This window comes from Sphaeramia orbicularis, chromosome 1 (genome assembly GCF_902148855.1).
Source record: "Sphaeramia orbicularis chromosome 1, fSphaOr1.1, whole genome shotgun sequence".
Taxonomy (NCBI): Eukaryota; Metazoa; Chordata; class Actinopteri; order Kurtiformes; family Apogonidae; genus Sphaeramia; species Sphaeramia orbicularis.
This window is the reverse complement of record NC_043957.1, coordinates 15,009,294-15,153,472: the sequence shown is the minus strand read 5'-3', so window position 1 is coordinate 15,153,472 and position 144,179 is coordinate 15,009,294. Positions and strand designations below refer to the sequence as shown.

At 41.3% G+C, this 144,179-nt stretch overlaps 3 protein-coding genes and 1 pseudogene across 8 annotated transcripts; all 4 read right to left on the bottom strand.

The window, feature by feature from the left end:
- Positions 1-32,136: 32,136 nt before the first annotated feature.
- On the bottom strand, positions 32,137-44,062 carry LOC115434744 (NACHT, LRR and PYD domains-containing protein 14-like; annotated as a pseudogene).
- Positions 44,063-55,373: 11,311 nt separating this feature from the next.
- Positions 55,374-62,148, bottom strand: pex6 (peroxisomal biogenesis factor 6). Its single transcript, XM_030156650.1, has 18 exons — positions 61,610-62,148; positions 60,640-61,194; positions 60,055-60,218; positions 59,882-59,965; positions 59,085-59,193; positions 58,663-58,796; positions 58,385-58,487; positions 58,065-58,267; positions 57,797-57,983; positions 57,593-57,669; positions 57,391-57,508; positions 57,087-57,292; positions 56,750-56,811; positions 56,562-56,670; positions 56,373-56,489; positions 56,083-56,160; positions 55,764-55,903; positions 55,374-55,655 (listed from the first exon to the last, which is right to left on the bottom strand). The coding sequence occupies exons 1-18, from the start codon at positions 62,120-62,122 to the stop codon at positions 55,519-55,521; spliced, it is 3,096 nt and encodes a 1,031-aa protein (XP_030012510.1). The 5' UTR covers positions 62,123-62,148; the 3' UTR covers positions 55,374-55,518.
- Positions 62,149-62,694: 546 nt separating this feature from the next.
- ttbk1a (tau tubulin kinase 1a) lies at positions 62,695-115,703 on the bottom strand. Of its 5 annotated transcripts, none has more exons than XM_030155694.1 (16): positions 115,583-115,703; positions 103,834-104,009; positions 102,454-102,601; positions 100,574-100,647; positions 100,302-100,442; positions 100,022-100,126; positions 92,739-92,804; positions 92,557-92,649; positions 91,769-91,894; positions 91,524-91,678; positions 90,870-91,080; positions 90,259-90,431; positions 89,427-89,767; positions 81,014-81,192; positions 64,799-66,225; positions 62,695-64,024 (listed from the first exon to the last, which is right to left on the bottom strand). In XM_030155694.1, the coding sequence occupies exons 1-16, from the start codon at positions 115,680-115,682 to the stop codon at positions 63,607-63,609; spliced, it is 3,933 nt and encodes a 1,310-aa protein (XP_030011554.1). In that variant the 5' UTR covers positions 115,683-115,703; the 3' UTR covers positions 62,695-63,606. The 5 variants fall into 5 exon arrangements, with proteins under 5 accessions (XP_030011554.1, XP_030011632.1, XP_030011802.1 ...); XM_030155772.1 differs by having other exon boundaries at positions 64,805-66,225; XM_030155942.1 differs by lacking the exon at positions 115,583-115,703 and adding an exon at positions 111,130-111,629 and having other exon boundaries at positions 103,834-103,992.
- Positions 115,704-122,489: 6,786 nt separating this feature from the next.
- Positions 122,490-141,589, bottom strand: tpcn3 (two pore segment channel 3). Of its 2 annotated transcripts, XM_030157098.1 has the most exons (21): positions 141,443-141,589; positions 140,902-141,170; positions 139,823-139,905; positions 139,557-139,671; positions 139,080-139,208; positions 138,430-138,546; positions 137,861-137,979; positions 137,501-137,602; positions 137,028-137,154; positions 135,892-136,096; positions 129,346-129,490; positions 129,092-129,277; positions 128,389-128,418; positions 127,742-127,806; positions 127,577-127,664; positions 126,204-126,273; positions 125,912-126,131; positions 124,827-124,917; positions 124,135-124,248; positions 123,362-123,474; positions 122,490-122,769 (listed from the first exon to the last, which is right to left on the bottom strand). In XM_030157098.1, the coding sequence occupies exons 2-21, from the start codon at positions 140,986-140,988 to the stop codon at positions 122,636-122,638; spliced, it is 2,340 nt and encodes a 779-aa protein (XP_030012958.1). In that variant the 5' UTR covers positions 140,989-141,170; positions 141,443-141,589; the 3' UTR covers positions 122,490-122,635. The 2 variants fall into 2 exon arrangements, with proteins under 2 accessions (XP_030012958.1, XP_030013029.1); XM_030157169.1 differs by lacking the exons at positions 128,389-128,418; positions 141,443-141,589 and having other exon boundaries at positions 140,902-141,312.
- Positions 141,590-144,179: the final 2,590 nt, after the last annotated feature.

Genomic DNA, 144,179 nt, shown 5'->3' with positions numbered 1-144,179 from the left:
TGGATTTGGAGGCGACGCTGAGTCAATTTACATGAACCCTAAAACTCAATTCCTGGAGTTAATAAACATTTAACAGCAGTAATCTGATTATGAGAAATCAGATTAACAGCCCTGAATTTCTCCTCTATACTCTGATGTCTTCATGCATGTACACCTGTTAATCTGATTTGTTTCATTATTTTACATCTACGTGTGGAAAAAATAAATAAAAAATCATAGAAAACTGAAGTGATGTATGAAAACGTGAGCTAAAGACAATAACAGTAAGTTTGATTCTATCATCACTATGTACGTACAAACTAAAAGTATTCCACTAATGGACCGATACGTCTAAACCAGGGTTTATCGATTATTGTATTTCTGAAGTGCATGTAAACACATCAGATCTGATTAATACAATTATCTGATTACAGTTATTGAATTTATACTGTCATATAAATGGACTCAACTGAGAGTGAGAGTCTCGACTGAGAGTTAATTTGGTTCAGACACAAAAAACAACTTGGTTAATGTTAGAAAAATGTGTCAGAATAGACAAAGGAAGTTTCACTACAGCGTACATGAACGAGGGTTGTGTTAGTCGTCTTCACTTATCGACCTGTGTGGTTATTTCCATCGTGAGGTCAGGTTGGTTCATCCAGAATCCAGAGAACATGAAGTTTTATAAAATACAAACATAACAGTTTAGTTAAATGATATTTGGCATTAACACCTGGAACAAAAATGACTCAATATTCAGGTTCCATCAACAGGAAACAGTAGTGGCTGATGAGAATAAAATCAGTTTGACCTGATGATAGTGCTAAAGGAGAAGTTAAACCACACTGTGTGATGACATCTCAGTCTGAACCAGAGGCCAAATGAAAACATGAGCATCATCTGTTACAGCATCTGATGATAGCAAAATGTCAGGTTAAAATAAGGCTGTCAAACACATGGCCCATGGGCCAAAACCAGGCCACCAAAATGACACTGAAAATATTAACAGTCCAGGATGTTAAAATCATTGTATTTAAGGTTCCACATACAGACCAATATGATCTAAACTGGGTCAGACCAGGAAAATAATCTGTACTATAAAAGCCAAGTGGCCTCTGTGTGTGTGTGTGCGTGCGTGTGTGTGCATGTGTGTATGTGTGTGTGTGTGTGTGTGTGTATCTGGGGACTCACACAAAATTCGGAAAGAGCTGACTGCTGCAGTTTGGCATATGTATGTGTTTTTGGTCAAGGAACCGGCTAGTGAAAATGGTAATGATAGGCCCAATATTTTGGGAGATAGTAATTTGGCGACATATCCAGGATGTACTCCGTCTTCATCTTTAAGTAGCTGGGATAGGCTCCAGTGACCCCCGCGACCCTAGTGAGGATAAAGTGGATTCAGATAATGAATGAATGAATGAATGTTATTAATTTTGGAATACAATGGCCTTACAATTGTGTTGCTGTACCCAGAATGCTTTGGCGGTGACTGCTGGACAAATGCGGTAAAGCATGCACAAATACACCCACGGGTCAACGTGCTAGTAACATAATAACTTATAAAAAATGACACCTATAAATTTATCTCTTTGTTTTAATGTAACAAAAATAACTGTCCTTTCACAAAAAATATGAACCTGAAATTTATCAAGAAAAAAATGGCAATTTTATCTATGTTCTGCCTATTACTAAATGTTTTGTGCATTTGTAGATTCACTGTGTTGCATAAGCTGTAATCTAAGTCATATTTTCATCCAAATTGTGAAATCTGCGTAACTTTACTCAACTTTACACTGTTAATTTATTTTATGTATTCATCACAATTTGGACAAAAACATGGCTTGGACAATTCTGCTATGAGGCTAACAATGTGTAAATGATCAACTGAGACATAATATTGTTAAAATTGCACTTTTTTTTCTTAAGAAATTTCATGTTGGTTGTGGCTGATTATATTACTGACATTTTTTAAACTATAGTTTGTAGATGTAAACATTTTCATAATGTAATTTTACATTTTTCACTGTTATTATTTTACTGGTCTGATCTACTACAGATTATACAATCTGGGCTGAATGTAGAACCTGAACTAAAATAAGTTTGATATCTCCGGTTTAAAGGTTCAGTATGGAAATTTTATCCATGTTATGAAGAATTCTGAAGACCTCAGCAGCTTTAAGAACAGCTCGTGAATGTAGAATCTTATGAAACCCAAGACACATGACCCTGAGCTCATGGAGGCATGACCTTTCCATGTTGAACCTTTATCTGTTCACTTTTCAGTTGTTGTGCCTCATGTCATTTCTCATGTCACTGTGTGTGTTTTTTTTGGTGAACCCATGTGACTGATGGTATTGCCCCTCCCTCCAGGTTTCCCAAGGGGACGCTACTGAGAAGCTGGCTCACCAAGTCGCGGCCCAGGTTGCTGCTGCTGATCGCAGGGTTGAAGAGGCCTCAGGTGACCCTCATGAGGAGGAAAAGGATGAAGCGCACAAAAGTAGCAAAGGCCACGTAAGCGGTAAATATGGCTTATGTTGCATGGAGGAATGGTGAACCCCCGTCAACAATACACACAGGAATGCTGGGAAATGACGTCCATAAGCAGCAGCAGCAGAACATCAACCTGTAGCCTGAAGATATTCATTAAAGATTAGAGACCAGATCATCAACCAGGAAGAGGCAGAAAACTGAACAGGTTTCATTAAATTAGACTCTACATCAGGCTCCAATATTTAGTGACATCTAGGGGTGAAGTTATAGATTTCACTGTTCACAGTAATGAAAACTGCATATCACCCACCATGAAGTAGAGGAAAATAAAAGAAGAAGGGGTTCTGAGCTATGGTAGAAACATGGAGGACGGTAGAGTTCACTCATCAGTTAGATGATGACAGTCTAAAGGAAACACTATCAACACTGTATTTCATTTTAATCATTAGACTGGACCCTTAATGAGAGTCCTGCAGAAGTCCAGAACTTTGTGTCCAAATAGAGAAGATACCACATATTTCAGTTAATATGTAACAGCAGCTGCTCAACTTTTATAGAAACCACTCCGTGCTGCATTCAGGTGACCCAGAAAAAAACTGCAAAACTATTGTGCTGTGGTTTGATTGGTGGGATATAATCTTCAAACCAACATCAGTTTGGAAAGAAACAACATCTTCCATTCACAAAAACAATAAATGTAGAGATTTAGAAATAAAAATCCAGGACTTCAGATAATGGGTTTTGTTAAATACCAACATGTCCAGTGATTTCCCAGATTACGGACCTGTAACTGGATTAAGCGTGATGTCATCAACATGATCAGACATAACCTTCTGATACTGACAAGTTGTGTTATTTACCCCGCCCCCCAAATGGGGAGGCAAGGGGTATTGTTTTTGGTTCTTTTTATCTCTTTGTTAACACTTCAGCAGCAAAACTACTGGTTGAATTCATACCAAATTGGGTTTAGAGAATGCCAGTGACCCAGAATAGATGTGATTACATTTTGGGAAAAGCAGATCAAAGTTAAAAAATTTTATGAATTTCTAAACTCTTTTTTTTCCCCATTTTCTTATAATGGACAAAATTTGTTTATGCTGTCTATGTCAATGCTGACATCAGCCCACACACAGGCTAGACATGATAAAATCAACTGGATTGATGCCAAAATAAGATACAATTCATGCGAGGGGCGGGGTTTGTTGTGCCTGGCACCGCTTGTTATTTTATAAATTTATTAGTTTATTTGTTAGGGACACTACATATTAATGAACATCAGATGTAAATATAATGAATTATAGCAAAAAAAATTTACTTGCATCTGTAATCCCAACGCAGGTAAAAAAAAAAAAAATCACAATTAAAACTTACAAATAGAATAATAAAACACATTAAAACAACAACACTTTAAAAGGTTAAAAGTTTAAACTGATCACAGACTGGTTTGCTTTCAGCCACCATTTGAACTGAGTTTTGAAGGTGGGATATGTGGTCATTGGTATTGGGTCCTTCACGGAAAGTGAAGTCTGAAAAGTGGTTCCTCTGTTTGGACCTCAGAGCACTCTCTAGTGGACGCTCTGGTTATGTTGATGATCTCAGTCCAGTGGGACCTGTCAGTGGGTGGATATATTAGACACCAAGTGAACATGTAGACCTCCAAACAGCAAAATGTTCAAGGGTAGGATCTGAGACACTTTGACAATGATGTAAAAAACACTGGGTCAGATCATCTCCAGATCTTGTCATTCATTCCCAGTGTAAAGTGGTTCATACCTACCAAAAGTATCTAAAGAACAACAACCGGATCTCAACCAATCCAACATCTATGGGAGCAGAACATTATTACCACCTGTCTCATATTGTGTAGGTTCTCCTTTTTCCACAAAAACAGCTCTGACCCGAGGCCTGGACTCCACCAGACCTCTGAAAGTGGGATGTGGTATCTGGACCAAGATGTTAGCAGCAGATCCCTGAAGTCCTGGAAGTAAAGAGGTGGACCTTTATGGATAAGATCTATTTGACCAACACCTCCTACAGATGATCAACAAAATAAACAAGAAAAGATGAAACTAGCCAACAAAATGATTTAAAAGAATGCAAAAGAATATGAGTCAACTAAATTAAGTCAATGGTCAACACGATGAACAAAAGAAACAAAACTTAAAACGGCAAGTGGCATTGAAAGGCCCTTGCCACGGGCACGTCCAGTAGAAGTATGCCTATCGTTCAGCAGGTGCCGCTCTAGCACCAAATTTTAATTTCTTCTGATGAATGGGTGTAGGCCTGGGAGACTGACAACTGATTCAAATTTGAGGCAAATCTTTGTTCGTATGTCCGAACTAAAGAAATGTTTGTATAAGTAAATCTGTAGGGGGCGCTATGCAGACAAAATTAAATTTCTCCCATTAAATGGGTGAAGGCCTGTGAGATGTACCACTCAGTCAAATTGAGTCAAATTTGAGCCAAATCGGTGTTCATATGTCCGAACTGATGCAATTTTTGTAAAGGTAAATTTGTAGGGGGCACTATTGTGTGAATTTTCAATGTCTTGTGACAAATGGGTCTAGGCCTGGGAGATTGGCAACTGATTCAGATTTGAGGCAAATAGGTGATTGTACGTCCAAACTGAACTAATTTTAGTAAAATAAATTTGTAGGGGGCACTATGGAGCCAAATCTAAAATTTTTCAGATGAATGGCTGTAGGCCTGGGAGAAAGAACACTGACTCAAATTTGAGCCAAATTGGTGTTCGTATGTCCGAGCTGAAGCAATTTTAGTGAAGGTAACTTTGTAGGGGGCGCTATGGAGCCAAATCTAAAATTTTTCAGATGAATGGGTGTAGGCCTGGGAGGAAGAACACTGACTCAAATTTGAGCCAAATTGGTGTTCGTATGCCCGAGCTGAAGCAATTTTAGTGAAGGTAACTTTGTAGGGGGCGCTATAGCGCAAAACTTAAATTTCATCCAATAAATGGGTGTAGGCCTGGGAGATTGAAAACTGGCCCAAATTTGAGGCAAATTGGTGTTTGTATGTCCAAGCTGAAGTAATTTTTGTAAAGGTAACGTTGCAGGGGGCGCTATAGTGCGAAATTTCAATTTCTTTCAATAAATGGGTGTAGGCCTGGGAGATAGATGTCTGATTCAAATTTGAGACAAATCGGAGTTCATACGTCCGAGCTGAACCAATTTTTTAATGGGAAATTTTAGGAAAAACTTTGCAAATTTTGCGACCTTGAACCAAAAAACTGTGACACTGATCCCAAAAATTCAGCTAACTTTTGATGGCCCACTTCTCTAGATACTGTACACCAATTTTGAGCTCATTCGGCCAAACGCCCAAGGAGGAGATAGTTGAAATATGACGTCAGCGAAAACACTGACTCAGCATTTTGGAAATTTCAATCCAATATGGCCGACTAAGGGTTGGTTTAGGGGCATGGCTATAATAATATTTTTTGTTTGTCTCTTGACGAAGAATCTGTGTACCGATTTTCGAGGCTCTATGACAAACTTTACGTTGGACGTGGTCCCATTGGTTTAATATATTTGCACTATTCAAGGGGACATTTTCACAGCATTTCTTTACTGACATCTACAAAACCTATATGTAAATTCAATTTCTCGCACTTCTGAATTTTGGGCAAAATTTGGTGAGTTTTCATAAATGTTCAGGGGGTGAAATTTGAGCTCAAAATGCAGGAGAAAGAAAAATTAAAGCTGCAAGCGGCATCTAAAGGCCCTCACCACGGGCACGTCCAGTACAAGCATGTCCATTGTTCAGCAGGTGGCGCTCTAAAACCAAATATTATTGTCTTCTGATGAATGGGTGTAGGCCTGGGAGACTGACAAATGACTCAAATTTGAGGTAAATCAGTGCTTGATGTACGAACTAAAGAAAGTTTTGTATAAGTAAATCTTTAGGGGGCGCTACGCAGCAAAAATTCAATTTCTTCCATTGAATGAGTGTAGGCCTGTGAGATGTACCACTGAGTCAAATTTGAGCCAAATTGGTGTTTGTATGTCCGAAACTGAGGCAATTTTCATAAAGGTAAATTTGTAGGGGGCACTATTGTGTGAATTTTCATGTCTTCTGACAGATGGGTGTAGGCCTGGAGATTGGCAACTGATTCAAATTTGAGGAAAATAGGTGATCGTACGTCCAAACTGAACCAATTTTAGTAAATTAAAACTTGTAGGGAGTGCTATGTAGCCAAATTTCAAATTTTTTAGATTAATGGGTGTAGGCCCGGGAGATAGACAACTGACCTCAAATTTGAACCAAATTGGTAATCATATGTCCGAGCTGAAGCAATTTTTGTAAAGGTAACTTTGTAAGGGGTGCTATAGCGCAAAATTTAAATTTTCTTCCAATAATCAGTGTAGGCCTGGGAGATTGGACAACTAATTAAAATTTGAGCAAAATCGATGTTTGTATGTCCGAGCTTAAGCAATTTTTGTAAAAGGTAACTTTGTAGGGGGCGCTATAGTGCAAAATTGAAATTTCTTTCAATAAATGGCTGTAGCCTGGGAGATTGACAACTGATTCAAATTTGAGCCAATCAGTGATTGTATGACCAACCTGAAGCAAGATTTGTAAAGGCAAATTTCTGAAAAAATGTCGCAAATTTGCAACCTCCTTGCACAAAAACAATAAAACTGATCCCAAAAATTCAGCTAACTTTTGATGCCCCCCTTATCTAGGTACTGTACACCAATTTTGAGCTCATTCGGCCAAATACCCAAGGAGGAGATAGTTAAAATACGACGTCAGCAAAAACGCTGACTCAGCATTTTGGAAATTTCAATCCAATATGGCCAACTAGAGGTTGGTTTAGGGTCGTGGCCATAATAATATTTTTATTTGTCTCCTTGTGATGAATCTGTGTACCAATTTTCGTGGCTCTACGACAAACTTTACGTTGGACCGCACTCTCGTTGGCGTAATGCATTTCCACTTTTCAAGGGGGGCGCTGCCGTATCATTTCTTTAACCGACATCTACGAACCTATATATAAATTCAGTTTCTTGCATTTCTGAATTTTGGGCAAAATTTGGTGAGTTTTCGTAAATGTTCAGGGGGTCAAAATTAAGCTCAAAGCGCAGGAGAAAGAAAAATATATAAATAAATAAATAAATAAAAATTTAAATTAAAGCCGCAAGCAGCATCTAAAGGCCCTCACCACGGGCACATCCAGTACAAGTATGTCCATCGTTCAGCAGCAGATGGCGCTCTGGCACAAAATTTTAATGTCTTCTGATGAATGGGTGTAGGCCTGGGAGATTGAAAATTGACTCAAATTTGAGATAAATCAGTATTCATATGTATGAACTAAAGAAATTTTTGTATAAGTAAATCTGTAGGGGGCGCTATGCAGCTAAAATTAAATTTCTTACATTGAATGGGTGTAGGCCTGGGAGATGTACCACTGAGTCAAATTTGAGCAAAATCGTTGTTTGTATGTCCGAACTGATGCATTTTCATAAAGGTAAAGTTGTAGGGGGCACCATTGAGCGAAATGACATTTTCTTTGATAAATGGGTGTGGGCCTTGGAGATTGACAACTGATTCACATTTGAGTAAAATCAGTGTTCGTATGTCCAAAACTGAAGCAATTATCGTAAAGGTAAAGTTTTAGGGGGCGCTTATAGCACCAAATTTCAAATTTTTCAGATAAATGGGTGTAGGTCTGGGGAGATAGACGTCTGAGTCAAATTGAGCCAAATTGGTGTTCGTATGTCCGAACTGAAGCAATTTAATAAAAAATTTAAAAAAAAAACTTGTAGGGGCGCTGTAGTGGGAAATTTAAATTTCTTTTGATAAATAGGTGTAGGCCTGGGAGACAGATGTCTGAGTCAAATTTGAGCCAAAATCGGTGTTTGTATGTCCGAACTGATGTCATTTTTGTAAATGTACATTTGTAGGGGGTGCTATGGTGCAAAATTTCAATTTCTTTCAATAAATGGGTGTAGGCCTGGGAGATAGATGTCCTGAGTCGAATTTGAGACAAATCGGTGTTCATATGTCTGAGCTGAAGCAACTTTTTTAATGGTAAATTTTGAAAAAACTTTGCAAAGTTTGCAACCTCGTCGCACAAAAACGTGACACCGATTCCAAAAATTCAGCTAACTTTTGATGACCCACTTCTCTAGATACTGTACACAATTTTGAGCTCATTCAGACAAACGCCAAGGAGGAGATAGTTAAATACACCGTCAGCGAAAACGCTGACTCAGCATTTGGAAATTTTCAATCCAATATGGCCGACTTTCCGGTTGGTTTAGGGGCGTGGCCATAATAATTTTTTCTTTGTCCCTGGATGATTAATCTGTGTACCGATTTTCGTGGCTCTATGACTAACTTTACGTTGGACTGGGTCCCATTGGCGTAATGTATTCCACTTTCAAGGGGGCGCTGCCGCAACATTTCTTTACCGACATATTCGAAACCTATATGTAAATTAAATTTCTCGCACTTCTGAATTTTGGGCAAAATTTGGTGAGTTTTCGTAAATGTTCAAGGGGTCAAATTTGAGCTCAAAGCGCAGGAGAAAGAAAATAAATTTTTAAAAATTAAAGCCGCAAGCGGCATCTAAAGGCCCTCTCCACGGGGCACATCCAGTACAAGTATGTCCATCGTTCAGCAGGTGGCGCTCTAGCACCAAATTTCAATGTCTTCTGATGAATGGGTGTAGGCCTGGGAGATTGACAACTGATTCAAATTTGAGGCAAATCTTTGTTTGTATGTCCGAACTAAGGAAAATTTTGTATAAGTAAATCTGTAGGGGGCGCTATGCAGCTAAAATCAAATTTCTTACACTGAATGGGTATCTTGCGAGTTGTACCACTGAGTCAAATTTGAGCCAAATCGGTGTTCGTATGTCTGAATTGATGCAATTTTCATGAAGGTAAATTTGTAGGGGGCGCTATTGAGCGAAATAGAAATTTCTTTTGATAAATGGGTGTAGGCCTGGGAGATTGACAACTGTTTCAAATTTGAGCCAAATTGGTGTTCTGACGTATGTCAGAACACGTATGACGTATGTCTGACGTGAAGTAAGTTTCGTAAAGGTAAAATTGTAGGGGGCACTATAGCACCAAATTTAAAATTTTTCAGATAAATAGATGTAGGCCTGGGAGATAGACGTCTGAGTCAAAATTGACCCAAATCGGTGTTTGTATGTCCGAACTGAAGCAATTTTAATAAAAAAATTTTTTTTTAATTTGTAGGGGGTGCTGTTGTGCAAAATTTCAGTTTCTTTTGACAAATAGGTGTAGGCTCGGGAGACACATGTCTGATTCAAATTTGAGCCAAATCGGTGCTCGTATGTCTGAGCTGAAACAATTTTTGTAATGGTAAATTCCCAAAGAAACTTGCAAGGTTTGCGACATCGTCACCAAAAACGCCGACACTGATCCCAAAAATTCGGCTAACTTTTGATGCCCCACTTCTCTAGATACTGTACACCGATTTGAGCTCATTTGGCCAAATGCCCAAGGAGGAGATAGTTAAAATACGACGTCAGCAAAAACGCTGACTCAGCATTTTGGAAATTTCAATCCAATATGGCCGACTTCCGGTTGGTTTAGGGGCGTGGCCACAATAACATTTTTTGTTTGTCTCTCATGATGAATCTGGTGTACCAATTTTCGTGGCTCTATGACAAACTTTATGTTGGATGTGCTCCCATTGACGTAATGCATTTCCACTTTTCAAGGGGGCGCTGCCGCAACATTTCTTTACCGACATCTACAAAACCTATATGTAAATTCAATTTTCAGAATTTTGTGCAAATTTTGGCGAGTTTTCGTAAATGTCATAATATGTAAAATAATAATCTGAGCAAGAACAATATAGTCGTTTCCGTGGCAACCACATATTGGCTTTATTTGAAAGCTCTTGAGGTCCCCCACATGTCTGTGGGGGCAGATGTCACGTGTCGTGCACTTACACACACATGACTGACCCCGACTGGGCATGTCCCATTGACTCCCACTCATTCTGAGCAGGTGTAAATATGCGATTTGTGCACATGTCATGTACATCTTCGGAAAGGTCTCAGTGCCGTGAATGTGAATATGTGTGAAAGTGGCGACAGTGGCGAAACGTGCCCGCGTCACTGGCGATTTCGTCCCCATGCTCCCACTGCAGACTCAATAGGCCCTGCGCCAGCTTTTCTCGGCTCGGGTCTAAAAATAAAATAATAATAATCTGAGCAAGAACAATATAGCTGTTTCCGTGGTAACCACATATTGGCTTTTTTTGAAAGCTCTCAAGGTCCCCCACATGTCTGTTGGGTCAGATGTCATGTGTCGTGCTATTACACCCACGTGACTGACCCCGAGTGGGCGTGGCCCATTGACTCCCATTCATTCCAAGCAGATGTAAATATGCGATTTGTGCTCATGTCATGTACATCTTCGGAAAGGTCTCAGTGCCGTGAAAGTGAATATGTGTGAGAGTGGTGACAGTGGCGAAAGGCGACCGCGTCACTGGCAATTTTGTCCCCATGCGCCCACTGCAGACTCAATATGCCCTGCGCCGGCTTTACTCAGCTTGGGCCTAATAATAATCTGAGCAAGAACAATATAGCCATTTCTGTGGCAACCACGTATTTGGCTTTATTTGAAAGCTCTTGAGGTCCCCCACATGTCTGTGGGGTCAGATGTCACGTGTCGTGCACTTGCACACACATGACTGAACCCGACTCGGCGTGTCCCATTGACTCCCATTCATTCTAAGCAGGTGTAAATATGCGATTTGTGCACGTCGTGTACATCTTCAGAAAGGTCTCAGTGCCGTGAATGTGAATATGTGTGAGAGTGGCGACAGTGGCAAAAGGCGACTGCGTCACTGGTAATTTCATCCCCATGCGCCCACTGCAGACTCAATAGGCCCTCCGCCGGCTTTACTCGGCTTGGGCCTAATAAAAAATTTTTTAAAAATAAATAAATAAATAAAAAAAATAATAATCTGAGCAAGAACAATATAGCTGTTTCCGTGGCAACCACGTATTTGGCTTTATTTGAAAGCTCTTGAGGTCCCCCCACATGTCTGTGGGGTCAGATGTCACATGTCGTGCACTTACACACACGACTGACCCCGACTGGGTGTGTCCCATTGACTCCCATTCATTCTAAACTGGTGTAAATATGCGATTTGTGCACATGTCATGTACATCTTTGGAAAGGTCTCAGTGTCATGAATGTGAACATGTGTGAGAGTGGCGACAGTGGCGAAAGGCGACCGCGTCACTGGCAATTTCGTCCCCATGCGTCCACTGCAGACTCATTAGGCCCTGCGCCGGCTTTACTCGGCTCAGGCCTAATTAACAAAAACTGACCAAAATATACAACAAAATTTAAAAAAAAAGTAATTTTAAAAAAAGAACATGATTGTCAAGAAAGTGAAGAAAACTGTCAGCACACTGAACAAAATTTGCCAAAAAAATAATATAATCAAAAATAAAAATGAACAAGTGGCGCCAGGCACAAAAAACCCCGCCCCTCACACATATTTCACCCATTATAAGTAATGGGAAAATGTAAAAAAATTCATTAAAAAAATTTAAGCTTCAATCTACTTTTCCTAAAATGTAATGACATCTATTCTGGGTCACTGGCAATTTATAAACTGAATTTGGTATGAATTCAACCAATAGTTTTGCTGCTAAAGTGTTAACAAACAAACCGAACCAAAAACAATACCCCTTGCCTAGGAGGGAGGGGTAACAAGAATTAACAAAAACCAAACAAAATATGGATGAGGATCCATGGATGTGATTTATTTGGGGGAGATGTGGATGTCCTTCCTTTGCCCATGTTTGGTCAGCACTAACAGGACCCAACAACACCTACAGTTGGAGATACTCTGACCCAGTTATCAACATTACAATATGGAACAAAGTCACTCAGATCCTTCAGCAGTATGTACATTGTCCTGATTCTATCTCAGACACTTTGAAAACATTTGAGATGAGCTACAGGAGATACAAGCAACAATGAGATACAGGCAAATGTGGATGTGGAGAAGGAGGAGATGGAGACAGTCAGATGGAAGAAGGTGATCTGATGAGGAGATGCATAAAAGAGTAGTAGTGGTGGTATTTGATGAAGTAATAGCAGTAGGAGCAGTAGTAGTAGGAGCAGTAGTTGTGGGAGCAGTAGTCAGGCAGTCTTAGTTTGCTGACGGGTTTTGGGTTCAGCTCGTCTTTTCTTCATGTCTGTTTCCTGTTTGCTGGGTTTGTAACGGTTCCTCTTCTATGGCCTGATGTGGTGTTTGTGTTGTCTGTGGTCTGGTGTGGTGTTTGTGTTCTTCTGCAATGGTCTGATGTGGTGTTTGTGTTTTTCTATGATCTGATGTGGTGTTTTTGTTCTTCTGCAATGGTCTGATGTGGTGTTTGTGTTCTTCTTCTATGGTCTGATGTGGTGTTTGTGTTCTTCTTCTATGGTCTGATGTAGTGTTTATGTTCTTCTATGGTCTGATGTGGTGTTTGTGGTTCTTCTTCTATGGTCTGATGTGGCATTTGTGGTTCTTTTGTGGTATGACATGGTGTTTGTGTTCTTCTATGGTCTGATGTGGTGTTTGTGTTCTTCTTCTATGGTCTGATGTGGCATTTGTGGTTCTTCTTCTATGGTGTGATGTGTTTGTGCTTCTTCTTCTATGGTCGGATGTGGTGTTTGTGTTCTTCTTCTATGGTCTGATGTGGTGTTTGTGGCTGTTCTTCTATGGTCTGATGTGGTGTTTGTGTTCTTCCTCTATTGTCTGATGTGGCGTTTGTGATCTTCTGTGGTCTGATGTGGTGTTTGTGTTCTTCTTCTATGGTCTGATGTGGTGGTTGTGTTCTTCTATGGTCTGATGTGGTGTTTGTGGTTCTTCTATGGTCTGATGTGTTTGTGGTTCTTCTTCTATGGTCTGATGTGGCATTTGTGGTTCCTCTTCTATGGTCTGATATGGTGTTTTGTTTTTCTTCAATGGTCTGATGTGGTGTTTCTGGTTCTTCTATGGTCTGATGTGGTGTTTGTGGCTCTTCTTCTATGGTCTGATGTACTGTTTGTGTTCTTCTATGGTCTGATGTGGCGTTTGTGGTTCTTCTTCTATGGTCTGATGTGGCATTTGTGTTCTTCTATGGTTAGATGTGGTGTTTGTGGTTCTTCTTCTATGGTCTGATGTGGTGTTTGTGTTCTTCTATGGTCTGATGTGGCGTTTGTGTTCTTCTATGGTCTGATGTAGCGTTTGTGGCTCTTCTTCTATGGTCTGATGTAGTGTTTGTGTTCTTCTATGGTCTGCTGTAGTGTTTGTCTTCTTCTATGGTCTGATGTGGAGTTTGTGTCCTTCTATGGTCTGATGTGGTGTTTGTGGCCCTTCTATGGTCTGATGTGGTGTTTGTGGTTCTTCTTCTATGGTCTGATGCAGCATTTGTGTTCTTCTATGCTCTGATGTGGTGTTTGTGGTTCTTCTTCTATGGTCTGATGTGGTGCTTGTGTTCTTCTTCTATAGTCTGATGTAGTGTTTGTGTTCTTCTTCAATGGTCTGATGTGGTGTTAGTGGTTCTTCCTCAATGGTCTGATGTGGCGTTGGTGTTCTTCTATGGTCTGATGTGGTGTTTGTGGCTCTTCTTCTATGTCTGATGTGTGTTGTGTTCTTCTATGGTTTGGTGTAGTGTTTTGTCTTCTTCTATGGTCTGATGTGGGTGTTTGTGGCTCTTCTTCTATGGTCTGATGTACTGTTTGTGTTCTTCTATGGTCTGATGTGGTGGTTGTGTTCTTTTTCTATGGTCTGATATGGCATTTGTGTTCTTCTATGGTCTGATGTGGTGTTTGTGGCTCTTCTTCTATGGTCTGATGTAGTGTTTGTGTTCTTCTATGGTCTGATGTACTGTTTGTGATCTTCTATGGTCTGATGTGGTGTTTGTGGTTCCTCTTCTATGGTCTGATGTGGCATTTGTGTTCTTCTATGGTTAGATGTGGTGTTTGTGGTTCTTCTTCTATGGTCTGATGTGGCGTTTGTGTTCTTCTATGGTCTGATGTAGCGTTTGTGGCTCTTCTTCTATGGTCTGATGTAGTGTTTGTGTTCTTCTATGGTCTGCTGTAGTGTTTGTCTTCTTCTATGGTCTGATGTGGAGTTTGTGTTCTTCTATGGTCTGATGTGGCATTTGTGGTTCTTCTTCTATGGTCTGATACGGCGTTTGTGTTCTTCTATGGTCTGATGTGGTGTTTGTGGTTCTTCTTCTATGGTCTGATGCAGCATTTGTGTTCTTCTATGCTCTGATGTGGTGTTTGTGGTTCTTCTTCTGTGGTCTGATGTGGTGTTTGTGTTCTTCTGCAATGGTCTGATGTGGTGTTTGCAGTTCTTCCATGGTCTGATATGGCATTTGTGTTCTTCTACGGTCTGATGTGGTGTTTGTGGCTCTTCTATGGTCTGATGTGGCATTTGTGGTTCTTCTTCTATGGTCTGATGTGGCATTTGTGTTCTTCTATGGTCTGATGTGGTGTTTGTGGTTCTTCTTTTATGGTCTGATATGGTGTATGTGGTTCTTCTTCAATGGTCTGATGTGGCGTTTGTGTTCTTTTATGGTCTGATGTGGTGTTTGTGTTCTTCTTCTATGGTCTGATGAGGTGTTGGTGTTCTTCTATGGTCTGATGTGGTGTTTGTGGTTCTTCTTCTATGGTCTGATGTGGTGTTTGTGTTCTTCTATGGTCTGATGTGCCATTTGTGTTCTTCTTCAATGGTCTGATGTGGTGTTAGTGGTTCTTCCTCAACGGTCTGATCTGGTGTTTGTGTTCTTCTATGGTCTGATGTGGTGTTTGTGGTTCTTCTTCTATGGTCTGATGTGGTGTTTGTGGTTCTTCTTCTATGGTCTGATGTAGTGTTTGTGTTCTTCTTCTATGGTCTGATGTGGTGTTTGTGGCTCTTCTATGGTCTGATGTGGCATTTGTGTTCTTCTGTGGTCTGATGTGGTGTTTGTGTTCTTCTGTGGTCTGATGTGGTGTTTGTGTTCTGCAATGGTCTGATGTGGTGTTTGTAGTTCTTCTATGGTCTGATATGGCGTTTGTGTTCTTCTACGGTCTGATGTGGTGTTTGTGGCTCTTCTATGGTCTGATGTGGCATTTGTGTTCTTCTTCTATGGTCTGATGTGGCATTTGTGTTCTTCTATGGTCTGATGTGGTGTTTGTGGTTCTTCTTTTATGGTCTGATGTGGTGTATGTGGTTCTTCTTCTATGGTCTGATGTGGTGTTTGTGTTCTTCTTCTATGGTCTGATGTGGTGTTTATGTTCTTCTATGGTCTGATGTGCCATTTGTGTTCTTCTTCAATGGTCTGATGTGGTGTTAGTGGTTCTTCCTCAATGGTCTGATCTGGTGTTTGTGTTCTTCTATGGTCTAATGTGGTGTTAGTGGTTCTTCCTCAATGGTCTAATTTGGTGTTTGTGTTCATCTTCTGTGGTCTGATGTGGGTTGTGCACAAACCGAACGTCTGGTCCTTTTTCAGAACCTGCAGCCGGATGCCCCACTTCACCTGAGTCCACCACCACCTTCTGTTCTGTAGATATGGAAGACAAAGATAAGGGACGCCTGAGTGTTGGATCTTCACCCCAGAAACGAACTAAAACGCACCAACCACAAAACAGAGTCCAGCTAGAGGACGAACCACAGAGACCGAGACCTCCAGACTGATCCGGATCACCCAGACCTGGACCAGATTCAGCCCTTTAGACTGTATCAGCTGAGACTTGGACCTCCACCCAGGACTGGACCAGACCAGAACGGACCATACTGGACCAGACCGGATGCTGATTGGACCCCAGTCTGATCCGACTCCTGCCTCATCCTTCATCACGTTGACTGTTCAACATCAGACATTTGTGACGATTTCAGACAATAATTTGCTGACTCTGTGTCCATGTGCAACTGAACTGAAGTCCATGATTCATTAAAAACACACATTTGGAGACTGGATCTTTTAGGTCAAACTTCAGTTGTTTTTTTTTTATTATTATTATTATTATTATTATTATTATTATTCTTTTCCTTGGGTTTAGAGTTGATTTCATACACTTCGTGCTGTCATGTGTCATTGTAGCCACAACTTCGGCTCAGACGATAGAGAGTCTGCAGAGCTTTACTTCCTGTCAAACCTCAGAAATATAGAAACTTGTCTTTGTTACACTTGCACCTAAAATGGAACTTTAATACTCACTTAAAATCAAAAATTCTCTCTTGAAGCTGATTTTTTACTATCACATAGAATCTTAGAACAAAACCAGAACATAAATGGATCATTATCATATTAATTTTAAAGTTAAAGTTAATTAAAGAGATAATTATGATTGATTGACTCAATAGTTTGATACCTTCGACTTTGGCTTAAAGGTGGTTTTTGATTCTGTGTTTCGTCGCCTGATTTATGTTAAAAACAGAACAGAAATGATCATTTAAAGCTGAATTCATCATCACATTTCTTGACATCCCCTCATTCTGGAGGACGATGGATTCACCTCAAAAACATCCAACATGTTTCCAACACGGTAACACTTTATATTAAGTTCTCTACAGTTTTTTTTTTCCTGTCATTTAACATTGAAAAGGGACCAAAATGAAAGAAAATATTGGATGAATCTAATGGAGGCTGTTTTTATGAAGCATTAAGGAAACTTCATCTTTGTTTTACCATATCAACCTGCTGTAAAAAGTGACTGAAAAAATAAACCACTGGCTTAATATAAAGTGTCACCGAATATTTGTATTGATTGACTGATTGATTATTGAGTGGCCATGAACTGATGTGATCTTCGCTGATATCTTTACTTTGTGGTGGTCGGTTTCTATTACCCGCTATTTGCTTTTCTAATGTTCAGGAATGACTGTGTTTCTGTTACAGAACATTTAACAAATGAAGGACTGAGAACTGGAGGAAATCTGCAAAAAAAACAATACAAGTACAGTCGCTGTGATGTGAACATCAGTTAATAAATTTACTGACGTGTCTTTATTCTGCTTGACTTCACACTTTCACATGTTCACATATAACAGTTAATGTGTAAAAGTTTTAAAAGTCTTAAAACATCCACAATCAATAGATAAATTAAATGTAAACACAAACTGTAGCTAACAAAGAACTAACTCACATGAATACTTTTGCTGTTGTCAATAAATTATGTTTAAAATTTTCACAGTCATGACTCTTTTACTGAGTCCATAAACTAGCTTTTAGTGCTAGCTCAGGCTTCCATTATTCCACAGGAGAAAATCTGCAAAAAAAAAACCAATGGAACTACAGTTGCCAATTATGTTAACACCAGCTAGAAAACCTACTGACAATGGTTTTGTAAGGTGACCAAATTTGGACAAAAGGGATAGAGTTATGGGAGACTTAGCTAATATGAAATGCTAGCTTACAGACTCAGTTAAATAGTCAATTAGTAGAACCTGTTTAGCTATGGTGGAGTCATCTGTCAGGAAAAAAAAAAGAGTTTCATTAAATAAAATGAAACTGAACACCTGACATGACAAAGCCAAAGATTCCATTCATCCTTAAATCTGATTGATGGATGAACAAATTAAAGATGGACTTGAACGGGTCCAAATAAAAGGAATGGGACTGGAATGTATAAGTTTAATGTATATTAATGTATAATGTATAAGGCTTTTTAGTGCAGCATCCAGTGGGTGTCAATGGTATTACAACTTTAGATTCTTCTACAGTGGCTTCATTTTTGAGTTGACTGTATCAGTTAAAACCCCTCAAAGCCCCCATATAGAATCTGTATAGCAACTGGATTCCTGGAACTGTCAGATAGTTTTAGTTTACCTAGAATAATGAGACATTAAATTTCTCTGATTGCCTGAAATGAAGACACAGTAAGATCAAACTGTACCCGACCATGATCATCTCACCAAGTTGTACTATTGTGAAGTTTAAGGAAACCTTTGGCAATGATGGAATTTGAACCCACACACCCAAAGAGACTTAACCCAGCACCTTAGACCACTTGACCACACAACCTGTTAACAAACAACCTGTTAACAAAGTATAATTTGCAGTAACATCTATTACTACTACTACTACTACTACTACTACTACTACTACTACTGCTGCTCCTTCACCACATCCATAAATCTCCTCTTTGTTCTTCCTCTTTGCTTCCTGCCTGGAAGAGAATAACTTTACCATCCTTCTACCAGTATCTTTACTGTACATCCTCTGCACATTGTCAACCGTCTCAGTCTGGACATTTTCCTGTGTCAAAAAAGTCCTTCTCAGCAGGGTCGTGCACAGGATTATAGAGGGGCAGGGGCTCAAAGTCACAAAAGGGCAGTATGTGTGCGCCAAATTTTTTTCAGGCCTTAATAACACAATATGTGGCTTAATTAATAAAGTAGCCATAAATAACAACAACATAGCTGTGTATATTGTGTAGCTGTGAGTGATGCAATTGCTGTTTCTCTTGTGTCATCAAATTATTGTCAACATGTATCATAATACTGAGGTTTTGAGGACACGCGATTCAGCTGCAGTTCTAAAAAGCAATAAAACATTGGCTTTTTTATCAGGCTATGTATTGTTGAAAATAAAGATTGTAACACATGAACATTCAACTGTGAAACATTGACAAAAATATAGAAATAAATACTAGAAAAACAGTCCTGTTCAGTCTGTAGTTCAGCCTGCATGCCTACAGGACTGCAGTCAACATGTTGATCTCAATGATTTGTTGTTGATATAGCATAGCTAACATAGTCTGAGACCTGAGATTAGCTACACAATAAACTAGAACAATTTCCGACTCCCCAAAACAGAGTCATAACTTCCAAACTGGTAAGCTAAGGCTAATATGATATTTTTCCCAAGGTGCACATTAACGCAGCTTTCATTAAAAAAAAATATAGTCCAGGCTACACATTAAACAGTCCTACTGTGACTGCTGTTTGAGTTTCCTGTTCCTACTGGAGAAACAGTCACAGCAGCAAAGGCACAATAAACTGAATATCTGGAAACAAATGTAAATTTGTTTTTATACAGCCGTTTTCTTTTAAAAGTAAAAAGGGCACTTTTTCTACGATGCACAAAGGGCAGGGGCTCAAGTCCCCTTTGGGCCCTATGTATGCACGTGCCGGCTTCTCAGTCAACAGATCCATAATCATCTACCACATCTAACTGAAAGTTTAGTTTAATGAATGTTATTGGCTGCTTTAATGTTTCTTTCTTCATGCACTTACGGTTATAATTATTAGACCCAGAGCCATGGAACATTCTCCTGAAGCTCATTCACAAAAACATAATAGTTGCTGCATAGAAATTTCGCTGAAAAGTCACAATTCCTTGGTACATGAGGTAGTGATAATAAAACTGAACTAAATTTGTTTCCAGGTCTGGTTTTAGGTTGATGTTTGATCTTCCAGCAGAACAATGACCCGAAGCTCACATCCAAGATGATCGACAGAGTCAAACCCAGACCTCAGTATCATTGAGAATCTGTGGCCAAAACTCAAGTTTAAGTTCAGTACATGAAAACCAGTTAATCTGAATGAAGTGGAACACTTTATCATTAAAAATGGACTAAGATCCATCAAGAGATATGTGTCAACCAAGTGAAGAACCACAATAAGAGGTTGCAGTTGGTGAGGTTACTCTAGAGGGCTCATAGTTTGGGCCTTGTCATTGTTTCTTCATGAGTCAAATCAGTGTAATATACCTTCAAATTCAGATTCAGTGGTGGTTTTGTGGTGAACCTCCTTCTGCCTCTCCATTATCAGTTATAAATGAAAGTAGACCAACTCAAGTTGTTTCAGATAACCTCGACCAGTAGCCAGTGGAGACCAGTGAACCACCATCACCTCGTCAGCTTGAGGCAATGACATTAATCAGTTGTGAGAAGTTACCATTTTTGAAGCACATTGTATGAGCACGGTGGTGCAATGGATAGCACTCGTAGTCGCCTCACAGCAAGAAGGTCCTAGATTCATTTCCAATGCCAGGGACCTGTCTGTGTGGAGTTTGCATGTTCTCCCAGTGTTTGCATGGGTTCGAAGGATAAAGCAGTTTGGAAAATGATTGACTGTATAACTTGACCAATGGGGGGTGTTAATGACTGATTGAATAGATATTTAAAATACCTTTGAACATCCAGTTTTTATTAACACAGATAATCTTTTTGGCAAATTTGGAACATTGTCAGATTTTGCATCATTGTATATTTTATAAGCACATAGTACAACCTTACAAATTGACGTATGGGTGACCAGTGAACTACCATCGCCTCATCATGTTGAGAAAATCACACCAATCACATTTAACTAAAGCTTTATTGGATTCTCATGTGATCATTTTACAGCTCATACATCATCATCATCGTCTTTATTGCCAGACTCAGGAGTCCATTTAAAAACAAACAAGCAAAAATAAAAATAAATAAAAAACACTGGGTAAAAACACATTCAGACAGACAAAACATCACCAATATTATAAAAGACAACTGTACCAGTGTCGCCACAAGGATGGCTGGTATCGCACCGTCTTTAAAAGTGTTCAGCTTTCCCAAATTCTGTTTGCTTAAGAATGTTTCCTGTAAACACAGAATGTCACAGTTTTGCAGCAAGTTATCTCCTACTATTCGTTGGGCTCTATCCCCTGCACTGTTTCCAACATGCAGACCTCAACAATTTTAAGAGGCAACATGCATAACTGACTTAAGAGTTCAGTGCAGCGGAGGCACCTATTGGCATAATTGCACCAAAAATAGAAGCTGTGCTCACCCCTTGACCTCCTATTTTACATGGCTGATAATATCTCCGTACAACAGAGCCTTCAGGCCAAAGCTCAGGGTTGTACATCTCCATAACGTCATTGCATTCAGCACACACTTTAAATGAGTTGTATCTGTTGCTCGCAGTGTCAATACATTGACAAATAACATCATGGTCAAGCTTATGTTTCAAATAGTCTGACAGTGTCTCTGTGGCAAGATCTGGAATGAATTTAGTTGTGAAAACACACACCAACTTAGTCCGAACCACTTTGATATTCCCGTGCACACCCCTGCCGACCTGGCTTGTCAGTGTCTACCGGTAGTCTGTTCCCTAGTATGATTCTTCACACACCAGCCCTGCTTGACAACATGGCTCCATTTTGGTGAGTTTGGCAATGCTCCTCCAGGGCTCCCACCTGCGCCCCTAGTACTCACAGACATACCAGCACTGGAACTTATGCTCGGGTTTACCTCCGTGCAGGCTGCAGAGGCTGATCGAGTCGCCTGTATCGGTGGAGCCAAAGCCCACCTCAGCTACAGCACTTTCCAGAGTATTATCCAAAGCAGAGGATCCAGATAGTGCATGCTCACTAGAGTACCCAGCATCATTGGATATAGCCCGGCTTTATGCTCCACCATGCCCCGGTTTCAAATTGTGCTCTACAGAGTGTTTCAAAAAAAAGTATACACTCAGAAAAATGCCTAAAAAATGAAAGTTCCATAAGTTTCAGAAAATATCTATACAGTTATTGATAGACCAAGGTCTCATGCTTTCATTACCACAATGACAGGTATCAGCCATACCACGTGAGTGAGCATGGTCCTTGTACTTAATTGGGATAGAAAATGGCTTGCGCACAGATATGAGAGGGTTAAAACAAGATCAGACACCACAATTGGAAAGCTTAGGCAGGTGCTTTAATGCTGTGTAATTTACAAGAAAATTCAGTTAACCCTTTGTCTTCCAGAAGCCTCCAAACTTGGCACCCAGGCTGTGCCTTCCTTCACTCAAACAGCAAGTCCTTGCACGTCTGGTTCTGATTGTAGTCCATGCCAAAGAACGCAGGCACACACAGTTCAGTCTTCTACGTGGCCACCATTTCTTCGCAGGCACATCTCTGCCCTCCTTAACTTGTCATAAACCGCACGCCTTATCATTCCACCATCCTGCCTGAAAAGAGTTACTTCAGCTTCAATACGATCCTGCAGGTCATCCAGGTTTCTTGGCGGAGTGACATAAACCTTTGACTTCAGATGGCCCCACAAGAAAAAGTCAAGTGGGGTAAGATCGGGGGATCTTGGGGGCCACTCAACGGGATGGTTCAGTGCCTAAAATGGACTGTGGTCTGACAAATGCAAACAGTGCTTCGTAGCTCCCGAGAAATTTACGTAGTCATGCCTGGATGGCTCAACCTGGGTGCCAAGTTTGGAGGCTTCTGGAAGACAAAGGGTTAACTGAATTTTCTTGTAAATTACACAACATTAAAGCACCTGCCTAAGCTTTCCAATTGTGGTGTCTGATCTTGTTTTATCCCTCTCATATCTGTGCGCAAGCCATTTTCTATCCCAATAAAGTTCAAGGACCATGCTCACTCACGTGGTATGGCTGATACCTGCCATTGTGGTAATGAAAGCATGAGACCTTGGTCTATCAATGACCGTATAGATATTTTCTGAAACTTATGGAACTTTCATTTTTTAGGCATTTTTCTGAGTGTATACTTTTTTTTTAAACACCCTTTATAGCTGCAACTCTGCATTCAGTGGTTGTAATAATGTCACACAAGCCCATGCCGATGTCAGCTTGGAGTTTTACAGCATGCTGTAGAGTGGAGATCTCATTTTGTAGCCACTCCATATTACACAACAAGTTAGACATATCTAAATTGCTAACTCTCTCCCTTCCGTTGATGAGATATTCTGTCAGTTGCTTCCCAATGCTTCCCCACCAATGACGTGATTTTCGGTCAATCTGTGTTTTCACTATTATATTGTAGTTGGAGCTGTTGTGGATCATGTGAATTACTTTCCTTAGTCCAAAAACAAACAAAGAAGCAGCTTTTCTGGAGGAATGAAGGACCGGTTGTAAGGTTTTCAAACTTGAATCACCGGTATCCCATAGAAACGTATGCACTGCCATTCACTTTAAATGGGAGAATGCTGGCTCCGCAGGAAATGCACACAGGTTCAGATTCCATAAATAAAATGCTATACAGTAAATTGCACCATTGTACAGCAAGCTGAATTGGTTAAATACTGTATAGCCTATTTAGAGCATCCAAGTCTGATAATAGCTTATATTAATTAGCCTATACCCCTGGCTCCCATCCTTTACCATTTCCCTCTTCTGTCTTCTTGAAAAAATTCTGTAAGCTTTGCACACTTGGCAGCATCCTCCTCTAAAGCCTTTCACTTTCTGATTCTGGCTTTTTCAGCCCCGCCTTGCCTTTTTCTGTCCATGTTTTCACGGGCCCAGGGGCCAATCCTCTGAGATACAACCAGCCTCAGGAGCATGCTGCTATATATATATATATATATATATATATATATATATATATATATATATATATATATATATATATCACCCTTAAAGGGGTCATATTTTGCTAAACCCACTTTTATTAGTCTTTGGCTCATTTATATGTGTATTTGGACCCTAATAGTTCAAAAAGTTTGAATTTGAACCCTCCAGGAGCTGCAAAGCTATCTTCACATTCATTTTGGCAAAAAATTGAGTGGATTTCTATTTCTAATTCCTGCTTAATTTGTTACGTCTATAACTAGTTACGTCACGACAGTTGCACATACAAGGTCAAGACTTCCGACGAACATTTCTCCGAGTACGCCATAATTGCTTGTCAGCAGCAGCGGTTGTAGTCTATACTTTATGTCCAAACTTCAAGCAGATTACCTAAAATGTTCAGTTGTTGGTTGAACGGGACAGAGCAGCACAGCCAACAACCTGGAGGGGGTGGGGTGTGAAGTGGCTCATGTGCATTTAAAGGGCCAGCACTCAAAACACCTTTCTGGTGTCATTATTCAGAAAAAGGGTTGAAGATGGGCCCGTGGAGTTGAATTATTGAAGAATTCAGACCAGAGCATAACATTTACAATTTATGTAGACCACAGGGAAATGCTTTAAAATGCATAATTCTATTTTTTTTTTTTTTTTTTAAAAAGCAAAATATCACTCCTTTAAAGGCTACATAATGTTGCTTGGTGCCAGGACACAGTTCAGTGTCTTTCTTGATGATTCAATCAACTTAGAATTGAAGGTGTTCGAGGTTATAAGAACAAGTTCTTTTTTTTTTTTTTTTTTTTTCTTTCCCTCACATTTTCATGTGTAAGGACAACCTCACGTTATATGCATGTTTTAACCAGAACAGAGGTAGATGGATGTTAGGAAATACATGGATGCAAAGTAGCATGTCTCCACAATCCACACAACACACACACTTATCGCATGTGGGATTTAAACACATCTGCATGCATCAAATATAACTAACGCAAATCAGATCATGGGTACACTGAAGTTTGTCTCCTGGAATGTGCATGGAGCTGGTACCAGGGTGAAGAGAACCAAGATTTTCAATCAACTGCAGGATTTAAAGGCAGATATTGTCTTACTACAGGAAACTCACTTATCACAGACATCTATAGACACACTTCATACAGCACAGTTTCAATTCGAGACAGAGAGGCGTGGCAACTCTCATCAACAGACGATTAAACTTTGACATTGACAGCATAATCACAGATCCAGAGGGCAGATTTATTATAGTTAAATTATCAAATCAAAATGTTAAGTTATGTATTGCAAACTTATATGGACCAAATGTTGACGACCCCTCCTTTTTTCACTCCTTTTTCACATCACTCTATGATCACTCAGATTGCACATTCATTATCGGAGGGGACTTCAACACAGTTCTGGACCCAGGAGTTGACAGGCTGAGTCCCACTGGAAATATCAGACATGACCAAGCCTCAGAAGTTGTTAAACAATACATGACGGATTTTGGTCTTTGCGATGCTTGGCGCTCTCACCATCCCCTTGTCAGGGAATACACCTTCTTCTCCTCAGTCCACCACTCTTATTCTAGATTAGATTACTTCCTTACTAGCAGCTCACTGATGAGTGATATATCTGAAACCAAAATTCATCCTATCACCGTCAGCGACCATGCACCAGTGTCACTCACTCTGGTTAATAAGAACATCAAGCCACCAACTCGTAACTGGAGATTTAATACATCATTACTTAAAGATCCTGAATTCAACAGCTACTTTAAAAGAGAATGGTCCGAATACATAGAAAACAACGAGTTACCAGGAACATCAGCATGTGTCCTCTGGGAGGTGGGAAAAGGCAGTAATGCGTGGGAAAATAATCTCCTTCTCCTCTCATAAGAAAAAGAAAGAGACTTCAAAAACATTGGAGCTAGAAGGTAAAATTAAATCATTAGAGGAGGCCTACTCTGCCACGCCAGATGAGCACACGCTAAACAGTATAAGGAAAGCTAAACTGGAACTGAATGAAATAATAAATAAGAAAACGCAATTCTTAGTGCAAAGGCTTCGCTTGGAGAACTTTGAACATAGCAACAAATCTGGGAAATTTTTGGCGAATCAACTAAAAACAAATAAAGAGAAAACAACTATTTACTCCGTTAAAGATCCAGCAGGAAACATTAGCCATGACCCCGACAAAATAAATAACACTTTCTGGGATTTCTATAAAGCATTATACACATCACAAATAGACCCATCAGATGATAATATTGATCAGTTTTTCAGCAACATCAATCTACCAAAATTACAACAGGATCAGAGAACATCTCTGGACTCACCTCTGTCTGTTGGTGAACTCCAAGAAGCTCTTCAACATATGCCCAATAATAAAGCCCCAGGTCCAGATGGTCTTCCAGCAGAATTCTACAAAGAATTCTGGACTATTCTGGCACCTACTTTCTACAAAATGATATTAGAAATAAAGGAGAAAAACGAAATACCCACAAATATGAACGTAGCTAACATTACTGTATTATTAAAACCAGGAAAAGACCCCACATTCCCATCCAGTTACCGCCCAATCTCACTAATCAATGTAGATCTAAAAATAATTAGTAAAGCTCTGGCCAGAAGAATAGAGAAAATAACTCCTTTAATAATTCATCCAGATCAAACAGGTTTTATTAAAGGTAGGCACTCTTCAACTAATATGTGCAGATTAATTAACCTCATAGATTATTCTAACATACACAATCTGGAAACCATAATTATTTCTCTAGATGCAGAAAAGGCATTCAACCGGGTGAACTGGAAATGTCTATTTACAACATTAAAAAAGTTTGGATTTGGACCATCTTTCATTGACTGGATTAGTATATTGTATAAGAACCCTCATGCATGCGTGAGGACCAATGATCAAACTTCTCCAAGCTTCAGTCTGCACAGAGGCACCAGACAGGGCTGCCCACTCTCCCCCTCACTTTTTGCCATCTTTATTGAACCTTTAGCAGCTGCCATTAGACAACAGGATGAAATAAAAGGAATCCGTACCAGGAATATAGATCACAAAATAAGTCTTTATGCTGATGATGTATTACTTTTTCTCCAGAACTCACAAGCATCTCTCTACCAGACAATCACACTTATAAATAACTATTCATCAATATCGGATTACTCCATTAACTGGACTAAGACCACAGCCCTGCCTATTAACTGTCACTTTCAAGGTGTGCCCAATATTACAATACATTCAGGAAATATTAGATATCTAGGTATAAATATTTCACCCAGGTTGTCAGAACTAATAAAACTGAACTATGTTCAACTCTTGAAAACAACAGAGGATGATCTTCTGGGGTGGAGGCAATTACCCATTTCACTCATGGGGAGAGTTGCCACCGTCAAAATGATGATTTTACCTAAAATTAACTATTTATCTTCCATGATACCCATCAAACCATCCTCTAGTTGGTTCAAGTCACTGGACTCACACATATCTAAATTCCTTTGGGAAAACAAACCATCACGTATAAGTCTAAATACATTACAGCAGACCAAAGACAGGGGCGGGTTAGACCTCCCCAACTTTGGCCAATATTTCCTAGCCAATAAGCTGCAGTATATCTCTAAATGGCTCAAACCTAGTTATCAAGATGAGCCATGGCTAGATATAGAGCAAGCAATGTGTGATGATCTAGCAATCTCTGACTTACCATTCATTAGTTCAACCATTAAGCATCATAAATGTTACAAAAGTGTGAACATCAGCTCCACTGTGACAGCCTGGTGGGAATTTCTTAAAATAAATAAATGTTCACCCATTCCATGTAAGCAGACACCCATCTGGAACAACCCTGACATCCTGCAAAATAAAAGAATTATAAACTTTACTCAGTGGAAGGACAAAGGAATAACACATTTAGAAAATATCATAGTGGATGGAAACTTTGTACCATTTGATACGCTCGCTTCACAACATGGGATTAGCAGCACCAAATTTTTTGAATATCACCAAATCAAATCTATTATAGGTAAGAAATATACCCCTAACCAGTTAAACTTGCAACTACCATTCAAGGTGGAAGAATTTTTGAACCTCCACACCCCAAAGCTACTATCCAAAATATATAGTCTTAATGCTAAAACAGATAACTTAATCTACCTACCGACTTCAAAATGGGAGACAGATTTATCCAGTGATTTTGATCAAAAGTCATGGTCACAAATATGTTCAAATACATTTAAAATGACTAAAAACCCGAATTTACAACTAATTCAGTTCAAAATTCTTCACAGAATTCATTATACAGGACAAAGGATGTTCAAGATGGGTCTCACACAGTCAAACATCTGCTCACAGTGCACAGATAACTCTGTTGATAACTACATACATGCCATGTGGCAATGTGCACCTGTCCAGAGGTTTTGGCTTCAGGTCTATGAGGACCTGTCAACATGGCTCAGATGCAATATTCCAGCCCACCCCACACTGTGTTTACTAGGTGACCTGGGCCACACCAACATGGATACTAACACCTCACACATGGTCCTCACTGCTTTATGCATCGCAAAGAAAACTATCCTTGTGAATTGGAAAACAAAAGCCAATCTGAGCATTAACCAGTTTAGGAACCTTCTATTAGATCACATCAGTAATGAGACAATATCTGCCTCTTCAAACAATCAATTGGACCAATCTCATTCTCTCTGGACCCCTGTGATTAGCTCTATCACATCACTCTGAGTGTTAGGAGGCCGGCAGGAGGAGCCGCGGGGCTACGGGTCACTAGTGGTCCCTTGGAGTGGGGGTCTGGACTGCCCTGCTCTGGGGGCGGTTTAGTGTTTGTCCGGGTTGGGGCGGGGGTGGACCCGGCGCCGGAGTTGCCCTGTGGTGGTGGGGTGGGGGGCTCCGGGTTGGGCCTGGGTCGGTGGCCGGCATCCCCTGGGTCGGGTGGCTAGGCTGGTCGGGGGTGGGCGGGGTGCGGTACCTGAGCCCTGGGGTCCAGGTGCTGCCCCTCCCAGGGTGGGGGGGAACCCGGCATGCGCTGGGGTGTCTGGGCTGGCCTGGACTTGCCGCTGCGGTGTCGGGCTGGTGCCTGGGAGTCCTGGGGTGGGGGAGTGTGTGTGGGTGTGTGTGTGCATGCGTGTGTGTGTGTGGGTGGGTGGGTGTGTGGGTGTGTGTGTGTGTGAGAGAGAGAGAGAGAGAGAGAGAATGTGTGTGAGTGTGTGTGTGTGTGTGTGTGTGCACGCGTTTGTGTGTAGGGGTGGGTGGGTCGGTGTGTGTTGGTGTGTGTGAACGAGTGCTCATGTGTGCATTAGAGTATGAATGAGGGATTGTGCGTGCAAGTCTGTGTGTGCGGGTGTGTGGGGGAGCTGATGGAGCAGGTGTGTGGGTGTGGATGTACATGTATGTTTGGTGAATGAGAGAGGATTGTGGTGTGGTGGCGGTGGGGGAGGGGGACTGCAGGTGTGCCTGGGGGGTTGTGGGGGGTGGGGGGCGTCGCTGGGGGTTCTCTCGGGGTGCGGTGGTGGGGTGCGGCCGTGGTGGCGATTGGGACCTGGGGCGGGCGTGCTGGTCGCTGGGTCTCATGCTGCGGGGTGGCACTGTGCCGGTGATCGCTGCATCCCTAGTGCATGTAAGACTGGGGAGGTGTGGAGTGTGGTGGGTCCCTGCGCCTGTTTGGGGGGCTTTGGGGTGGCTGGTCCCAGGTCTGTGCTCCCTCGACTGCATAGGATGATTGAGTGCGTGAGTGGCCTCTGGGGGGGGGGGGGGGGGGGGGTTGGCTTTCTGGCTGCGGTCGTTGGGTGCCCGGGGTCTCTGGGCTACCCCACTCCTTGGCGGCCCCTGCCTGGGGACGGGTAATGGGGAACGGGGGTGCCGAATGCCGGCTGGCTCGTCTTCTGGGAGGAAACTTCCTCCCAGTCATACCATCCCCAACCCCTCACCTCCCCACCCCCCTTACGCAAAGCACGTAGAGTCTTGGGGAGGGTGCACATCCCGAGGGGCTACGGCAGGGGGGGTCACTAAAACGGCCTCCCTCTGTGGTACCCTGGGGTGGCTAACTCTTCAATTTTAATTACACCCACCCACAACACAACACACAGAAACACTAACACCACACATTCACTTTTGGGGGTCGGGCTGCGTGGCGCCTGGTGGGCGGTGCCGTGCCGGTGGGTGAGGCTGCCTGTGTGGTGTCGCCCTCAGTGGTGCGCAGTTATGCTCCTCAATTTTAATTGCTTGCATACACACCTCACACTTCAAAACACTGATAGGTGGGGAGGCGAGGGGGAGGGGGGGTCTTCCCACACCCCTGTTTCTTGGACGCCGTCTGGGGCGGGGGGCCCCGGGGGAGGGGGGCTGGAACATTGGCTTGGGGCTCACCTGGCTGTATTGCTTGGGGGTTGCCGCCCTCTGATGAATGATGTGTGCGCATGGGAAGTGTGGTCGGGGGGGGGGCGGGGGGGGGTGGGGGCGCTGGGCTAGCCGCTCTCTTGCCCGCCGCAGGTTGCGTTGGGACCGGGAAAGATGTGTGTATGCGGGCATCGGGGGTGTGGCGGTTGCTGGCGGGGTGGTGGACCGCGGTGGGGTTCCTGGCGGCTGGTGTTGCCGCCCCGTGCTGCGGTTGATGCTGGGGCTGCGCTCGGGTGCCGCGCCTTGGGGGGACTCACAGCGGTGCTGCTCGCTGCTGGGGGGAGTGGCACTCCGGATACGCGTGTCTGGTGTGTGCAGGTGGGTGGGAGGGGCTGTTGATGGATGTGGGTACATGTGTGGGTATGTGTGTACATGTAGATGTGTACGTGTGGGCGTGCATGTGGGTAGGTGGGTGTATGGGCATTGGTGGAGGTGTTTGTGGGTGTGCGTGTGTGTGTGTGTGTGTGTGTGTGTGTGTGTGTGTGTGTGTGTGTGTGAATGGTCAAACATGTGGGATGGGTGGTGTGTATGTCTGGGAGTCAGTGGGTGTGTGTGTGCATATGCTTGTGTGGGTGAGTGGGGGACTGGGGTGTGTGTGGGGTTTGGGGGTTGGGCTTGGTGGGATGGGGAGGTGGGCCTCCGGGCCCCCAGGGCGCTTGGCTGTGGCATCGGGGTGCGCACTGGCCTGCAGCTTGTGGCGGTCTGGGCCGGCCTGGCCGCCCGGGGTGCTGGGTGGGACCCCTGCCCAGGGAGATGGGTGGCTCCTGGGCTCGGGGGCCGGCACCTTGCCTGCCCCTGGGTGGCCGGCCCCCGGCGGGGGGGTGGCGGCTGGCGTCCCTGGCCTCCTGGGGCCTGTGCTCGGCTGCTGTGGGGCCTCTGGTGGGGGGCCTCCCTTGACCATCTTCGGGGCGGGCACACTGTTGCCTCTCGGGGGGGGGCGGGCTGGATCCCCCCTCTCTGTGGTGTCTGCTGGATGGCCGGGCCTTGGGGCCCTCTTGGTCGGTCCCTGATCCTTGGAGGGAGTGCGGTTGTGGTTGCATGTCTGTCTTCTTCACCTCAGTCTGTTTGCCTGGTTCACTCTGTCACAGCAGATGAATGTGAACAACTGATGTTGTGTGGATTTGTTTCTGGTATGATTTGTTATAGGTATTATTTGTACGAATGTGGTATACGACATTTTGTTCATGCTTTCTTATATTCTTCATTTCATAGGTCTTATGTATCTCATTGTTGTGTTTTTTTTTTGTGTTTTTTTTGTAGTTTTGTTTGTTTTGTTTTGTTTTTTTTCTCTCTCTTCTGCCCAGTTTACTCAGTTCTGGTTGTAGTTATTGTCACCATTATAATTATCTCCATGGTTGTTGCTGTTTGTATTGTTGATACTTTCTTGTGAGGGTCTTCTCCACCTTCTTCTCTCTTGTTCTCTCCCCTTCTTCTACCCCCCCATCCCCACCCCCCATGTCAGGTCTGGCATCGAAATGTGGTTCAACAAAACTCATAATAAACACAGTAGAATATCAAAGGGCGCTTCATATACTTTATGAAGTTACCCTTGGCAAAGCAAATTTGTTCAGCACCAAAAGGAACCAGACTACCATTCTACTGTTAGAACGCTGGACAAGACAAGTAGGAAAAAAAAAAAAACAGTAGTGTGAGATACTCCCTGGTAAAATGTCCAAATAAAACAGGATACACAAGCAAAGGTGTTAGAAAAATGGGCAATGATGACTGGGAGTACAGTTGGTGTCGGCTGCTGCCTTATCAGTACAGACAGCTGCTTGTCAGCCAGCTGAGCCCAATTAGAAAAGAAAAAAAAAAAGGACAAGTTCATTTTGACTCATAGTCTTTATCTTGACTGCAAAGAAGTTCAGAAAGTCATCCTCTACAATCAGTTTACCATCTACCGTCTCATAGATCATGGGGTTTAGACGTGGATGATTTAATCCAAGAGTCTGCCATGACACCAGAGAGAGTATATCCAGTCATTACATGGTCAAACAAAACATTTATGCATCATGCATTATACTTTGTTTAAGTCAAAGAAAGAAGGAAAGAAGATAAAATATTAGACTTTGTAAGAGCCATTTGTAATGGGTATTTACATGTTGCTCATGGTTTCTGTTTGTGTACAATCATGTGCATCAGGCTGTTGTTCTTGAGACCTTGCATAACCCATGTGTAGGTTTACGTTAATGTCAACAGAGAAACAATAATAACACTTTTGATAGGATCTTTAATATTATTTTCCCAAAAGTGCTATGATATGATACAATAATACTACATTACCATGATATTAAGGGAAGTTTCTCTTTGGCTACATTTAATACATTGATTATAAAGACAAGAAAATCATTATCCTTATTTACATACATTCAACTGCTGTTGGTAAAAGCAATAAACATTTTAGTCACATATTGCACAGTTTCATGACTTTGTTTTACAACTAGTCAATTTGACCACATCAAGTTGTCAGACATCAGACATGTGCTCCACCTCTCTAAAGTCTTTTCTTTAGTCCTTTTCACACCTAATTGTCTGGTAGACTTGGTTTTATTGCGTACTTGGTTCATTTGGGGCTAAAACATTCATGTGGTCTGAGTTTCTTTCACTGCACTTTGTTAAAACGAACCAAACTTTTTGAATAACGGGTTTCCCTCCTCGCTTGTCGTGGTGCTGCATCAAGAATTAGTAAAGTAGAAGACAAACAATGAATAACGTATCTTCCTCATCTATTAGTTAATGCAGGACAACTTCACTTTCAACCACATGAAAACAAAATACGGAGCTGTGTTGTCATTGTTATTCTTCTAAAACATAAAACAACTGTAGAAGTTAATGTTTGAAGAAGCTGAGCTGGAAGCTGCTGTCAGATCTGAACTTAACAAAGTTAAACTCAACAAGTCCTGTAAGCTGTGTATGTCCTACAGAGGACAAAGAGACACTGAGGAAGCAGGAACCTGTTGTCTGAACCCAAACCCAGCAAACAGAGGTTCAGTGAATGTTGTGTTGAAGGTGTAGAGGTGGATCAGTTTGTCAGAACAGACTCTGTAGAAGGTCAGAGATCCAGCAGGACAGTCCACGTAGACCGCTACTCGACCGGAGGACGACAAGCACTGGGGGAGGAGGTTTTTTTTCGTCATTGTGGCGGACGATGTAACCCTCATTGGAGCAGAGCAAACTCCATGACTGACTGTTTGCTCCAAACACACAGTTGTTACTGACTCCTTTCCTTCTGATTCCTCTGTAGGCCAGGGTAATGTTCACCCATCCAGCCCACTTCACCTCCCAGTAACAGCGACCGGTCAGACTAGTTGAACACAGCAACTGATAAAACCAGTCAAATCTGTCCAGGTGATCAGGATATGGCTGAATCTCCCACTGATGTGTCAATGTTTTGTTGTTGTCTGACAGTTTGAGGCTTCTGAATGCTGTGTTAATGTCCATGGTGAGTTCACAGAAATCTGTCAGAGAGAAAACAATTCCGTTGCAGTTTAACATTTGGCACATCTGATGAGGTCTTAGAAATTAGGGGGAAAGACATGGAAAGACACAACTTGAGAGAAACCAGGCTAGGTTCAGGTAATTCAGCAATGATAGTCATCACAGGAGAAGGAAAAGGTCACAGGAATCCAAAGGGGGATGAGATGTTGGACCACGCTATGTCCAGAATCCAACAGAAGGGAGATGTAGAAAGTGTCTGAGGTGTAGCAGAGGTAGGGAGTGATAGGAGGTGAAGTAAAAATACAATTTTTGAAGGAAGGTGGGACAGTGATGTAGGTTGAGGAGAAAAAACATAAAATTGTCTGTCTTCAGTTAAGTTTTAATAAATACCACAATTATACACTTTATAATTAGTATAAAGTGACTAAGAGCTTTCCCGCTTACACTTCTTCAGACCAGGTTTCAACCACTGCTCTCCACAATGATCCACCCTAGAAAAAAACACAACATCAGTCCTGACGACAATTCAACCAGAAGTAGAGTTCTTCAGATGTTTAGACAAAGAACTAATGTGAAAGTCACATCTTCATATAAACATAATGTTATCAAATAATGCTATATCCTTGTATGTGAGCCTCTGTATGTTGTTCCGTCAAATGTAAATGTTTGATGAGTATCTAGACCAGATGAATTCTTACTGTCCATGACACTAACGCTTTCAAAAACAGTAACATGAAGTTATATTAAGTTTTAAAATGACTCCTTCTATTTTTGTGGGACTGCTGGACCCATATGATCCAAAACATTCATACTGTCACCAGACATTGTAGAGTTTGCCCATCCATACCTGAGAGTCTCCAGTTTCCAATGTGGATTCTGTAGCCCAGCGAATAACAGCTTCTGTCCTGGGTCTCCAGGATGGTTGTAGCTCAGATCTAGTTCTATAAGATGGGAGGGATTGGACTTCAGGGCTGAGGCCAAAGAAGTGCAGCCATCTAGTGTGATCAGACAACCTGACAGTCTGGGGACATGAAAAGTTTGTTTGGTAAAAGATTCTTGCATGAGTTTGTAACAGTTCATTTATTTTCTAAAGCGACCCCGCTACAATGCATTTTAAGGACACGGGTGGATTAACCATCAGCAGGGGAAAATAAGATAAAGACAAAATACGTTTGCGTTCAGCACTATATTGGCCTTTTATTTTCCACTGGTGAATTTCCCATACACACACCACACTCGAGTGCATCCACAATGTAGCCGCATGACGGTGGAGTGAGTGAACAGAGTCGAAAACAGAATTATAAATTATATTATCTTCCTCTCCGTGTCAAACCAAATTCCTGAACAACCATGCTGATTGGTTGGTACCCAAGTCAGCGCAAGGACATCCTCTTCAAGTGACATTTAGGATGACGAATGATCTTAAAGAATGGAGACTAGTCTAATTTAAAGCACACAGGACAATAAAACTTAGGCTAATTTTCTGCTGTTCATCATCAAGAGCCATCCTGACCTGTCGTGGTAACTGAGAGCACCCCAGATCTCATGTTTACACTCAGTCAACCCCTTTGCCTCTCAACATCTGTGTCCCATCATTCCTGTTTACCCAGAGGTGGAGGCATCCTAGGAACAAAAGACTGATTTACAAAATTTGTTTCTTTTGCAATGATCACTAGTTTCACAGGAATGTGTTAATGTTGATTTTACTCCACAGGGTACCTCTTTCATGTATATCTATGCCCAAGCCATTTGCCCGACCTGTGGGTTCATATACATGTGTCCTACTTGTGTCATGTTGAAAGTAAGAATATTACTGTTTATAGCATGTCTAAATAATGGTGCTTATGTAACCGAGAATAAGGGGAATACAAGCCCACGTAAATATTTTAAATTAATAAAGCTGCATGGAGTGGTCAAAGAAAGCCTGAGACGAGAAAAATGATCATAAATTTATTTATAAAGGTTTACATCATTAAACAAAACGACCTTTATTAAAAACTAAACCCTAAAAATGGTAAAAAAGAATAAAACCATAAAAAGAACACAATACAATGAAAGGTTCCAATAATGTAAAATGCTAGGGACTGGCTGGCCGCGGGTGCGCACGGCGAGAGGCAGAATTAAATGGGGGCAGAGTATTCACTACACGCTCCGTGCAACACACACACACACACAAAACAAGAAAACTACAAGGATAACAAAAGCATGCAAAAGTGAGTGAGGACGTGCAAAATACCACACACAGGGAGTGATGGGGCAGCAGTGAAGAACTCTAACACCGGACCCTCCACCGGCTTGGGCAACCGTGCTCAGACCAGAACCTGCAGCAAAAGGAACACAAGTTAAAATCCATACAAAGGAAAAAAAAAAGGTTCCACACACACACAAAAAAAAGGCACTGCTCGGTGAACAACCAACTACATAAATCACCGGAACATAATACATAAACGTAGCCCAAACAATCAAAACAAAAACCAACACGGAAACACTAGACCCAAATCATAGTAACGAGACCCAAATAAAAACAGCAATGGCCGGACTCCTAAGGAAAACAAAGCGACAGGTATGTGTGACCCACAGGCATCCGCCACAGCGACCCGGCTGGTGTCTATAAAAACAAGGATAAACAATGATAAAATAGCGAACCTAAGGACAAACAGAATACAGTTCAGCAACACCTACCCAGCTTAACGCAGCACCAGTCACATCAGCAGCAGGGGTAAAAACAGACAAAACGGCAGCTTACCTGTGCCCTGTCCGCCCGCATCTATATACTCCATCTAAATGATTGGAATGCGGAAGCTAGCGCAAACCGGGGCGGACCTGGTACAGGAGCTGCCGATGGACAATTTACCTCCTGCTACACTTAGCTTATTAAGGCTGAGTGAGGTTACAGGTGATGTATAAAGTTTAAGGATCTTATTTAAGGATCTTATTTAAGGTTGGGAGAAGTTTTCTTACAAGCCTGCATGAGGCCTCTCTCTCTCCCTCTCCTAAGGGGGGGAGAGAGAGATGATACTCTGAAATATGTAAATGACCGGCGAAAGGAAGTGGATTCACGCCCAAAACGGACAAAGGAAGGTACAGCCCAAAGAGATCAATAACTCATCAATATGCACGAGAAGGACGAGATGGGTTGGCCCCTGGCCAAACTATAAAGGAAGAAGACCCAACTTCTCTCGGAGCTTTTTGTGTGCTTTTGACACTTTGTGAGCTTTTTGTCTTTTTCCTGCCTTTTGTGCTCTTCCCGCCTTTTGCTCCTTGCTCATGCTTCGTGCTGTACTCTTTGGAGTCTGTGCTCTTTAACCTCGTGAGTCTCCTCTCACTTCGTTGGTCCTGCTCGTGCCTTCGTGCCCTCGTGCCTCCTCTGCTCGGGCCGTGCCAACATCAGCTGCTGCTTCGAACTGTCAGAGACGTCATCACCACGTCCTCCATCCGCCGTCCAGACTGCATCCAGCCGTTCCAGCTGTTCCTGTCCACATCGCTGCCGGGCCACTCCAGCCGTGTCGGATCCTCCCACAAAGCCAAGACCCGCATCCTTCAGAGACCGACAACCTGTAAGAAAACTTACTCCCGGCTTATCTGAGTTGGCGTGATTCCAATTTAAGTAGATTGACCTCACCTTAACCTCACTAACGTGATAATATCTTGAATATAACCATATACCAATTTAGTCCACTTTCCTCCTGTCCGTAATCTCCTGATCCCTTTTTATCATATTTGTCTATTGTCTTTGTGTTATTTGTATGTCTTAGTTAGTCAATAAATTCTTTATGTGTGTATAAATCCTCTGCCTCAGTTGTGCTTGTGTACTGTATATTTTCATTATCGGGTTCACTGTTCCGTCACAAAGTTCCACCACCTTTGCAAAGTTTCCAAATTATTGTTTGGGTTAATTTACGTTTAAGGTTTAATAGTCAGATGCAGGCATCTTCAACTATAAATCTGTAACTGAATTAATCTATAGACCAACGCTCTATTCTTATAATAATTTGGCTTACTATTGCTACAACAATTATCTCTGAAATGCCACAAATACACCACAAAGCAACCACATAAAGTTTCTCCAACACACCTCATTTAACACAAAACATTTAACATAAGGCATTCACCCACCCACCCACCCCAAAGTTCCCAAACGGTCCACGCATGCAAACAGTCAAGGCAAAGCAGTAGCAGTGTAGCCACAGGCTCTACTCATGGCGTCGCGTAATACCACCACAGATTGGGCCCGTGTTGGTTCCAGCAGCTCCACAGAAGTCAATAATCCATGTGGGAAGGGGGAAAAAGTTTAATCTAAAAGTGAGTTAAATCCACCAGTTAAGTTCCACAAGGTCTCTGGCCAGCTTCCAACTTGGCGAGTGATGTCCCACTCCTTCAAACGTCTGTGCACGTGCGTCATATCCACCCCTTTTTATATTGTCAGCGTGCATAACACGTTATTGAATATTTTACATAATACAACAAATAATAAATCACCCATGTGACCAAGTTGTGCACATAAAAGGTTTGGCCAATAAGTTATTTTGCCCCTGCCGGAGGTCTTAACATGACGCATATTCAAATGACATCATAAATATGGGAAATGGGTCTTTACAACTTATATTGTCATGGGGTGCTGTAGACAGCACTAGATGACCACAAAGCATGTAACTTTATTTGTTAGGAATTTGAAAAGTGAAACCACAAAAAACTGATGCAACCACAAAAGCATACAACATTCCCATACAATAGTTCATCCAACCATCAATCTATCTATCCATGTGCATCTTTTGATACAATGTTTTAAAATGTAACTGATCAGAATAACAGGTGTTCTTGAGAAATAAAATAGTAAATAAATGAATAATTGCTTGACAGTGGGTCATAAGAGCTCATATGTTCAGAGGTCTACATGTGGGTACAAATGGTGAGTTTTGTGTTCAATGAGAGTGATCTCCCACTCCATCCTGAAGGTAAGTCGGTTTAGAAATTATGGAGTGATGGTGATCTGTTGTCTTTCCTTTTCAGCCATCTGTTGATGACTACAAGATACAGCCAAAGCATTGGAAGACCTCTCCAACTCATTGAATAGAGCTGTTCTGATCACTTCTTGTCCACAGGTGAAGAAATCCATCATTTAGACATGAAAGATTCTACAAACATTTGTGAAACAATGGGTCAACTCTCAGGAGCTCAGTGAATTACAGCATGGTATCATGATAGGATGCCACCTGTGAAATAAGTCCATTCATGAAACTTCCATGCTACTACATATTCTAGTTAACTATTGGTGGTTTTATAACTAAGTGGAAGCAATTTGGAAGAACAGTAACTCAGGCAAGAAGTTCTGTGACATAATATCACAGTCATTAGCATGCTGAGGCCACAATGTGCAGAAGTCCACAACTTTCTGCAGTCAATATCTTCAGACATCCAAACTTCAATTGTCCTGTAGATCAGGTCCAGAGAAGTGCATAGAGAGCTTCATGGAATGGGTTTTCATGACCGAGCGGCTGCATCCAAGCCTTCCATCACCGAGGTCAATGCAGCGCATGGGTTGCAGTGACATAAAGCAGCTGCTACTGGACTCTAGAGCAATGACCAATCACACCTCTCTGTCTGCCAATCCCATGCACCAGTCTTGGTTTGGCGGTACCAGGAGAATGGTACTTGTCTGAGTGCACTGAGCCAAGTGTAAAGTTTGGTGGAGGGAGGGTTGTGTGGTGGATGCGTTTCAAGGGTTGGGCTTGGTCCCTAAGTTTCAGTGAAAGGAACTCTTAAGGCTTCAGCAGAACAAGACATTGTGGACAATTTCATGGTCCAACTTTGTGGACAAGTTTGGAGATGTCCCCTTCCTGTTCCCACATGACTGACAACAGTGACCAAAGCAATGCCCATAAAGACATGGATGAGTGAGTTTGTTGTGCAGGGCTGGACTGGCCTACACAGAGTCCTGATCTCAATGTGATAGAACAACTTTAGATTAATTAGAGTGGAAACTGTGATCCAGACCTTCATCCAACATAAGTACCTCAATTCACAAATGCACTACCAGAGGAGAGGTCCAAAAGTTCCATAAACACACTACTGTATCCTTCAGAGAAGAGTTGAAGCTGTTTTAGCTGCAAAGGGTGAAATAACTCCATATTAAACCCTACGGATTAATGGTATGTCATCAAAGTTGATATGTGTGTAAAGGAAGATGTCCCAATACTTTTGGCAATAAACTTTACTACTCAGGGAGTCTAGGTCCAGCCCAATAACTTCACTTATGACACAAAATCACTGACGACTGATTGAATAAAGTTGAAAATAAGACTGACTGATGGACCCGAAGTTTATGGAGTTTCCTCATGAAAAGAAGTGTTGTGGACAGTGACCTGCTGTGTAGCAGTGGTAGATGCATGGTGGAGATCTATGAGCAGCTGTTTAGTTTTCGATGGATTGAGGTTAAAGAAATTCCTCCTGCACCACTCAGAGAACTTGTCCATCTGTGACTGGAGATGCTCATCAGAGTTCATGATGTCCATAAAAACTGTAACTTCAGTGGAAATGGATTTATTCAAATCTAATCAGGCTTTATGTGCATACTGCAAATGTCTAAAGAAATAGGAAGAAAAATTAGGTAAAATCATAAGCGTATCTTATATAATAGTTCTTCTTCTTCTTCTTCATCATAGTTTACACCCATATTGTTAGAACCAGTGACACAAGATCTGGACCCAAATGCACAACCCACAGACAAAAATATAGTTAAAGAGTGTTTATTAAACACGGACAGGAAAAGCAGTTCACAAAAAGGTTTCTTGAATGAATCCTCGCAGGTATGTTTGTGTGGATTCGTCACGACGTCCGAATCCAAAAAAGGAAGCTCTCTGCCCGGGTCGGGAGCACACGAGGGGAACCCGACTAGGAGAAAGCAGAGAAGCGTCAGGGGACAGACCAGGTCATACACGGGGAGTCTAACAAACAGGCAACGGTACAAAAGGGGAAAGGCAAAAGCACTAACCATGAGTCCGGGCAAAAAGGTCGAACACCAGAGTGGCAGAATCAGGCAGAGGTACCGATAGGGGATCAGGCAGGCTCAGAACAACGAGGAACAATCCGGGTCAGGAACGAACAGACAGGCAGGCGAACAGGTACAGAGAAACGCTGGTAGGTAATCACAACACAAGGAAGGAATACGAACTGGCACAGGACAGGGGAAAACACAGGGCTTAAATACACAGAAGGGAGGGAAGACAATGAGACACAGGTGGAACAAATCAGGGCGGAGACAGGTAATCAACACAGGTGAAACAATCAGGGAGAGGAAGCAAAGACACCAGACATGACACAAGAGGAGGATTAACAAAATAAAACAGGAAATGACACACAAGACAGACAAAACATACAAGAGTCCAGGTACTGATATGACACATATGGATAAAGAGCAACCCGACTTTGCCATACAGTGAACTGGTTTACACTTATTCATGAAAGTATCTTTGAGTCACTCAGGAACCGTCATACTGACCCAATGACCTCCAGCAGACAGTTTGGATGACTCAGTCCAGCAGAAAGCAGCTTCACCTCTGAGTCCATAAGGTCATTGTTACTCAGATCCAGATGTTTTAGACCAGAAGACTGGGATCTGAGAACTGAAGACAGGCCTTCACAGCTTCTTTCTGAGAGGTTACAGCCATTCAATCTGAAACACAGAATGTTTTATTAAAAAAACAATGAACCCCTTTACAATTCAATGACATTTTGATTCACCTACAGAGCTTTCTTGGAGACTTTGACCACCGGCAGTAGCCTCTGCACAGCCTCTTCTGAAGCAGAGTACTTCTTTATGTCAAAAACATCCAGGCATTCTTCTGATGAGAGTAAGATGAAAGCCACAGCTGACTACTGAGCAGGAGACAGTCCAGCTGTGTTGAGATGTCCTGAATTCAGGTACAATTGGATCTGATCCACCAGCGATCGATCATTCAATTTATTAAGACAGTGGAAGAGGTTGATACTTCTCTCCAAAGACAGATTCTTATCAATCGTCTTCTTGATGTACTCAGCTGTTTTCTGATTGGTTTCTGAACTACTTCCTGTCTGTGTGAGGAAACCTCGTAGAAGATTCTGATTGGTCGGCTGTGAGAGGCCCAGGAGAAAGCAGAGGAACATGTCCAGGTGTCCATTTGGACTCTGTAAGGCTTCATCCACAGCAGTGTTGAGAAGGTGTGTTAGTTTAGGTTCTCTTCTGAGAAGTTTAGACCACAGTGTTTGTTGTGTCAGCAGATTGACTCCAGTGTTGATGAAGGTCTGATGTACATGAAGAGCAGCCAGAAACTCCAGGACACTCAGATGGACAAAGCAGAACATCTTGTCCATGTACAGTCCTCTTTCAGAGGTCTCTGTGGACATGCCTGAGTACACTGAAGCTGATCTCATATCAATGCCACACCCTGTCAGGTCTGATTCATAGAAGACCAGGTTTCCTTTCTGCAGCTGCTCAAAGGCCAGTTTTCCCAGAGACTCAATCATCTTCCTGGTCTCTGGACTCCAGTATGAATCTGTCTCAGATCTTCCATCATACTTGATGTTCTTGACTTTGGTCTGAACCACTAGGAAGTAGATGCACATCTCAGTCAGGGTCTTGGGCAGCTCTCCTCTCACTGTGGTCTTCAACACGTCCTCCAGAACTGTAGCAGTGATCCAGCAGAAGACTGGGATGTGGCACATGATGTGGACACTTCGCGATGTTTTGATGTGGGAGATGATTGTGTTGGACTGTTCCTCATCTCTGAATCTCTTCCTGAAGTACTCCTCCTTTTGAGGGTTGGTGAACCCTCTGTTGACCTCTGTCACCCTGTGAACACACTGAGCAGGGATCTGATTGGCTGCTGCATGTCGTGTGGTTATCCAGAGGCGAGCAGATGGAAGCAGGTTCCCCCTGATGAGGTTCATCAGCACATCCACTGAGGTGAACTCTGTAACATCAGTCAGGATCTGAGTGTTGTTGAAGTCCAGAGGAAGTCGACACTCATCCAGACCATCAAAGATGAACCCGACCTGGAAGTCTTCAAAGATCCACATTCCTGCTTCTTTGGTTTCAGTGAAGAAGTGATGAACAGGTTCCACCAAGCTGAACTTCTCTGTCAGTACATTCAGTTCTCTGAAGGTGAATGGAAATATGAAGTGTATGTCCTGGTTGACTTTGTCTTCAGCCTAGCCCAGACAGAACTTCTGTGTTAAGACTGTTTTCCCAATGCCGGCCACACCCTTTGTCAGCACTGTTCTGATTGGTTGATCTCTGTCAGGTGGTGTTTTAAAGATGTCTTCACATGTAATAGTTCTTTCTGGTCTGTGTGGTTTCCTGGATGCTGTTTCAATCTGTCTGCACTCCTGTTCATGGTTGACCTTTGTAGCTCCTCCCTCTGTGATGTAGAGCTCTGTGTAGATCTGGTTAAGGAGGGTTTTTGGGTTTTCTGGTTTGGTGATGCCCTCAAACACACACTGGAACTTGTTCTTCATGTTACATTTCAGAGTACGTTGGCACAGCGGCACACTGGTTTCTAAACATCCAAATGAAAATACATCCTTAAACAATACAATTAATGCACCTGATAATTTATTCCATGTAGCCATCATAATGTTCGACATAGTGTTAATTTGTCTGATTCATGCTAACTGTTCACTGGAGACAGACATCTTAGGACAGTAAGTACTAACAATGTTCTGGACCATCATATTTAGTTTTGAAGAATTGTGATTAGATCCATGAAGATCACCGTATACCCGTTGACTTGTCCTCACTATAAACCCAGCTTTCTATGTCCAACATCAAGTCTACACACTAAGGTTAGGTTACATCCTCATCAGCCAGAACTGCCTAGCATCTTCTTTACAGTTATACAGGTTTTGGTGAAGAACCTGGACAAATTGAGGAGCTGGACACACAGGCAAAGAAGAATTATGGATTGTAGTTCTATGGAAACATGCCTCAAGAATAATCCATCCAATCTAAACGACTTGAAGCAAAGGAAGAGCTGCAGAATCAATAGGTAAAAACACATATAAAATCTGGCTCACATCGGCCCAAACGTGGCCAACACTGCACCATGTCTTCACTCACAGCTGTGTACCTGAATACAGTTCAACCATCATAATCAGGTTTGCAGACCAGACAACACCATGGTGGCAGACCTATTCTTGGTCCAGAAATTGAGGTTTTCCTGGAAAGCCCTCCAGAATGTCCTGGCTTTGGGACCTCCTCTTAGCTGGACATGAGACCATGGAGACTAACCAGATGAACCATCTCAATTGCCTCCTGTTGATGTGGAGGCTTTGAGGGAGAACCTAAAGGCTCATTTAGGCTCGCTTCATGTAAGTAAATAGGTACTGTTTCTGTATTCTCCATCTGGGTACACATCTGCAAGCTCCTGGAGAACAGACAAAAACACACGTAATGTACGCAGAGGACAGACAGAACGCTCGGTTCATATCTGTCTGCATCTTTAAAGGTGCAGGAGACTTTTGTGACCAATTTTTCATCAGATCTGTAAAACCCCAGTCATAGCCTAAGTATCATGAATCTGTAAGTCTTTCTGTGATTACTCACCTGAATCTCTTGCATCATGGTGAACAATTTTGAAGTGCCATCCACCATTAACAAACCATTTGTTTACAAACAGAGCTGGGGGGTAATTCGGGCATCTTCGGAATTTTGTCGCAACATGCATTGTGGGAAATGGAAGTTCGCGCAGCTGCCAAGCAGTGGCAGCAGTAGTGCAGCCATATGATATTATTTGGCTTCAACAAACACGACGCGGAAGCGGCTGAAATTCGGAAAAGGCTGGAGATGCATAGAGGGAAGGGAGCTCCTGCTGTTTCCGCGTTGTGTATGTAGCAGCTGCCACTGCCAGGTGTACATGTTCTGTACATGTTCGGAAAGGTCTCACTGCAGTGAATGTGAATATGTGTGAGTGGCGACAGTGGCGACAGGCGACCGCGTCACTGGCGATTTCGTCCCCATGCGCCCACTGCAGACTCAATAGGCCCTGCGCTGGCTTTACTCGGCTTGGGCCTAACAATCATTTCAAACACCAGTAAAAACAACAGTAAAAAGTGAAAAATGAAACATAGTTGCAGAAAAATGGAATCTTCTCAGGCCTCCTCTTAATCATATAAAATGTAATATTGAATAAAATATTTGTCTCCATATGGGTTAGTTAATAAATATAATAAATGTAACGAAAGTAAAATCAGCCTGTTGTTTGTGCGGTTGTTTCTTACCTTTCAATGCTAAACATCAGAGGGCTTGATTTGGACTGGACTCTCATGGACATGGATCTGGATCCAGGAGAAACCGACCTCTGGGGCTGAAACCTGAAACACCACAAACAGAAGATTAAAGAATGACAGGAGAATTATGAAACACCTCAAACACCCCACATAACACTATCCATCAGATGTGGATCAGATGGAGAACACAGTTCATGTTACAGTGAATGAAACTCCAACTGTGTGAATCTACAGGCCGATGCCGATGACTCTGGAACAGTGGGTGAGGAACCTAGACCCTGAACTGACCTCTGACCTTTGACCTGGTTCTCATGTTCAGCATGGAGAGAATTTTCAGAGGGGAGGGGTCCGCTGTCCAGGTCCTGACCCTGGTCCATATCTGAGACTCCACCTGGACACAAACAACAACATTAGAACTGGACTAGAACTCAAAGGTACCATGGCAACCATAGGCCTTTAAGGTCTGATGATGGGGGCGTGGCTTCGGCGGCAAGGAATAGGTTCATTCCATGTTGTGTTCAACTCCATGTCGTTGTGTAATTGAAGATGGTTGTTGTCGTCCAACCAGTTCTGTGGCATTTTGTAGGGCTCGGTATCAGAGAACCACAGCATGGAAAACCTCAACGAATGAAATCAAACCTTTAAATGTGTTCATGGATCAGTGTTCCATCAGGACCTGAAGAACCAGTAACACTAACTCACATATTTTTCTTTTTTTTGACCTTTGATCCAGATAGAGTCCCATTGAGATCAAGATGTCATTTACAAAAGCGACCTGGCCAGGTCAGCAGCACACACCATGAAAGAAAATAACAATCAATTAAAACAAACAGTTATAACAGAAAAGGTAGACAGTTTTTCAAGTGCAATTTTTAAAGTGCAAAATGAAGTTGAAGTCACAGGAAATTTAACACAATGCAAATTTTACACCCTACACTGTTATGAAGACCCATTAAATTAATCCAATAGAGTATAATCTTTATTTTTCTTTTCTCTTTGTTTCAGTGCTTCCAGTGGTGTATGTGTATGCCAGAGTGTTTGTCCAATCAGATTTCACCATCATGTGTCGCCAAGTAAAAGACATCTGGCTTGAAGCTCAGAATCAACAGTGCAGCCTCTGGAGTAAATGGAAGTAACAAGTTGACCTGTGGGGATCCACGGGTTCTAGATGAGGTCATTTTTATGCTGTTATGTATTTGTGCATGCTGTACCGCATTTGTCCAGCAGTCACTGCCAAAGCATTCTGGGTATAGCAAATTGAATGTAAGGCTATTGTATTCCAAAATTACTAATATCTCTCAAAATATTGGTCCTATCAACTTCACGTTTTTGCTACTGTCTTCCTTGACCAAAAATACATGAGTATGCCAAATTGCAGCAGTCAGCTCTTTCCGGATTTTGTGTGAGTCCTGAGACACACATATGCACACAGAGAACACTTGGCTTTTATTATGTAGATGAACCTGTTGATTTAACCCATCAGATGTCATGTTGGCCACACGGTGGCGATCTAGTAGCTGTCAAAAATGTGGGCAGTTGATTGAATGGTCAAAGAGCAGACTATAACACTGATCTATTGGTTTAGATTTAATATCTGTTTTCTACCCACACTGGCCAACAAAGGAGAAGAAATGGATTTGGTTCAGACAAAAAATTAAGCAGTGTTTTTGGGAGTATAATGTACTTTATGAACATTTGTATGTTTTTGCCATTTTCTTCTGTAAATATTGCTGATTGTTCTTCAGATGATGAACATGGCTGTGGTTAAAGGAGATGTGCTGAGTTGTGTTCATTGGTTTCTTACTTTAGTAATGACACTCATTCTCTACATCAGATACTTGTCTGTGAAGACACGCCCTGGTACATTGTGGGTTTTTTTTTCCTTTCATGAAAGTGCACTGTAATGCAATAGATAATTGGCACACAAATTGTTAGCCTCATAGCATAATTGCCTAAGTCATATTTTTGGCCAAATTGTGACATCTGTGTGACTTAACTCCTAACACTGCTGTTTCATTTTATGTGGATGTCACAGTTTGGCCAAAAATATGACTTAGGCAATTATGCTCTGAGGCTAACGTCTCTGGTAATATTCACTCTTTGTTTGGCTTTGAACATAACTAATAATGTTTGCAGTTCTATTAGCTCCTACAGTTTCAATAACTTTACATATAATATATTGGTATGTTCTCTAAATCCAACTTTATAAATGATGATGCAATGTAAAACATACTTAACTTGGCTCAAAACACAAACTTGGATACCTTTTTTTATATATGTGACATTTCCATGTCAATTTTTCATCCATTATAACCCCCAAACATCTAATTCAACTGCAAAAACCATGAACTGAGGTTTTGTTTTTTGTTTTTTCAAATGTAACAATAACTTATTTCATCAAACCAAAATTTAAGTTTCAATTTCAATGTTTTCAGTTTTTAAATATTATTAAACATTTGTATCATCTGCTAACAAAACAAACTGCAACAATTTTGAAAACTCACAAATGTCATTATTATCTAAAATAAAACATTTTGGCCCCAAAACCAAACCTTGTGGGACCCACTTTCAATCTTCACATATTTTGATGTAACTTATTGTTGTCTGTTGTGCAAATAGCTGGTTAACCAAATCACAGAGAAACCAGAGAAGAAGAGTTAATAACACAAAGCAGGAGGCATGGACTGACAAACAAAAAGACGAACAACAGAGGTGGAGTCGACACAGGAACATTTACTGACTCATAAATAACATAAGGTAAGAATAGATTTAATTACACCGTATGACTTTATTTATAGATGATTCTTCAGTATCAGCTCAAAGAAAAGAAGGAACATCGTCCCATATTCTCTACATTTTTCAGACAATGACTCTAGTTGAACATTGATGCAGGTCTTTCTATTTCCTACTAAAAGATCTGTGAGTTAATAATAGTTAATAACTGGATATATACAGCCCCACCCATCCAGAGCAGATGAAACATTAACCACAGTTTGATCAAATGAAACATTGATTGAACAGAATTAAACTGATTAAAAACCACTAAATTCCTTAGTCATAGATTTTCTTCTGGTTCAGATAATTTTGATATATTTACACTTTTTATTTAATATTATTTTTGTGTTTTATTTGATGCGTTGATCTGAATCTCATTAAATCTGTCACAGGAAACTTTAAATATACAGTATATGTTCCTGTGTTCATTACATATATGACAAAAAAATCATAATGTTCTCACTGGCTTTATAGCTTTTCTTAGTTTTTATTTAACTTATTACTTAATTTTTTTCACAGAGCAAAATGCCAAATGCAGCTGTAATTTGTTGTTTACTACTTTGCTCTGGCATCATGTTTATAATGCACTGACACAAAAATGATGATATTTCTTTGTTTTAGACAAGTTTTTATTTTTTATTTAATTGTTACCTCCGCCAAGGAGGTTATGTTTTTGCCAGGGTTTGTTTGTTTGTTTGTCTGTCTGTTTGTCTGTCCGTTAGTGTGCAACATAACTCAAAAAGTTATGGACAGATTTGGATGAAATTTTCAGGGTTTGTTGGAAATGGGATAAGGAAGAAATGATTAAATTTTGGTGGTGATCGGGGGTGGGGGGCCCCACGGGGGGGGCCACTGATCAGCCTTGGCGGAGGTCTGCGCTCTCCGAGTGCTTCTAGTTTTTTATTCTTACCTTTTGAGATAAAATGCTGCTGAGGTTTTGTGATTCTTGAACAAAGATCGTGTCTGAACAGGAAGAACACAGTGAGGATTTTTCCTTTTGTGCAGATCAGTTTTTCTGGTACTTTGTGATTTTGTCTTGTTGATGCACAGATTTAAAATCCTCAGGTTAAACTCTGTATCTCTAGCAGTTTGAGGATAAAGTAAAAGATGAAAAATCTGTGTTCAGTCCTTGGTGTTGCAAATTAATACACGTCATTACTAAAGTACAAAACCAATGAACAGAACTCAGTGGGTTAGGGTTAGGGTGAGGGTTAAACTTTTATCAACCTCTGGAGAACAGAATGGGACCACAGTGACCCGGTTCTTCACAGAGACTCACCTTTTGGTCCACCTTCAGGTCGCTCCAGGTCCTTGGATCTTCATCTGTCGATTAAATTCTCCTCATCCACATGTCCTGGAGCCTCTGCACCAACAATAATGATTCACATCCTCAAAATGTCAGACACAAAAACAAGAGACATGTCAAAACCAGTCTGACCTGAATCAGACCCATGGACCTGATGGTGCAAGTCCATGGTCTGTCCACAAGGAGGTGCTGATGGATCATTACTCTAAGAGTCAAGGAGGATGGAGTTCGATGAACAGAAGAACCAAGACAGGCCAGATCCAGATCAACAGACAGACAACATTTGTTTCAGGATGTCTGGAGTCAGTGTTCTGAACTGTATGTATTCTGCTCTGGACATGGCCCTAATACATCTGGTTCTTGTGTTGAAGTCTTTAGAATTCCTTGGATAACGTTTATGTTCCTTCTGTACTGTAGATGAGTTCCTCTTGTGATGTTCCAGGTTGCTTCAGTCTTGTTCAGGTGTTTGCCAACTGTCTGTGACATTCAAGTTCTAGGGATGTTCTCATCGATGATTGTGAAATGTATTAGATGTTTGTTGAAGCTCTGATAAATGCTCCCTGGATGGATTTAGGTTGTTCTTGGGTGTTTTTCAGGAGGTCTCAAGCCTCTTCTATATTCTCAATATTGTCACATGCTCTTACGTTGGTCTTTAAGTTGTGGTTCTCATCTTCTCAAGGATGTTTCAAGTTCTTCTGCAGCTTTTTTCAGATGGTCACCACATTGTCCAGTGCTGATGTTCTGAAAATGGATATTGACCGGGTTTTCATGTTTTGTTTAATGTACTTTAGAACATGTCAGAGGCTTAATATCTTCTCTGTGATGCGGTTGATATTATTTTTCTTCTTCATTAGTTTCAAAGGCTTCAAATGGACTGGAAATAAAGCTGAACCATGTTCTCCAAAACATTTTGGAAGGACTTTCAGATACATCATGTGTTAAAACAATGATAAAGACTTGGTAAGTTGTTGGTACGCGTACGGGCATGTGTACGTCATGGCCATCAGATTTCTGTTTTGATATTAATAAATTAAAAATGGAAAATGACTTGTATTTCGTTGTTTGTCAAAAAATTGAAAAAAACAAAAACGGCTCTTTAACTGACTTCAGGTGCTGTGGAAAATGGAAGATTGGAATTCCCATTTTGCTGTAGGTAGGTCTTTTTTTAATGGCCCAGAAGACATTGTTGTCCCGAGTTTTTTTCACGAGACCCACAAAACTACAAAAGACGGTTCTAGTTCAGATTTGTTAGGTGCAAGAAGATGTCTTTAGATTAATATTTTGATTTTATTAACCCTCTGGAGTCTGAGTGTATTTTGGCCATTTTTTAATACTTTGCGTCTCCAATGCACATTCCATGCACATAGCACATCATTTTCAGACGCACAAAACAAAAACCAACTACACTACAGACTCACACTGCACTACTAATTCTACACTCCTATAGCTATAACATGGACACAGTGTAATCAGGACCAGGGGTGGGCAATTAATTTTCTTAGGGGGCCACATGAGAAACTTTGACTGTTGTTAAGGGCCAGATCAATACACTTGCAGCTCTGCTCTGTACATATCTCTATAAACACAGTAAATGAAACAATACAATGAAAACATGGAGCACAGAATACAACCATTTAATGACTATTCACAAAAACATTTTTTGAAAATATCCAAAACCAGCTCCACATTAACTTAAATGAAAAACAATAAATCCATCCACCTTTGTTTGCATATCTCAGTTCCCTTTTCTTTACCTCTGACTTCAGTGAAGAAATATTTACAGACCGTGTCTTGTTAAAAACTCTGCATTCTGAATCAATCGTTCTTTTTTTGACGTTAGCTGATCAACAAACCAATCAGTGCATAAGCCTCATGCTAAGTACGGAAAGTACGTATGAAAAAATTAAAATTTTGCAGATACTTCAAAATAAAAGCAGTGTATTGGTTGCATCTATTATGATGATATATATTTACATTGACTTTTAATTTGCCAATGATCTCATTGTCCTGGGTCTTGACCCAGGACACGTTGGAGAGACTATGTCTCTTGGCTGGCCTGGGAACGCCTCGGGATCCCCCCGGAAGAGCTGGAGGGGGTGTCTGGGGAGAGGGAAGTCTGGGCATCCCTGCTTAGACTGTTACCCCCGCGACCCGGCCCCGGATAAGCGGAAGAGAATGGATGGATGGATGGATGGATGGATGGATGGATCTCATTGTGGGCCAAACAGGGTTAGCTATTGGGCCGTGTGTGCCCTGGGAGCTGCACAATGCCCAGGTCTGATCCAGACAGACAAAAATGTTTAAGCACATGTAAAATAATTGAAAGTTTATTTCTGTAATCTCTGTAAAGTTTCGTTACGCACGTTTACATTTTTTTTTTTTTTTAATAAGAAATATGCTGTTTCTGGATCCACTTCTGCTCATTCATCTGTATTCAATCTGCTGCACTTCTGTGTCCCTGAGTCCATAAAACACATCCAGTTGTCATTCTATCACTTTTATATTATGATACAGCATAGAAGATGGAGCTGATAAATGAAGTTACAAGTATTAAACAAATGAGAAAATAAGGAAGATTGGTGCTAGCGAATGTTAGCATCTTAGCTAATTAGCGCCCACTGCATCTGCTTAATAGGATCTTCATGCATTTTCTTGATCAGGCTTTGATGGGGTTTTTCCACATCTTCATACTTCATATATTGTTTCTCCAACTAAACTCAGACAAGACTGAAGTCATTGTCTATGGCCCATAAAAACCAAGAGAAAGTGTGAGCAGTTATCCTGAAACTCTTGCTTAAAAGCTAAAAATCAGGTTACAAATCTAGGGGTAACAATGAACTCAAACCTAAACTTAAACATTCATTCATTTTCTGAACCCGCTTTATCCTCACTAGGGTCACGGGGGTTGCTTGGAGCCTATCCCAGCTACATAGGGACAAAGGCAGGGTACACCCTGGACAAGTCGCCAGTTCATCGCAGGGCTGACATATAGAGACAAACAATCACTCTCACATTCACACCTATGGGCAGTTTAGATTAACCAATTAACCTATTAGTGCATGTCTTTGGATGGTGGGAGGAAGCCGGAGTACACGGAGAGAACCCACGCAGACACAGGGAGAACATGCAAACTCCACACAGAAAGGTCCCACCCCCTGTCAACTGGTGTTGGAATCGAACCCAGGACCTTCTTGCTGTGAGGCACGAGTGCTAACCACTGCACCACCGTGTTGCCCTAAACTCAAACAGCCACATTAAATCATTTAATGTGGCTTAAACAGCCACATTAAATCAATAACATCATCAACCTTTTACCTTCTCAAAAACATTGCTAGAATCAAAGATTTACTGTGCAAACTAGTGATGTCCTGATCTGGATTTTTTTTTGCTTCTGATTCGATTTTTTTTATGATTAGTTATGCTGATACTGATCTGATACCAATTCGATCCGAATACTTTTTACTACGAAATTTTGGTTTAAATTTAGAGTCATTATTAATAGGTTATTATGCTATTATTTTACTTGAGATCACAATTGGGTTGAAAGTGGAACCTGAAGTAAAACAAGTATGACACCTTTGACTCTTAATAACTTAAGTATAATTTTTGCACTTTACAAATTCATACTGTGAGCCAAAGTTGAGTCTTTGGCAGGCCGGTTTTGGCCCACAGGCCATATGTTTACCGTCAGTGACGTGCAGTGGGGTTCATGGCTGGGGAGGCACTGACTCTTTCAGAGCCAGATCTACAAATACATGGTGGCCTGAGAAACTGGAATAGAGAGAGTGAGCAAAGGGAATGGCCTGGGTATATGGGCTCTGCATCAAGTCAGCATAGGTAGACTGGCAGGAACTCAACAGGAAACCTTCAAATAGAGCCATTTCAAACTAAAAATAAAAAAAAGTTTATGGTCTTACCTTTATTTGTACATGAAATGTAGTCCTCCATTTTTGATGAGGTGAATTAAAGTGTAAAAAGAACAAAGAAGATTATAAGCGTATGAATCTATGGACTCACAGGCGTCATCTATCATGAGGCAGGGGTACTGTTTGCCTCCCGTAGTGACTTTTTCACTGCGGTTTTATGATTAATCTGCGAGCCTAAACACATTACAGAAATACATTCCATACGTTATGCAGATTATTTTTTTTTCTTTTCAAGATTGACAAGGGAAGCTCTGCCTCCCCTGCCTCCTCTGACTGCACGTCACTATTTACCGTCCCACCAACGTCTATGGTCAGGTTGGATTAGACAGGATGCGTTCCGTGCTGAATGTACCTCACAATGAGTACACGCATATCATACAACCATCCAAACTAAAAGTGAAACTTTTAGACGCTTTACTAATTCCCTAAAGCATCCCACAGAGTCAGGTGCACTGTGCGCATATTGTGACCGGCACGGACTCCACGGATGTTTGAGGCGTAATAGTCGAGTGTACCAGTTTCCTACATTTACATCATCCTACATTGTGCGCCACCGAGTACTCGGAGTCATAAATATTGAGCTTTGCACGGACGTGTCCAGCGGACGTCTACTTTGGGTCCGAGTACTGACGGACGCCTGGATCGGCTCAATCTCGAGACTAACTCCAATCTGATCCAATCTTCTAATACCGATGTTTAGATCTGATCGGGACATTCCTAGTGCAAAACAGACTTAGAGAGACTGATCCATGCATTTATCTCTAGCAGGTTAGACTACAGTAACAGCCTTTTGACTGGACTCTAAATGAGCTATAAGCAGTGTTGCCAACTCCTCAGTAAGGAAAGTAGCTATTGGCTGTTCTAAAAGTTGCAAGAAGTCGCTAACAGATGCTTATGAGATGTAAATTACACACTCAGCAGTACCTCCCCTCATCCTTCTCCCCCTCGAAATCAAGTTTGCAGCCGGGGAAGGGGCTGGGGTTCTCCATAAGACGCACAACGTACCTTACTTCGGAAGACGGGGGGCGCATGCGCAATGGGAGGCTACTGTGACAATGACTGCCTGTGAATGCACTTGGATGATGGAGATGTGTTACTGCAGGATGATGTGCTTTCAGTCACAGCCTCCAAAACGCCAAAAGACTCCAGTACCACCATCACAAAAAAAAAAAAAAAAAAAAAATTCCAGAATAATTACTTGTTGCTTTTGAAGAAAAAAAAAAGTCGCAAAGAGGGTTTGAAAAGTCACCAGATTTAGCAACAAAGTTGCCAAGTTGGCAACACTGGCTGTAAGACAGCTGCAGTCCATCCAGAACGCTGCTGCTTGATTCTTGAATAGAACCAGGAAGTACAACCACATTAGTCCTGTGCACACGTCTCTACACTGACTTCGGGGGCCCATAGAGCAGTGGAGTGTGCCCGGAGAGTTAGAGGAATAGAAAAGTGTTTTCAGTTTCACTTTCATTATCCCCCGCACTGGCAATCACAGATTGTTATTAATTGTAGTTGTAAATTGTAAGATTATTGTGATCTCGAAATATTAAAATAAAATTATATATATATATATATATATATATATATATATATATATATATATATATATATATTTTATTATTATTATTATTATTATTTTTCGTCGCTCAAAATATGCGTCACACTCTCCCACAGCCCGCCAAAACGCCGTACATTTAGACCCCCTACCTGGGGTTGACACTTTCAACCCCAGGTAGGCCAAGTATGGAGAAATCTAAGAAAAGAAAAATATCTGAAGAAAATAGAACATTTAATGATGCCAGGTGCCATGGCACGACCAAGGTGCCGCGGCACCTCAGGGCCAATGCTAGGTGCCGTGGCACCGCAGTACCAGGGCTCGGTGCCGGGTGTCGTTGCACCGCAGTGCCACTGCTCGGTGTCAGGTGCCATGGCACCGCGGTGCCACAGCACCACCGGCACCTCGAGCCGAGGCACCACCGCGGTGCCACGGCACCTGGCACCGAGCCATGGTACGGCGGTGCAACGGCACCTAGCATTGGCCCCCGAGGTGCGCCGCGGCACCACCGAGGTGCGCCGCGGCAACGGTAAAATCGTTGTATTAGCCGCAGTGTTTAAAGTGTGGGAAAAAAAGTAGCGGCTTAAAGTCCGGAATTTACGGTATATATAGGCTAACATCTTCATTTCAGATGTCAAAAAGTGTTTGCGGCTCCCAGTGTTGTCTTTTCCGTGGAAACCGGGTCAAAATGGCTCTTTGAGTGTTAAAGGTTCCCAACCCCTGATCTAGAACAAGTGCTCATTTTCAGAGCTCGTAGTATAGCTTTAATACTTGGCCACAGGGGGACGATGAAAACCACAGGAAGGAAAAAATCATACTGAAACACCTCGGGCACATTAGACTTTGGCCACTAAAGGTCACTGTTGACCACCAGCGTGGAGGTAAACAGAGTTGTCCAGGAGTTAAAAAAAAAAAAACCAAAAACTGAGGTTGTAAAATAAAATCCTCTTCAACTGCATTGGGTTTTAGCGATGGAAAAATAAAAATCACATGTTGGTTTTAGTGTTTTTTATTTAATTAAATTAACAAATGTTCATTAAACTTATTTACAGATTTGCCATTAACTGTACATCATTTACATTTTCATTTATCTGTGGTTTTTCATTAACTTCAGGTCTGTGTTTTCAGGTCGTGGTCAGTTTCTGTTGAATATTTTGGTATCGGATCAGCTCCTGTTCTGAAACAGATGGATGGAAGTTCTCCAGAGCAGTCTTGAAGTCGTCCATTGACACCAGGAGCCGAGAATCCTCTGAATCCAGACCTGAGGAGGACGAGGAGACCAGAGAACCTGAACCACATCGAACTAAACCCAGTTTAACCACGTTCATGGAGAATATTTGCATGTTCTGCTCCTGTGATGTTTCCTTACGTTGGTCGATGAGTGCGATCTTCCTCTTGACGGCAGCAGTCATGGCGTCTGAACACAGCGCATAGAGGTCGGCGCCGGTCATATGACATGGGCAGTTCTCCAGAACTTCCTGCAGGTTCACGGTAGAGTCCAGATGGAACCTGAGGAACCGCAAAACATTAAACACTGTTTATTAATCTGATGAAGAAACATTTTACAACAGTGAAGGGATGGAAACAGATCAGAACACAGAAGAGAGTTTATATTTTAAACACAAACTAGAATGTACAACAATCTTGTAAAGAATTACAGGTTCTTCTCTGTTTAAACATGTTCTTACTTCCGGACAATTGCCTGAAGAACCTGCAGCTGAGAATCTCGATCCTCGTTGATTCCAACGTAGACCAGTTTATCAAATCTGAAGGAGACACAGATCCATTAATTGACTGATACGGCGTCTGCTGTTCATGTTTCTGTCTCGACCCAGAACAAACATCTCAGAACCAGAACCAGGATCAGAAGTGAATCAGTTATTTCTGAGTCAATTTAACCCCAAGTATGGACTAAACCAACAATGATGCAGGTTCAGGGTCATTCTGAGGTCAGGGGTGTGGCTATGTGACTGCTGACCTTCCGGGTCTCAGCAGCGATTGGTCGAGCAGGTCTGGACGGTTTGTTGCTCCGATGACAAACACGCTGGCAGTCGAGTGCAAAGCGTCGAGTTCGGCCAGAAGCTGCGACACCACCCTGTGAAGAGGTTTCATTAGGGTCAGAGTTCAGAGGTCAGCTCGTCTGGGGTCAGTGCAGGTACACACTCACCTGTCCATCACACCTCCAGAGTCTCCACTGTGCCCCCTGCTGGGTGCCAGAGAGTCCAGCTCATCGAAGAAAACCACACAGGGCGCAGCTGAGCGCGCTCTGTTGAACACTAAACAAAAGACTCACTTTAATAAGAGGCAGCACTGAGGACAATTTAATAAAGTTACAACCAGTTAAACCCAACACACCTTCTCTGACGTTCTCCTCACTCTGGCCCACGTACATGTTGATGAGCTCTGGACCTTTAACACTGGGGGACAAACAGGAAGTCAGACCCGAATTAACACATTTTAGGACGCTGTGTTGTTGAAATCCACTGGTCTGGACCAGGTGCTGATACTGAATAAATGACGCCAAAACTGAAAATGTGACAAGTAGAAGGGCAGATCTCTATGTTAAAGATCCTCAAGTACTGATGAAGTACTAGTGCTTTGTTCCTTCCTGTAGTTGTAGAACAGGACTATGCAGGACTACATTTATTACAAACATCTCCACCTTTGCTGATGAAGACCACGGTTCTCCTACCTGAGGAAGGTCATGGAGCACTCAGTAGCAACAGCTTTGGCCAGCAGGGTCTTTCCAGTCCCGGGTGGTCCGTACAGCAAGACTCCAGTCCGGCTCAGACCAAGAGACAGGAGCTCCGGACGCTGCAGAGGGAGCTGCACCGTGTCCAGGATCTCCTTCTTCACCTCCTGCAGACCTCCAACATCCTCCCAATGAACATCAGGGATCTGAGTTGGACAAAACCAGGATCAAGGACGAGGTTCTGGACAGTACCCAGTGTCCGGAAGACATGGTTCTAGAGCTGACCTGGACTACATGCACTCACCTTGGGGGATCCAGCGGCTTTGGACTGGACCTCCTGTAGGGTCTGCAGGGCCGAAATGAAATCCTGGTTCCGAATGGTGACTCCGCTGGAGCACAGATCCTTCTCAGTCCGACCAGAACTAAACACAGAACAGGACGTTAATCAGCTAATCAGAGCTCAGTTCTGGATGAGCAGCAATGACATGGGTCTGAAAAGGTCTCACCAGATCTCGACCAACCTCCTGCAGGAGGCACGACCTGCCTCAGACAACAGAGCACATAGACCACCAAGAACCAGGCCCTAAAGGAAAGGAGGACGAAGAGGAGAAGGAAGATAACAAAGAGGAGGAAGAGGATAAAACATAGTCTCTATAATATGGCTTGAGGTGGTTCACTAGCTGCTGCTAGGTTCTGTACTGGTTCAGTACCGCTGTGAGTTTGGCGACCCTCCCCAAGTCGACGTCCCTCCCCAGGTGGATTCCTCGGCTCAGACTCGTTAACATGGCTCGTCTCTGCTCCTCAGTGGGAGTGTCCAACTCCACCTGGTGGATAAATACCGCCATGGTGCCTGCAGACAGATCCCGGGGTCTGCGGACGGTCGCCACCACCGCCACCCTGTGGACAGAAGAGAACGTCACCCTTCAGCCCTGTTTGAGACCAGCTATGAAGTCCACATACATCCACTAACTCTGTTACCTGCTGGGGGCGCTATGGAGCAGCTGGCACAGTGCAGCCTGGACCCTGCCGTCCTCATCTGCACCCCCCCGGGGACGCAGCAGAACCTGCAGGTTCTGGAGCAGCAGGACACAGGGCTGCAGAACCTCTGCCCGATGAAACACAGACAACAGCTTTGATTCAGAGGCAGCAGGAGTATCAGCGCACAGAGACACCGAGTCCACCTGCACAAGTAAGAACAGGAAGTAAAACCACTGACACCGAGTCCACCTGCACAGGTAAGAACCAGAAGTAAAACCACTGACATCAAGTCCCTTTGTGAGTTCATGGTGGAGTCATACCTTCAGCAGGTGGAGGTGGAGTCTGCGACTGGCGGCACTGACCACCGTCCCTTTACCGCTTCCTGCTGGACCGTGAAGGAGGATGGTGCAACTGGACAGACACCTGGGAAAAGACAGACACCTGATCACATGACCACACACCTGTCATAGACCTTCATCTGAACATGTTTTGATGTAACACCACATTTACACAAAATGTTAAGATGTGGTTCTTTAATCAAACACTTCAGTCCTTTCATTTTGCTGGTCTTGTTGTCACTCAGGTTCAGGTGAGTTACCTGTGGTTCAGGTGAGGACTGATGATACTGCACAGGGTCTCCACAGTCTTGCCGAGTCCTGGAGGATTCAGGCTATTCCAGAGTGCATCTCCGCCCACCAAGAGGCAGGGGATGGGGCTGTTGGTGGGAGGTCCCTGAGGAAACAAACTTTCACAGGTGAAAATATTCGAGTCCATAAGAATCTATTGACTTCTGAGATGATCTTCAACATATCCAATTCTTTACATGATCAAAGTTCAAAATGTCCAACATCATTAAACACATCCTGAACCTGAAGGCAAAGACAAACCCTGGGAGAACACCAGGAGAACTGATGTTCAGTGAGACACCTGACTCAAGTTAAAGATAATTAGCCAATTGCTCAGCTCAACAGCTCAGTTTGGAATATATTTAGTAGCCTGAGGTCAGAGGTCAAAGTTCACCAGATAGAGAGACGTGTGCAGTCTGTCGGCCAGATGAGCTGCTGCTCCTCCTTCTTCTTCTGCTACCGGCGGACACACCTTCTGCACTTTGAAGCTAAGAACTGGACACCTGGCAGAGGTCAAAGGTCAAATGGACTGATCAAAATCAACATTATCTTCAGTCAGACTTAACTTTAAACTGGGATTGACTTTAGAACCAGGTTCTGTCTTTCTTTGGAGATCATATAATGAACACCTTCACTGTTAACATCTGCGAGTCCTTGTTGATAAAGGTTTAATACATGAAGAAATGGATGGTCAGACTAACTTATATGTGAATTAGTCTGGGCTCTTGGTTCATGTTTGACTTCATCACCAGGTTCAGACCAAACTGGAGCTGGGTTTAACTCGACAGACTAAAATGGTAAATGTATATACACATACATACATTGTGTGTTCATCAGATGAGTGTCATCAAAACTGTTCTGAAAATGTTCCTGTGTTCCTTTATGTTCAGGTTGAAGCGGAGGTTTTTGCCTACATTTGTTTTCTTGGTGCTATCTAGTGTCTTAAAATGGATTAAATATTAATATGGAGCATCTGTACTGGGCTCATGTGAGACCATGAAGCTGCTGAATGGACTCAACGTGTCCATCCTGGACCAGATGCTCCAGGTGGTTGTAGATCTGAACCACAGACTCAGAACAAAACACAAATGGTGGAGATGTGGGTCAATGAGTCGTGTTTACAATCCATCTGAGATAGTACCTGATTCTCATATAATATTGGAGTCGATATGAAGAGGAGCTCAGTGTTACCTGTGGATTCCATCTGAACTGGACTCTAATAGATCCGGATGGTTCTGAACTGGAACCGACAGAACGTCTCCCACTGAAACCAGTCTGTCAGGGGGAAACAGATGGATCAGACGGGACCGGACTGGACCGGGTCATGTTTCACTCTGTTGGCGTCAGGTATCGTGTCAGCTGACCTGGGGGTGCTGAAATGTTGCGAAAGCAGGTTGTTGTAGCAGCCGAGGTTGTTGTTCAGCGGAGACGCAATTGGTTGGAGGTGGAGCTCTGAGGCAAATGGCGGAGAAGACGAACGGCATGAACTGTCAGAACGACAGATGGTGAGGTCCTGAGAACGCCACCTCTGACACACAAAACACAGAATGGCTTTAGAAGAAGTCGGGGTTAAGAGCGTGTGATTCAGCTGACTTTTATACCCAATGAGGAGGAAGTATGGGGTTAAAGGGGTCAGAGGTCACAACGGAAGCATCAAGTCTCATGTCACAGTTCATTAATAGCTGCACTGGGTTTGGGTTCAGACAACTTACTGATAAGAAATAATTAAAGTCAAACACCTTAAATCACCTTATGATTAAACATACACAGTAAACAATTTAAAAACTACACTAATTATCAGCATTAATCCCTGAAAGCAGCCCTGCCTTTAGAATTTGTTTCTCTACATGTGATGATTAGGATCAGCTCTGGTTTGGACCCTGTTGGACCCTAAATGGTTTAATGTTCTGTTCTGGGTTCCATCGAGTTCGTTTGTTGTTGTTCTTCACCTTCATCCTGAAGCTGCAGCTGCTCAGTGGAATCACATCTCCATCTGTCAGGTTAAACCACAGTGTCGCTGATATCAGGCCCATGTTGATGTGGTTCGGTGGTTCTGGGCTTGGTTCTGGATCCATGACCACCACAGACACCAGCCTCTCTCTGCCACTGCCTGCCCTCCACAGCTTCACCCACTCGTGGTTAAAGAGGCCAAGCCTGAGAAGCAGCCGTTTCCCTACAAACACGCAGCTGTCCACGTCCAGGGCCCCACCCCAAGTCTGAGGGTCCCCCACGCATACCTCTACCCTGCACTCCAGAGCCTGCAGGAGGCCCCATATCCCTGAGTCCAGCAGCTTCCTGTTGTCCAGCAGCGAGTGTCCTCCAAGGCTGTCGGCGTAAAGGGCAAAGTCCGACACATTCAGTGACAGTGGCCTGCAAGGGGTGGAGGCAGGGGGGTCCGACCAATCAGTACAATCAGTCAGAACCACAGAGGTGTCGGGAGTGATTTGGCCCTGAACCACCGGACTGCAGTCCAGAACCAGGATGTCCGACAACAGCTGCTGCACCTGATCGCACCACAAGACAGAGAGTCAGCCAATCAGAGAGCGGCTGATGGACGACCAGCAGCAAAAACACACAAATAAACCAAAACAAACTAACTAAAACATACAAATAAACCAAAACAAACTAACTAAAATAAACAAATAAACTAAAAACAAAAAGCCAAACAAACAAAAATATGCCAAACAAAAACAAACAAACAAACAAACCTACAAAACAAACAAAATAAAACAATATATTTGCATTTATACCTGTTCTTACCAAAAACCTCTATTTTCTTAAGTATCACAGAAATTACTCGTTAAACGATGTTTTTTTTTGTTTTGTTTACATTTTCATGAATATCTAGATACTTTACCGTAGCTGCAGAAAAAGAGCGAATATATTGAAGAAACAAGACAGCCTGGACCGGGGTCTCACCTGTCCCGGGTCCTCCCCCAGCAGCGGGTGTTCGGGCAGGAGCAGCGGGTCTCCCTGCCGGACCAGCAGCCACTGTCCCGGGCGGCAGAGCTCCATCAGTCCGCCTGTGAAGTGTTCCGCCCCGGCCCAGCGGAGGCTCTTCAGACTGCGGGCTCCCAGCACCACCCGGTCCAGGCGGATTGGCTCCAGGGCCCGGACGGTCCCGGTGCTGCCGATCCGCTGCAGCCCGTGGTGCCGCAAGAAGAAGCGGCTGACGCCGAGGCGGAGGCGACTCCCGGGGCTGGACTCGGTTCCTCCGCAGCCCACCGTGTCCTCCTCGGTGGTCGGGTGGACGCGCAGTAAAACGCCCGGGCTTCCGAAGCCGTGAGACCGCTGCCGAATGAAGAGCAGTGTCGGCGGGTCCGAGTGGTTCCGGATCACCAAGTCCAGATGAGACTGCGGCAGGAGTCCATCCAATGGACTCAGGTGAGACGGAAAAGCGTCCACACAGAGTAGGTCCACGGGCACCGCCATCTTGGAACTGCTCAGATACGACCTTTCTTCTTCTGTGGTATTTAATGGGCGAGTAGCGCCCTCTCCCGGTCCCGAGGGAAACATTGGGACTACATCACCCACATCCATCTGAACATATTCATCTGAGTGGAATAAAACCACGGAGGATGGTGTTAACCCGTTCACCACCAACAGAAAAACTGACGAGTTTCATCAGGTTTTAATCCACCGAAGTCCATAAAGTTAGAATAGAATAGAATAGAATAGAATAGAATAGCCACTTTATTGTCAAACAGAACATACACTGACTGGTGCACATTATGAATGAAATTTCAATGCAAAAAGCTCATATATATTCTTATGAAATGACTGTGACAATGTGATTTATTGTTGATAAAGTGTAACTGGACTCAGTATGTGATCATTAACCTGGTCAAAGGTGATTAAATAGAATTATAAATAGATTTGATGTTTTCTGTTATGTTTCATACATTTCCTGTGACTCTGTTCTTCTTCCCAAACTCCTCATTTAACTGATTGATTTAAAGCCTAAAACCCAGCCAGACACAAGCAGATAATAATGACACAACACCTTTCCACATTACCAAGACTTTATTTGAGCTCAGCGCCCATGGACTCCGTCCAAACTCCGCATATGCTCCAACATCCTTCACCTTTTGCACCATCAGAAGAATCCGAGCAGGTAGAACTTCCTCTCATGGTTAACCCTGTTTTTCTCATGCGTAAAAAACAGGCATAGTGCCAACACATTGGAACAGAAGGGCAAAGACGTGAAATTCACATGTCGCTTGGCAAGATAAAAAATAAAGATGTCTTTATGGGAAATGATTCTATTATATACAATTCAGAGCTTAAAGAAAAATAAAAACACCCAGAAAATAGAATGATTAAAGCATGCCCATTGTCACACCATGAGGAGGAGGCGGCGACCGAGCGATTCGCTTCATCTTCACACCAATTCTTCTCTTAATAAGCACAGGATTTAGTCGGGAATCTCATATCGGAGTAATATATGTCAGATCTCAGTCCAATCTGCTCTGATTTTTATCCAATAGGAAGGAGAGAACATATCAAATAATTCAAGGTTCAGTTTTTGTACATGTTATTTTCCTTCTACAGATTTAAAGTAATTGTGATATACGTCACCATGCAATGTGAACCGAGCAGGGAACTGTAAATGGACGAGTATTATAACCGTGGGCAAAGCTGGAGTATCTGTGAGGGGTGAACTGGACCGGAGCTCCAGAAACCAGTTGGACCAGAACCGACCGGGAGCAGCAGGCAGATCCATAGCACCGTGGCAGCAACGCTCCTTTGCCACAATCAGTCGGATTACTGGAAGCCCACGAAGACAGTTCTGTATGCTGTCCTTGGAAAAATAAGAATGTGTGTCCATTAAATGAGGATTCGGTGGAGATCAGGACCTTTGAGGCAAAGCATGTCCGAAGACTGATTATACATGAACGAGTTTCAATGTCTTTGTATTATCTAGCGGGAACCGTCTTCTCCCTGGGGTTAGGTTTCCCCTTTGCCTGCCCAGCCGCCGGTTTGGGCCTGGGTCTGGTAGGGGCGGGGCCGGAGGATGTCTGGGCGGTGGCTTCCTGTGAGGCGCTGCGCCGCATGGCGGTCGTGGCAGTCCTGGGCGGGAGCACGGGGACGGTCGGGGCTCGGACGGACAGGGGCTGGCGGGATGGACAGACTCTCTGAGGGGAGGGGCTGTCAGTCCTGCGGTGGGTGGAGCTAAGGCTGCGGCGGGTTCCAAAGAGGACTCGCAGGGGCATTCGAGGACTGCCGGACTGAGCCGGGACGGCGGCGGGGCGGGGACACGAGGACGAGGACCGCGGTGAGGCAGTTTTGGGTTTCCGCTGGACACTCAGAGTGCTGAGGGTGATTCTCTGATGTCTGTGGACACAAAAGGAAATGAAGTCAGCTTTATTTCACCACATGTAAAGTAAAAAAGTAAAAACAAGTAAAAAGAGAAAGTAATAAAAAACTACTGTGAACCACTCAACATCAGCACAAATATAAGATAAATGTAAGATAAATGTCTTTGGGTTCAGTTTTAAACAAGAACAAAATATCTGATCATCTGTATGGACATTTAATTAACACTGGCTTTGTACATTTTATTAGACATTGTTCATTATTTAATCTCACAGCTTTGACTCATAAAACCTGAAAAACCAAACTAACCCTAAAACCTAAGAAAAATCAAATACGTCAATTCATTGAAATTAAACAAAATCTAATTCACTTATAAAACAAACTCATATTAAATTAAATCACTTGTTAATTTAGTTTTTTACTGCTAATTATTATTATTATTATTATTATTATTATTACTTACTCATATTACTATTTACTTGTATATCGTTCTTACAACTACTACTAGTTAGTTTTATTACTTTTATTTATTTAATGTGTAATTGCCTGTTTTAGCATCGTTTTTATATTATTATTGTTATTAACATTTTCTTTTCTTTTTTTTCTTCTAATTCTCATATGTGTATAATGTACTGATAGTGGAACCTTAATTTCACAGAGGGATCAATAAAGTTCTATCTAATATAATGTAATGTAACGTAATCTAATCTAATCTAATCATGAAAATAGATGCCATGAGTCCGTCCTGCTGTAGTTTTTCTAAATGGTTTGATAATATTTTGACAAACTGACACAGACCCGTTCCCGGTGGACGGCGCTCCTTTGGTGCTGCTGGACTCAGGTAAAGACAGAGGAGAAACAGTGGCGGTGCCTCCCCCTGAGAGCCTCTTGACGGGGGTGACGGGCCTGGGGATCCGGCTCCGGGTCTCCTTGGATCCCTGCTCTTCCATAGGTCTGAGACGGCAGCTCCTTCTAGACTCGTCGGAGGTGTGAGTGTCTTCCTCGGAGCCAGTGTTGGACAGCGTTTCAGATGCTCGCCGGCGCTCGTCGTCTCCTGAGGACAAAGACGAGGATGTCCCCGACAGCATCCTTCTCCTCATCCAGCGACCCTGCTGCTTCTGGACTAGCATCCGGGCCAGGTCCAGCTGCCTTGCCCTCTGCTGAAGACGAGCCCGAGCTGAGACCGAGGATGATTGCTCTGAACCTGAGTCTTCCTCAGAGATCAGCACAGGGATACGGCTCCGGACCCTCAGCTTCACGGCCCCTGATTGCTCTGTCACGGCAGGTTCTTCAGCGGATGACAGCTGTTTCGAAGGTTCCTGTGACAGGTGATGAATCGGTGAAATGGCTTCTGGGACGGGATCCAAACACTGAGCCAGGACAGACGGGCCGTTTTCAGTGTTGGGCTGTTTGTCCACTGGTGGGCACTGGTCTGGAACCAGTGGGGGCTCTTCCTGCTTAGGCCCCTCCCCTTCCTCCTGGGCATCAATTTGAACGCCTGATTCCCTCATGATGGCAAGGACTTCCCGATCGCTGTCCCTGGCGGAGTGACCGTTGGAAGACATGACATTGAGGTGGGACGTCTCTGCGATGTGGATGAAGGTGCGCTCAACTTTGGTAAAGGGTGGAGATGCAGGAGCGATGGGGGTGGAGGGGCGTAGATCTGACCTGAGGGCAGGGGACAGGCGTCCAGTCTCAGAGGGTTCGGGTTGGAGGACATCCCCGACCAGGAGGCGGTCGTTCCGGGGGGTGAGACCAGATGGAGTGGCCAACTCTCCCTCCAAAATGTGGTCACCACCCGACGGGGATTTGCGAGTGTCTCCCGGAGAGAAGAGGACGAGGGTCTTGGATGCGTCCTCCAGATCGGGGTCGGCATCCGCGGCTGAAGCATGCTCCCTTGGGCCCCTCTGGTCCTCGGCCATGAGTGTGGATGGCGCTGCTTCCTGGCTGCGCTCTGTGCTCTTCTGACTGGCCTCACTGTTGGACTCGCTCTTTGTTACATCATCGTCTCTCGGTCCTGGTGGTTCCGGGATGTCTTCGTCTGGTGTGGCGAAGCTCCGGCGCTGTGGCAGAGTCCCGGTGAGCATGACGGTGAGGAAGTCGGCCCGTTTGGCCTGGAGCTGAGGAAGGATGTGGAAATGTTCCTTCTCATCACTCTGACCCTTCGTCCGGTAATCTGGAGAAGGAGGCGATGGCGTCTGATCAGTGGGTGACAGCACCTGAAAACAATGAAACAACTGTGAGTCACCAACAAAATCCACCCGAAACATCAACAACTAGGCATCCTTCGACATGTTCGACCCTGGAATCACATTTTCCTGTTTTACGAAAAATATACTTATGGAATTAAATGAAATCAAGACACAGAAAACTCAACAATAACATCCTGAAATGAAGCAGACGCTGATGAACATCAACACAATCAGACACTGGAGCTGGACTGACCTGGTACCTGCTCAGAACATCCAACTCCACTTCTAGATTAACTTCCTAAAATATGACACACAGCATTATATATACCCACATAAAACGAGAAAAATTTCAACTGAGGTTGATGATCTGATCTCTTTGGTCTGATCAACCTCATAAACATGAACGACATCAAAAAGAGCAACATAAAAACTACAACTGTGGTTCTTTCACAATCACACAATGTTTCATCATATCTTTAACAGAGAATATTTAATGAAAAAGCAAAGATAAAACTACTGATTGTGTTTCAGTCTGACTCTAAACCATGAGTTGAGGAACATTTATAGGTAACATTTGTTCATGTGATGCAAACTGACAGTGATGGTAATAGTGATGTTTAGTCATATTTCAATATTTATTTATTTTTCGCGTAAACGATGGACAAAGTAAGTTTGCTTCTTGTTAAACTTCCTATAAATTGATCCCTGAATGAAAATGTCACAAACCACACAGAAATACAACAGGAAGAGTCACTGTGTCACTGCCTTGGTCACATTTGGTCTGTTTTCGATACAAACCAAACACAAATTGAATCCAGTTTATCAAAGCGTTAAAACACTGACAGTCATTATGATGGAGGTAAAACATCGACAGCCTTTCTTTCACTAAAATTCACAGTAAATAAAAACTGCAGCGTTACATGATGAATTTGCCCCAAAACCATTTTAATGACATTTTGGTTGTACACAAGCTTTTAAAGATTGTCTAGATTACATACATTGATATAAAAGGCACAAAAAATGCATTGCAGAGTTTATCCTTAGACAGCACGCAGTCTGATATCAGGTGATTTTCAAGTGTTTCCCTTCATAAAGATTTAACATACAGCCTGTACATACATACATACTACACCCTGCTAGTTATCATGCTATTAGATATTAACTGCAAACCTAATTACTCTCTACATTTCTGTATATATGTACACGGTTATCATTGGATTTACAAAAAGTTTAAAATACATGCTTTACCTGTAAATTATACAAGCAGTACTGTACAGTCATATAGTGATAGAAAAGAAATGCTTACATGTATTTTACATGTGAAAGACACTCACGGATCATCACACTGAACAAACACTGTGAGCTCTTAAATCGGTTTTACTTCAACGACACAAAACCCTGCTTTTATTGTGAATAATGTTGAAGGAAAATTTGGAGATGTTAGAAAATCCTCTGTGTTCTGCTGTTAACCTAGCGTTAGCTTAGCACAAACACTGGACGCAGGAGGAAATGATGAGCATGAATACAAATGGAAACAACGCTTCCAACAACTCTCTCTCATAGAAGATGTTGCAAATACAACCGTCATGGATTTTTACCAAGGCTGTGATGTAGTTGAGTGAAAAAGGTTAAGAAAAATAACAGTAGACAACACAGGAAACTATCAAATCAAGTGTAAACAGAACCTGAAACATGGAAAATTGGTTAAAAATAAATAACCTTATCCTGTACAGGAATGATGACAGTTTATGTTTAATATAAAACTCCAGTTTTAATAAATTTTCAGCAAAAATCTGATGTTTATGTGGGATAAACTGAGTTCCTATCCCACTAACCGGTCTTTTTAGTTTATTTTGTAGTTATTTAGTAGGGACAATACACTATACATATCTAGATTTACTGTAGCTAAGCATTTTCATCTGTTGTCCCTGAGAAGAAAACAAATCGTTTATGTACAAATCTTTGAACATAAATAATATGTCTTCTGCATTCATCTGGTGACATCAACTTTTGGAAAAATGAATGGTAGATATAAATATTAAATAAGATGGGGCCTAAGACTGATCCTTGCTGGACAACAACAGAACAGTTTTAGACAGTAGTAACACTGTCCAGTGATGACACTGACTGAATCATATCCAACAGTTAAATACTACAAGTAAAAGCAATGACACAAACCTAAGAATCATACAAATAAAGTAACAGAACTTAATGAAAATGGAAAAATTATAGAGAAGAAAAAGGTAAACTTGTGTTGACAATTTAGCAGAGAGAGGTCGTGGAATGTATTTTTAGGTTCTACATTGCATTTATCGGTGCGTTATTCATTGCTATTGGTTGTTTAGTTGAGTTGTAGCAGCAATTAAATTATGAGATGATCATCTTAAATATGTTATATTGTCAGAGATTATCTATAGTCAGAAGGTCAGGACGACAACTCAAACCAAAGATCTGTCCATGTTTCAACATCAGCCCAGAATCACAGTGTAAACCCAACTTCATGAACGGGGTTTGGGAGATTTCTTTGACTAAACTTTAAATCAACTTCCAGACTTTCCCACAGTGACACTACACCTTGCCACTTCATCAAAATCCAACATGGTTGTATTTGTCTTCAGTCAAGCATTTACTTTAACACAGACATGATAAACCAGACATGAATATAAGAAAACATCCAACTCCACATTTGTCTGATTCAATCTATGTTTTACTGAATGAAAGGTTTTAGCATCAGTTCTCATCAAAGATGAGTTCACTCTGAACTTGTGGTGGATTCATCATGTTTTCAGTTCAAATGCAGCTAACATCATATAGCATATGAATAAGCACTAGGCAACAGTTTCCATCTGGGTCCATTGTTTGAGATATGCTAAGCTAATCGTATCCACAAACAATTAAAGGATTTCCTATAATGTGTAAACTACTACTGACACAAGGTGAGTCTAAAGGTGAACAAAGAGACAAAGATACCTCAGAAAAAACACATTCTGCAGTTTCACCCTGTTATTCCATAAAGTTTAGCTCCAACATTTCAAAAACACAATAAATCTGGGAGGAGAATTAAACAGTCTCTTTTACATTTCTTTTTTCCTGTGTGTGTTGCGTCAGTGTGTGATGTCAACTTTGGAAAAACAGTTTATGAAAATTATGGGTCATTTCCCAATTAAATTTTTACTCATCTAGTTGTTTGTTAAGCTGAAGGAATTTAAGAACAGTACAACATCTTTCCCTGAAGTTTGTGTTGGGGTCTATTTCTGTTTTATTACAGTAGCCTTCTCCATTTCTAAGCTAACGTTGGTTTCTCATCTTCATTAAACCTGTGTGCTATGGTCATTAGCTTAGACATGGAATTGTTTAAATGTGTCATATTTGACTGTGAGCCGACGAATGGACATTCTAGTCCTAGATTTCAGTTCAGTTTTATTGTTTTTCTCTCACATCAAAGTGAGAGCATTTATTTTTATTATTCATCTATTATGAACGATGGGGTTTGGATGTTCAGGACCAATATCAAACCACTAGTGTTACAAATATCTTCTGCTGTCACTGAACATGTTACTGGTCTGGAGGATAATCATAGTTTTGGAGGTTTATTCATATTCACTTTAGTTTATTAATGCTAGTAAAATATTCAGTTATTGTTTCCAGATAAACTAAACCCAGGGGAACTATCATCCACTGGGCAGGAATTATGTCCAAAACTGCAAAATAACACCCATCTAATATGAAATGTAAGTCTCATTCTGACTCCTTCCACCGACAAACCCTGTATGTAAATATTCACATCAATGTTGCAGAAGGAAAGTAAAATGGTCCAACCGTCCCTCTGCGTTCCTTGACCTTAACTTCATTGATCCGTGAGTATCCCGTCTTTTAGCGCCATTTCATTATGTACAAAAGAATCACAGACATGTTTTCAGTCAGAGGTGTGTATTCACTGTGTTTTGTTGTAATTACAGTACAGTGCTGTTTTTAGTCGTGTTACAGTCAGAGGTGCACTTCGTACAAACAGCAGATCTCATGCAAAGAATGGCAACAGTCCCAACAGTCTTCAGGAACCAAACGCCGCGCTCACCGATGGATTTTAACCAATACAGCGCCGCGTTCACAAACTAAACATATTATCAGTGACAATCTTGTACGGTAGGTAGGTGAATTGTTTTGCAGACGTGCAAAATAAAGTTAGCAGCTTGACCACTTCATACATTCTCTTAAGCAATTTGTACGAACTCGTGTAAGCAAAGCAGCAAGAAAACAAACTGTTCAGACCCAGCAAAGCCCAGGCCGAGCCGAAACAAGTCAAATCAAACAGCATGTGGTGCATATTCAGGAAATGTAGCCCTTTAACTCATGGAGAAAGCAACAAGTTGGCTTTCATTGCACTAAACGGCCATAAACCATTAGCGTCGCACTTTGACCAGATGTTGAACTAATCCTGCACACGTCCATCATCTCCACTCACTTTGTTAACGGTGTTCTCTTAACGGACATTATTAGAATGATGGACAGTGTGGAGGAACCTGTGAAGAACAGAAAACCTTCTACTTAAACTCGTCAATGCTCTGTTTTACAGGTTCCATAGAAAGTTCATCCATAATATGCTGATAACGCACTAGTTTCAGCTCTAATCATGGGTTGTCACATCAGTTTAGTCTTTCCTTGAAACTCTAACATGTTTATTAACTATTTTCCACTGACTTACTACATTATTTCAGCTTTTAAAAAAAAAAAAAACAAAACCTGCAATTGTCTACTTCGGAGTTTCTATGAATGTACTTTAACAATACAAAACCTGTAAAACAAAGCATTACCCAAAAATCTGAAAGAATTTTTGCAGCTTCCCCTCTGTGTGGCATGATGCAACTCAAAGAAATAAGTTTCACATGTTTGTAAATTTTTAAGTGTCCATCAACATGAAACAAAGTATAATGTCCTGATCCTGCGACGTGACAATGGAACCTAAAAACCACCTGTAAAATCCATAAAGATTTACTGAACCTCCTACATCTGGTCAAACCACCTCCACCCTTTCATACAACTGGGGGTTTTAACCCATGACCGTTTTTTTTTTTTTTTGGGTGGCTAGAAATAAAATCAAAGACAGAAAACACATGAATGTACAACAGACAGTCACAGCTTTTTGCCTCAAAAATGACATAAAATGTGATAATACAGACTCAAAACATGAGCTGTTGATGATCTTATGGTGTTTAAACGATGTTTCACTTTAACTGCGTGTGTGAGTAGAATTCTCAACCACCGATACACTTTTACTATAATGGACATAAATGATGACGTCAACAGTGCAAGTCCTTCAGATTTAACTCTTATTCTGTCTCATTGCTTCTTAAAATGGTGCTTTTTCCTCATCACTGGCATACTTTTTATTCTGGCTGACCATTTTTACAGCACGGGGTCAAAAAATTAGATGATATTTTAGTCTGAAAACTATGAAAAACTGGATGGTTGGCTGACCGGCTAATTGTATGCAACTGAAATATTGGGTAGTGAAAACAGAATAAGATGCAACAAAATCAAGAAAGAGAATGTGTAAACTGTAATTAATGACTATAATTGGTTTTATTTAACTTGACCTACAAACACCAATCAGTGATTTATTCAGTGACTAATGTGCATTTATTCACCCAAAAGTCAACCTCTGGATTCAATTCATTTGTCTCATTTCAGATAAAGACTGATTTAACATCAGCGCACTGACTTGTTTAAACACGGCCTCGATCAGAACATCATCAATTAAAGAGCAGAGAGTTGATCATCATGGATCAGATCCCAGCGCTGAATCCGACAGACAATCACAAAAACCCTTCACTTATTGCATGTGCTTCCCTCGACTCAGTGATAAAGTGCGATAGTGAAAGTCCAGTGTTTAGACAACACTGGAACAGATGAAAACACACGAAACCCGACAGCAGAACATCAGAGTGCCGCTGCCACCGTTCATCCAATCACACAGAACCAGTAAAAACACCATGATGACGCCAACACATGACAAACCAAACCCATTTGGAAGACTTCAACCCAAACAGCAGCTGAACTCAGACCACACTTTATCATTAACACCAAACCATCTGAGATGTTCAGTCCTGATCAGAGTCCACATCATTAAAGAGCCAACAACCAAAGCACAAACTTCACAACGAGGAGACATTAATTAACAGGAAATCACTGCTAATTAACAGTCAACTAATGTGTCAAGTACTGAATAAATTAATACCATAGTGAACTCATCTATTCACTGACTGTGATAGAAACACAACAAACAGTGGAGCTGCATTGAATTAAATAAAACCAGACAGTTCAGGAAATATATCAGACATTCGTTAAGTTTAGTTTAGTTGATAACATCTAATTTGGAAGATAATTAATGTTATAATTTTATACAGTTTAACTGTAATTATTTGTGACTTTCTGAACGTTATTTCATTTGTGTTTTTATAAAATGTCATTTGTGGTTGAATTAGTGATTTATTTTCTGCTGAATTGTTTAGTGAAATGCACTGAATGATGTTTGGAATGTGTTTCATGTGTTGATCTGATATTTTTATGATTAAATTATGGTTAATTTTATTCTTCGGGTTCTTAGTGTTTCTATATAAACATTTTTCCCCTTTCCCTCTGTGTAGTTTTTTATTTTGTTGTGAATATTTGCTCTTCTGAGCCTCCGTACTCAGACTCAGATATTTCAGATTCCGACGCCTTCACATATAAAACTCACACTATGTCACACACTGAATGAGGCAAGGCGTTCAGGTGCCTCATTTTGTGTTGGTGAAGACGTATTAGGGCGGCATATTGCTCAGTGGGTGGGGTGATCGGAGGGGAAACGCAGATTCAGATCGCCGGGACGACCCGCATTCCTTGACGATCACTGCTTCATTTGAGCAGGAGAAGCAGAATACTAACGAAAAACACCGTAAAGCTAAACAGTCCGTCCACGGTCCGTCCGCCGCTTCGCCACCGTCAGACAGGAAATTTCCACGTTCACATTTTTCCAGCAGATTGCAGGTTTGTGGCGTGTGCAACAATAAGTTTGCAGAGAGGCTTTGTAGAGTTTATTGCATGGAAAAGAGTTCCTATCATCCCCTCCTCCTCCTCTTCATCTTGTGTTCCTCTGCATTGTAGTCATAGTTGAGCTGGGTGTGTTGTTGCTGATTGTGTTTGTTGAGCAGTTGTCCTGCTGTCCTGCTCTCACTCATATGGCTTGTTATGTTCAGTCATTGTGGACACAGATGTGACTGTGTTTGTGTTTTTACTGTCCATATGCTTTTATGCAGAGCCGGTCTGAAGCAGCCATCAGGGGGCGCCATCACAACACAAACACTAACCTAACATCAGTGAAAAACAAACAAAATGGGGAAAAAAACAGACATGAAACAAGACTATGACTAAAATAAAACTGAAGAAAAACAACTGAAACAGAAGTGTGTTTTCACAAAACTAACTGGAAAAATATCTTGTGTTTTCCATATTTGTTTGTATTTAAGTTGTGTATTTTTACCTCCGCCAAGGAGGTTATGTTTTTGCCAGGGTTTGTTTGTTTGTTTGTTTGTCTGTCTGTTAGTGTGCAACATAACTCAAAAAGTTATGGACAGATTTGGATGAAATTTTCAGGGTTTGTTGGAAATGGGATAAGGAAGAAATGATTAAATTTTGGTGGTGATCGGGGGTGGGGGGGCCCACAGGGGGGGCCACTGATCAGCCTTGGCGGAGGTCTGCGCTCTCCGAGTGCTTCTAGTGATGGATATGAAACCTATCGACATCAGCAGAGGGCAGCACATGATGTCAGACAAAAAAAGAAAATCTGACACTAACAAGAATTAAAAAACTAAAACTAAAATAAAACTAAGCATTTTCACAAAATAAAAACTGAACCTAAACCTCAAACTGAAAACAAAATGTGAAAATGAAAGTTAAAGAGTGTAAAAAAGTAAAAGTTCTACCAAAGTTTCAACTAAATACAGATACATTTATGGCCAAACCCTGTCCCTGACCTTTGACCTCCAGCCTCTGATGACCTCTGACCTGCTGGACCAATGTTAAACTGTGGATCAACGTCCTATGTGTCTGGGCTTTGCTTTTATTCTAATCTCTGACTTTGAGAATATTAGTTAAAAATTAAAACCACACTAAGTTGGTTTTTGGTTTGATGTTCAGATTTATTGATTTTAACTGATTTATTGATTTAAACTGATTTACTTTCAGTTTTTTATCAGTATTTTCTCCTTTTCATCTGATTAATCTACTTTTAGTGACCTTTTACCCCTGTGAGCGTCCAACCGGCTCTGCAGCATGTTCCTGGCATGTTGCATGTTTTCTGTGTCATACGTGTGGGGTGTTTGGACCGGCACCGTCTCAGCTGCTGTTCTTGTTCATGAGCTTGGCTAACATCTGCTGCAGCTGCGTCCTGGACACATTCAGGACCGAGTGTCTGCTCCGCGGGCTGCCGGGCATGGGCAGCGTGCCAGCGTGCCGCCGCCGAGCCGAGGCAGTGGCGGCCGTGATGTGGGCAGGGCTGCTCTCGGCGGAGCGGCTCCTCTGGATGAAGCTCCCTCCTCCATGGGGATACTGCTCGGTCTCCAGGGTGGAGGAGGAGAAGACGTAGGAGGCCAGCCTCCTCAGCTGATTGGGCCGCGGTTGGTGCCTGTCCTCCTCCAACTGCAAACAGACCAATCAGAGAGAGGGAGGGAGGGGAGGTTAACGAGCGGAAACGGACTCTTTGTAAAAAAAGTCAATGTTGGTCTAATTTCTGATTGGCTTCCTGTCCTTGTCTCCGCCCCCTCCCTGACCCACTCAGACGTTAGACAGGAGAGAGCCGACTGGTGCTCTCACGTATCTAAAGCCTTTAGCTGATTGGTCAAAGGTTGTGAGGGGAGGAGCCTGGGGACAGAAACTGAGGGAATGTTGGCGTAAATCTGGCACTTTGTCTGTGTTACAGCTATCGAAAGAACCTACTGAACACAGCAACTAAAAACCAACGATGCTGACAGAGAGCTGCAGAAACCAGACCAGCGCCTGAACAGGGTCTAGGTCCAGGGCCGGGACTGGGTCTCTCGCCTCTGATGAGGTTTAAAGGGGTAACAGTCAGTCTTTAGCTCTGCTTGGATGTGATTTATGACATTAAATACAGAGTAAATCTATCATGTGTCTTAAAGACTCATTAGTGGTTGATCTGAGATCTGGATCTGAATCTGGATCTGTTCCTCCAGGTTTTATGTTGAGTGGAAATGGCTGATTTATGATATGAAGTTTCTTATCACTGATATAACAAGAAATTGAAGGGAAAAAACTGTTTTTAGTGTATAATTCGATAAAGATGGAATGTGACTACACAGTTTATTGTACTTTCACATTCTTTAACAATGAGTTTGTATTGAGCTCAAACTACAGGTTAAAATACGTCACTTGGTCACATTTGCTGAAAGGTGATTGGATGAAGGAAGTGGATTATCAGAGATTGGTTGGTATTGTGTTATTTCATGTGAGGGAACATTAAATCCCATTCCAAGATGGAAAATGTTCTTAAATTAATGAGTCAGATCCAAGAGCTTGATCTGATTAAATACTGTTCAAGGTTCATTAAGTATGAGTTTACACACGGAGTTAAGGATCTGTTCATCATCATAATAATCAGAGCTAAAAAGGAGGGAACTTAATTAAACTGTGATTGTCTAGTGTTAGATTTGGCCTCATTGTCTCAACATCTCAACCTAACATTTAACAGTTCAGTTTTAGATTAACGTTAGTGCTTGTATTTACACGTAACAGTGGTTTTTATACACTATTTTTTTCTAATCTTTGTGTCGGGGGAAGTGGCGAAGCCGCCTTCAGGGTTAAATGATTAAACTGGTCGTCCTGCAGCTCTCCATCGACAGTCGGCTCTGGGATTCGCCACATTGGTCAGATCCTTCTAGCTATAAAAAAATGTTGATGGAAATATTTTTCCCCCACAAAAAAGAAGAAGAAAAGGAAGGAGAAGAAGAAGAAGAAGCACTTTAAAAGGACACAAAGTCACCATCACGAGCACTGCACAAACTGATCTGAATATCTACGACAGTCTGAGCCTCTGAGCTGTGGTTCTGAAGGAAAATGACCATTAGATGCTGAAAGAAACAGGGAACAAAAAGGAGATGGAGTCGTCGAGCACACGAAACACAGACACAACGGAGGAAAAAAGGAGGAAACATGGCTGAACGGAAGGAAAAGGAAGAGGAGGAACAGAAACTGAGTGAGAGAACAGAGGTAAAGGACTATTCCTAAACTGTGCTTACCCCGAAACATCACTTTTTTTCTTCTCGTCTTGTCCAATGGCCTCGCTCTTTTCTGTCTCGTCGGGTGAGTCAAACTCGACATACTGTGTACTTTTAAAGCGATAGGTTGGGGGCAAAGGCATCAGTAGTCATGTGGAAGTGGGGGTTGGAGAGGAGTAAAAAACAGAATGGCAGTCCTCGATGGTTGGCGGCGAACAGCTCTGACTCTACGGCAGAACGGGAATAAAACCAGAGCCAAGCTGAGCTCGATAGGATGTTACTGAGGCTAAAAACGAGTTTCAGCGCCGACACTTAAACCAATGAGATGCTCCGCTGTAGATCAACCAAAGCCAGTTAAAGAAAAGACGAAGATTAATAAGCCACCAAGTATGGAGGACCAAACCTGACGTCAGCAAAGAAACAAATAAATGAGTGCATGAAGAAATCAAATGGTCACAGAAATGTGTAAGTAAAGAGCAAACATGGATAAAAGAAACAAAAAAACTGAGAAATGAAGCAGTAAATCAGGCTGGCACGCCCACGAGCAAAAGCCTGCAGGAAAAATAAAGAACTCCTGATGTCAAACAAATGTGAAACTTATTTATTCCACATTTTACACAAAAGACTGCGAACAATTCTGACGGCCGCAACTTGAACTTCAGTTCAACGGTAAAAAAAAAAAAAAAAAAAAAAAAAAACCGACACAAGATCCAATAAAAAACAAGTCAAAGATTTTAACGCATCAGTCGGTGGTTTTCTTCAGTTATCATTAAATCCTGAGACAAAAAGCAGTGAATCATCTACAGTTTTTAATCCATTAATGAATACATTATTACTCCAAATATGGTGGATATTCACCCTTTGATATCATTCATATGTCAGATTTATGAATCAGACCTTAATATAAATGCCTTTTTACACTAAGCCGATGAACCAAAGCTACAGGTTGCTCTTTGTACAGACAATTTGAAGCTTACTCTCCATAGAAAACAGCAGCTGAGGCTCATGGATATTGTAGTATTTAGAGTTGTAGAGCTGAACGTCCAGGTTCTGTTTCACTCTGGAGTGATTATTCATTTCTTCAAGGTATAAATCATTTGAATGACACTGCTTTTCCATAACATCCGAATTCTGTTTTACAGGGTTTTATTGTGTCAAATTTATTTATACTTGAAAAAAAAGTATTGTCAGCATAGAACGATTTAAATGAAAATGCAATAAATACAAATATAAATGAGGATTACAGTACATCTATTGGAGATAAAAGTGATCAGGAGTTTTCATTTTAGTTAAGATTTTATAGGTTTCTATTAAGTCAGATTTATTTACTTAAGATAAAAAAGCAAAGTATCAGCATAAAATGATGGAAATGAGACTGCAGCTAATATCAGTATAAATGAGAAATGTTCATGTATGTTTATTTTTCCTGAATTAGATTATTTTGGGTGTTTTAGAGACTATCATTATCAGCAGAACTTGATGGATAATACTGAACAAAATAAAATCTCAAAACCAAGGCTGATTAATCAGCTTTAACTGTTACATTGTTATTACACTATAAAAATCCACAGTCAGCGAATCTTTTTGTCTGCTGTTAGTTTTCAGTAAGATTTGATGAATATACCTAACGTAAAATCCCCAGACTGATCCTTTAACAAGTCAATAATTTTATTTTTAACATTAAGTTTGTAAGTTAATTGTATTTTTTTTTTGTAATTTAATATATTCACCATGAAATGGCAAGTTCAATCTGTTGTGATAAAGCTGGTTGATTTGTTGATTTAGTTATTTCCTTCTTTCTTTCTTTCTTTCTTTCTTTCTTTCTTTAAATTGATGATTCCTTTTCTTTTTTGTTTGTTCATGATGTTTTTTTTGACCCAGTCACAAATTTCTGAAAAAATTACTATATTTGTGAAAATATTTTTTTAATTCCAACAAATCAACCAGCTTTATCACAATAGATTGAACTTGTCATTTCATGGTGAATATATTAAATTACAAAAAAAAAATACAATTAACTTACAAACTTAATGTTAAAAATAAAATTATTGACTTGTTAAAGGATCAGTCTGGGGATTTTACGTTAGGTATATTCATCAAATCTTACTGAAAACTAACAGCAGACAAAAAGATTCGCTGACTGTGGATTTTTATAGTGTAATAACAATGTAACAGTTAAAGCTGATTAATCAGCCTTGGTTTTGAGATTTTATTTTGTTCAGTATTATCCATCAAGTTCTGCTGATAATGATAGTCTCTAAAACACCCAAAATAATCTAATTCAGGAAAAATAAACATACATGAACATTTCTCATTTATACTGATATTAGCTGCAGTCTCATTTCCATCATTTTATGCTGATACTTTGCTTTTTTATCTTAAGTAAATAAATCTGACTTAATAGAAACCTATAAAATCTTAACTAAAATGAAAACTCCTGATCACTTTTATCTCCAATAGATGTCTGTTGGTTTTAGATATATATTTTTTCAAAACTTTAATCTCAGAGTTTTGTTGGGTAAATTTTGTTTTCTAAGAAATTTGTGAAGTGAAAGTGTAATAATCTAGAAAAATTTTAGTTTTTTTGCATTATATTCCTTAATTCATTAAATGGCTTTTAATGACCTTAATAAAAGCTATACGTACAACCATCTTCTATCTGGGGTTCGGATGTAAACACAGTGTATTATCATGGTATCAGCGATGATCACGCCTCCTGTTCGACCTCCACACCTTCACCTGCATCCACATTAAGGTGGGATTTGTCCAAACATCCATCAAATCCTTGTGACATTGATCTGAGCCTGTTTCACTCAACGTCCATGTCAAACACCAGACCAGTTCATGCGTCTCAGTGAGAACTTGCCAAAGCTCAGCAGAACAACATCACAACCAAACATCAGTGTGAACCAAACATCTGCTTCACTCATCCTCCAACACAATGCTCACAAAAAACACCGTCATCACACCACACAAAATCAGACACGTGAAGAGTTAGAACACGGCAGCATCGTCCAAGCGTGACATCACGGCTGATTCTCAAACATTCAAACATTCATTCGTATCATTAACACGACTGAAACTTTATAGATCATGTAGTATAAACAGTAAAATTTATCACTTTATTCATCTTAAGTTCACATTTTCCAGACCTCGAGCCTTAAATATGTGCTACTGAAGGAGGATTTTAGTTCATCTATGATCAACTGCATGTGACGGACGATGCAGGACGATGTTGCCATAAACATCACTGAAGGACAAATCCAGCCCCAGTCACATGACCTTCATCTCAACATGTCAGTGTCAACATGAGGAAGCTGAACACTCATCTGTTTAAGTCTGAATCAGGTTTGTGAACCTTCGGTCACATGTACAGTATCTGACAGTACAGTACACTATCTGGTTAACCCTAACCCTAGCCCTAACCCTAACTTGGCCTTTCCTCAGTGAGATTTACAGGCCTAAACAAGTTGAATTAACTTTGAAAGGCAGGAACAGCTGCCATGGGTAAAGAAATGAAATTGACATGGTGGCCAAAGTGTTAATGCTGTAACCTGGCAATTTTGTGGAAAACAAGATGGATGTTCATTGTCCCCTCCCATGACCTTTGATTGAATTTAAATTCCACCGGTACTTCGCGCAAACCAGTTTTAACTTGGATTGCGCAATTTGCCCCTGCTCACTCATGCATGAAAACCTGGGTCTGTAAATTTGGACAAATATCCATCAATCCCCTAATTACCGATGTCCACAAAAGAAAATTCAAAAAATTATCAAATGCGGAACTGGGGGTAATTTTTCAAAATGTATAGGTTTTTTTTAATACATCCTGTATAACAAAGTCCTTCAATATGCATTAGTGGAATCTATGAACCACAACTACTGTTTTATTAAATAAACTTAAACTCAAAATGTCAGACACCTGTCAATTCCACCTTTTATTCACTCTAAAATAATGAGGTTATACCTCACAGATGGATCAGAGGATCTGAATAAAACCTACTACACAAGAACCAGTCCTTAGTATTTTAGAGTTCAGGGGTTTTGGAGCAGCATCTAGTGGCTGTCAGTGGTATTACAATTTTTTACCAAATAAACATGGATATGATGCAAAGGAATGTGGGAAATGTAGTAGACTTTCTACACAGATGTCAGATCAAACATGAACTAATAAAGGGTTGTTTTTATTTCAGTTGTAAAACTATAGCTCATTTCTACTGTTGGTGACCTAGAAAACCTGAAACCTGACCTGGACCTGGTCTTGGATCAGTCCTTCTGTCCTGATCCATGTTCAGGTTCATTTTTACAACACATCACATTAAATGCAGTGGACAGGATGCACCTTGATTGTCTTTTTCACTCCATTTCTCACATCTGTGTCTTTCATCGATGGTGAATTTTAAATGTGATGATCCGGGCCTATGACCATGTGATCATGTGACCGTACAGGATTTGTCCTTTGAACCTGCATGTTGGTGCGACAGATGATTGAGGTCACCTGACCACCAACACGTGCTCTCCTCTGATTGGTTGATGGCGTCTCTTACCGGTCTCTGAGGTCCAGTGGGCTCCGACTCTCTCCGGCGCGGTCGTCCTGACGGCAGCGAGTGACATGGTGACTGGGCGGGGCTTCCACCACTCCTCCTCGATGCTTCCTCCTCTGTTAGCGTCAGCATCCCTCGACTGCTGTCCCTGGTGTGAGTCTTTGGACGAACCACCAGATCACCTGAAACCAACAGAATGCCACATATTCAACAGAAAAGTCAGAGAGACATCAGAAAACTCTTAGGGCCGGATCTATCAAAGGTTTGCGCTTATTAAAATGTGTGCAAACTCATTGCACATCCAAAAAAATGTACAAACTGATTTACTAACAGTGCGCAATAAGGGTTGCGTCTTTCAAAGGTGCAAAATAGCGCGTCTGCTATGGAGCCTAATTTGTGTCTTTATTATGCAATCAAAAAGAATAGCTTTGAAAACAAAAGAAAAGTTTGCAAACAAAATTATAATTTCAAAAATACAAAAAATATGTTTTGTGATTAAAACTGTATCTTCATAAAGCCACAAGTTTTATTTACAAATCAAAATTTTGCTCTCATGAAACACAGATTCGTTTACGCTTCCTGAACTTTCGTTTGCGCTTCCAGAAGTTTTGTTTGCGCTTCTCAAGTTTTGTTTGCGCTTCGTCCTAACTTTCATGGGCGGGGCCTCCTCTGAAAACTGTAAGAAGCCTCCTGATTGGTCAGTGTCCCTCAGACAGACGGAATGACAACTTCCGCCTCAGAGAGAAACAATGACAACCTCCGCCCCCACATTCTAATGGCGGTACGGGAGACGCAAGGAGTTGACTGAAGGAGGCAATCATTGATCAAAACAGGTATGTTTTGCGTAACTCTCCTGTCTTATTGATGCTATTAAGGTTACACTTGTCGCTCTTCTTGGGCTGTTTTCCCCAAGTAGTGGAGACCGCGTTATCAGACATGAACGCTCTTAATTTACAGCTAGCTAGCTTACTAGCTTAGCGCTATGCACCCATCATAAGTGACTGACGAGCACATTACGGTCCCGGCCTCAGCGACAGTTGGCTCAATCTCACAAATTTCGGCCTTTTATGTATATATTAGGGATGTTCCTATACCAGTATCGGGTATCGGCTCCGATACTCCGTGTGTATACTCGTACTCGTAAAAGTAATCCGATACAAATGCACCGATACCACTTACGGCCGTGTGACATTCACAGTTCAGTGCAGCAGGTACGCAGCAGTGGAATAATGTGTGTGGAGTGTGGAGATTTTTCGAAATAAGCGACAGTGATAAAAGTAACGCTGACTGCAAGTAACGTTAAAGACACAGACAGATACGGACGCAGCGTTCTGTCCGTCCTCTGCGTACATTCCATCCATTTTCCAGGTGCTGGCTGAGACAGAGAATACCAGCGGGAGTACGGAGCGGTGCGGACCGCCGCCAGCGGAAGTGAAAATGAAACTTATCACTCATTTCTCTTTTCTCTTCCTGCTGAAGCGAAGTTTTTAAACCTTATCAGTGAAAACGCTGCAATATTAGTATCACATTAGTGTTGCCTCTGTCGTCTCCATGTTTGTTATTACTGACTTTATTCTTCTTCTTAAAAAAACTTTCCTCTTCTTCGTGGTATTTGTCCAGTATGGTTAATTCAGAGTGGCGCCCCCTGGTGGATTAATTGAGAAACGCTCATTCCAACACATTCAATGTCAGTAGCAGCACTTTGTTCCAGTCAGACTAATGACAACGACAATAAAGCACATTTACAAAAGGAACTAACAACTGGAATGGGATTATTAAGGACTAGGATCAGTACTCGGTATCGGCAAGTACTCACATGTAAGTACACGTACTCGGTCTGGAAAAAAGTGGTATCGGTGCATCCCTAGTATTTATCAATAAACTTTAATTAGATATATAATCAAAACATACCATCAGGTGTGTGTGTGGATTATTGAGTCATTCCTCTGATAAATTTAGTAAGACTTATAAAAGGAGCATTTTTCAGAGATCTTTACCTGTTAAGAGTTTTAACAGTATATATACTTGGTCTCCTGATGTTGAATTAATGACAGACTCTTTGTTATTATGTAGAATCATTTCCCTGCACTGCAGTCTACACTTTTGACAACACTGATCAAAACTGAACAGACTATCGTCTTACCTGTAGTATCATAAGAAAATGTGGCATAGTCGTTTGATTAGATTGCATTGATGTACCTCATGAAGGGAAAAGTAAGCACAAGTTAAAGTAATTAAATAATTTAAAAAAAACAGTCTCTCACACACACACACACATATGTATGCTCCCCAGAGCCATGGAAAGAAGTATTTCAAACTTGGAGTTGGTCTTATTTGTGTAATTTACTCGCCACTCCATACCAGAATATAACTTTATTTTTATTTTTCAGTTATATATTTACTTTAACTCGTAACTGCATAATTTACTATATAGGTTGGTTTTAAAATATTAAATCATAGACAGGCTTAATGTAAATAGACTTAAAAGATTTCCTAAAGTAAGGCTGAACTAAAATTTGATCCAAGAAATCCAAGAATGAGTCTGACTTCATACAGTTTGCCTGGTCTGTCTTTCTCTTTCAGAGTTTGAGCCGATCAAGGTGTTGAAAATGTAGATATTGCACGATGCATGTTTACAGTACGAGGGACTGGTCGTGGCAGTTTCATTGCAGGCAAAAGCGTCCATAACCAGAGGTATTTGCATATCACAACTAGATTATTTCAGAAAACATTTAAATGCTTTTAACTTATAATTTGTAACTAAATATATAACTAAATATATTATCAGTATCGTCAATTTCTATGTCTATAAACATTTTCAAATCATATTTTAGGCTGTTTAGATGTTTTGTGACAAGTGTGCATTTTTGGAAAAAATCCTGTGAATGAAAGCCTGCACAGCATTTTTTCTACTTGTATGTCTAAAAAACATTTTTTTGTGTAATTTGTTTTAAACCCGCATCCTAGTTTCCATGAAGTGAAAGGCCTTTTTTTTTTCTCTTTTTTGAAAGTTACAGTAAAAGAAATCTGATACTGTGGTTTTAAAGCTGGACGGCAAAATTATTTAAAACAAAGTGAAAGGCCTGAAACATCATTGTTTCTGTAACGAGTCTATAATACATAATATTCTCCCTCAAATGACCTTAGATAAAATCACAATTTTCAGATAATAGAGCATTTCAGTAGACATGACTCCACTTGCTTGCAGTTACTGTATCTCTGATTTATGAATGAAACTTGACATTACAGATCCAGCAAACTGAAGAGCAGCCTCCTTGTGACGATGACACCAGTGAACATGGAGTGGTTGTTCCAGACATCCAATGCCCCCTGTCAGAGGAAAGACTTTTGGCGCCAAAACAAATAAATCCGAATGCTGAGTCATCCAGCTGTGGTCGAGACATATACTTGCAGGCTCTCAATGTTGCCAGTGGTTTCTAAAATCTAGTGGACAGTCATGAAAGAAGCAGGCTGGATCAAAGTGGCATACCATTTTTTGAAACAGACCAGAATAAATTTGCATGTGATTCACATGAAATAGTTTGACTTTTATTTGAATTTGCTGGGATTTACAGTTAGTATGATTTTAAAACTAATAACCCTGTCTGAAAACAAGGCACCTAATTTGCCTTAACACCTGCACAATTCTTGGCAAACTTTACACCTGCCTAAAATACTTATACGGTGCAATATTTACAACACATTTTAATCTGGCAATTGCCATGGTGAAAAGGTAGTCATAACAATAACCATTCAAAATCAACTTTGGTAAAAACAACCAACATTTTTCAATAAAATAAACAGGCCTTCCAGAAATTACACCCTGTCAAAGCTGGCCCCAAATTTCATGGCAGTCAGCACATTACTCTTAAAGGACTCATAATTCCCCAAATGTGCTGTAGGGAGTGTAACTGTGTTGGTGCAGGCACTAACAATAGGAAAACATATGGTGTGGCCTGGCATGTGCTCCTCACAGTTGTGGTCAAATCTTATGGCGATTTTAAACTGCTCTCTCTCAGAGACAAACAGATGTTTGTGTGCCTGCCCAGTCATCCACTGCATCACTGCAGGAACAGACGGAGTTTCTTCATCCTCATCTTCTGGTTGTGCATCTTTAAACAGAAAGAAAATATAAGTGTCTTGGTCTTAAGTCAGAACTGTTTGATTTTTTTAATAAGACAAGCTGTATCTTTTAACAAAACACATATTTATTAGGCAAATAGGGAAACTAAAAGAAAACAATAACTTATTGATGAAACTTAGATTTTCTGGCCAGCAGTATGGTTGTCAGATCATAAATGTTTTCTTCATGTTAGTGTTAAATTCAAAGACCATTTTAAATCATTTGCTAAATATATACCTTTCATCTAACAAAGGCTATGCAATCTGGATATCAAGTCATCAGGCATTTAGTTCCTATTTCAAGTAGAAGAGGCTTTATCCAACTTCCTTTGAGGACCAGAATTTCTGTAAAATGATTTACGTACCCTCAAGTTCAAGAAGGAAATCTTGGAAGTATTCCAGAATTTTGGACTCCTCCTTGTGTTTTCCTGAACCATGTGGGCTCATGTCAGGGGCCAGGTGTGAAAGGATATAATGCGAATCCACCTGTGAACAAAGAATCAAAGCAAATAAGATCATAACCAAATATTCCACATACACAGAAACCCAAAGTGGGGTATTACTGCAGGTGCAAGGGATGCGATTCTGTTGGATGCTGCATCCTTCTGCTGATAAGCAAATATTAATACTTGTTTTAAAAAAGGAATAAGGATGTTTACTAACACCTGTTGTTAGTACACAACTGTTGTAACACCAGATGTTTTTTAACACCTGGCCATCTCAGACTCCACTGTCGGCCTCTCCCTACTAGTGCTCTGACCCTGTCCTTCAGGTATTACTCTGCTGAGCACAGACATGAAATGCTGAGCAGCTTCAGTAACTGCACGCCGATCGCACTGTAAAAGAATTCAAGATGCATGGCATTGTTACGTGATCATGCAGAGTACATGTGTCATTAAGGATCTATTCCTGCCATGCTTGTCATACTATTGGGCTACAATACACAGAAGGTAATAGTTTATTTCTTACCCCACCCCCCTCCCCATGACAATACTATGATAAAATGCAGATGAAAATGAAGGGAAAAGCCTACCTGACCCTGAGGTCCATCAGGATGGTTCTCCATCCTCCTGTGAAGACAAGGGAAATGATTCTACATGAGTAAAAAAAAAAACTGTCATAATAACAAAGAGTCTGTCATTAATTCAACATCAGGAGACCAAGTATATATACTATTAAAACTCTTAACAGGTAAAGATCTCTGAAAAATGCTCCTTTTATAAGTCTTACTAAATTTATCAGAGGAATGACTCAATAATCCACACACACACCTGATGGTATGTTTTGATTATATATCTAAAGTTTATTGATAAATACTAGGGATGCACCGATACCACTTTTTTCCAGACCGAGTACGAGTACTTACATGTGAGTACTTGCCGATACCGAGTACTGATCCTAGTCCTTAATAATCCCATTCCAGTTGTTAGTTCCTTTTGTAAATGTGCTTTATTGTCGTTGTCATTAGTCTGACTGGAACAAAGTGCTGCTACTGACATTGAATGTGTTGGAATGAGCGTTTCTCAATTAATCCACCAGGGGGCGCCACTCTGAATTAACCATACTGGACAAATACCACGAAGAAGAGGAAAGTTTTTTTTAAGAAGAAGAATAAAGTCAGTAATAACAAACATGGAGACGACAGAGGCAACACTAATGTGATACTAATATTGCAGCGTTTTCACTGATAAGGTTTAAAAACTTCGCTTCAGCAGGAAGAGAAAAGAGAAATGAGTGATAAGTTTCATTTTCACTTCCGCTGGCGGCGGTCCGCACCGCTCCGTACTCCCGCTGGTATTCTCTGTCTCAGCCAGCACCTGGAAAATGGATGGAATGTACGCAGAGGACGGACAGAACGCTGCGTCCGTATCTGTCTGTGTCTTTAACGTTACTTGCAGTCAGCGTTACTTTTATCACTGTCGCTTATTTCGAAAAATCTCCACACTCCACACACATTATTCCACTGCCGCGTACCTGCTGCACTGAACTGTGAATGTCACACGGCCGTAAGTGGTATCGGTGCATTTGTATCGGATTACTTTTACGAGTACGAGTATACACACGGAGTATCGGAGCCGATACCCGATACTGGTATAGGAACATCCCTAATATATACATAAAAGGCCGAAATTTGTGAGATTGAGCCAACTGTCGCTGAGGCCGGGACCGTAATGTGCTCGTCAGTCACTTATGATGGGTGCATAGCGCTAAGCTAGTAAGCTAGCTAGCTGTAAATTAAGAGCGTTCATGTCTGATAACGCGGTCTCCACTACTTGGGGAAAACAGCCCAAGAAGAGCGACAAGTGTAACCTTAATAGCATCAATAAGACAGGAGAGTTACGCAAAACATACCTGTTTTGATCAATGATTGCCTCCTTCAGTCAACTCCTTGCGTCTCCCGTACCGCCATTAGAATGTGGGGGCGGAGGTTGTCATTGTTTCTCTCTGAGGCGGAAGTTGTCATTCCGTCTGTCTGAGGGACACTGACCAATCAGGAGGCTTCTTACAGTTTTCAGAGGAGGCCCCGCCCATGAAAGTTAGGACGAAGCGCAAACAAAACTTGAGAAGCGCAAACAAAACTTCTGGAAGCGCAAACGAAAGTTCAGGAAGCGTAAACGAATCTGTGTTTCATGAGAGCAAAATTTTGATTTGTAAATAAAACTTGTGGCTTTATGAAGATACAGTTTTAATCACAAAACATATTTTTTGTATTTTTGAAATTATAATTTTGTTTGCAAACTTTTCTTTTGTTTTCAAATCTATTCTTTTTGATTGCATAATAAAGACACAAATTAGGCTTCATAGTCTGCATCCAGTTAGTACGTTTGCCTCAATGAATATGTAATATGGGGCATTTACACGCAGTTGTGCGTGTTGTGGGAGGAGAAAATGTAAATATATTAATTTAGCACACGCAAAGTGATTTATCAAACCCCAAAGCAATTTTGCTGATAGAAACTGCGTCTATATTTACCACGTCTCAAAAGGAGGTGCAAACGGTTTGGATGCGTAAGTGCCCACACATGACTGCGGTTAGGAGACAAAGAAATGATGAAACCAGATGCAGAGAACATATTTTTCACCCTCATGTGAACATTTTTGGAGTGAAGAAATAGAAAAAATAGATCCTGTGAGGAAAAACCTTGTGGGCCGCACTAACATTAATCTGTGGTATCAAGTGGGGGGGCCACAAATTCACATACTGCGGCCGCGAGTTTGAGACCCCTGGGCTACAGTGTGACAAAATTATGTGCGCCTGACTGTCATTCTATCCAAATACAACCCCACCCCCCCACCCCGCACGCATGCACACACACACACACACACACACACACACACACACAAACACACACACACACACACTTTTAAAATGAAAAATACAGGAATGAATGACTGAGTCAAGCAATACCTTCTATGACTAAACTCCTCCAATGTTACATTTCCGTGCCTCTGGATCATTCAGTCACTGTTCCCATCAGTGCTGGTTTATCCCACAGCAGTTTTTCCAGCATATTGTCTCCAGTAGCGCACGCAAAACCCTCATTTAAATAGGGCGGTCTGCAAGACTTTGCACCTGTTGTAATTTGCGCAAGCAATCTTGGTAAATCACCCGCAAACCGTGGTCACACCCCACACGCAAAATTCTAGATTGCGCAAGCAAATTACTACACGCAAGTTGGGATCTTAGTAGATCCGGCCCTTAGTGTTTTATTTGTTTATGGGTCGTATTGTTCCAGGTCACATGACTCTTCAATGGCATCATTTATCAATTTATAACGCACACCATCAGACACAGAATCCACCCGACTATGATCTCGAAAGGATTGAAAACCAGACCGTTCTCTGGTTCCAGGCATATTCACAATCTTAAAACACTTTCCTACGCTGGGGAAATATACAATTATTAGTAATAAATGAGATCAATAAACAATATCTGGAGAGGATTTTTTGTATATTTGCAGAAAAATTACATCCCAGTGTCAGATTGTGGATAAATTCCAACTAAAACATCAAAATGATTTTAAGCTGATGATTAAATCATTTACTGTCAGCTCTGACACTGAGTTGAAGGGATTATTACTGACATGATGGGTGTAAATCATGACATGACCAATCAGATCATTCCATGGGAGGGACAATTAGAAACTAAAGTGTCTCATCTGTTAACGGGATGAGAAACCAAATAATCCTGATAATCATGAAAACATTGTATTCACTGATCGATAACCTCCGGGTCATTTCATGCATGTCGTGAACATCTACGTGTCCTCATTATTCGCCACCTTCATCTTACCTCCGGCCCGGAGCCTCCTCCTCTCCTCCTGCTCCTCCAGGGGGCGGAGCTCCTCAGGCTCCTCGTCCGTGGTTCCTGACGTTGTCGGGTGAAAGTCTCTGAGCTCCGTCTCTTTGTCAATGATCACCCACTCTTTGCTGTCGAAGTCCTCCTCCTCGGCCAATGGGACAGACCGGATGAAGGCGTTGCTGTGCGCCTCCTGGTCCACGGACGCCACCGATACCTCCTGACGGCCGCTCACCTGCCGGTCGCCACGGCACCCGGGGTCAACAGACAACATCTGCGCTGGCTGAGAGGAGTAGACGTGACGGGACGGAGATCCGAGGATGTCCATCCGGGACCTGGAGGACAAGACAAAACCTCAGAGAGAGTACAGAGACTCCAGATCAGGTCTACGGAGGTGTGGTTAATGTAAAACTACGTCATGTCAGGTTTTATTATTCCAACTGTGTTGATGATGCATTTTTATCTCATACATAGAAGAAACAAACTTCAAATGCAACACATTTGTCTTTTACTGGTTAAAAATGGACAATATTTTATTTCAGTTTTCTACTATTAATAATAAAACCCAGATAAAAATCAAACGACTGAGTGTTTCATCATCTAAGAAAAATGTTCCCTATTTTATTCCTAGTTTTTTCTGAGTCATTATTATCTATTATTTTACAGTCCAATGTAAACCACCGCAGATACATCTACTTCAGTGAGTCTGAGTCTGAACCCAACTGATCCTCAAATCAAATTAAACCTGGATTAACTGAAAAACTAGAGAACGTCAATTTCTTGTTGTAAAGTTCTGTAAATGCCACGCTGTGGCGTTCATGGTCACCTCTGTCCATAGCCGTCAGCTCGGCCTTCAGCCGCCGACAGTCGGTCGGACTCGGGGCTGTTGACCCGTCGGTACCGTAATGATCGACCCTGACCCGTCGGCGACTCTGGGGCTCCGCCTCGAACCGGAGACACCGGACAAGCCCCCCGACCTACCTCCTCCTCCTGAGCGCCCTGAGGAAGAACATGATGGATCAACATTCATGGCAGCAAAACAGTAGGAAAACAGATGTAATAAAAAATTAAAACTTTCTGCTGAAAGTTACTGCCCTGTAATTTAGATTAGATTGTCTTTGTGTTAAACTTATTCCATACATATTTATATTTGAAAGCACTCAGATATTATAACTGCACAAGGCACAAGGCCATTGGACCTTGAAAAAGTAGGTCAAGGTCACCTATTTTCAATAGGCCTCTGCTCCATGCCAAGATGCATCCACAGTATAAATTTGGTGCAGATATTTCAATGTATTCTCCAGGTAATGCGATAATGTCGTTAAATGGACAGATGGACAGACAAATGGACAAACAGACTGACAACAAAACGATTACAATACCCCTTAGGCCAGAAGTTGGCCAAGGGGTAAAAACCATATGAAACCATGCTGTCACCTTGTTGAGGCTGATCCGGAGCCTGTTCCGGTTGAAGTCTGTGTCCTCCCAGGCCTCCCCCATCTCCCCAGTGTCCCGGACCCCTGTCTCCCCAGGGGGGCGACTGGGTGGGGCTGGTGGGGCATTCTCCTGGTCGCTCAAATGTTCATCCTGTAGAACGTCGTCTGTGTTCTCCCGCTGATGGTCTCCAGGAACCGGCGTCACGATGGCTCTGCAGAAACAAGAACACAGGCATCAGAACCAGAACCTCGGTCCTAGAGGAGGCATCTCAGTCTGGATCCAATGATCAGCAGGTCATCAACCAATAAAAGAAGAAGATTAAATACATGAGCTGCAGTTCCAGATGTGGAAAAGAGGATTTAATGGAAATATGATCCACATCAGTCATGAAAAGTCTGAAAAAACACAAATACTGAAACTCAGATCCATGATTCAATGACAGATGTGTTAATGCACAAACTACAGACTGAGATTTATCAACATGGAAGCAGAACCTGAACCAAACTGGAACCTGGACAGACTTTAAAGTGTGAATTTGCCTTAAAATACATTAAAAATACCAACGGAACTATCATAAAACACATGGAATCAGATTTAATAAGGACTTCAAATGAGCTGTCAGGTGCTGGCTCTGTTGGTTCTGGTGGTCCTTACCCCACCATGGCAGCCGTGGGCCGGGTGTTGTGCTGCGGTTGGGTGGAGGCACTGGTTGACAGTGTGACATCACTTCCTCCTTTCTCCCAGTCGAAGGGCTCATTTTCGGTGATGATGCGCTCCTTCATGCTGTTCTCAAACACTGACATCAGCAGCTGAAACAACAACCAGATGTCAAGAACCTGAAAAGACCACAAGTCACATGGGTCACAAGCCAGGTCAGGCTGGGTCAGGCCGAGGCGTACCTGGTAGTCTGGTTTGGTGTAGTAGTCCAGAGCCTGAACGTGGTCCAGGAAGACGTTAAACTCTGAAGGCATGTGTTTAAGCAGCATCCGATGGTCGTAACGTTCCTTAATCTGACCCACTTGTTCCTACAACAAAACCGACAGTTGATGAACAGGTTGGATTTAAAACCACATTAAACCCAGAACAACGACCTGTTCATCCAGACCCAGAACCAAAACAAGAACCTGACCAGCTCCAGATACAAGAATTGCCTATTTGATGATGATCCAGGAGTCATGTGATCTGATCTAATCTGATGTGATCTGATGTGGTCCTATCCTGGGAGAAGCCCCTGAACATATCATGAGGGCTCTTCTTGTTCTCTCTTACAGTGTTTTCTATGAGTGAAGGTCTGATCTTCTGGAACCTTGCTTTTATTGTAAGTTTATTTCAGACACACATTTTCTATTTAACCTTCATTCAGTTAATTTCTTATGAATTTGACGTGAACATTGGGTTTCATTCTCAGTAGAAACCATTGGCGATGGGTTGTTTCCATCATGTTCATACATAATTCTGCTGCTTTTCATGTGAATTCAGGATTAACAGAAAAGAAAGACTGATATTTCTATGTAGCTGCTCATAGATCTGATCTATGTTCTATGATTCTTTGACTCAAACTGTTCAGATTCATACGTTCATCAGTCCGTGGTTTAATGTTGTTACTGACTTTAAGCCATAATATGAAACCTTGTCTGTTATCAATCATGGACAGATGCTTTGTTCTTGTTACTGGACTCATCCTCACCTTGTCTTTGATCTTTCGCCATGGTAACTGTCCAACTGCAAACTCCACCAGCATGTAAAACAATGACCACAGGTCATCATGTCGACCCATTTCCTGAGGGAAAAAGGAGACATTAGTATAACTGATCATGTGTTGTCTTTAGGTTGACAACAATCAGTTATTATTAATATTGGAGCAGTGACCTTGTTTTTGTGAGCATTGACTGACGCATAGCGGACTGTCCCTCTGAATCCGGCCACCGTCCTTGGCTGAATGACAACAACAATGAGTCAAACAAACAATAAACAACAACAGAGTCAAACAAACAACAGCAGGGTCAGGCACAGCCCAGCCTCTGGTTTGTCTTTTCTACACGATCCTGATTCATGTCTATAAAACATGTAAAAGGTGAATAACGGCATCATTTCCACCTGATTCTGGTTTAATGCGGATCAGAAGGATCTGGTTTTTAACTCTGTCCAGAAGGGTACTGTAATCATTTTGTCATCTGTCTGTCCATTCTGGCTGAGGGGTATTAAAAGTGCAGAGCACATTATGTTTGTAAATAGAGTCTGTATCTGATCTGATACAACACATTCTACATCTGTGAAAACATGTTTCTAAATTAAATATAGTCAGTTATTGTTTTATTAACTGTGGAGCTTGAATTTCAGATGAATTCTTATCAAATAAGTTTTTCTTGTTTTGTCTCTAATATCAGATCAGTTATTTTTTAACTAATTCATCAAATTCTTTTTGACACAAACCTGTCATTTTTATTAAAATAAACTTAATGTTGGTTGATTTCATCTTTGTCTCTGAATGTGATTGAGTTTGATTTTTACTTGACAAAAACTATTTTATTAACAAATGAAAGGTATAAATTTATCTAATTCCCTGAAACTGCGGCATTTCCACAGTAGAGTACAATTCCTGTCCAGAGTCATGTGATCCGTCTAACTGTACTTCCTTTTTTCTGGACCGTTTGCGTCCTTGTCACCAATTCGTGGACATTGTTTTTCCACACTAAAATGTCCACATACACATTCTACGTGAACTGTGTATCACTGTGGTGAATCCAGTGCACAATAAAAACACATACAAATACTGCATGATATAAATGTTGTATCATTTGATGAGCTTCAAAATTTTACTTGTGTTTGTGTAATTCCTGTCAATATCTGAATAATTTAGTCCTTTAGCGTCCCTGTCATCTGACCTGTAAACACATATGATGCATGTACAGGTTTTATAACACTATCTGAACAGAACGATTCAACTCAGCCCAGACAATTTTCATTTCCAACAGTTTTGATGTTTTTGTGGCGAACAGAGACCATTATGTTGTAAAATCTGCTTCTGTTTTTGCCGTTTCCACTGTGAAACACAGATAAAATCTTAACCAAAGTGAACAAAACAAAGAAACAATGGCAGAGGCATCAGCAGGGTCACAGATGGTAGCTAAACCACAGACAGAACCAAATCAGGACCAAGACCGGAGCAGGACCAGAACAGGTCAACAAGGTTCAGATGATGATTCTGTCATGTAATAACTCAACACCGACTGATATTTGTTTCTGCCGTAGTGTCAGCAGTCGGCTGAGGCTACCACTGTGAACCCTGCATCACCATAGTAACCACTCACATCCCTGGGTAACCATGGAGATGATGGAGAAACAGGAGGCATGCACGTCAAAATCATAAGTCCAAAGGAACTGTAAGAAAAGCAAAAACAACACTGAAACATAAAGGATGAAAATAAAACAACAGGATTCAAAGAAACTCATATGATGGTCACAGACATGAGGAAACTGTTCATCAAACGACACCTTAACACAACGAATCCAACAAAACCATGACATCTGACAAGGAAGGAAAGCATGAAGGAGGCTCTAGGAAAAGGTTTAGCTCCTCATCATTCTCATCTACAGCTTTAACATAAAAACAAACAGCTGATCAGGAAAGACCTTCAACCCATGAACACGACTCAGACCAACAGGATTTAACTTTAAAATCTTTTAAAATATTCAGTCTTGGGTTAATGTTCGGATGCCTGATGTTCCTCAGGGTTTCCTACCAGTCATGTAGAGAACATGACTCTGTCCACATAAACGATAGAACAATGATCCACGCATTTATGTCTTTGTAAAAACAAGAAACTCTTGTAACGCAAACGGCTGAACCAGAGGAAATCCCTGGACTTGGATCTGGAACGAGATCTGACACGGTTATATTAAAATAAGACTGTGACAAACATAAGTATTATTTTCAGTATGTTCATTTGATTATTGATGATAATAACTCAGTAAAATGTTGATATTTAAAAGACTTTTTTCATAGAACACTGAACATTTAGGGCTCCTTCATTATATCTTAAGTTTACAACAGATGAAGAGTAAAAACTGCATAAATGCATGTATTAGACGTCATTCTTCTTGTTTATGTGTTTAATTTGTGGCTGAGATGTCTACATGGGTGCAGTTACTCGTCTCTACCAGCAGATTGCGCTGCCCCTGTTGGAAGCTTTGACCTATAAATGCATCAAGGTGACGTTATCGCAGCTCACATTAAAACACATCACTAATCAGAGAAGGAGTCATGTGACCCTGGGATGGGAGGAGGCCTCTGCAGGCAGATGTGTGGTTTGAAGAGGAGGAGGGGGAGGAGGAGGGGGTAGGGGAGATGATTGGATTAAAGCTGATTCAGCAGAAACAAAGAGAGAAAAGAAACAGGAGGATGAGGATTCAGTGATGCACGAAAGAGAATCAAATATTAACTGGGGGAGGACGAAGAGGAGGAGGATGAGGATGAAGAGGAAGAGGAGGGTAAATGGAAGCTGCTCACATCCTCAGATCTAAAAATAGAAGTGATTCAGTTTAATGCAGAAACTGAATGAGACGAAGGATGAGATCCCACTGAAACGATGAAGAAAAATGCCAAAAAACCCTAGAAAAATGTAAAACTAAATAAAATTCTGAAAAAACAGAATGAAATAAACAGGAAATTATTTTAAAAAATGTCATAAAATAAAGAGAAATATATTCAAATGAAATTACATCAAAAGAAAAACGATTTAAAAAAATACACTTGACAAAAATACATAAACTTATAACAAGATAATCATTCATCCTTCCATCAGTGTAAAAGGATTAAACTCCAAAGACCAGCATGCCTCACTCCTGACCGACCAATCACAACATCAGCAGGCCTCTTCCACAATAAAAGCCTTTTGTTCCTCTGCAGCTGCTGGTCAGTGACCAATATGTGATCAATACTGTCACTGATTATTGATGAGCATCTCTGACAGGAAGTTTCTGTGTTCTTCTCCATTGACTGACCGGTCTGCAATGCAGCAGACCCGCCCCCACGGAGTCTGATGGCGACGCCCACAACAGGCTTTTAAAGAACCTGAAGCAGAGACAAATCCACGAATGCATCACAAACTGAACCACACAACCAGACCAGAAACCATCTGACTAGGGTCCAGGTGGTTTCACCACGTCACACATTTCACAGAAGGTTTAGAATCTGTTTACTCGACACTGCTGGGAACATGTTAACATTTAGTTTTATTCAGACTGTAAATCATTTACATTTGAAGTGCATTCACTTCAGTATTTATTCCATTTTATTCTTGTTTATGTCTGATGTTAGAGTCTGGTCTGGTCCAGTGTAGGAGCTGAAACCAGTTGGATTTCTTTAACCCTTAGGGGCCTCGGCCTATTTTTCTTTTTAATTTATGAATACTCCTGATTTTGTATATACCACATAATGTTTACTATACACCTGTTTGCACAACTTTACCTATATGATCTGATCTTTTTTTTTTTTACTTTAACTGTCTGTAACAAAAAGTCAGCAAAAATCATCAAAATCATCAAATACGGATTAAGAATTATTATTACAATATAACCACAAACATGCTCAGTGAACTGTTTTGGATCTTAATAAAATCAAACAGTTTGTAAAAATGAACATATAAAGTTAGAAATTAATATTTTTCTTCTATTAAATTAAAACTATCATATCTTTGGTTTTATGTGGTCTATCAACAAGTTAACAAGGTCCACGACCACAGCGGTGGAGGGTTTAAAACCATCTGAATCAAAGTGAACTGTCCTACACCAGCAACCAGTGTCGGCAGCATCACAGAGCCAAATCCAACTGGTTTTAAACCAGTAGTAAACAAGGTGATCAACCTAATCTAGTGACAAATGGAGCTGGGATCAGTTTACTACACAGTCGAGGAGGAAGATGATGAATCTGTTCACAATGACCAGAAAAGAGGTGACACTCGTGTCCTGTCCACACTGACATGGACATTCTGCTACATATATTTGATTGCTCTGTATAATTTAATTCTGTCCACGACGATGCAAAACCATCTTGAAACTCATGTCGTGTATCGGATATCTGGTAAAACTGATATTTTCTCCTAATTTTTGTTTCTTTCATCCATTTGAAAACTCTGGTTTATGTAATTGAAAACCATTATTTCTGAATATTTGATCTACTCCAGATCCGACACTGATTTCTACACCTGGATTTGATGTTTCAGGTGCAGCTTCCTCACACAGATACATGATATGACATGAAGAAAATGGGCTGAGTGGACATCAATTACCAATCAGAATATACAGACTCAAACTACAGATTAATAATATACACTAAGGAAAGAGGTTTAATAATCTACTAAGACACTGTTTACCTGTGGATGAGATGAACAGAAAAAATATCTGTTTAGTAAAATATCCTCATTAGTGTGGACAAGGAATTTTTGTTCATTACTTAGCTCATTTTATTGATCTGTTTTCCATTTTTGATGATTATTTGTCATTTTTTGTTTATTTTGATCATTTATTTTATGATAATTGATAATTGTAACATTTCTTGTTTATTTTAATGGTTATTATTTCAGCGTATGGTTGATTTTTGTGGGTTTTGATGAATATTTTGTTTATTTTTTGACCGACAGTGGAGGTGAACTGACACTGGTTTATTGGTGGTTGGTGCATTAACGCCACCAGGTGGATGGGAGGAGCAGTGTCATTATGTTCCACCTGAGAGTGTCTGCCGAGTCGACACCTAGTGGTGGAATTCGGTACAGACTCAGTATCGCATCAACCTGGTTTGTAAATGTTCACAGTGACTCGACTGACTCTAATGTGAAAGCCTTCGAGTTTTCTTAAAAAATAAAAAAAAAATACATGAGTTTTTGAGAATCCTCCACTGTAAGCAGATCAATAAAGCCTCCAAAAATAAAAAGAAATAAAACAAAAATAAATAATAAACCATCCCAAACACATATATATATTTATTTATATATATATACACACACACACGCGTATGTAAAATTGGTTCTAATTCAGTGGATACAGGTCTGATATTTATAGTAAATAACAGAGTACAAAGCTCCTCGGTGGCAGGGCTCCAGGGGTGGATGAGATTCGCCCTGAATACCTTAAGTCTCTGGATGTGCAGGGACTGTCTTGGCTGACACGTCTCTGTAACATCGCGTGGCAGTCGGGGACAGTACCTCAGGACTGGCAGACCGGGGTGGTGGTCCCCCTTTTTAAGAAGGGGGACCGGAGGATGTGCTCCAACTATAGGGGGATCACACTCCTCAGCCTCCTGGGGAAAGTCTATTCCAGGGTACTGGAGAGGAGGATCCGACCGATAGTCGAACCTCGGATCCAGGAGGAACAATGCGGTTTTCATCCCAGTCCCGGAACACTGGACCAGCTCTATACTCTCCATCGGGTGCTCGAGGGTTCATGGGAGTTCGCCCAACCGGTCCACATGTGTTTTGTGGATCTGGAGAGGGCATTCGACCGTGTTCCTCGTGGTATCCTGTGGGGGGTGCTTCAGGAGTATGGGGTCCGGGGCCCTTTGCTAAGGGCAGTCCGGTCCTTGTATGACCGAAGCAGGAGTCTGGTTCGCATTGCCGGCAGTAAGTCAGACCTGTTCCAGGTGCATGTTGGACTCCGGCAGGGCTGCCCTTTGTCACCGGTTGTGTTCATAATTTTTATGGACAGAATTTCTAGGCGCAGCCAGGGGCCGGAGGGGGTCCGGTTTGGGGACCACAGGATTTCATCTCTGCTTTTTGCAGATGATGTTGTCCTGTTGTCCTGTTGGCCTCATCGAACCTGGACCTTCAGCGTGCCCTGGGGGGGTTTGCAGCCGAGTGTGAAGCGAGTGGGATGAGGATCAGCACCTCCAAATCCGAGGCCATGGTTCTCGACCGGAAAAAGGTGGTTTGCCTTCTCCAGGTCGGTGGGGAGTCTTTGCCCCAAGTGGAGGAGTTTAAGTATCTTGGGGTCTTGTTCACGAGTGAGGGAAGGATGGAGTGTGAGATTGACAGACGGATCATCTGCAGTGATGCAGTCACTGTACCAGTCGGTTGTGGTGAAGAAGGAGCTGAGCCAAGAGGCGAAGCTCTCGATTTACCGGTCAATCTACGTTCCTACCCTCACCTATGGTCATGAGCTTTGGGTCATGACCAAAAGGACAAGATCGGATACAAGCGGTCGAAATGAGTTTCCTCCGCAGGGTGGCTGGGCGCACCCTTAGGGATAGGATGAGGAGCTCAGTCACCAGGGAGGAGCTCGGAGTAGAGCCACTGCTCCTCCGCATTGAGAGGAGCCAGCTGAGGTGGCTTGGGCATCTGTTTCGGATGCCTCCTGGACGCCTCCCTGGGGAGGTGTTCGGGGCATGTCCCACCGGGAGGAGACCTCGGGGAAGACCCAGGATACGTTGGAGAGACTATGTCCCTCGGCTGGCCTGGGAACGCCTTGGGGTCCCCCTGGAAGAGCCTGAGGAGGTGTCTGGGGAGAGGGAAGTCTGGGCGTCCCTGCTTAGACTGTTGCCCCCGCGACCCAGCCCCGGAAGAAGCAGAAGATAATGGATGGATAATAGAGTACCAATATAAATACTGTGTATGACAGTGATGCATCATGGGACAGGGTTGAAGATCCATTTCTAGTGATTCGTCAGAGAATCATGCACTAAACCTGGCTTTTACCTCATTTTTCAAGTAGGAAAATTAGGAAAATGAGTTGAGCTGTTATTGAAGTGTTGCAGTAAAATCAGTGTTCAATACGGTGGAGTTGATTCACACCAACACAAGGTGATGGACAAAGGGCTAATCTAATTCCATACAGTAAGAGGTGAAGACGTGTGTATTGATCTGTAATTGGCTCTGACTCTGACTGTCAATCACAGGACATCAGTGGACTGTGGAACGGAAAGGTGAGATTCTACTTTCACCTAAGTATTTCAACCACGTTTGTACGGCAGAAAATGACTCGAATATTAATAAACTGTGGTGTGAAACTGTGGTGAAAACAGGCAACATGACCTATAAACATACCCCCAGGATGTCATATCAGCAGATGGATAATATTCCCAGGGTGCACCTGTGGCCCAGATCTGTGACACATGAGCAGTAATGGTTAATGAAGATGATGCTGTGGGTGGCGGTTCTTACCGGTCGGACCTCTCCGGTGGTGTTGGTGTACTGCCGGGCCAGGCCGAAGTCCAGCATGTAGCACTTCCTGTATGTGGAGGGAAGTCGACCCATCGCAAAGTTCGACTGAGAGAAGAAACACACAGGACATTTGACACTCATAACTTTAAACATAATCAGGATCCAGTTTTACTGACGAGAGAGGAGTCACGGTATTTTATTCAACACAGAACAATCTGAAAACTAAAGGACACAAACACCTCAGCGTGAAGTGAGGCATGATGCGTTTGAGGACACTCACTGGTTTGATGTCTCGGTGCAGGAAGCCCACGGAGTGGATGGCCTCAATAGACTCCAGGATCTGCTTCCCCAGCCGGAGGGTGGTGCTCATGGTGAAGGTCCCTCTGGGCTGACTCCGCCTCAGGTCGGCCAGGTTACGACCCTGAAACCACCGGGGGGGGGGGGGGGGGGGGGTCAGAGACGACTCCAGTTCCCATGATCTCACTGACACTGAGGTAGGAAATACTAACATAATAAACCTCCCGTTGTCACCTTTCAAAATAAAAGCCTCACCTGAAGCTGCATGACCACATAGTTGAATTTGTCGTTTCTCCCACAGCCAATAAACTTACAGACGTGGTTTTTACCTGAAAATGAACAGGAGAGGAAGATGTTTAACACTGCAGATGCCAACAAACACAAGAAAACTGTTCAGAAAGTACAGTGCATGGTATTTATTCAGAGACAGAGCTAAGAGACATGGACCAGAAACTAAAAAACTTACGACAAACATGATCCAGAAATCTGCTTACCCACTGCTTCTATTTACATCTGACTGAAGAACCACATTCACATTTAACACATTACAACAGATTTATGTTAAATACAAAACATTTGCAGAGGAATGATCTAGATATATGCATTTATGCATACCTGAGACAATAAACATAATAATAATAAATACTGGCTGAAGTTTGTGTAGAATCAATTCCTCCTCTTCCGATCCTTGTCTGTCTCATCGAGTGCTTTTTTTTCAGGTAAATGTAACTAGCAAGCTAATTGGAGAGCGAACAGCCAATCAGAGTGTACTTCCGCAAGCTCTCCGATTGGTTGGTTTTGTGGCACAGTTGTAATGTGTGTGTCAAGTTGAGCGTGCGGACACGACAACCTGAGCGCGCAGGGAGAGGGAGGTTGAGTGAGAGAGGGAAGGGGAAAGTGGTCAGTTTGTGCGCCATGGAAAGAATTTGTGAGAGAACATCATGAGTAAAACTAACATGCAAACGCATTTATGAAGCACAATATCAATTTTTGTTTGCTCAAGCGTGATTTCTTTTTGAAATATAATTGATGTGCTTGCAAAAATATATTTTTATGTGCTCAAAATCTCTAATTGTGTGCTCAGAATCTATCATTGCTCGCTCAAGAAACTGGCATAAATATAATTCTATAGCGGTCCTGCTCCAAAAAAATCGATCTCATTCACAATTACTCGATTACGCAAAATTTTAATAAAATCGATCGAAGAGTAAGAAGAAGATTGTTTTACCCAGCACTTGACCTGTATGTGGAGGACGTTTCGATAAAGCTGTGAGACAGTGAAAGTGAGCTCCCCTCACCTTATTGTTATTGACTATCTGCTGCCCCCCACGGTTAAGAACCGCTGGTGCATGCCAAAGTATTAGCTCATACCGGACAGACAGACGGATGGACAAACGGACGGACGACCAAGTGAAGACAATACCCTGAGGCCACTGTGGCCCAGGGTAAAAACTGAATCAAAAGTGACTTTTTGCAGTAAAATATATCATTAACTGAACATAGAACAAGTGTCTACTACCTTATTTTGTTCATTTGTACTCATTTTATTTATTATTTTATTCATGTTTGTTCATTTTGTTGCCTATTTTGTTTTTTCTTCAACTTTGTTCAGTTTGTGGCTTATTTCGTTCTTATTTTGTACTTATTATTTTGTTGATTTGTTTTTCTTCATTTTATTGATCACTTTGACTGTTTGTCATTTTGTTGCCTATTTTGTTCTTCTTTTATTTTATTCTAGTTCATTATTTGCTTTTTTGAAGTTTAGGATTTTGTAAATTGTTTATTTGTTTTTGTTAATTTTACTTATTTAATATACATAAACCAAGTGTCTCCATCCACTGTCATTGATCCAACTCCATGGGTTTTACTGATGAATCAATGCAGAAGATGACTGTCTTTCCACATTCACTACAGAGCCTCTGAACGTCCAAATGGGTCATAACTGATGACCATGAAAAGATGAAAAACTGTATTTTACACCAATTCTTTACATGAATTGATTGTATAAGTGGATCAGCAGGTGTTAAATATTTTAGATCAGTAGATGGTTTTGTTCGACAGTGGATGTTTATGTGTTTGAGGGTTAAACGTCTGCAGTCTGGTAAAGAAGGGGCGGGGTCTGGACAAGCTCTCACCTTGCAGTTTCTTCAGAACCGCCACCTCCATCTTCAGCACCTGTTTGGGCTGCTGGGCCGACTCCACCTTTAGCGCCACATTCTCCCGCGTCAGCAGGTCCAGGGCTTCGTAGATCTCCCCAAACCCACCCCCACCAATCTTCTTCAGCTGCAACAGAGGTCGGACTCAATCAGATTCACCATAAACACCACAACAATTGTGATTTAATGTTAATTTTTCTGTTTTATTATGTGATTATTTTCATTCAGGAACCTGTCGTAGTTTACAGTTTAATTCAATTTACAAAATAAAACTACAGAATATTTTGTTGTCAGGTTTTATTTTACAGGCTCCACCTCAGGCTGATTCACTGTCAGTCCGTAAAACACAGTGTCTCAGCCTCTACATCAATCTGGACTAAAAGCCTGCAGGCTCCACGCTGCGATCTGATTGGCTGAGACAGGAGCTTCATTACGCTGCATCACAGTCAGGGTCTTTACTTTGATCAGCCTTGACCTCTGACCTGTGATGTCATGTGACTCTGTTATTTACTGTCTTGGTGTCCTGAGAATGTTTTGCATTAACATGTTGCCCTCATGGTGTCCTGGACTAAAAGGCCTGGGTAAAATCCCTGTCGAAATGTCCAGTATTGAGTCAATCCAGGTTTAAGTAATTCAGTCAAATTCAGACCCTTTTTACCCAAATTATAACAAATACATATCATAAGAACAGATCCGAGCAGCGTCAATACCTGATGATACTCTGGTTCAATGTATGAAAAGCACTGCATTAAATACAAAAAAAAAATAAAAAATTAAATGTCATATTTACTTTTCCTCATAGATCACAATCTCATCATTATAAGAAAAGTTGAGCTTTACTATAAATCGTTTCAAACTAAAACATGTTTTAAAACTAAGGAACTGTGTGTAATATATTGATGTAGAGATGCTCATGGTCAGTTCAGTTTCATCACATCTGTAGTTTTATTCATTGAATGCAGCTTGTTTCTGTACTTTAACATTTAGATAAATGTACATTTAACCCACTGTATCACCACTGAGTCACACAGAGTTGGATTTCCTCTTTTTTTTTAGGTTACAGTCATAAAGTCATAAACTAAGAGAAAAAAATATTTTCTGACACTGAAATTCTAAATTTATGACAAAAAATTGCCCTTTTTCTTATATTGTTCTATTAATTTATGACATTAAATTCATAAATGCAAAAGACAAAACGTGTGTTCCATCTAAGGTGAACGTGTTAAAGGGCTAAAGGCAGGTATTCACTGAGGTCAGACTCATAAATGTCCAAGGTAATGGTCAGATGTCCTGTCTAGGTTAGTTTGACCTGCTGATGTCACCTCTACCACAGTGAATAAAGTTTAAATGTTTCCTCACCACTTTCCATCGGTCTTTGACCATGCAGTTTGGCGGCAGGATGTCGGCCTGCTCGGACGTCCCGTTCATGTTGGCGTTGTCCTGGAGGCCGGGGACTAGGCACTGCATCTGCCAGCCAGACAGAACACGAGCAGCTCCCAACTTAAATGAGCCATTTATCTGTGGGACAGGCGAGGGGAGGGGGGACAGAGGGGGTCGGTACATTAACACCTCAGCTGTGCACTGGGAGGCTCCCAGTCCGGCCGGTTCAGACCAGTCAAACCACAGGCATCAGACACGGCCAGCGGCCGACAGAAGCCATTCTGCAGCTGGATCAGGCTACAGGCTGGTGGGGAGGCGGAGTCAGGGTGAGGGGGTGCGGTGGGGTGGTGTGATGGTATTTGCAGTAACTGGAGCAAATATCATGTCTGCAGAGGAAGCAGCCGGATGGCGAGGCCTCATCCCAACGAGTCGCCAAAGGAAACCGGCACTGGTGTTTAACCTTCATTCACCTAATGCTAAACATGTGACGCTGATGTTTACAGCGTTTTCACTGGCTCACAGTTCACAAATCTACCCAGTCAGATGTGACTCAGGTGACTACCTCCTCCCACCACAGAAAACCATGCTCACCTGACTCCAGACATCATGCTAGGCTAAACTAAGCTAACAGCTGTAGTTAATGTGTAGTACTTCTGATTGCCTAGTCCTGTGAGCCCCAAAGTGTGGTCTGCGGTCCCCTAAAGGGCCATCAAGGGAATGCAGATGGACATTAAGATTTTCAATTAAAATGACCAAAAAATATTCATGATTTTATGGAATTATATTTGTGCCAGTTTCTTGAGCGAGCAATGATAGATTCTGATCACACAATTAGAGATTTTGAGCACATAAAAATATATTTTGCAAGCATATCAATTCTATTTCAAAAAGAAATTATGCTTGAGCAAAAAAAAAAAAATCGATATTGTGCTCCATAAATGCGTTTGCATGTTAGTTTTACTCATAATGTTCTCTCACAAATTCTTTCCATGGCACACAAACAGACCGCTGCGCTCGCTCACTTTTCCCTTCCCTCTCTCACTCAACCTCCCTCTCCCTGCGTGCTCAGGTTGTCGTGTCCGCACGCTCAACTTGACACACACATTACAATTGTGCCACAAAACCAACCAATCGGAGAGCTTGCGGAAGTACACTCTGATTGGCTGTTCGCTCTCCAATTAGCTCGCTAGTTACATTTACCCGAGACAATAAACATAATAATAATAATAATAAATACTGGCTGAAGTTTGTGTAGAATCAATTCCTCCTCTTCTGATCCGTGTCTGTCTCACTGAGCGCTTTTTTTTTTTTCAGGTAAATGTAACTAGCAAGCTAATTGGAGAGCGAACTGCCAATCAGAGTGTACTTCCGCAAGCTCTACGATTGGTTGGTTTTGTGGCACAATTGTAACGTGTGTGTCAAGTTGAGCGTGCGGACATGACAACCTGAGCGTACAGGGAGAGGGAGGTTGAGCGAGAGAGGGAAGGGGAAAGTGAGCGAGCGTAGTGGTCTGTTTGTGCGCCATGGAAAGAATTTGTGAGGGAACATCATGAGTAAAACTAACATGCAAACGCATTTATGGAGCACAAGATCAATTTTGTTTGCTCAAGTGTGATTCCTTTTTGAAATATAATTGATGTGCTTGCAAAAATATATTTTTATGTGCTCAAAATCTCTAATTGTGTGCTCAGAATCTATCATTGCTCGCTCAAGAAACTGGCACAAATATAATTCTATATGATTAGACATTTACATTATAAAGAGCAATTATGTAATCATGAAACCATGTAAACAGATGATGTTCGCTGAGATTAAAGCTGCAAACGTTATTCAGAAATGACTGAGTCTCGTTATCTACTGTTGAACTGTTAACATCTTTCCTCAAACACAGCCAAAGAATTAAACAGAAGATGAGATATACTTTATCAATCCCTCGAGGGGGAAATTCAAAAGAAGCGCTGATGTGTCTTTGTTCTCCTGGGGGGGGGGGGCAGGAGCAGAAAAACAGCAAAGGAAGCTGGTGGTGAAGTTTACTGAGACCATGAATATTGCCCTGAGTTGTGTCTGTCAGGTAGCACTCACTCCCAGACTCTACCAATGCAATGAAGTGTTAAATGATCAAATTTTGAACTTGATGACTTTGTGAAAGAGGTGGATTTTTAGGTGTTAATCAGTTTTCAAACAGCAGGACACGAGCGCTGCCTGAGAAACACTGTTCAGGGGAAAATGGCCTTGTTTCCACTGATGCAGGACTGAATATATCTGACCCCTGAACTCAATTATTTTCTTGGTCTGATAATCTAAGGACCAGCAGAGGACTGACATTACTGGTCTGGAGGACAGATCCGCTGTGAGCGCTCATCGGGTTCTCAGGGGTTTGTGGGGTTTTTTGAGTCCAACGTGATGCATGTCAGTCCCCAAACCATGCTGTTCCATGCAATGCCATGGGCCGTCACCAGTGCATGCAGAGCTCAGGCGGACTGCGGTCGAATGGGGAGGGTCCGCTGGGTTTCCAGTCAGACCAGCTCTGACTAGGACTGGAGGGACTGGGAAGGAGAGGATGACCAGGCTTCTCTACATCTGCATTGAACCAACAGCAGGAAAACTGCAGATGCAGCGAAGCCGGCGGCAAGCCTCGATGCGCTGCTGAGCTGCCAATCACCGCGAGGGGGTGGGACCACAGGTTTCTCTCAGGGCGAGGATTAGCGGTGGTTTGTGTATATATTGTCTGATGATCCACAACAAAGGTTTGGGACCAAGACTGGGCCGCGGGACTGTTTTTATACATTACCATTAAATCTGAATTCACTAAATAAATTAAGTATTTCAATACAATTTGACTCTGGTCTGTTTTAACGTTTGTCTGTTTATTGAGGTTCCTACAGACTGTGAGGTTTCAGAGTGTGTTCACTTTACTGGGTCTAATAAACCTGGATCCAACCTCCATCTGTCAGCATCTGTACTGGACGGAACTACCTGAGGATGTTTGTCCTCTCAATAGTATGGTTTGTTCAGTTCTGGTCCTTTGCACCGACCTGAACTTTCAGATGATGAAACTTCAAGAACCTCCATCCAGTCCAGTTTCCTACAAAAACCACCTATATGTCCCAGGATGTGGAGAACTCATAGATGTGATAAAATCTAAGGAATCTCAGGTCATATAAACAAGAATTAGATGTCACTGACGTTGCCTGTCTATATGGAAACTTAAGACGCCTTTGCCATCCTTATATCCGTGTCTAGTATTATTTATGGATCAACCTAAAATTTTTCCAGTTCCTCAAATCCTGTAGACCAGGACAAGACTATCTGGGACCAGGACAACCCCATCTGTGAACATCCCTCCCAGTTTCAGCCATGACTAAAGACATTGCTACGTTCATTCGTCTTTATCTTGGATGCTGTAGATCCAACTTTAGCAGCAATTACTGACATTCTGATAAAGTAGAAAAGTTGTTTTTTTAGCTTTGGATCCTAGTTCTGATGCTGATCCTAGATGAACTGTGGAGCTTTTCAGTGTCCAGAGGATTCATGTTTGTATCATGTTTTATTTTCTATAGGTCTGTAGTTTATTCTACTGTTAGAAGAGAATATGAAGACACTGTCACTCCATCCCATTAAGAATAAAGATTTTCATTTGTTGGTTTTACCATAAAATTCACAAAATATGGAGGATTCTAGAAAACTGCTGTAGAATGTGATGATTTTAATTTATTACACCATTTTATTAGGTTCATGTTGTATTCATTTTCTATATTTTATTCTACTTCATACTGTATTATTTATTGTTGTAATGTTTTTAATCTTGTTATAGTTTGTTTTCATTACACATTCATTTAAGGTTTTGTTTTTATCCTTTTGTACAATTTACAGTTTGTCTGATTCACTCAGTACCAGATATTACTGATTTAACAGACTGCATTTTATTATTATTATAAACAATATTACGAATAATAATAATAATAATAATAATAATAATAATAATAATAATAATAATGCGTGCAGAGGAACAGTGTGGTCCAGCGGTAGCAGTGGCGTCAGATGCCGAAGCGCCTCAGCAGCAGATCAGAGCGACACATCCTGTCAGACACTTTTCTACCTAACTGCTCTTCCTCCTCGCCTTCATCTACACGTTAAGTCGTCTGTTACAGGACGACAGACAGATGGGGGGGGGGGGGGGGGTGCTCTGCCAGAAGCCAGGTTTGCATCATTCCAGATCAGATCTGATGAAGTCGGACCGAGCTCACCATAGTTCTGAGCTCCCGGAAAACCTGACGGCTTACAACAAATCCTGAGCGGGACAAAACCCTTCCTGTTCCTGTGTTAGCCTACAAGCCAAAACAGAGGGCACAGTTAACCAGGTGAAGCGGGTGACCTGCGAGAGGGGGGCGGGGCCTGGACCAGGGTCATCCGGCTGTTATACCACCTTCAAAATCTCAAATAAAGTGGATTAAAACCTTTGAGATGACGTCACCAAAACACTTTGATTTGAAGGAGGTTCTTCTCTATGAGAACTGGTCTCTGGTGGATCAGTTCTGGTCCTGACTTCAGGTCTGGAGAATCACATCTAAACTATGTCGTATGTTATCAAGCAGAAATACATCTTCAGTGGGTTTGATGAAGATCAGGACCAGCTTATTAGAGGACTCAGACTCTTAGTGGGACTGGTCTAGTAAAGGTCTGGTTCTGATGGATCTTCAAGAGTCCAGATCATGAACTCAACTGGTCCACATGAGTTCACATGAGGAACTTCGACTCATGATTGTGACTGCCTCAACTCAAAGTGTTTTGGAGAGCCTGAAAGCAAGAGGGAAAGAAGAAGAAAAACCACAGAGCAGATAGAAACACGTTATTAAAGCAACAACAGAACAACACAACACATCCCAAAACACAACACATTACAACACACAGCACAACACACAACACAACAAATCACAACACATCACAATACAACATATTACAATACACAGAACACAAAACAGAACAAAACCCAACACACATCACAAACACTGAACGTCAACATAAACTGACTGAGTGGACCTGCAGTCTGAACTGGGGTTTTTTTTGTTTGTTTGTTTTTTGCATTTGTTACTGTTTCATATTTTATTGCAGATTTTTCTAACGTTTCACATTCATCTCAACACAGAGTTTTACAGACTCCTGAACCTGGCATTGAACCGACAACCACAAACATCAGCGTCACTGTCCAATGACAAAACACAAACTACTGGAGCTTCAGGATACAAAGGAGATGTTTTTATGTGAAGTAACACAAAATAATGTAAAAAAGACAAAATAATAAAAGATGAAAACCACAGGACACTAACGGTATGAACCCACTGATGATTCTGCTCAGTCTGTGAACTAGTGATGTGTGGATCGATACTGAAATATCAATATCTCCAAAACCAGATCTTTACACTCTAGAATCGATTCACAAATCAAATATCAATACTCTTGATGCTTCGGTCGTTTGTGGTAATGTATATCAGGAACACAGTGGAAAGTGGTTAAACTATTGGGATCTTGTCCAAATGATATGCCATTGGTGGGAACTACTTCTTCTTCCACCTGGGTAAGTGTGTACTGCGTCACACTTCAAAGCAAAGCAGCAGTGAGATATCTGGGAATGACTGCCACTTCTGCACCAGCAGAGTCTTTTCAAAGTCAGGAGAGGTTCTGAGCAAAAAACGGAACAGACTGAAGGGGAAGACAGTAAATATGTTATTGGTCCTTAACAAAAACGTGTGAATGAGGGAAAGTGTCAGTGTTGGATGCTTTTGTTGAAGTGTTACATGTTCAGTATTTTCATGTTTCATTTTAACACGTTCACATAACATGACTTAATATGCAAGTTTTCATTTTTAGAATAGTTCTTAATAATTAAACAATAATTACTCTCATGTCTTGTATTCTTTATGAAGTTATGATTTGAAATATCCTTTTTTTTTTTTTTATTTTCCAGACATTAAAGCAGCGTATGATGTTCATCACCAATTTTTCATCAAATCTGTAAAACCAGAGTGATAACCTAAGTATCATGAATCCATTAGTCTTTCCGTGATTACGCACCTGAATCACTTCCCTCACAGTGAATAACTTCGAAGCTGACTCCATCACAAGTTGCCTGTTTGTTTACGTACCAAACCAAAACCAAACTGTCACTCGGACCTTGTGGGAATTCCACGCAGCAGTAAAAAGCAATGAAGCCATTTCCATGTTTGTTGCTGCTGTGGCCATACTGTGACTGCGTGGAATTCTGAAAAGGTATGTAAACAAACGGACGACTTGTGATGTAGTCAGCGTCAAAGTTGTTCACTGTGAGGGAAGTGATTCAGGTGCGTAATCACAGAAAGACTTAGGCTATCACTAAGATTTTACAGATTTGATAAAAAACTGGTGAGGAACATCATCCACTGATTCAAGTCTATTTGTACAAAGCATTGGTATCGAATCAGTATCGCTGATGCCAGCCCGAATTTTACTCAGTACCGGATTGGAAAGGAAATCTGTGGTATCGAACATCACTACTGTAAACCAGAGGATCATAGGAAAAGAGGCAGTTTCACTAAGGATCACACGACAGGAAAGAACTGTCAACACAGAAGGAATCAGAACAAACACCGAATAAAAGAATGAAAAATAATGTGGTTGTCAAACGTACGGTGGCATAAATCAGTGCAGAAAACATCTCACAACGATGAAGATCCACAGATTCTCCAAACAAAACAAAAAAAAAACAAAAACAAGGACCTAAGAACCTCCACAAGGACTCCACTGGTACCCAACCTGGTCTGAAGGGCCTAAATGAATCTGTAAAACTCCTGAAGACCAGGTTGAACAGATTTAATAAAAAATAACCCAGTTTCTGTCATGAACGGGTTAAGTCTCTGTGTTGAGGCAAATGTGAAAATGGAACAACTGGCCCTGGTTCTGAACCTGGATGTGGTTCTGTCTAAACTGAATTAATCCCTCCTCCTCCTCTGCATCACTTTCTCTCTCCGCAGTGCACAGTCATGGGTCGCTTGTGCGCATGCGCACCATCGCATCCTGCTGATCAATAAATCTGGCCCGGACTGACCCGGGTTATGAATTAAAGATCATTACTGAGACACAACCCGGACCAAGTCTGATTTAAATGAGACTCGAACCACTCGGTCTGACCTAGCGGGTCTGATCCGGATCGGTACGTTCCGGTCAGTTAACGCATTACTGCGTAGCCTCACACCCACCGCCCGGCCCAGATGGGTCCGGATGGGTCCAGATCAGGCCTACCTGGCGCACCGTCCGCTCCTTTTCCGCCTTTTGGTAATCTTCATCTGGGATTTTATTTTGGCACAAAACGTCCTGGTCCAGAAAACCCACCGTTCCTGTGAGGGGGGGCCGGGGCTGGGCCTCTCACTCCCGCAGGACTAAACCACCATCTACGGCTCCTCTACTGAACCCAGGGTCCGAACTGCACTGGGTCCACACCGCACCGGGACCCACCGCTCTCTTCTGCAAGACCGGGACGAACCGAGCCCACGAACACACGAAACCCGGGTTCGACCCCCCCTCGGAGAGTCGGAGTGCTCATTAAAACGTGCGCGGCTCCGTTTACGGGCTCGCGTCCAGGTCCAGGTCCGGTGGTCCTGATGCTTTCTGAAGAAACTGGGCAAAAGCAGATCCAGACCCAGCTCAGGCTGCCCCGGGCCGCTGTTAGGGGGGGGGGTCTGGGATCCGCGTCTCTGTCTCCTGTTTGTCCGCACTGCAGCTCCGCAACCGACCGCGTCAAACCCGCACACGCACCGCGGCGCGTCCGCTCCGCCCCACCACAATAAACACCAGCTTCCGGACCTTCAAAATAAGAGTCCGGAATATGTCAACACTAAACCCGCTGGTCTGGACCACATCCATCAGAACTTCTTCAAACCTGGACCCATGTGAACCTTGTGTAGATTTAACCTCCAACACTTTATAAAGTAAACATTTAAAAAGTGAAAATTTAAACCATTAAACACTGAAGTGTCAATAGGAACCATTTGACTGAATCTGAACGAAAATAGACAAAATCCAGACTCAGACATTCTCACAGAAGAAAAGCCTAAAGAAGTCAACCTCAGGTCATATTGATCTAATGTGAAGATAATTAAACCATTCAGTTCAACAACAAGACACTGAACACAATGAAGTGTAACTCCACCCTCACACCTTTCTGTGTCTTATTGTTTGGACTCAATGAGGAATGATATGAAATATTGCTTATTCTTAAAGTGGATTGATGTCTTCATGAAACCAGAACTAAACCTAACACTAATCAGTATATTGGTCCAGAACCCAGGCTGTAATGGACCAGCTCATACTTTATATCTGAGGTAAAAACACTGGATAATTCACCTCAAAAGCATCTAATCCAGCCCAATTTCATCAGCAGTCAAATAACAGCATAAACACCTATAACTAATGACAACTCCAACTTTTTCTTTTAGTACAAAACAGTAAAATTACATTATGAACATGATTATTATTAAAAACTATCCTTTCACAAAAATGTGAATAGGTACTAGAGAACATAGGTACCAGGGAACATAGGTACCAGAGAACAAGGGTACTGGAGAACATAGGTTCCAGAGAACATAGGTACCGGAGAATGTAGGTACCAGAGAACATAGGTACCGGGGAACATAGGTACCAGAGAACATAGGTACTGGGGAACATAGGTACCAGGGAACATAAGTACCAGAGAACATAGGTACCAGCGAACATGGGTAATAGGAAACATACAGGGTGGGGAAGCAAAATTTACAATGAACATTTAGTTGTCTTTTCTCAGCAGGCACTACGTCAATTGTTTTGAAACCAAACATATATTGATGTCATAATCATACCTAACACTACTATCCATACCTTTTCAGAAACTTTTGCCTATTTGAGTAATCAGGAAAGCAAACGTCAAAGAGTGTGTGATTTGCTGAATGCACTCGTCACACCAAAGGAGATTTCAAAAATAGTTGGAGTGTCCATAAAGACTGTTTATAATGTAAAGAAGAGAATGACTATGAGCAAAACTATTACGAGAAAGTCTGGAAGTGGAGGAAGCAACAAAAAACGTACCAAAGCTTTTATTAAAGCTCTCAAATCCAAAATCCTAAAGGATCCAACCAAATCCATGAGAAAAATGGCAATTGAACTTGAGGTAGACAACAAGACCGTTAGAAATGCAGTAAAATATGATTTGAAGTTAAAATCTTACACAAGAACACCAAAACACTTGTTGACAACAGCAACAAATCCAACTTTAGCAATTTTTGGGAATCATGTTTATGGCCGCCTTCTAGCCCAGATCTAAACCCTCTGGATTATGCTATTTGGGGCGTTTTAGAACATGCTACCAATAGAACATCACACAGCAATGTCAACTTTCTTAAAGATACTATTAAAGAAGAATGGGAGAAGTTGTCACCCGAATATTTGAGGAACACTTGCGCAAGTTTCAGGAAGCTTGTGAAGGCAGTTATTGAGAAAGAAGGAGGACACATAGAATAAAAACATTTTCTATTATGTAAATTTTTTTGTGGCAAATAAATTCTCATGATTTTCAATAAACTAATTGGTCATACACTGTCTTTCAATCCCTGCCTCAAAATATTGTAAATTTTGCTTCCCCACCCTGTAGGTACCAAAAAACATAGGTACCAGAGAACAAAGGTAGTGGGGAACTTAAGTACCAGAGAACATAGGTACCAGCGAACATATGTACCAGGGAACACAGGTACCGGGGAACATAGGTACCAGGGAACATAGGTATCAGGGAACATAGGTACCAGAGAATATAGGTACCAGGGAACACAGAAACCAGAGAACATAGGTACCAGGGAACATAGGTACCAGAGAACATAGGCAACAGGGAAAAAAGGTACCAGGGAACATAGGTACCAGAGAACATATGTACCAGGGAACATAGGTACCAAAGAACATAGGTACCAGAGAACATAGGTAACGGGGAACATAGGTACCAGAGAACATAGGTACAAGGAAAGATAGGTGCCAGAGAACATGGGTACCAGAGAACATAGGTACCAGAGAACATAGGTACCAGAGAACATAGGTACCAGGGAACATAAGTGCCAGAGAACATAGGTACCAGGGAACATAGGTAACAGAGAACATAGGTAGCGGGGAACATAGGTACCAGAGAACATAGGTACCAGTGAACATAGGTACCAGTGAACATAGGTGCCAGAGAACATAGGTACCAGAGAACATAGGTGCCAGAGACCATAGGTACCAGGGAACATAAGTACCAGAGAACATAGGTACCAGGGAACATAGGTAACAGAGAACATAGGTAGCGGGGAACATAGGTACCAGAGAGCATAGGTACCAGTGAACATAGGTGCCAGAGAACATAGGTACCGGGGAACATAGGTACCAGGGAACATAGGTGCCAGAGAACATAGGTACTGGGGAACATAGGTACCAGAGAACATAGGTACTGGGGAACATAAGTACCAGAGAACATAGGTACCAGCGAACATTGGTAACAGGAAACATAGGTACAAAAGAACATAGGTACCAGAGAACGTAGGTAACGGGGAACATAGGTACCAGGGAACATAGGTACTAGAGAATATAGGTATCGGGGAACATAGGAACCAGAGAACAAAGGTACCGGGGAACATAGGTACCAGATAACATAGGTACCAGGGAACATAAGTACCAGAGGACATAGGTACCAGGGAACATAGGTACCAGAGAACATGGGTACTGAGAACACAGATACACTCCTGTTAAGTGGAACTGTTATAGTCTGAATGTCTCAGTTGATCATTTACACATGTACATTAGAACTCACAGATCACAGTAGATCTATAAATCTACAAAGAATGCAAAGAACATCGTTAAAATTGCACATATTTTTCTAAGACATTTCAGGTTGTTCATAGGCTATTTGCACTTTCTGTGGAAGGATATTTTGTAACTGTAAATATTTCATAATTTGATTTTACTTTTGTACTTTTTAACATGAAAACAAATAGAACGGTTTGGACTTGTCCTTGTTTAGGTAATTATGCAATTATTTTACTGGTCTGGCCTGTTTGAGACCATAGTGGTCTGAATGTGGACCCTGTCACCTGTCAGTCACCTGAACTAAAATCACTTTGACACCACTGATGTTCAATGGTGTCAACACTTATATATTCAGTGTACGTTTTGTACTTTGTGGCTGGATGTGGACCCTTTGGTGTTTCAGTTTTGGCCCACAGACCATATGTTTGACACCTCTGATCTAAACTAAAGACACCAGTCTGTTGTGAATTGATGGAGGTTTTGTGTTAAATTCTAAACAGAAAATACTGGACCAAAGTCTCCATGGTGCGTGTAGGTACTTCCTGTTTTCAAGTCTAGTGGACTTCCTTGGAGGTGCTGGTCTGTCCCACGGTAAGAACAGCCCCTGAACGCCTCACCATCCCGCTCGGCTTCAGGGCCTGGTCCGACCAGGTCCCACCAGGTCCGATCCGGTCTGACCCGGGTTTAACAGTTCATAAGCGGCCTCATTAACCATCGGACCACGCGGAGTTCCGATCCGGACCCGGACCCAGCGGATCCACCGACACGGATTCCGTTTGTGATTAGACTCGTCCGGTCTGGCGTCTCATCGCGAACCAAAGGGATCTGGATCCGGATCCGGGTGCAGCCTCGGGCCAACCACCTGTCTGTCCGTCTGTGTGGTGTCTGTTTTCTCACCTTTTCCGTCCGCAGCGAACCGAGCCGAACTGCATCCCCTCCCTCGGCTCCATCGCCATCAGCATCAGGACCACGGTCCTGCTCTTCTTCTGCGGATCCATGTTCCAGCCGCGGCTCCACAGCGACCCCTGCGGCCAGGAGCCCACACTGGATCCGGACCAGGAGAACATGAGGAGAACATTTACATTTATGCATTTAGCAGACGCTTTTTCCAAAGCGACTTACAGGGGGAAACCAACGAAATCAATCAATCAATCAATCAAATTTTATTTATATAGTTCCAAATCATAACAAAAGTTATCTCATGACATTTTACATATAGAGTTAGTCAAAACCAGACTCTAAGCCAATTTACAGAAACCCAACAGAATCCTCCAGGAGCAAACACTTGTGACTGGTGACAGTGGTGAGGAAAAACTTCCCTTTAACAGCAGAAACCTCGAGCAAACCCAGACTCCTGGAGGATGGACGTCTGCCTTGACCAGTTGGGGTTAAAGAGAGAGGGTAAAGGAAGAGAAAAAGAGAGAGCGGTAGAGGTAGAGACTGGGGGAGAGAGAGGGGGGGGGGGAGTAGGGGGAGACACATGAATGCAGTTGAGGATAAGTGAGTGATGATGATGAAGGCAGGAGAGAGGCAGGACCACAGCAGCAGGTCCAGAGATGATCCTGGGAAAACTTGTGATGATCCAGGGAAAACCTTATTAATATATTTAAAATGGAATGAACATGGATGAATATGAACATGAGGGGAACCTGAGCCTTCACAGAACATGTCTGAGAGAAAGGAACTCAAACACAACAACGTATCACATCCAATAAAAACACACACAAACAAACAAGGACGAAAACGTTGAGGAAGAAAATGAAACACTAAAACATTAAAAATACCTTAAATGGGTGATAATTAATGGTCCTCTGCCCAGATGTTTTATTTTCACTTTGCTCAGTTTTGTCTGTCAGTTTTGTCAAAGAAAAGCAATGAATCTTCACATCGAGAAGAAAATGTGAAATGTGTGAATCCTTCAACAAACCTCTGCAGATTTTAATTAATGTAACGACGACCAATCAAATCATGTCTAGATGTAAGAGTTTGGATGTTTTATTTCATTATTATCTAATGAAGTCGTGCACTCTGTGTCTAACAGGATGTCCACGTGGACCCAGAATCCAGGCAGTGCATTCAGGGACTCATCACTAACACTACATTTGTCACATAAAAACATTCTGTTACAGTCGATAAAACCACACAGAACAGGATGACAGCTGGTCTCTACGGATCCACATCTCCATCTGTTGGATTCATTCATTCATCAGTATTGAAACTCACTCACATTAACAGTAAATATTACAGGTATAACAACTGTGACATATGGACACAATGGCAACCATAGACCTGAACCCACATCTGAATCCATTCTTTTTTTTTTTTTTATCTTTTACGTATAATTTGAGATCAGTTTATAAAGGGGGTTTGGGGGAGGGGGCGTGGGTATGACTTGGCTTAGATCAATTTATATTTCTATTAAATTTATGTTTTAAAAATGCATTGTAAAAATCAGTAGCCTGACAGCTTTGGTTGAACAGTGTATAACAGTATAACCCCTTGAACATGTGTCCCTTGTTCTCTGATGTAGAGTGATGCTGTTGAAACAAGAGAAGTTTGATAATCAGAGTCAGATAATATTGAAAATGCAGTCTTTTTGATTTCACATAAATTAGTTAGTTCCTCTGTAATAGTAATAATATTAAATTAGTTTGAACGCAACTCAGTTTTGTGGGAATTGCTGACACAACAGTCTTCTAAATATACAAATTCAACAAATTATTTTTTAAGTGCGCGTCATCTCCTTCAAAATAAGCCCCAGGAATTTGCATCAATAAGCAAAATTCTCTTCAAGACACATCAATAACAAATGCATTCAGTGAACACTGGATATTTATTTATTTATTTATTTATTTATTTATGGACTGTTTTTGTAAAACAGTACATTCTCTCACTTTAGATATTTGATATGTTTTCCGTGTTTTACTGTGAATAAAACATCGATATCAATAGCTTAATTGCTCAATGTGACATTGGCTGGCCGTTTAGCGGGTGGAGGACCGTGAAATGAGGAAGGAGATGAGGCAGAGGCAGGAGATGGTGTGGTCCACAATTTTTAAAAATATTTTCAATAATATCTATCTCACACAAAGTGAGAGTGCTGAAAGTGCAAAGGCTAAAAAAAGTGCAAGTGCTGAAAGTGCAAAGGCTAAAAAAGTGCAAGTGCATGCAGAGCTTGGAGCAGCAGTGTCTTCTCCAGCAGTCAAAACCACAACTGATGAAAATGGGCGCCTTTTATATTGTTCAACTTAACTGGCTAAAACCACTACAACTACATAGGGAAGTTACAACTCAACATAAATTGCTAAAACTAATCTAAAACCTCCATAACTAAAACCCTAACCATAACCTATCTAAAACCCAAGCTAAATATCTAAAACTCTAAATCTAAACACCAAAGTTAAATAAAAACCCATAAACCAATAAAATACATCTCCAGACTCCCCCACACAATTCCCTGGCTTGGTCCAGGCCGGAACCTTCTTAAGGGCTGTTGTTGACGCTGGTACACTTTTTACTGACGGACCTGGACACAAGGGCAGGGTAAGTACAAACATTAAAACACCATTCACTAAAACACTTTAAAATCCACTCACACAGACACTAAACAAACTAAACTTAAATACTGCACATTTATATTGCACTTTATCTTTGTGTCTAATTTGTGTCTCCTTTTCTCCAGGGCCAAGCAATCATCAATCAATTAAAATACAAGCACCACTGGATGTAAAAACTGAAAAGGAAAGACAATAAAATCAATAAACTACTTTAAAAAACCAATTGCGTGCAATTACTCTGTTTGTGCAAATATGTTTAAAGTGCTGTGCTATAAACTACACGTGCAAGTTAAAGTGCTCAAGTGAACACAGGTGTCTGCATTTGGTACTTAAGTGACACACGGCTGTTTGTCACACTCAATTTAAATTTCCTTCAGGTGTGAATGTGCAAGTGACTGGTTGTTTGTCTCTTTATTTCAGCCCCATGAACTGGTGATAAGTCCAGGGTGTACCTGACCTTTGACCCACGTCAGCTGGCATAGACCCCAGTCCCTCCACAACACTCCAGAAAACCAATGAATGAATGAACACATGAATAAGATTCACAAATCACTGCATTTTGTTTTAAGCATCATCACAACTTATACTGATATGCTGAACAATAATGACACTAATAGGTGATGAATTTACAAAATATACTTCCGTAGATTAACCATCACCACAGACTGTAAATGTGATCAAATGAGCTCAGCCTTTAATATGTATAACTGTGGGCTAAACTAGTTAACATTAGTTGGTATCTTACCTTAGAGGACATACACATTTTATTTTATAGTTATATTTCATAGTTTATTTCATATTATTTCATAGTATATTTCATAACCATATTTCTTTCTCCTGTAGTTTAACAGCATATTTAAAGACATTAATTGACATTTGTTTGACCTTTCAAGGTCATTCAAGGTCAAAGGTCATAGCACCAAATGAAAGCCCATATGTGACTTCCTATGCATTGCCATTAGTAATTATATCAATATCTTCAGCTATTTTCAAGTTACAGCAGTTTGAAATTTATCCCATTATAAACCAACAGGGATTTGAAAAATGTAAAAAATTCATAAAAAATTTAAAAAATCTATATTTCTCAATTCTTTGAACACACTTGGTAGACCTTACCCCAAGGAACCTCTGCTATGAATTTCAACTGAATGTGGCTGACGGTTTTGGAGAAAAAGTTTCTTGAAAAATTCTTTACAGACGGATGGACGGACGACAGACGACAACTGATACCAATAGTCCATTGGACCTTCAGGCTGTTGAACTGAAAACAGAAAAAACACTAGAAGCACTCGGAGAGCGCAGACTTCCACCAAGGCAGATTAGTGGGCCCACGTGGCCACCCCCGATCACCACCAAAATTAGTCATTTGTTTCTTGTGCCAGTATCAACATTTCCTGAATCTTTCTTTCAAATCCATCCATAAATTTTTGAGTTATCTTGCACATGGACAGACAGACAGACAGACAGACAGACAAACCAACGCCAACAAAAACATAACCTCCTTAGCGGAGGAAACTAGTAGTGCCAGGCACAACAAACCCCACCCCTTGCATGTATTTTGCCCATCATACAGTTGTGCTTATCAGTTTACATACCCTGGCAGAATTCATAATTCTTTGGTCATTTTTCAGAGAATATGAATGATAATATAAAAACTTTTCTTTCATTTATGGCTAGTGGTTGGATGAAGCCATTTATTATCAAACAAATGTTTGCTCTTTTTAAAATCATACTGACAACAGAAACTTTCCAAACTAGAAAAGCACACTTTGTACACAAAATCCATCCTCCTTTCTTTCCTCAAAAAGAGTTCAACTACTCTATTGTACAGATTATCCGTGCAGGTACCGGGGGTACCGGTCATAGTTAGTAGGGTGAAAGTGATGGACAAATCCTTTTCCTGGTTGTGACCGGCTTGCTACTTTAGGAATTGTCCAACCTTTCTTAGTAATGTCCAGCTTTTCTTGAAAAGTCCGTCTTGAAAATGGCTTTGGCAATAAAACAGCATCCAAATCAATTTCTTCTCCTCCTTCAGCCATTGTGTTTTGACAAAACAGCTATTAAATTAACACAACTATATTTCTGTTTGTGCAGATTGCGACAGATGCAGTTTGCCAGCTTTGGCTAGTACGCTCTCTGATTATCCAATCAAAGGGTGTGAATACGCTGACATTACCAAACACCTGCTAGAGGGCCTTGGTGTCCCCAACTCAAAATCTGATTGGTTGAAGCAACAGTTTCATTGAGACTTATGTTTTGCTAGAGGGCCTGCAGAACTGATTGTGATGCCTCCAGGCAGATTTCTTTGACTTTGACCCTGCCTGGCAACAAATGAAGGCTGAAATGTGATTGTTTAAATGCTTTGATATGAAAATACATGTCTGGGAGCAGCACAACCAGGGGAAAAGCTATGAAAGGAAGCTGACACACCATTTACAATTATTTAATAAGTATTCATGAACAAAATATAATTAACATCAGTCTGTGATTAAGATATTTTTTTAGGCCAGCAGAGAAGGCTTTGAAGGCCCTGACGGCCCACCACTGATAAAACCTCACCCTTCAGCTTCATGGGCTGTGATCATTCATGTCGGTCCTTGTAACTTTATCTTAGACTTTGAAGGAAAGTTTTTTTTCAGCTGTGAAAGTAGGCGTTTGATGAAGACATCCCCTCCTCTTCCTCAGTGGCAGATTTCTGTCCATTTTCTCATATGTCATGAAGAGGAAGCAGTGAAAGGAGGTTTGTCTATGTTCCATTCAGTCATTTCGTCTTTACTTTGCATCTGTCTTGTTTCTCCTTTTACATGGTGTTCCTGATGTTCAAGGTCTCTGAGCTACAGACTAGAACATTCTCCACCAGACTCTGGAGAACATAGGCAGTGGAACCATCCTGCAGGTTTGAACTCCATAAATGTTCAATACTGTTCCTGAAGTTACTGAAACTCTGTGTTTGTGAATCCATGTCTGAATGTTTTGTCTGTTTGATTCTCTGATTCCATCATCAAGTTCTGCCTGTTGTTGACGGCTCTGTCACTGGGTTATGAACCAATCGAAGCTGCTGCTTTTTCAAGGCCTCTTTGAAGCGTTGTACGACTAATGCTAGGCCATCTGTCAGTTCAGCATTAAGGTTGTGTCAGAAGTCTTCAGCATCATCTTGGTTGAATTTGAAAACTATGGTTTATAAAACCTGTTTCACATCATATGTCTGTTCTGTTTTATTTCTTGGTGAATCTTGCATTCTTCAACCAACTGCTCATAAACATCCACTATTCATTCACAACCTCTGATTGTTGTAAAGATGTTACTGATGTTTCCTCATAAAATTAGAATCAGTTCAGACAGAATGTAAAGGTCATATCTTACAGAAACTGTTAAAAACTTGTTGAATGTTTAGTAAAATATGTGATAATTAATTAAAATGTTTCTAATGGATTAAAACATGTCATTTAATTTAGACACTTTATATAGTTATAGTACATAAAATAGCAATAGTATCTGTTTATGTAATTACATATAGAAGGACTTAATTGTTAATTAACATAAGTTTAGTATTAAAGCATTGGTTTAATATTTTACTATCACACAGCGTTTAAAGGAGTTGGAATCATTTATTATATCCCTGAAATCGAGTTTCGGGGATATAACGGTAATTACCCCGAATGCTGCCGGATATCCTTTGTGTGAATACGATAACTAATAGAGATTTGGTTGGATTTCTTCTCCCTTGATAACCAACATAATGGACCCCTAGATTTCAGCTTCCCTGAGTATTGTATGTCATCTAAATGGGGGCACTTTAGTTGAAAATCAGTTTTCTACACATAAATTGAGCAATAATAGGCCAGTTGAAATAAAATTTGGTTCATATTGATCATTTTACAAATGTCCATTTTCTGGCTACCACCCAGAGTTCATGTGGTATCATTTTTATTCACTAGGTGGAGTTTTGTGGGGAAAAATTGGTTCTCTGACCATTATTCTGCCACTATCAGGTCCATGTAGCTCAGACTGAGTTCTTATAGATTGTCTAACAATTATCACTTAGGATTGGGTTTTTATGGGGGGATATACCCTTGCTGTCAGTCCCCAACAGCGTAAGCCTCATTCAGTTTTGGACTCCAGTCCGTTCAGCATTTTCTCCTTTCCACAGCGTCTGTTTGGCTTCATCCTCTAGAGTTTAGTTTTAATGCTCAGATAAAAAATGTCTATTTCAGTCACAGGATGAGGTTAAAAAACTTCCACAAAGACTTTAGAGTAAAAATACTTTATATGAAAATACTGATTGGTTTGTGTTTCGACATAAGTCAGACATGTTCGTGCACTATGAGATGAACAGAGGATAAACTGAATATACACTGGATAAAGAATCTGGTCCCTGTGGATCTTCATAATGTCTATGCAGAGCTGAATGTTGGGTTTACAAAGTTCCCATTGGTCGTGACCTCGGGGTCGTCGATGTCAGCAACGTCTTCGGGGTCGAGGTCAGCCTCGAACATCCGCTGTATAAGAGCATCCACCGTTCGATACCCTGATGGAACACAGACAAACTCAGTTCTATCACATGGAATAAAGGTTAACTCAAATTCAGCCTCTGCATTTTACCCATAATACACAGTACTTAGCATTAGCACACATTAGTGTCAGTGAGCTGGCAATGAAAACATGAAAGCATTCAGGGACAAACTCCAGATCTCCATCAGCACCGTTTTAGAGGCACTAACAAGAGAATTAACCTACATGAACCAGTTTTTTCAAGATGTTACAGTGAAAACTGAGTGACAAACGAAGGTTCAACTAATGAGAGTACATTTTCAACCATAAGGCAAAACGGGCTAAAATCACAACAAATCTATGACATTAAAATGTCAGCTTCTGAACCGGTTTCAGCTGAAGGCGAGAATTGTCAAGTGGATCGACACCGGTTCCATGTTGGTGATGACGGTGGTGGGAGGAGCTTAGTGATGATGGTGACGAGTGTTTAAAGAGACAAAGACTCTGACTGAGAACCTGAGCTGACATGGTGGATTTAACATGTTCTTATTCTAAAGGTGGATTTTCATCAACGATCAGTCAGAATAAACTTTGTTGCTCAGAAATGTCTCATTTTCAGTGTTTCTTACTTTTAGAGGCAATTTTAAACATCAGGGCTGGTTTGCCGTTTGCTGATTGGCCACCGCTCAGATCGTTGTCAATGGTTTCCATAGCGTTCACCAGGTTATCCTCCAGCTTCTCCCTGATGAAATAGAACAACACCGTCACGTTCTCACCATCAGACTGTGGTTTTACACAAACAGTGTCTGTGATATCTGAAGATGAGTCAGGTTTGAGATTTTCTTTTATTGTCATTTTTGAATAAATTAACACATTCTGTCCTGTTTTGATGAGTTGTCAGTTAAAATATGTGACTAAATATGTAGTTGGTTGTTCTTTTTCTGCTTCACCATGAGAGACCACATACTTGCTCCACTACTTAAAAACATTTTCATCTGTTGCAGAAAACTGTGAAACTAAAGAAAATGATGTTTTGTTCATTTACAGATCATCTGAAACCATCCTCTGAGGATTAATCACGGATAATATTTCATTGCTTTTTTCCCAGATTCACTGAATCAAAGGGTCAGAATCCTGAAAAGAAATAAAAGAAATGTTTGATAAAATGACTCAGGACTCAAGTTAGTGTAAAATTTAACTAACTAACTAACTAACACACACACACACACACACACAATATCTTTTCTTTACTCTTTTTTGACCTGAAAAACCTTATTAAATTGTTCAAACTTTCACTAAATCATTTCAGATTATGTCATATTGACTTTAATGATACACTGATCTGCAGGTGCTGTGTTCACTGAACCTCAGACATTCTAATGCTCATCATAACGTAACCCACTGTGCTACGGAGAGCTCCAGCTCCTCAATTTTCTTCTCCAGAGACGTCTGCAGGTCACTTTTATCCACCGAGTACTCCACGAAGAATGCCTCCAGGACGAAGGCCACAAAGATGCTGAAAGACAACAGGAAGTGAAGCGTCACTGGCTGAACGCAGGAAACACAACACAACCACAACAACAGCGTTCAGGTTCAGAAAACCTGGACTCAGGAGATGAAGAAATGTCCTTCTGCGTCTCAGAGTGAAGACAGACAGTCTGTAAACCACAGATATCAAGTATCTCAACTCCACTCACTGACATGGAAAATATAAAAATCGCAGCTAGAACAGCCCAGATTTTTGACAATTAGTTTAGCTCTGGATTCACTGATGTATTTATTACTTTTACTTATGCTCAATTCAACCTTATCTCAGAGCTTATTAGAGCAAAAAAAGGACATTTCCAACAGTTTTCTTGCTATTAGATCTGTCTCTAAATCACCATCAGTTGAGTGAACTTTGTAAAGATGCTGAATCAGTTGGTTATTGAACGTCCAATGGAGGAAACATCATGCCCTTCTGCATTTACATTTTAAGACAATCCTAAAAATAAAAGTGTTCAAAAATGAGTGACAGGAATGTAGAGGGTAAAGAAGAGGAGGAGAACGAGGAGGAGATGGAAGAGGACGAAGGTGGTGTGTTGTGTTTCCTACTTGATGATGATGATAACAACCACGATGTGGAAGAGGACAAAGAAGATCCTGGCCGATACATGGGTGACGGCAGCGAAGCCGCTGCTGAGCAGTGACGTCACGTTAAGGACAATGGACATGAACGTTTGTCTACGTGACTCAAGTTACCTGAACATCATATTTCATCTCATGTAGAACATTCTGAAGATACAACCTCTAACATCATCTGTAGGTCATCTTGAGTCATGTTGTAAAGACCCACAGGCCATTTCCCATATTTGACGTCATTTGAATATGCCTCATGTGAAAGACCTCCAGCATGGGCAAAATAACTTATTGGTCAATCCTTTGATGTGAACAACTTGGTCACATGGGTGATTTAATATTTGCTGTATTTAGTCAAATATTTAATAATGAATTACGCACGCCACTATATAAAAAGGGGTGGATATGACGAGCGTGCATGGACGCTCGGAAGAGTGGCACGTCTCATGCCGGGTTGGAAGCGTGCCAGAGCCAGTGACCCTGTGGAACTGAATCAGTGGATTTAACCTTTTTTTGGATTAAATGTTTTTTCCCCCCTTTCCACATGGATTATTGACTTACAAGGAGCTGCTGGAACCAACACGGGCCGAATTGGTCGTGGTGTTGCTTGGAGCCGTGAGTAGAGCCTGCGGCTATGCTGCTACTGCTTCACTGATACTGTCTGCATGCGTGGACCTTTGGGAACAAAGGGGGGAAGGTGGCGGTGGGTGGGTGGGTGGGTGGGGGGGGAGTTGAACTGTCTTGTATTATAGTAATTGATTTTTGTTAAATGTGGTGTGTTGGAATAAACTTTATATGATTGCTTTGTGGTGTATTCGTGGTATTTCGGGTTAATTGTGGATGTGCATGAGTGTGGTGTGTGTGTGTGTGTGTGTGTGTTTGTGTGAGTGTGTGTGTGTGTGTGTGAGTGTGTGTAAGTGTGTGTTTGTGTGTGGGTTGGGGTTTCACAATGTGACCAACAACTTTCAGATCCGATGAGTCTTGTCATGAAGGAAACCATCACCTCCACCTCAGAGACTGGAAAAACCCGTACACGTGGTGCATTCAGGTACAAAGGATATCGTGCCACTGGTTGACCACGGTGAGCTCCACCAGCAGGATGAAGGACGACACCACGTTGTTGAAGTTGTTTTTGCAGTAGTTGAGTTTGGCGAAGTCGGTTCCCTCCAGCAGACGGTTTCCACAGAACGCCTTGGCTGGGTCCACTGAGTCATCGCCATAGAACTTCACCTTCCCTTTGAACAGCTCCATCCCCACCATGGCGAAGATGTAGTAGACCACCTGAGAGGACAGGGGGAGTTCTTCACCAAATGAACCTCTAGATACCCAGAAACAGTGTGTTCATCTACTCACGATGATGAGCTGTCCAAAGGTTAGGATGGCCGGTCCAATCCGAATCAGAGTGTTGATGATTGCACGAAACCTGGAAGAGAAGAAGGATGTGTTCTACATCAGTTCCACCTACAGGAACCTACTGTTGCTTCTGGTCTGGACCTTCAAAGAACCCGACTGAATTGAATGTTCACAGGTGAAGTTAGTAGAAGGTGGATGTTAACTGCTTTGGCTGAGCTGTGGTTTGTAAATGTTTCAACAGTTTTTCAGGTTGGAATGTAGTTGTTCAAACTTCAAAACTCAAAACAAAACAAACTCTTCCATTGGAAAATTTGCTGTGAAGTTCTGCTGTGGACTCCTGTGCCACAAATGAAATACAAAGAACATAAACAGACTCTGTAAGCAGTACAACCACTGAAGAACAACAGATATAGGATAAAATATAGGTTATCATGATGAGATGTGCAATTATACCAGAACAACCATCATTGTCCAGACTTAATTATTATCTAACAAATAAAAAACACACGCAGGACGATGTCATCACTGGACGGAAACACTTGTCAGCACCTATACTACCATCCAATCACAGATGAGTATGACTGGGGTCAAACCTGTGACACTACACACTGGACTGGAGACACTACAATGTCCTGACAAATGTCCAGATGATCCTCCTGGATTTCACTTCAACCTTCCCTGTTACTCCAACCACCTGGTGTCTAAACTTCACAAACAATCAACACCTGGATCCAGGAGTTCCGGACCAACTGTCAGAATCCAAACACTACCACTCTCCTCCTGAACACCGGTGTCCCCCATGGCAGTGTCCTGGGTCTCATCCTGTATGTCCTCTACCTATGACTGTCCAACGAACACCGTCTTGAAATTTGCACAGTACAACAATCATTGTTTTGATCTCTAACAACAAGGAGTCGGCATAAAAACCTAAACTTTCTCATGTTCCCCCAAGAGTCTGAACAACAAAAAGACAAAAGGAGTTCATGGAGGACTTCAGGAAGAAGGGCAAAACCACCATCCACAACCAGTGCTCATTGGTGGTTAAGAAGTGGAGATGGTCCTGATCACTGAAGACCCTCCTGGACTTATACAAATCCATCAGGGATTCATCAGGGAAGAGCATAATAGGAGTTGTAAGAGAGCCTCCAGGTAGACGTGGACAGTTTCATCACATCTCACATCCAGTTCCTGATGACACGGGACAACATCTCCACCCACAACCAGACTGAAAAACATCTTCACTTGAGCTTGTAAACTAATGAAAACTACAAGCCAGTTTTATGTATATTAATGAATATTTTCCACCACTTTATCTAAACCATTTCCTGTGTTTAATTGTAAATGTCAGGGGAGGAGGATGAAGCTGCCTCTACCTCTGGATGCTATCAACTACCCGGATCAGCCTCAGGACCCGTAGGATGAAGACAATGTCCAGGATCTGGCGGCTGCTGTACACACCCGCTGAGGAAACAGAAGACAGTGTCACATTTTACCTGACGTCACCGGCGCTGATGACATCACACCACTCACTCACTCACCTGACTTCACTGCTGAGTTGACCACAGTGGCAACAAGCGCTGAGACGACGATGATGGTGTCGAACCTGGAAAAAAAGAGCAAAAGTGAGAAGACGAACATATTTATTAGTCGTCATATTGACGCTGAAGCAGAAACAGCATCAAGTGCAAACCCAGCGCTGACCAGCAGGGGGCGTTAAACAGCAACAACAACCCAGGAGAAAAAAGCTGCACCTAAGGAGTCTGACACGAGGCCCGGAAGATCCAGGAAGTCCAGGAACCACGAGAAATGAAAAAAATGAGCAGAAAACAGCTGGTGTCCTGCAAGGCCCTCTGCTGGAGGAAGAGTGACTGAAGCATCAAACATGGAGGAAGCGTTTGGTTTCTGCTCAAGTTTTCACTTCTTGTGTTCAGGTTTTGGTAGATGTTGTCCTTTGGGTCTGGACTTCTGGACACAGGTTCTGGGATCGTTTTAGACTGAAGCTGCTCCCAAAGGAAAAAACCTCGTCTGTGCTCTGGATTCAAACAGGTTTTATGGACTCAAAGTCAATTACATTCAAGATCAACCTTCATAAACTTGTGAAGATCTTTTACCATTGGTGACCAGAGCACAGGGAGACTTTACCTCGTGATCATCCAGGCTTTGAAGAATATCATGAAGAACGTACCTCCAGTTTACAATCTGAGACGTGGAAATGCTGCGTGGAACGTGACATGACCAGAGTTTCAGTGGGTTTCAACTGGACTGGTACATGTTAGATGTTAAGTTCCTCTGCGGGTTCCAGATATCACTTTTATCACATAAATTTTTTGATTTTTCACAAAAACGCTAAACATTTCTCAGTCACTGATTCTTTCTGACATTTGATGGATGCAAATGTCTTTATCATTTATTCTGTCTCATCTCATCTGATTAAATACAAGATGAATGAAAAACTATCAAAACATTTTTGACTTTTCATTCACTGTCATTGTCTCTGCATCCACTGAAGAAAAAATATGTTATAAATATGAGAAAAGGTAATCATAAACCACAGAATCTACTGAAAAAATGTATTTATTAAATTCTTTGGAAACTAAAAAAAAATCCAGTAAAATGAATTATTAAATACACATTAAAATTTCATTTGTTAATGTGTTTTAATTTATTTGAATAAATGATAATGTGACCCAGTGGAACCAATCAGAACCAATGATCAGGTTTTACATTTTAAATGTAATGAGAATCTTCTTACATACGACCAGACTCTAAAACTAGTAAAAACTACAAAACATGCAGCAAAAAGACCAGGGTTAAAACTTTTCACCTCCTCCTCATCTTTACCCACAATTCCCTGGTCTCATTTCATGTGAGTGTGTGAGAGGCCTCACCAGTTCCAGAAGTTGTGTTTGGAGAAGAAGCCTCGGGGCTCGAAGACATAGAGCTTCAGCAGGATCTCCAGCAGGTACAGTGACAGGAATACCCACTCCGAGTTGGCAATCACTTGGTTCTCCTCGTCCAGGCCGATGAAGACGGCGTTCACCAGGATAATCAGGTCATACGTGATCACGAAGGCCCTGAAAGAAGAAACCTGCCATTAGAACCGGACCATTGTGCTTGTGGAACACGCTGAACTGCGCCTCACCTGTGTTGCACCAGTCGGCAGAGGAGGCGGCTCGGCGCTGACAGGTAGAGGGCAGGGCATAGGCCCTGAAGGGGGTGTGGCCTTGATTTGAGAGTGATAACCTCGATGTTGAGCAGGTCGGCGAGCTGCATGAAGGCGACTTTACCTGTTGACCAGGAACATCAACATCATCATTATTATTATTGAAATAAGTGACTGAGGAACTAAATCCAACTCAAGCAGAGAAAAGTTATATAAATACATACATATTATATATATATATACATACATACATACATACATACATACATACATACATATATATATATATATATTTACACACATATATACACACACACACACATACATATATATATATATATATATATATATATATATATATATATATATATATATATATATATATACACACACACACACACACACACATATATATATATATATATATACATATATACATATGTATATATACATATATACATATATATGTCAGGGTAGAGACTGCGATCTGGTAGGATCGGCGATTCTACCAGTAGAAACTCCGATCAGAGTCTCTACTGGTAGAAACTCCGATCCGAACCCTAACCCTAACCCTAACCCTTCTACTGGCAGGATCGGAGTTTCTACCAGTAGAGACTGATCGGAGTTTCTACTGGTAGAGACTACGATCGGAGTCTCTACTGGTAGAATCGCCGATCCTACCAGATCGCAGTCTCTACCCTTACATATCTATACACACACATAAATATATATATATATATATAAATATATAAATATATATATATATGTATATATATATATATATATATATATATATATATATATGTATAAAAGTAAAAAGTCTAGACTGAAGGAGTGTGATTATTATCCAGTTTTCATCAGGTTCATTACTGTATCTCATTTTCCTACAAGTGCAATTCTCGGTTTGTCCACGGGGGCAGCAGAGGGTTAAAACTGAGCTGGAACTGGATGTTTCTCCCATCCATGTTCAACGATTTACCTACCAGCGCCCTTGATCCTGTTTGAAAATCTGCTGAAAAAGAATCACTGCGTTGGCCAGGATTTAAACCCCAATCACTCACACTGCAGTCCAATGCATTAACCTACTGAGCTAAACACTAATTATGCTTTGGGCTGACCTATTTGCTATTTCATTATCTTACTTCTTTTCAAGATGTGACCTTTATTCATGTAGGTGCTGTTTGGGAGCTAATTTTTGTCCCCCAAGGCTCCACCTCTTGTATGGGGGGGGGGTCGGTCTACCGCACACACACCATTTATAACTAGCATTTTTTATGGTAAAGGGATTGAAATCTAAACTAGACTAAAGTCTATAAATCATAAAGAGACAACAGTTGTCTATTCAAGCAGCATTTGGGTCTGCATGAAAAACAAATGGGCAGCCACAGAAGGTATGTAATGTATTATTATATGGATGGAACTATAGAACTGCATGGCATTTGGCACAGATCATATTAAGTGGCTGAGTGAATCACAGTAAATTATCAAATATAGGCCTATATCTAACTGGCAGCATTTCTGCTGGTAAGGTTCTCCTTGCCGCCACACCATACATTTGATTAAAAAAAAATCACTGTCGCATTATACATATTATAAATATGTATAATATATAATAGGCCAACTATTTTCAATAAGAAGCTGCCGCTCCATGCTGCTGTACAATTTTTACCCCTGAATTTTTTTACCTCCTGAGAATTATGCGCATGCACCAAACTGTCAGGCATGTGCAACAACATTCTTTTTGATGTAAACATCCGGTAGTGAAACCTGTCGTGCGTTTATTTATCATTGCTATAGTAAATTTCACTTTATTAGGATATTCAAAACTACAGTTACTGGGAGTAAAATAATACGGGTGTAAAACCAGCACTGCAGCGTGCTGCACTAAATTTACCCTCGTAGTGCGCATGTGCGAAAACACCGGAAGTATAAAAATAATACGCGGGTAAAAATTGTATGTGACACTGGACCTTTCTGAGGTAACTGGAAGATCAGTGCGAGACGAGATTTTTTTTCTACACTGAGCAGTTGCTACAACAAAAGGTGAGAGTTTCAAATAACATGATCCTAGTGCTAATCTGTGGATTGGACCATAACAGGTGGACCACCACATGCAGAGTTTCCGTACAGGAGAGCTCTAGAGCTCTTTTATGAGAAACGAAGAAGAATTAAGTGCATGGACAAAACCTGTGCATTGTGTCACTGAGTGCATCATGACTCAATAATTAATATTATTTTCGTTATTAAATGCTATTATTAAATTATTAAATGCTGTTCCAATGTAGTTATTTTCTTTCATGCATGACGTCTACATTTGTGGACACATAGTTTAAGCTCACTTTCCAAAGGGTTATAAAGGAAGTATTCTCCAAACCACATGGGGGTAGTCTCTATAGACCCTAAGCAATACAATGAAAAAAGTATCATCTTAATTTTTAAACTGCTCTGTGATCTCATAAAGTTAAGATGGCTACCGGTGATGGCCATGTACCAAATGCTCCAGGAATATCAGTAAAAAACTTATACTCAAAAAGGCTGAGCCAGGTGAAAAAAATATTAGTGTGTAGAGGAAAGTGTGTTGAACAAATATCTGCTTTTAAAAATGAAATTTGATGTAAAATATAGCTTGTACAATCTGAAAGCCAACTGTCCACGCATGTGTACGCCATGCATCAAAGGGCTAATATAAATATGCAATAAATAAAAGTCTAAAATCCTCATTAAGTGTAATAATATACTTAATTTCTCATTTATAAGGTTTAGGCATCTTTATATGTCTGATAAATGTTAATATCTTTGGATATAAAGCAATAATCTTTTAACATTCATTCATTCATTTTCTGAACCTGCTTTATCCTCACTAGGGTCACGGGGGTCGCTTGGAGCCTATCCCAGCTGCATAGGGGCGAAGGCGGGGTACACCCTGGACAAGTCGCCAGTTCATCGCAGGACTGAACATATAGAGACAAACAGTCACTCTGACATTCACACCTATGGGCAATTTAGATTAACCAATTAACCTATCAGTGCATGTCTTTGGATGGTGGGAGGAAGCCGGAGTACCTGGAGAGAACCCACGTAGACACGGGGAGAACATGCAAACTCCACACAGAAAGGTCCCACCCTCCGTCGACTGGTGTTGGAATCGAACCCAGGACCTTCTTGCTGTGAGGCACGAGTGCTAACCACTGCACCACCGTGTTGCCCTAATCTTTTTACAGTCAAATAAAACTACTAGGTAGCATAATCACAGTTCTATGCTTTTGGACTCCTTTGATGCATCATGTATTCACACCACCATGAGGATTTTCCCTCTCTAAACATGTAAAATCTGTTTTTTCTCTCTTGTATGTGTTTGTACATCCTATAAATACATTAAACTTTCATAATGTTGCATTTTTTTGTCCGAGGTTATTTTTTTGATATTTTAACATTTTTAGCCCTTTGTTGCATGGTGTCCACATACACTGACACTTAAATATCTTCTTGATAAAACCATATTTTTAAAAAATTCTAAATGCATTTCAACTTCTGCCTAATTGTGAGTAATAAAATCAATCTAAAAAAAAACAGATACTTTGTCAGAATTCATGCTTGAAAGGGTTAAGAATGCAGAACAGAAACTAACCAACCGGCGTGTACCACCCCCCCCCCCCAATCTTGGTACCTTACCCAGAATCTGGGAAACCAATGTCTTGGTCACACAGTGAATCAACAGTGTGGTGTTTATTACCTTGTAAAAATTATGCAATTAAAATCAAAAATTTAAAAATGTTTCCAGCACTGTCTGCATACCACAATATCAGCTCCACTTTTAAAATGTAGAAAACAGGAGTAGCATTCTGAAACCAATGCTGATTTGAATGTGCAAGTGATAAAAATGCAGAACAGAAAAGGACCAACCCGTGCATTATTTTCAAATGTTTGTTGTTATTATAATCATAAGTATTTGTTGCTTAGTGGAACTCCTTTCCAGTTGAGTAAATCATGTCGCTATTAATACAAAAGAGTTACAGACTTAGACTTATTAGACTTTGTATTACAGACATTATCAGGCTAAAAGGGATCCATTTTAGAGATGCTTGATAATCTTGCTGTTTTACTTCAGCAACTGAGTCATGCATCACTGAACATAGTCCAAAATTATTTTCTAGACATAATTATGCATTTTACTGAGCCAGAGACACCTATTTTCAAAATACATCTAAAGTTACTTGAATTACTATGCACTTGATGATAATGATGCTTACTGTGGTGGAATGAATAAACCAAAACAAAACTGGATGCTGTCTTTGGGGGGATTCCCACTACTCTTATTTCTATGTATTATATCTGATTTTTTTTTTTTTTTTTTTTTTTTTATGTATGATATGACCCCATCCCCTTTTGTTTTTGTTGTTATGGTTGTTTTTGTCTAAGACAGCACTGTTTGTTTGTTTATGTGCTTATCTATGCTGGTTTGTGTCTTTGTACATTTGGATATTCATAATGACATGTATGTGTGAAGGAACAGAAACTATTTTATCTTTTGTTACATATGGCATAACCTTCCAAACATGTCTCTCCAGCCTCTTTATATTTCTTTTTTTTTCTACATTTTTTTGTGTGTTATATGAAAAACTAAATAAAGGTATTGTGAAAAAAATACATCTGAAGTGGGCAAAACAGATAGGATACCAGAACATGTCCTTTGACTGCATTTACTGGCTGTTGGACATGTGGCAGCATCTTGTGAATCATCACAGTGTTTTGTTTGACAGATGGTCAAGCATTCTACATGCACACACATTTGCCTAGTAGGTCTAGTAGGTACTAATAGGTCTACTACAAACTAGAAAAAAACTTATGCTACTACTACAGCTACATCTCAGGGTTAGTTAAGATTAAAGTGTATATTGTGTTGTGAAATATAACCATAATGCATTGTATGTTCTGTAAAGAAAGTAAGCAGTCCAGGAATATGACAATTCAGAGAAGGATATCACACACAAACACACACACACACACACATTATTTATACATATATATATATATATATATATATATATATATATATATATATATATATACACACACACATATATATATATATATATATATATATATATATATGACACCCCCATTCCATTTTTTATGGATCCGCCAGCCACTGATGTTTATGGTGTGTTCAGGTGCATGCAGTGAATTGTCAAACATCTGTTTGTAACAAAGGTGGCCCTGAGTTTTGTCTGTCAGGCTTCATACAGTTCAGAGAAACACCCAAGCGTCTGAAAATAAATCTACAATTTAGCATTTATTTGTTATAAATCTATTGAGTTTTCAGTTCAGTTTGGTTTGAGTTGTATTTAAAAGTGCATTAATAGTTTTAGTTTGAGATTTATTCCATTAAAAGAACAGTTTCAACTCAGTTTTTCAGGTTTTATGACTAAAACTTGACCAAACGCTGCCTCAGTCCATCAGTTTTTCTGCTTTGTCACATCCTGAAAACACACCAGAGTTATGGCAGAGTCATGATCAGTCACACATCAGCCACATGAGGAAGTTTAACGGTTTTATCTCAGATATCATCCCCTGCTTCATGTTATAGAAAACAGAACCTGAAGTGAACAAACCCGAAGCCGAAAAATGCAAGATGAAACATGACTGAATTGAAGCTCTATGATGTCATTTTGTTTTTGGGTTGAATGAGATAAAAAAAAAAAAAAAACAATGTGGACATTTAATAAAATACAAGTAAAGTCTGTTCATTCTCAAGTCTGAACTTCTTCAGCTTTGACAAATCCAGACTTGAGTCATAAAATCTGAAAAGCCCGATTAAAGCTGAAAAAAAAACCTCACATTAAACTATTCTATTCACTCATCAAACCAAGACTCTAAAATAAATAAAACTCGATGTTTCTAAACTTGAAGAGAAACTAAAACCAGGTTCAATTCGGTTCAAGACAAGGTTCAGTTCGGTTTAAGACTAGGCTCAGTCTGGTTTAAGAGCAGGTTCAGTACTATTTAAGACCAGGTTCAGTCCTCATTAAAACCAGGTTCAGCCCGGTTTAAGACCAGGTTCAGTCTGGTTTAAGACCAGGTTCAGTCCAGTTTAATACCAGGTTCAGTCTAGTTTAAGACCAGGTTCAGCCCAGTTTAAGATCAGGTTCATTCCAGTTTAAGACCAGGTTCAGTCTAGTTTAAGACAAGGTTCAGCCCGGTTTAAGACCAGGTTCAGTCCGGTTTAATACCAGGTTCAATCCTATTTAAGACCAGGTTCAGTCTAGTTTAAAACTAGGTTCAGTCCAGTTTAAGACCAGGTTCAGTCCAGTTTAAGACCAGGTTCAGTCCAGTTTAAGACCAGGTTCAGACCTGTTTAAGACCAGGTTCAATCCTATTTAAGACCAGGTTCAGTCCTATTTAAGACCAGGTTCAGTGTGGTTTAAGACCAGGTTTATCCACTGTGTTCTTAACGTGAACCTGTTCAGATGTTGGTGTTCTGGACCGGCCCCAACCCGCCCCCCACCCACTGTGTTCGTTACTCACCGATGGCACCCTGGTTCTTGTCATCACATACGCTCCACAGCAGCTCCCGGTGGGAGTTGCTGATGTCGGGACGCACCAATCGGATCAGCTGGTTCCAGCGCTCCTGAATCACCACAGGCTCTGCCCCCTCCTGCCGCTCCTGCAACACGGCAAATGCTCGCGCCATTTTGTGGCGTCTGGCCCTGACAAGCTGGCGGACCTCCTCCTAGAGATGAAGAGAACCCAGCAGACATCAGGACCAGGGTCAGAACCCAGACTTTCACAGAGTCCAGATCCATGTGGGTTTATGACATTCATTTGTTACATTAAAAGGACTCGTGGTACTTGTACACGTCTGATGTACTTCTACTTGTCATCTCCTCAGGTCCTTCATAGTCCTGAACATCAGACACCAAGTCACATGGCTCTGAACTTTTATGAAGATTTATTTTAGTGATAATATAGTTTAGTATAAATCTGTACTAATGTGCAGTAAGAACCTGCATCTTACATTTGTTCATTTTTCTAAATCATTTTCCATAAATGATGTTCTTAATTACTAGAGAATTGATCACATAACTGGTAACACCAATGCATTGTGGGTATTTAACATGGCTGGTGTGTAGATTTGTTCTGGTTTAACTTCAGTTAAAGTTGACGAACTGTCACCAATAGATTAGATCAGGTTTGTAAAATGGAAATAATGAATTAAAACAGAAAATATCACCCCAGTCAATTGGTCAATGTGACGGATTGATCAGGGATTTATTTTATTTTATTTCATTTTATTTTCAGTTTCAGTTCCAAAGTTTCTAAGGTGAAAACATTTGTATCAGATGTGTTTAAAGTGTCTTTGTGGATAAAGATGCAAATGAATCAATATTTTCTACTCAGTCTTTAAAACCAATTGACACTGATGATGAACTAAAGGTCATTTTATTGAATATTAATAAAGCCACTTTAGGTCAGAACCTCCTGTAGATCCATCAAACCAACACAGATCACATGACTCAACATGAAGCCAGATGAAGGCCTGCTCATGAACCCATGAAACAGAGCGAGGTCCGTACTCATGCGGTGACAGTTTTCTACCGGTGGGTTTTTAGAGCCGTCTCGTAAGTGACCGTCCAGGGTCTGATCCCCATTTCCAGACGTACCTTCAGGTATTTTTTGTAGTTGTTGTAGACGACGGCCAAGAAAACTGACATGAAAATGTAGGTGTTGATGAGGATGTACAGGATGAAGAAGATGGCAAAGATGAAGCTGGCATTGTAGGCGGGCATCCTGCCAACAACACACAGGACGTCACACGTGTACATGACAGATAAAAACCACAACAGATAAACAAACACTTTCTTCCCCTTTCATGAAAAGAAGAAACATTGAATTTCCTCAAAGCATCGGGTTTGTTGAACCTTCATGAGTTGAACATGGTTTCATGTGTTTGTGTTGAGTCAGTGACTGAAGAAACTGAACACAAAGATCAGTGTTTCATTCAGTGACAGACGTTCAGCTTAAACTGAGGGTCAAAGGTCAAACAGGTGGATGGAAAACCTGCAGGACGTTCTGCCCTTTTCACAGGAAGTGAACTCATGTTGAAATGGTCATGTGACAGACGTGTGTTTCTTACATGACGTCAGGGCTGTTGGCCGTGGTGACGAGGACATACAGGTCGAACACAATGTCCAGGTAGTTGGTGAAGTACGGAGCTCCGTTTATCGTCTTCAGACCTCTGGAACAAACAGAATGAGGATAAAGGGACAATTACCCACAATGCATCTGCTGGAAAATGAAACGTGATGACAGTGAGAGACAAACTCGATAAAATAATTCAATAATCGTCCTTAGAGCGACAGAGTTAATATACAGAAATACATCTACAGATGATACAGAAAAGGCACAAATACTTTTCAGTATTTGTACTTTACTAAACTGTTATTTCCAATGTTCTGAAACACACCACAGACTGCAAAGGTTGGCAAGTGCTCACCGTTTGCCTAGGAGTTTGAGCGCCATCAAGGAAAAGATGAGAACGCTGAACATGAAGAGCAGGAAGACGTAGAAGATCTGAGGCAGAGCATTCCGGATGCTTCGGAACGCCCTGCGGAGCTAAACACAAACAAACAAATAAACACGTAAACAAACCGGCGCCAGCATCCATGGCATCCCTCAGGGCTCCGGCTAATGACACATTCAGGCGCCGTCAGCTCATAAACATTTCAGGCTTTAATCGGCAGAAAGTAAACCATGATCCACAGATTTCAGCAAATTAGAAACAAGTGACGACTATGACATGAATGGAAAATCAACACAAACCCACTGAACTGAAGAATGCCAAAAATACACATGTACTGAGGAACTCATTGTAATCTACTTCCTGTTTCTGTTCAGTTGTTTTATACATTAAGATAAAACAGTTAAATGTGTACGTTGTACACATCAATCCTGAATCCTGAATCTAAAGCTGTCTGAGGGTTAAAGTTACAGTGTTCAGACAGGTTCGCATGGGGGTGTTATGGGTTAGTGTGTGGCGACAGGTAGGCAGGTGGGCGGAGTTACCTGCCGGCCCTCTGTGACATTGACCAATAGCAGCGGCCGTAGGACTCTGGACCAGCGGAGGGCGTGACAGTTGGCGGATTTAAGTGCTCCGTAGATGATCATATCAATCAGAGTGAGCTGAAAAGACACAGAAACATCAGAGTGTGTGCATTAACTGGTGAAACGCATCCTGCGAGTCTAAATTCATCACCTCTTTCACACGAACAGGGTTTTATTACAGACGCAGATGTTTCACCTGATCATCAGATGCAAATGTTCTGTCACTAGAACACAGAACATGTGACGTACATGTACTGAAACCATGACTCTGGACTCCTAACAGGCCCAGGTCCACATTCTACAGCTAACATGTTCCATGTGATTCTGTGTGGTTCCATGTGGTTCCATGTATCCTGATGTGAGTCACTGCGTCCCCAGGAAGCCGCTCTCCTCTGAAGGTGCTGACGAGGCAAATCCGGCGGCGAAAGGTCGTTTCACAACAACAGACAGAAAGTCACCTCAGCACATTCTTCTTCTGTCGTTTACAGACAGGAAACAGCAGCTATGAGCCCAAAACCAGGAAGTGATCATGGTCCAGACCTGCAAAACCTGGTCCCTTACTAGTACAGACTACAAAGCCCCTCCCACTGACCCCAGTAAACCCCGCCTACCATGAGGATGACAATGATGCAGATGTTCTTTGGGTCTTTCCAGAACTTGTCTCGAGGAATCACTTTGGCGTAATGAACTAGTCGGATGGTGAAGGCAAGCAGACACAGTAGTTCTGCCCCCATGGTGGCCTGGAGGAAGTACATGAGTACATCAGTATGAGTACATCAGTATACAACTACACGAGTACATCAGCACACGAGTACATCAATACATGGGTACATCAATATGAGTAAATCAGTACACAAGTACATCAGTACTGAGTACATGAGTATGAGTACATCAATACTGGGTACATCAATACACGAGTACATCAGTACACGGGTACATGATTACACAGATACACACAGTTGTAGTATTACATGACTGCTCTACTACAGGAACTGGTCCTGGGTTTTAAATAATGAAGTAAATCTAGGAGTATCTGGAGTACTACACTGTAAATTACGGCATTCCAATATGGCGAGAATCCATCTCACCCATATCGGCGTAGTGATGACAGCTGGTTCCTCGAAAACCGCCAAACCCAAATTGACCAGGATGAAGAAGTAGAGCAGAACCTTCAGAACCCAGTGGTTGTAGAGCTGGTAGAGTCTGAAACAAAACCAGAGCACGGTCAGAACCATCCGAGACTGGGACAGAACCTGGACACCAGGACGGACACACTGAGGAGACTGCCCCTGGTCCTAAAACACCAGGACCAGGACCGGCCTGAACCTGAATGCGGGTGTTGAAAGGCTCTGACCTCACAGCCTGTGGTGTTGTGTCGAAGTAGATGTTCCGGTTGTACTGAGCATCTGATACGTAGACGGCGGCGAGATCCAGATCCTGAAACACAGACCGAAGGTTAATGGACACAGAAGACGTCCAAGTCTGAGTCCAAATCCAGGTCCAAGTCCAGACCAAAACCCAAACAGATTCAGGTTCAGTGAGTCTGTTTCTAAGACCATATAAACAGAGCCGGGTCTTCAGCTCATGTTTGACTACGTCACTTCTGTTTCAGAAAAAAACAGAGAAACAGTTGAACAGTAAAACCATAAACCACACCACATCCACCTGCTTTACGAGCCATTTACTGCACAATCACATGAGCAGGACAGGCCGCAGGACCACGGTCACAATAAGGACCAGGTCCATACTGAGGTCCTGGTCTGGGAGGTTAAGAGGTAAACCAGTCCAGCTGAAGCCAGACCTGAAGGATCTAGGATCAGGTTTATGTTTGATTATTATGAATAGACTCTTCAGTAAAGAAACTGTAAAAAAAAAAAAAAAAAAAAAAAAAAAAAACGGAGAAAATGTTGATTGAACTCCAGATAAAACTCAACTGAACCAATTAATTCAACAGTTTAATCAGTTCAAACCTAATCAATCAACAGCTTTAACCAGTAAAGTGTCTTTTTCACATCAATAATCTGAGAAAAAATCACACCGGAACTTCATGACAAACAAGTTCAACACAAGTCCGGTTCTAGATCTACAGGTCAGTCCGGGTCCCGGTTCCGAATCCCATTCTGACTATGGTTCTGATACACCAGAGTTAAAAGCAGAGATGAAAACATCCCTCATGTCCTTCCTGGTTTGACTAGACCCGGGTCGAACCACCGTAGACCGGGTCCAGGTGGTCCAGGGTTCGGGTCGGCAGAACCCGGTCCCTGGTCCCGGACTCATCCTGAACAAAGACCCGGTGACGTTGAATCGGAACGAACTGAGGCTGTTTTTCTTCTCGCTGAATGATGGATATAACCCTGGATCTGGTCCAGGTCCTGGTCTTGGTTCGGTTTCTGAGCTTCGCGGACCCGGTCCCGGTCCAGTGAACACACTCACCTCCTTGTATTTGTCGGGGTTCCCTCCGTTTGGAACCCGGTCTGGTTTTCCTGGAGCTCCGGGGTCCTCAGGCTCCGGGTCCGACATCTCAGATCTGGTCTCTGCCGGACCGGGTCCTGGACAGGGATTATGCGGATATATGCTTTGGTTCTGGTGCAAAAGTCAGTGGATCCGCATCAGTTTCAGAGTGGCAGGTCCGAGTGAGCTGCATAGGGTCTGGGCGAGATCTGATCCGGATTCTCCAAGACCAGCACTCATAAACCAGGACGCTTTCACGGACCGTCGGAAACATTCAGGACAAAACACAGTGACGTGGAAACCAGTTGAAGACAAACACAGACGGATTTTAACTTGAAGAAGAAAATCAACAGATTCGTGGACAAAACATAAAAGTAATTTGCATCAAATAAAACAGGTTTTATAAAAGTAATTTGCATCAAATAAAACAGGTTTTTACCAAATGAAACTAAATCTGAAAACTGAAATTCTACAAAAACAAAAAGACTCAGACATATGAAAACACGGTTCACATCACTTGTACCTGAAAATAAAATACAATCCAACTGTAAACACCTCAGACCAGGTCCTCACCGGTCCGTGGACAAGAACCTGGACCTGGGTCTGGACCCAAGTCGGGATTGAGGAGTTCAGCGACCTCCGGTGTCTCCAGCAAAAACACTGGACCTCGTGTTGTGTTCAGGGTCTGTGGCGCTTCATGAACATCTGGACCATGTTTCCACGAAACCTGATTAATACAGAGGCTGAGGAGTTCCGTTTTCTAGAGGGCGCTATTGAGGCATTTTACCATCAACTCAGAAAACTCGTGATGTTTCTGACTCGGTTTTCAGTTTATCAGTGAAACTCAAACATTAACTGAAATCACGAATGAAGGTTTTTGAATAGTTTGTGTTCATTTAAATAAATGACTTGATCTGTAAGTAAAAGTTAAAGACGGAGAAACACACACAACAAATTATTGACATTTAAGATATAAAATACAAATACACACAAAGGATATAAATCATTACAATTATCTGTTAATTTATTATATATTTACTGCATTGAATTAAATGTTTTATGAGGATTTTTTTTTCTCTTTTCTTTCTTTTAGATCTTTCCTTTTTTCGAATTTTAACTGGAGACAGTAAAGGCATCATAGACCATCACATGACACCGTTCAACAAGTAGTTTTTATCTAAACTTCAATAAAACTTTTTGTGTAAAGGTGAAATAATGAACTAAAATTATTTTAGGCTTTTTCGATTTAAGACATTTAATTAAGTTTTAAATCTTAAAGTTAAAAAAGAAAGAAATAAATAAATATCAACTTAAATTGCTTTAAACTTTCTTAAACCCTTTTCTAATTGGTTTTATCTTTAATTTTTTTCCTGTTTTTATTTACATAGTTTGGTGTTGTCCCCATCCCCCTCCCTCCTTCACATCATGTGACCATATTTGGTTCTGTGGGGCGAAAATAATCCACTGACCTTTGACCTTTAGAAAGAAAATAATAATAATAATAATAATAATAATAATAATAATAATAATAATAATAATAATAATAATTTGGAAACTTTAATGTCAAGACTTGTACCATTTTGTCCATTTTTAACTCTTTATTTGCGGGGGTTTTTTGTTTTTTTTTTTTTTTTTAATGGTTTTTCATAAACTCTTTCTGTGCTTTTTGAATATTTGTTATTTTTCATCGTACTTGTTTGGTTTCTATTTTATTTAATTTCTAGTGTAAATGTATGAGTTTTTTTTTTTTTCTTCTTAATAGTTCATCCTCCAGCAAATCTGTTCATTTAATTTTTTCTTTAATGGTTTAAATTGTCCATATTTTGTGCAGTGTTTATTGTATATAAATGATTTATCAGCTCTTTTCTTTCATGTTTTATCCTGTAAATAGCTTTTTTGTTTGGTTTTCTATTCGTTTTTCTTGGATCCATTTCCTTTCCTGGGGCCTGTTTCACAAAACTAGGATGAGAGATTAAGCCATGATATGTTGGCTATCCTGGCTCAACTTATCCATGATCCGGTTTCACAAAAGGAGGATAGGGGAAAGCAGGATATGTTTTGATATAAGTTACCATGGAGATTTATTCTGTGGAGCTAGCCTGGTCCAGACCAGGCTAAATTCCAGGATTTATTTAATCTCATCTCTTATCTCAGTCAACAGTCACCACAAATGGAAACCAATAGTTATTCCACTCCCCATTAAACAATGGAATCACAGTAACTAGACCCACTGTCAGTATTTAAACATTTGTGATTATTAATTTCAATAATTTTACATAAATGAGGATTTTAGATGATTTTGCAATCATTAGATCAGTTCAGTTCAATTGTGTTTATTCAGACATTTCAAACATTAGACATTTATGCAGATACAATGTTTAAAACTAAAGAGTCTGCAAAGGAATAGGTTGAAGCCTAAGATCATTCTGCTCCCCATTCATATCACCAAACAAAATGAAATAAAATAGATACCAATGACTTTAGCTTAGTAACAACAGAAACAACAAAAAACTAAACAATTCAATAGTTTGAGTGAAAAAATGAACATTCACATTCTTCATATGTTTTCATGACATTTAAACCTTGTTTTAAACATAGTGTTGTACAGTCTGTGAACTCAGGATTTAACTTGTTCCAAACATTTCTTCCAACACACAGACTAAATGTCTTCATATTTGTTCTAACAGAAGGTTTATTGAACACATGACTTCCTCTGAAATTGGAAATAATTTCCCGTATTTTAATCAAGCTCTGAATATGAACAGGCAAAAGATTATTTTTTTTGGAACATAAATTGGGTTGTTTTAAAGTGGACTAAGTCACTAAACTTTAAAATTTTTAATTTGATCATAAACTGATGTGTGTGTTCCCTATAGGACACTTGATTGATCATCTTTTCTGAATAATGTTGATTGGATTTGTATTAGTTCTGTCAGTATTCCCCCACACCTCCATGCACTACAACATACAACAACATCACTTCTTTTGTATATAGTTATTCCAAGGAATCTGATTACATTGACCCTTTCAGTCTGTGTAATATTTATACTTAGGTAACTGACAGTTTCCCATAGACTATATACATCATATAAATACGCAAAGAGTAACATGATGTTCCTTTATTGAATAAGGATCAATCAAAGCAAGTAAAACCATCAGCTCCTTTAAAACTGAAGTCACACAGTGACAGTAAAAGATAGAAAGAACAGAACCAAAGCATATGATAGAACAGAAGAACACATTCAAAGAACAGACCCCAA

Bases quoted from the DNA above. Each gene is read 5' to 3' on its own strand.
- pex6 (XM_030156650.1), bottom strand. From the start codon at position 62,122: ATGGCGGTGCCCGTGGACCTACTCTGTGTGGACGCTTTTCCGTCTCAC. The intron at 58,797-59,084 runs GTGAACTTTGAC...TTGTTTCCTCAG, and splicing joins TGCACACGTCTCTCTATCTG to GGACCTCCCACCAACAGCCC. The intron at 55,904-56,082 runs GTAAGAACATGT...GCGGTTCCTCAG, and splicing joins CTTCAGGCAATTGTCCGGAA to GTTCCATCTGGACTCTACCG.
- ttbk1a (XM_030155694.1), bottom strand. From the start codon at position 115,682: ATGGATCCGCAGAAGAAGAGCAGGACCGTGGTCCTGATGCTGATGGCG. The intron at 100,127-100,301 runs GTGAGTGTCCTC...TTCTTCTCTCAG, and splicing joins TGCACCGAGACATCAAACCA to TCGAACTTTGCGATGGGTCG. The intron at 66,226-81,013 runs GTAAGAGACGCC...CATTGTTTTCAG, and splicing joins CCACTGGACCTCAGAGACCG to GTGCTGTCACCCACTGATCA.
- tpcn3 (XM_030157098.1), bottom strand. From the start codon at position 140,988: ATGTCGGACCCGGAGCCTGAGGACCCCGGAGCTCCAGGAAAACCAGAC. The intron at 128,419-129,091 runs GTGAGGCCTCTC...CGTTCCACGCAG, and splicing joins AAACACAACTTCTGGAACTG to CATTTCCACGTCTCAGATTG. The intron at 123,475-124,134 runs GTGGGTTACGTT...CTATTTCATCAG, and splicing joins CTGGAGCTCTCCGTAGCACA to GGAGAAGCTGGAGGATAACC.